Source organism: Ranitomeya variabilis, chromosome 5 (genome assembly GCF_051348905.1).
Source record: "Ranitomeya variabilis isolate aRanVar5 chromosome 5, aRanVar5.hap1, whole genome shotgun sequence".
NCBI classification, from domain to species: Eukaryota; Metazoa; Chordata; class Amphibia; order Anura; family Dendrobatidae; genus Ranitomeya; species Ranitomeya variabilis.
The window spans coordinates 418,961,255-419,105,433 of NC_135236.1; the positions used below are offsets into that span (position 1 = coordinate 418,961,255).

At 44.7% G+C, this 144,179-nt stretch overlaps 1 protein-coding gene across 1 annotated transcript; it reads left to right on the plus strand.

Moving 5' to 3' along the window:
- The first annotated feature begins 49,295 nt into the window (after positions 1-49,295).
- On the plus strand, positions 49,296-97,886 carry CAND1 (cullin associated and neddylation dissociated 1). The gene is made up of 15 exons (XM_077265218.1): positions 49,296-49,658; positions 64,001-64,144; positions 73,911-74,065; positions 77,812-77,935; positions 78,040-78,296; positions 78,383-78,488; positions 86,653-86,798; positions 87,395-87,687; positions 90,635-90,776; positions 90,935-92,428; positions 93,578-93,673; positions 93,834-94,003; positions 94,076-94,240; positions 95,982-96,089; positions 96,776-97,886. The coding sequence occupies exons 1-15, from the start codon at positions 49,591-49,593 to the stop codon at positions 96,998-97,000; spliced, it is 3,693 nt and encodes a 1,230-aa protein (XP_077121333.1). The 5' UTR covers positions 49,296-49,590; the 3' UTR covers positions 97,001-97,886.
- Positions 97,887-144,179: the final 46,293 nt, after the last annotated feature.

Consider the following 144,179-nt stretch of genomic DNA (forward strand, 5'->3'; position numbering starts at 1 on the left):
CAGCCCACGTAGTATATAGCACAGCCATGTAGTATATAGCAGCCACATAGTATATAACACAGACAGCCATGTAGCATATAGCACAGCAAAATAGAACTTTCTGCTACAAAATATTACATGTTCATATATTAAACTGTCTGAAATATAAAATACAATTCCCTTACGGGTAAACTTTCTCTGGCTACATGAAATACTAATACTTTTCTATAGCAAAGTGCAACAAAGGCAACATATTCTGGAACTGAGGTAGTATAAACATGTAAAAAATACAAACGGCATTCAAGTGTCTCAACAAGTTGTGAGATCCTGTACCGGGATGTCCTTCTCACCAACAACAGTAGTATGGGGGACCCGTTCCAAACCCCCAACATATGTTTGGGTGGGCTGCAAGGCATAACTCTTCAGACCATTCTTCGACCACGCCAAACGGTTTTGTTCTGGATTATCTTTAAGGCAATAACTTTTAGTGCAAACAACAATCGTGTTTTCATTGGTGACATGTAAAACCAGTAGGAAGCACCTTAAAAAGTACTATGTACATGATAGTTCTGACCATTCACTGTCCATGGCCTCAATGTCCTTTTAAACAAGTTAACTCTTTTTAAACAGGAACCTTGCCAGGTTAATTGAACTTTTAACGGCTTACACAGTCATACTCATTTCTTTACTAATCCTGATGTTTCCAAGGGTAAACCTGGACATTGCATTCTCCTTGCCGGGAGTTCAGTCTTATGCCAGGTAAGACAAAAAGTTGATCTGTTCCCACTATGGGGGTCTGAGTGCTCCTAGAACACATTTCCACTGTGGCCTGCGTAGCCCTGGAACACACTGTAGTTGGTTCTCTTATGGTTGCAGGTGCAGAGGTTACCTGTCCAGGTAATGGAGCAGAACTGATTTCAGGTGGCTTAGCTGTTGTGTTGGCTGTGGTTCAGGATCACATGTGGGTGGCCCAGGTGCTGCCCTTTTGGTGTACATTTGTGGATGTGCAGAGCATACCACCCCTTTTCACCCCAGTGTCGGGTGTAGGTGACACGGTCTCCTGGGTAGAGGTCCCTATCCGGGTGTCCCTCTGCTACTGGGGCAGGGTCGGACTCCTTACCTCCCATCGCTGTGTCTCCGGTGCCAGACTCCTCCATAGTGGGCTGGGATACCGGAAGCTTGATCCTCTGCTGCTCCCACACCTTCTCTGCTGCGATGAACCAGGACCGCCGGAACTGACAACATAGCTCTTCCACCTCGGATCCAGGAACCTCCGGGTTCGTTGCTGACGGCTGGTCATAGCTCTTCTCCCATTGGCTGGGGCAGCTTCCTGTTTCCTCCCCATCCTCCGGGTGACCTCCACTCGCAATCTTGCCGGCTGGGTTCTGGGCCACACCTTCCTGTTGTTCCCACGTTCTCTTCCGTGGTTGGTCCCTTCTTCATCGCTTCCTGCAATTCCAGACCAGGAGGCTGATCTCTCTAGTGGACGGACAGATCTCTCTGACATAGTAGTATCAATGAGGGGTGGTCATGGCTTTTGCGCCGTTCCTCCAAACACCATCCACGACAACACGCCCTTCTCCTCTTGCACGCCACATGCTGCGGTAATGGCGGCAAATTAACAGTTCGATGATCTCTCAATTAAGCATACTCTTTTAGGTGCACGATTCCCATTTTAATGGGTCGGTCTATCATGTTCGTGACGTCAAGTTGGAGCGCCCGCTAGGACTGAGAGATACTTGGTACCGAGCCGGTTCTGTTCTTAAAGGGGTGGTCACAGTGTCAGTGACCCGGTCCGTGGCTCTAGGCGTCCAGTAAAAGAGGGTTAATGAAAATGGGAATAAAGTCTAATGTAGGAATGTTCGTGACGCCACCTTTGGTATTCGGCCAGGGGTGGCCAACGCTGCTAAAAGGGGTCCTCTGGGGTTGATGGTTTTGCAGCTTAGATGGTATAGCTCCCCACAGGTAGAGCTTGGTCCCCAGGGCTCCCAGTGTTGCTGGTAAAAGGGATGGTTGACGGTGGAGTGCAGGAAAGAATTAGAGGACACAAGGTTGCAGTCTCTTTACATTTTACTGATGCAGTTCAGGTACAGGTTACAGGTGATCTTTGGAATCCGGGCAGCCTGGAAGCGATTCGGAATCCCTCTAGCCAGGTGGGGTTGGCAGCCTTCCTTACTGCATTGTGTTCTTAGTCCCTTGCTGCCTGTAGCTTTGTACAAGGTCCTCTCTCTCTCTCTTTCCTTTTAGGTGGACACTACCTGCATGGCAGGAAACTCAAGCCTTTTTACAGTGGTCCCTTCTTGTGGTGACTCCGGGCTCTTTCTGCTGCTGTTCATTCAGGTGTAATGGTGGCCAGGAGACTTGGAATCTCTTGGAATTTCTGCTGTGGTGCATACAGTTACCCCCACAACCTCGGAATTCCGGCCTCTGGTTTCTGCGCTTGATCCTGGAGTGAGCCCAATCGCAGCTCCACTCCAGTTTTCGCTCTCCTCCTTTGCTCCTTCTCCCCTCACTGTCTCCTACAATCTTCCTGACTCTCCTGTCAGGAGCTGCAGAGCCGCATGTCTGCTCAGCTCCTGCTCTCCTCACAGACTCCACTAACTCCTCCTCCAGCCAGAATATATAGGGAAGCTACCCTCAAACCGGGCTTAGAGCTCCCCCTTCTGGCCTGGAGTCAGAACAGTGTTGTATGTACGTGTTACCTGTTAAAGGGATCTTCCTCACTTCCAGGCATGGCATCACCCTCCCCGTCAGGAAGGCAATACCACTGTAAAAATCAAATTCCTGGGGTGTTACACATGCATCCTCCATAGTCCTCCATATACTATATAGCACCCCCCATGTAAAATACAGCACCACCCCACATATACAGCACAGCACCACCCCCATATGCAGCACAGCACCCCTATATACAATACAGCACCCCTATATACAGCACGGCCTCCCATATACAGCACAGTCCCCCTACATACAATACAGCACCCCCCCATATACAGCACCCTTCATATACAGCACAGCACCCCCACATACAGCAAAGCACAGCACCGCCATATACAGCACAGCACCCCCATATACAGCACAGCACTGCCATATACAGCACAGCAACCCCTATACAATACAGCACAGGACCCCCATATACAGCACAGCACCCCTCATATACAGTATAGCATCCCCCATCTACAGCACAGCAACTCCATATACAATACAGCACCACCATATACAGCATTCCCCATATACAGCACTCCTATATACAATACAGCACAGAACCCCCATATACAGCACAGCACCCCTCATATACAGCACCCCATTTACAGCACAGCAACTCCATATACAATACAGCACCGCCATACACAGCACAGCACTGCCATATACAGCACAGCACCGCCATATACAGCACCCCCATATACAATACAGCACCCCCATATGCAGAACAGCACCCCTCATATACAGCACCCTTATATATACAGCACCCCATATACAGCACCCCTATATACAATACAGCACGCCCATATACAGCACCCCCATATACAATACAGCACAGCACCTCCATATACAGCACAGCACCCCTATATACAGCACAGCACCCCCTATATAGCACAGTACCCCCATATACAGCACAGCACCCCCATATACAGCACACCCATATACAGCACACCTATATACATTATAGCACCCCCATATGCAATACAGCACCCCCATATACAGCCCAGCACCCCTCAAATACAATACAGCACAGCACCCCCATATACAGCACAGTACCCCAATATACAGCACCCCCCATTTGCAACACAGCACCCCTCATATAGAATACAGCACAGCACCCCCCATATACAGCACCACATATACAGCATAGCACCCCTATATACAATACAGCAAAACATACCTCATATACAGCACAGCACTGCCATATGCAGAACAGCAGCCCCCATATACAGCACCCCCATGTACAGCACAGCACCCCACATATACAGCACCACATATACAGCACAGCACCTCTATATACAAAACAGCACATCATACCTCATATACAGCACAGCACTGCCATATGCATAACAGCACCCCCCTAATACAGCACATCACCCCCCATATACAGCACAGTATCCCCATATACAGAATCCCCATATACAGCACAGCACCCCTATATACAATACAGCACAGCACCACCATATACAGCACAGCACACCCCTATACAGCACCCCCCATTTACAGCACAGCACCCTCATATACAATACAGCACAGTACCCCCATATACAGCACAGCACCCCTCATATGCAGCACAGCACCCCTCATATACAGCACCAAATATACAGCACAGCACCTCTATATACAATACAGCACAGCATACCTCATATACAGCACTGCCATATGCCGAACAGCACCCCCCATATATAGCACACACACCCCATATACAGCACCTGGAGTCTGATGAACACAGACAGTCACTTGATGCAGAAAGGTAGAATGAATCACAGATGGACCAATCAGTCACACTCCCTGGCTGGAAGGGGCGGTTGCAGAGGAGACAGTCAATTGCTGCTGTATTGAAAGTAAAAGTACAACCACGAGACCGTGACGTCATCAGAGGTCATTGCCGGGAGCATTGGTAACGCTGCGCGGGATGCCGGAAGGTAAGAATATTGCGATTTTTTTTAATTATCATTTTTAACCTGGGTTGTGTTGTGTATGCGTTTTCGCAGCGGAAAACCGCTGCGAAGACGCATACACAACAGGTGCACATAGCCTCGACGGGTCCGTCAGAAAAACGGGCCCAGTGCACCCGTTTTTTGCAATCTGCACAGGATCCATCTTTTCAACATTTTGACGGATCCTGTGCAGATTCTAAAAACGGAAGTGTGAAAGAGGCCTTAAAAAGTTGATTGTGACTTGCAGGATCGCTACTTCCAACAGGTGGCGCTATAGGGTTTAAGTCCTCTTTTTCTCTGAAGAGGCAATTTGCATATTACATAGCAATCCAGCAATTCTACTACATAGGAGCAATCTGAGCATTGCTCCTATGTAGCAGAGCTGATCAGGCTATGCCAGCTTCTATCCCATGGAGGCTATTGAACCATTGCAAAAGTAAAAAAAAATGTTTTAAAAAATATGAAAAAAAAATAAAAGTTTAAATCACCCCCCTTTTGCCCCATTCAAAATAAAACAATAAAAAAAAATCAAACAAACATATATTTGGTATCGCTGCGTTCAGAATCGCCCAATCTATCAACAAAAAAAAAGGATTAACCTGATCGCTAAACAGCGTAGCGAGAAAAAAATAAAAAATGCCAGAATTACGGGTTTTTTTGTCATCGCGACATTGCATTAAAATGCAATAACGGGCGATCAAAAGAATGTATCTGCACAAAGGTGATATAATTAGAAACATCAGCTTGGTGAGCAAAAAATAAGCCCACACCCGACCCAAGATCCCGAAAAATGAGGGCTTATTTTTTGCGGGACGAGTTGTACTTTTGAATGACACTATTGGTTTTACCATGTCGTGTACTAGGCAAAGGGAAAAAAATTCCAAATGCAGTGAAAATGCAAAAAAAAAAAAGTGCAATCCCACACTTGTTTTTTGTTTGGCTTTTTTGTTAGGTTCACTAAATGCTAAACCTGCCATTATGATTCTCCAGGTCATTATGAGTTCATAGACACAAAACATGTCTAGGTTATTTTTTATCTAAGTGGTGAAAAAAAATTCCAAAATTTGCCAAAAAAAAGATAAATTTGCACAATTTTATTTTTTTTTGGCAAATTTTGGAATTTGTTTTCACCACTTAGATAAAAAATAACCTAGACATGTTTTGTGTCTATGAACTCATAATGACGTGGAGAATCATAATGGCAGGTCTGTTTTAGCATTTAGTGAACCTAACAAAAAAGCCAAACAAAAAACAAGTGTGGGATTGCCCTTTTTTTTTTTTTTTGCATTTTCACTGCATTTGGAATTTTTTTCCCTTTGCCTAGTACACGACATGGTAAAACCAATAGTGTCATTCAAAAGTACAACTCGTCCCGCAAAAAATAAGCCCTCAAATGGCCATATTGACGGAAAAATAAAAAAAAGTTATGGCTCTGGGAAGGAGGGGAGCAAAAAACGCAAAACTGAAAAAAGCTCCGGGGGTTAAGGGGTTAATTTTTATGCCCTCAACTCAGAGTCATATTTCAAAAATAGTTAATAAATAACATTTACCACATGTCTACTTTACATCAGCACAATTTTTGAAACATAATTTTTTTTCTGTTTGGAAGTTATAAGGGTTAAAAGTTGACCCAGCGATTTCTCAGTTTTACAACATTTGCAAAACCATTTTTTTAGGGACCACCTCACATTTGAAGTGACTTTGAGGGGCCTATATGACAGAAAATACCCAAAAGTGACACTATTCTAAAAACTGACTAAGTTCAGTATTACAACACAGAAGAAAAAGAGCACAAGAAGTCCCAAATAAAAAACTGGGTATTACTTTATTCAAAAATACAGGTAAACACCACAAAATAACCACAAAGAAATCAAATAGACAAAGTGAAATAGCTGACATTACAGGTATAACACCCAGAGACCATATATATGAAAATGGATGGGGGGACACAAAATGCCATTACCAGAAGCAATATTATTGCATAATGTGTAAAAAAAAAAAAAAAAAAAAGCGTATTCAAAATAAATGTCACTGGTAGGAAATATCAAAGTGCTCGGAGCAATAAATTAGTGCAGCTTCTTAAGATAGTAAGATAGTGTGTCTAATATCAAAATATAAAGATGCTGCTAATATAAGAAAGTTAAGAAGCAGTTCGACAGCCAAACCAGTTACAATGCTGCCCAGTGAAAAAAAATTAGGTATCACTTTAAAAAACAAATACATTACTGGGAATGTCAAATGGAATCCTCACCCATTGTCTCCACTGCGGTGGACACAGCCCCCCCGAGGAAGCCCATGCGAAACATGCGTTGGGGCTGCACTACTCAGGTGACCGCTGTGGAAACTATGGGTGCAGAGTGGACATTAATGAGAAATGTATGAACTTTTTTGATTTTACCAAATGGCTGCAATGAAACAAAGAGTGAAAAATTTAAAGGTGTCTGAATACTTTCTGTACACACGGTATGTTCAGTAAACGCACTCAATACTTGGTCGGGGCTCCTTTTGCATCAGTTACTGCATCAATGTGGAGTGGCACGGAGGCGATCAGGCTGTGGCTGTTATGGAAGCCCAAGTTGCTTTGACAGCAGCCTTCAGCTAGTCTTCATTGTTGGGTCTGGTGTCTCTCGTCTTCGTTTTGACAATACCTCATAGATTATGGGGTTAAAGTCAGGTGAGTTTCCTGGCCAATCAAGCACAGTTAGGCTACGTTCACATTTGCGTTGTGGGCCGCAGCGTCGGCGACGCAACGCACAACGCAGGAACAACGCATGCACAACGCTGCGTTTTGCGACGCATGCGTTCTATTTTTGAACGCAAAAAAATGCATCATGCTGCGTCCTCTGCGCCATGCCGCTTGCGCCAAAAAGGACGCATGCGTCCCAAAACGCAACGCATGTCCATGCGCCCCCATGTTAAATATAGGGGCGCATGACGCATGCGGCGACGCTGCAGCGTCCGACGCTGCGGCGCACAACGCAAATGTGAACGTAGCATTATACTGTTGCTTTTAAACCATGTATTGGTACTTTTGGCAGTGTGGACAGGTGTCAAGTCCTGCTAGGGAACAAAATTTCCATCTCCAAAAAGCTTGTCGGCAGAGGGAAACTCTAAAATATCCTGGAAGACGGCTGCGCTGACTTTGGTCTTGATAAAACACAGTGGGTCTACCCCAGCAGATGACATGGCTCTCCAAACTATCACTGACTGTGGAAACTTCACACTAGACATCAAGCAGCTTGGATTGTCTGTCTCTCCACTCTTCCTCCAGACTCTGGGACCTTGATTTCCAAATGAAACGCAAAATGTACTTTCATCTGAAAACAACACCTTATACCACTGAGCAACAGTCCAGTTCTTTTTCTCCTTAGCCCAGATAAGAAGTTGTCTATTGGTCATGAGTGACTTCACACAAGGAATGTGACACTTGTAGCACATGTACTGGATACATATGTGTGTGGTGGCTCTTGAAGCAATGACTCCAGCAGCAGTCCACTCCTTCTGAATCTCCCCTAATTTTTTGAATAGCCTTTTCTTAACAATCCTTTCAAGTCTGCGGTTATCCCAGTTGCTTGTGCATCTTTTTCTACTATACATTTTCCTTCCACTCAACTTTCCAAAATATGCTTGGATACAGCACTCTGTGAACAGCCAGCTTCTTTAGCAATGACCCTTTATGGCTGACCCTCCTGGTGGAGTGAGTCAATGACTGCCTTCTGGACATCTGTTAAGTCAGCAGTCTTCCCCATGATTGTTGAGCCTGCTGAAACAGACTAAGGGAATTTTTTAAACGCTTAGGAAGCCTTTGCAGGTGTTTTTGTGAATTATTCTAATTTACTGAGATAATGACTTTTGGGTTTTCATTGGCTGTAAGCCATAATCATCAACATTATCAGAAATAAACACTTGAAATAGATCACTCTGTTTGTAATGAATCTACATATGAGTTTCACTTTTTGCATTGAAGAACTGAAATAAACTTTTTGATGATATTCTAATTTTGTGACAAGCACCTGTAGATGACATAGATACAGTATATAGATAAGCTTGATGCCCTGTAGATATTGTAACATAGTAACATAGTCATTAAGGTTGATGTCTATCTAGTTCAACCCATAGCCTAACCTAACATGCCCTAACATGTTGATCCAGAGGAAGGCAAAAAAAAAACCCATGTGGCAAAGAGTAAGCTCCACATTGGGGAAAAAAATTCCTTCCCGACTCCACATACGGCAATCAGATTAGTTCCCTGGAATCTAGTATATATAACCTGTAGCATTATACTTTTCAAGAAAGGCATCCAGTCCCCTCTTAAATTTTAGTAATGAATCACTCATTACATCATACGGCAGAGAGTTCCATAGTCTCACTGCTCTTACAGTAAAGAATCTGCGTCTGTTATTATGCTTAAACCTTCTTTCCTCCAGACGTAGAGGATGCCCCCTTGTCCCTGTCTCAGGTCTATGATTAAAAAGATCATCAGAAAGGTCTTTGTACTGTCCCCTCATATATTTATACATTAAAATAAGATCACCCCTTAGTCTTCGTTTTTCCAAACTAAATAGCCCCAAGTGTAATAACCTATTTTGGTATTGCAGACCCCCCAGTCCTCTAATAACCTTGGTCGCTCTTCTCTGCACCTGCTCTAGTTCAGCTATGTCTTCCTTGTACACCGGACCAGAACTGTACACAGTATTCTAAGTGTGGTCGAACTAGTGACTTGTATAGAGGTAAAATTATGTTCTCCTCATGAGCATCTATGCCTCTTTTAATGCATCCCATTATTTTATTTGCCTTTGTAGCAGCTGCCTGACACTGGCCACTAAATGTGAGTTTGTCATCCACCCATACTCACAGGTCTTTTTCATTGACAGTTTTGCCCAGAGTTTTAGAATTAAGCACATAGTTATACATCTTATTACTTCTACCCAAGTGCATGACCTTACATTTATCCCCATTAAAGCTCATTTACCATTTATCAGCCCAAGCTTCTAGTTTACATAAATCATCCTGTAATATAAAATTGTCCTCCCCTGTATTGATTACCCTGCAGAGTTTAGTGTCATCTGCAAATATTGAAATTCTACTCTGTATGCCCCCTACAAGGTCATTAATAAATATGTTAAAAAGAAGAGGGCCCAATACTGACCCCTGCGGTACCCCACTGCTAACCGCGACCCAGTCCGAGTGTGCTCCATTAATAACCACCCTTTGTTTCCTATCCCTGAGCCAGCTCTTCACCCACTTACACATATTTTCCCCTATCCCCATTATTCTCATTTTATGTATCAACCTTTTGTGTGGCACCATATTAAAAGCTTTTGAAAAGTCCATATACACTACGTCCACTAGGTTCCCTTGGTCCAGTCCGGAACTTACCTCTTCATAGAAATTGATCAGATTAGTCTGACAGGAACGGTCCCTAGTAAACCCATGTTGGTATTGGGTCATGAGGTTATTCCTCTTCAGATACTCCAGTATAGCATCCCTTAGAATGCCCTCCAGGATTTTACCCACAGTAGAGGTTAAGCTTACTGGCCTATAATTTCCGAGTTCAGTTTTTGTCCCCTTTTTGAATATTGGCACCACATTTGCTATACGCCAGTCCTGTGGTACTGACCGTTATTATAAAGTCTTTAACCCCTTTCTGTCATTGGACGTACTATTCCATCCATGTGGGGTGGGCCCTACTTCCCAAGGACGGAATAGTACGTCCAGCACGATCGGCCGCGCTCACGGGGGGAGCGCGGCCGATCGCGGCCGGGTGTCAGCTGACTATCGCAGCTGACATCCGGCACTATGTGCCAGGAGCGGTCACGGACCGCCCCCGGCACATTAACCCCCGGCACACCGCGATCAAACATGATCGCGGTGTACCGGCGGTATAGGGAAGCATTGCGCAGGGAGGGGGCTCCCTGCGTGCTTCCCTGAGACCCCCGGAGCAACGCGATGTGATCGCGTTGCTCCGAGGGTCTCCTACCTCCTTCCTCGCTGCAGGTCCCGGATCCAAGATGGCCGCGGCATCCGGGTCCTGCAGGGAAGGAGGTGGCTTACCGAGTGTCTGCTCAGTGCAGACACTTGGTAAGCCTGCAGCCCTGCACAGCAGATCGCAGATCTGGCAGAGTGCTGTGCACACTGCCAGATCAATGATCTGTGATGTCCCCCCCTGGGACAAAGTAAAAAAGTAAAAAAAAAATGTCCACATGTGTAAAAAAACAAAAATAAAAAAAAATTCCTAAATAAATAAATAAATAAAAAAAATTATTCCCATAAATACATTTCTCTATCTAAATAAAAAAAAAATCAAACAATAAAAGTACACATATTTAGTATCGCCGCGTCCGTAACGACCCCACCTATAAAACTACATAACTAGTTAACCCCTTCAGTGAACACCGTAAAAAAAAAAAAACGAGGCAAAAAACAACGCTTTATTCTCATACCGCCAATCAAAAAGTGGAATAACACGCGATCAAAAAGACAGATAAAAATAACCATGGTACCGCTGAAAACGTCATCTTGTCCCGCAAAAAACGAGGCACCATACACCATCATCAGCAAAAAAATAAAAAAGTTATAGTCCTCAGAATAAAGCGATGCCAAAATAATTATTTTTTCTATAAAATAGCTTCTATCGTATAAAAGCGCCAAAACATAAAAAAATGATGTAAATGAGATATCGCTGTAATCGTACTGACCCGAAGAATAAAACTGCTTTATCAATTTCACCAAACGCGGAACGGTATAAACGCCTCCCCCAAAAGAAATTAATGAATAGCTGGTTTTTGGTCATTCTGCCTCACAAAAATCGGAATAAAAAGCGATCAAAAAATCTCCCGTGCCCGAACATGTTACCAATAAAAACATCAACTCGTCCCGCAAAAAACAAGACCTCACATGACTCTGTGGACTCAAATATGGAAAAATTATAGCTCTCAAAATGTGGTAACGCAAAAAATATTTTTTGCAATAAAAAGCGTCTTTCAGTGTGTGACGGCTGCCAATCATAAAAATCCGCTAAATAACCCGCTATAAAAGTAAATCAAACCCCCCTTCATCACCCGCTTAGGCTACGTTCACATTTGCGTTGTGCGCCGCAGCGTCGGCGACGCAACACACAACGCAGGAACACCGCATGCACAACGCTGCGTTTTGCGACGCATGCGTCCTTTTTTTGCTTGATTTTGTACGCACAAAAAATGCAACTTGCTGCGTCCTCTGCGCCATGACGCGTGCACCGCAGTGACGCATGCGTCGCAAAACGCAAGTGCAACGCATGTCCATGCGCCCCCATGTTAAATATAGGGGCGCATGACGCATGCGGCGACGCTGCGGCGCAGAACGCTAATGTGAACGTAGCCTTAGTTAGGGAAAAATTTAAAAAATTTAAAAAATGTATTTATTTCCATTTTCCCATTAGGGTTAGGGCTAGGGTTAGTGTCATGGTTCCCAATGGCAAGGGAACGTAAAAAACACATAAGTAACGAACGAGCTCTCGGGTGATGGAATCTCGAGTTGACCGTGAGCTAAATCTACCACACAACTAACAGTAGCCAGGGAGCATACCTACGGCTTCCTATATGCCACGCGCCAGCCGGAGGACTAACTACGCCTGGAAGAGGAAGAAACAGACCTGGCTTACCTCTAGGGAAATACCCCAAAAGATGATAGCAGGCCCCCACATGTAATAACGGTGAATTAAGAGGAAAAGACATACACAGTATGAAAGTAGATTTAGCAAAGAGAGGTCCACTTACCAGATAGCAGAAGGATACAAAAGAGGACTTCACGGTCAACTGAAAACCCTTTCAAAAACCATCCTGAAATTACTTTAAGACTCCTGTGTCAACTCATGACACAGGAGTGGCAATTTCAGCCCGCAAGAGCTTCCAGCTACAGAGAATTACAAAAACTGCAAACTGGACAAAAGGTACAAAACAAAAGGACAAAGTCCACTTAGCTGATCAGCAGACTAGTAGCAGGAACATGCAACCGAAGGCTTTGGTTACAATGATGACCGGCAAGGAAATGACTGGAGAGCAAGGCTAAATAGGAAACTCCCAAACACTGATGGAAGCAGGTGAACAGAAGAAGCAAAGTGCAAACAAGTCACCAGTACCACCAGCAACCACCAGGGGAGCCCAAAAAGCGGATACACAACAGTACCCTCCCCTTAAGGAGGGGGCACCGAACCCTCACAAGAACCGCCAGGGCGATCTGGATGAGCCCTATGAAAGGCACGAACCAAATCCGAGGCATGAACATCAGAGGCAGTTACCCAAGAATTATCTTCCTGACCATAGCCTTTCCATTTAACCAGATATTGAAGTCTCCGTCTGGAAATACGGGAGTCCAAGATCTTCTCCACGACGTACTCCAATTCACCCTCCACCAGCACAGGAGCAGGAGGTTCAGTAGAAGGAACCACCGGTACCTCATATCTCCGCAACAACGACCGATGGAACACATTATGGATAGCGAAAGATGCCGGGAGGTCCAAACGAAAGGAAACAGGGTTAAGAATCTCCAAAATCCTATAAGGACCGATGAACCGAGGCTTAAATTTGGGAGAAGAAACCCTCATAGGGACAAAACGGGAAGACAACCACACCAAGTCCCCAACGCGAAGGTGGGGACCAACATGACGACGACGGTTAGCAAACTGCTGAGTCCTCTCCTGGGACAATTCCAAATTATCCACCACTTGTCCCCAAATCCGATGCAACCGATCCACCACCGCATCCACTCCAGGACAATCCGAAGATTCAACCTGACCAGATGAAAAACGCGGATGAAACCCTGAATTGCAAAAGAAAGGAGAAACCAAAGTGGCAGAACTAGCCCGATTATTAAGAGCAAACTCCACCAACGGCAGAAAGGCAACCCAATCATCCTGATCCGCAGACACAAAACACCTCAAATAAGTCTCCAAAGTTTGATTAGTTCGCTCCGTCTGGCCATTGGTCTGAGGATGGAATGCAGACGAAAAGGACAAATCAATGCCCAACCTGGCACAGACTGCCCGCCAAAATCTAGACACGAACTGGGTACCCCTGTCAGAAACGATGTTTTCCGGAATACCATGCAAGCGAACCACATTTTGAAAAAACAGAGGGACCAACTCAGATGAGGAAGGCAACTTAGGCAATGGCACCAAATGAACCATTTTAGAAAAACGGTCACACACCACCCAGATGACAGACATCTTCTGAGAAACAGGGAGATCCGAGATAAAGTCCATAGAGATGTGCGTCCAAGGCCTCTTCGGAATAGGCAAGGGCAACAACAACCCACTAGCCCTAGAACAACAAGGCTTGGCCCGAGCACACACATCGCAAGACTGCACAAAAACACGCACATCTCGAGACAGGGAAGGCCACCAGAAGGATCTAGCCACCAAATCTCTGGTGCCAAAAATTCCCGGATGACCTGCCAGAGTAGAAGAATGAACTTCCGAGATGACTCTAGTGGTCCACTCGTCAGGAACACCAGTCTACCAGACGGACAACGATCAGGTCTATCCGCCTGAAATTCTTGCAAAGCACGTCGCAAATCTGGAGAGACAGCAGACAAAACCACTCCATCCTTAAGGACACCAGCAGGTTCAGAATTCCCAGGAGAGTCAGGCTCAAAACTCCTATAAAGAGCATCTGCTTTCACATTCCTAGAACCCGGTAAGTACGAGACCACAAAATTAAACCGGGAAAAGAACAACGACCAACGTGCCTGTCTAGGATTCAGGCGCCTGGCAGACTCCAAATAAATTAAATTCTTGTGATCAGTCAAAACTACCACCTGATGTCTGGCACCCTCAAGCCAATGACGCCACTCCTCAAATGCCCACTTCATGGCCAAAAGCTCCCGATTACCAACATCATAGTTTCGCTCGGCGGCCGAAAATTTTCGCGAAAAGAATGCACAAGGTCTCATCACTGAGCAGTCGGAACTCTTCTGCGACAAAACCGCCCCCGCTCCGATCTCGGAAGCATCGACCTCAACCTGAAAGGGAAAAGAAACATCAGGCTGGCGCAACACAGGGGCAGACAAAAAGCGGCGCTTAAGCTCCCGAAAGGCCTCCACGGCAGCAGGGCACCAATTGTCAACATCAGCACCCTTTTTAGTCAAATCCGTCAGAGGTTTAGCAACGCCAGAAAAACCAGCTATAAATCGACGATAAAAATTAGCAAAGCCCAAGAACTTCTGGAGACTCTTCAGAGAAGTAGGCTGCGTCCAGTCGTAAATAGCCCGAACCTTGACAGGGTCCATCTCAATAGAAGAAGGGGAAAAAATATACCCCAAAAATGAAATTTTTTGAACCCCAAAAACACACTTTGAACCCTTTACACACAAAGAATTCTCCCGCAAAACCTGAAAAACCCTCCTGACCTGCTGAACATGAGACTCCCAGTCATCAGAAAAAATCAAAATATCATCCAAGTACACAATCATAAATTTATCCAAATATTCCCGGAAAATATCATGCATTAAGGACTGAAAGACAGAAGGTGCATTAGAAAGGCCGAAAGGCATTACCAAATACTCAAAATGGCCCTCAGGCATATTAAATGCGGTCTTCCACTCATCCCCCTGCTTAATTCGCACCAAATTATACGCCCCACGAAGATCAATCTTAGAGAACCACTTAGCCCCCCTTATGCGAGCAAACAAATCAGTCAGCAAAGGCAACGGATACTGATATTTGACTGTAATTTTATTCAGGAGACGATAATCAATACAAGGCCTCAGAGAGCCATCCTTTTTAGAGACAAAGAAAAAACCGGCTCCTAAAGGTGATGAAGAAGGACGAATATGTCCCTTTTCCAGGGACTCCTTAATATACTCGCGCATAGCAGCATGTTCAGGTACAGATAGGTTAAACAAACGACCCTTTGGAAATTTACTGCCAGGAATCAGATCTATGGCACAATCACAATCCCTGTGAGGAGGGAGTGAACCAATCTTAGGCTCTTCAAAAATATCACGATAATCAGACAAAAATGCCGGAATCTCAGATGGAATAGATGACGAAATGGACACCATAGGAGTGTCCCCATGAGCCCCCCGACATCCCCAGCTTAACACAGACATAGCCTTCCAGTCAAGGACTGGGTTATGAGACTGTAACCATGGTAATCCAAGCACCAAAACATCATGTAAATTGTACAACACAAGGAAGCGAATCACCTCCTGATGGTCTGGAGTCATACGCATAGTCACTTGCGTCCAGAACTGTGGTTTATTACAAGCCAAAGGTGTAGAATCAATACCCTTCAGAGGTATAGGGACTTCCAGAGGCTCTAAATCAAACCCACAGCGCCTGGCAAAGGACCAGTCCATAAGACTCAGAGCGGCGCCCGAGTCCACATAGGCATCCACGGTAATAACTGATAATGAACAAATCAAGGTTACAGACAAAATAAATTTGGACTGTAAAGTGCCAATTGAAATGGACTTGTCAACCTTCCTAGTACGCTTAGAGCATGCCGATATAACATGAGCAGAATCACCACAATAGAAGCATAACCCATTTTTACGCCTATAATTCTGCCGCTCGCTTCTGGACATAACTCTGTCACATTGCATTTTTTCTGGCGTCTCTTCAGAAGATACCGCCAAATGGTGCACGGGTTTGCGCTCCCGCAAACGCCGATCAATCTGAATTGCCATTGTCATGGACTCATTCAGACCTGTAGGCGCAGGGAACTCGACCATAACATCTTTAACGGCATCAGAAAGGCCCTCTCTGAAATTTGCCGCTAAGGCGCACTCATTCCACTGAGTAAGCACAGACCACCTACGAAATTTTTGGCAGTATATCTCCGCTTCATCTTGCCCTTGAGATAGGGCTATCAAAGCTTTTTCAGCTTGAATCTCCAAATTAGGTTCCTCATAAAGCAACCCTAAAGCCAGGAAAAACGCATCCACATTGAGCAACGCAGGATCCCCTGGTGCCAATGAAAATGCCCAATTTTGAGGGTCACCTCGCAGCAAAGAGATTACAATCTTAACCTGCTGGACAGGATCTCCTGAGGAGTGAGGTCTGAGAGAAAGGAATAATTTACAATTATATTTGAAATTCAAAAACCGAGATCTATCTCCGGAAAACACCTCTGGTGTAGGGATTTTAGGTTCAGAAATAGGAGCATGTATAACAAAATCTTGTAAATTTTGAACCTTCGTAGCAAGATTATTTAAACCTGCAGCCAAACTCTGGACATCCATGTTAAACAGCTAAGGTCAGAGCCATTCAAGGGTTAAGAGGAGGTAAGAAGCAGCTAGACAGCAATTAAGGGCTAGGCAGCAAAACTCTGAGGGAAAGAAAAAATTTTTTTTCCCTAAACACTTCTTTTTCTCCTGCTTCAGCCCAAACAATTAACACTTTGTTGGCCGGTCATACTGTCATGGTTCCCAATGGCAAGGGAACGTAAAAAACACATAAGTAACGAACGAGCTCTCGGGTGATGGAAACTCGAGTTGACCGTGAGCTAAATCTACCACACAACTAACAGTAGCCAGGGAGCATACCTACGGCTTCCTATATGCCACGCGCCAGCCGGAGGACTAACTACGCCTGGAAGAGGAAGAAACAGACCTGGCTTACCTCTAGGGAAATACCCCAAAAGATGATAGCAGCCCCCCACATGTAATAACGGTGAATTAAGAGGAAAAGACATACACAGTATGAAAGTAGATTTAGCAAAGAGAGGTCCACTTACCAGATAGCAGAAGGATACAAAAGAGGACTTCACGGTCAACTGAAAACCCTTTCAAAAACCATCCTGAAATTACTTTAAGACTCCTGTGTCAACTCATGACACAGGAGTGGCAATTTCAGCCCGCAAGAGCTTCCAGCTACAGAGAATTACAAAAACTGCAAACTGGACAAAAGGTACAAAAGAAAAGGACAAAGTCCACTTAGCTGATCAGCAGACTAGTAGCAGGAACATGCAACCGAAGGCTCTGGTTACAATGATGACCGGCAAGGAAATGACTGGAGAGCAAGGCTAAATAGGAAACTCCCAAACACTGATGGAAGCAGGTGAACAGAAGAAGCAAAGTGCAAACAAGTCACCAGTACCACCAGCAACCACCAGGGGAGCCCAAAAAGCGGATACACAACAGGTTAGGGTTAGGGTTAGGGTTAGAGCTAGGGTTAGGGCTAGGGTTAGGGCTACATTTAGGGTTGGGGCTAAAGTTAGGGTTAGGGTTGGGGCTAAAGTTAGGGTTAGGGTTTGGATTACATTTACGGTTGGGAATAGGGTTGGGATTAGGGTTAGGGGTGTGTCTGGGTTAGAGGTGTGGTTAGGGTTACTGTTGGGATTAGGGTTAGGGGTGTGTGTGGATTAGGGTTTCAGTTATAATTGGGGGGTTTCCACTGTTTAGGCACATCAGGGGCTCTCCAAACGTGACATGGCGTCCCATTTCAATTCCAGCCAATTCTGCGTTGAAAAAGTAAAACAGTGCTCCTTCCCTTCCAAGCTCTCCCGTGCGCCCAAACAGGGGTTTACCCCAACATATGGGGTATCAGCGTACTCGGAACACATTGAAGAACAACTTTTGGGGTCCAATTTCTCCTGTTACCCTTGGGAAAATACAAAACTGGGGCTAAAAAATAATTTTTGTGGAAAAAAAAAATATTTTTTATTTGCATGGCTCTGCGTTATAAACTGTAGTGAAACACTAGGGGATTCAAAGCTCTCACAACACATCTAGATGAGTTCCTTAGGGGGTCTACTTTCCAAAATGGTGTCACTTGTGGGGGGTTTCTACTGTTTAGGTACATTAGGGGCTCTGCAAACGCAATGTGACGCCTGCAGACCATTCCATCTAAGTCTGCATTCCAAATGGCGCTCCTTCCCTTCCGAGCCCTCCCATGCGCCCAAACGGTGGTTCCCCCCCCACATATGGGGTATCAGCGTATTCAAGACAAATTGGACAACAACTTTTGGGGTCCAATTTCTCCTGTTACCATTGGGAAAATACAAAACTGGGGGCTAAAAAATAATTTTGGGGGGAAATTTTTTATTTTTTTATTTTCACGGCTCTGCGTTATAAACTGTAGTGAAACACTTGGGGGTTCAAAGTTCTCACAACACATCTAGATGAGTTCCTTAGGGGGTCTACTTTCCAAAATGGTGTCACTGGTGGTTTTTTTTTACTGTTTAGGTAAATTAGGGGCTCTGCAAACGCAATGTGACGCCTGCAGACCATTCCATCTAAGTCTGCATTCCAAATGGCGCTCCATCCCTTCCAAGCCCTCCCATGCGCTTAAACTGTGGTTCCCCCCCACATATGGGGTATCAGCGTACTCAGGACAAATTGGACAACTTTTTGGGTCCAATTTCTCCTGTTACCCTCGGGAAAATACAAAACTGGGGGCTAAAATATAATTTTTGTGGGAAAAAATTTGTGTTTATTTTTACGGCTCTGCATTATAAACCTCTGTGAAGCACTTGGTGGGTCAAAGTGCTCACCACACCTCTAGATAAGTTCCTTAGGGGGTCTACTTTCCAAAATGGTGTCACTTGTGGGGGGGTTTCAATGTTTAGGCACATCAGTGGCTCTCCAAACGCAACATGGCGTCCCATCTCAATTCCTGTCAATTTTGCAGTGAAAAGTCAAACGGCGCTCCTTCCCTTCCGAGCTCTCCCATGCGCCCAAACAGTGGTTTACCCCCACATATGGGGTATCAGCGTACTCAGGACAAATTGCACAACAACTTTTGTGGTCCAATTTCTTCTCTTACCCTTGGGAAAATAAAAAATTGGGGGCGAAAAGATCATTTTTGTGAAAAAATATGATTTTTTATTTTTACGGTCCTGCATTATAAACTTCTGTGAAGCACTTGGTGGGTCAAAGTGCTCACCACACATCTAGATAAGTTCCTTAGGGGGTCTACTTTCCAAAATGGTGTCACTTGTGGGGGGTTTCAATGTTTAGGCACATCAGTGGCTCTCCAAACGCAACATGGCGTCCCATCTCAATTCCAGTCAATTTTGCATTGAAAAGTCAAATGGCGCTCCTTCGCTTCCGAGCTCTGTCATGCGCCCAAACAGTGGTTTACCCCCACATATGGGGTATCGGCGTACTCAGGACAAATTGTATAACATCTTTTGGGGTCCATTTTCTCCTGTTACCCTTGGTAAAATAAAACAAATTGGAGCTGAATTAAATTTTGTGTGAAAAAAAGTTAAATGTTCATTTTTATTTAAACATTCCAAAAATTCCTGTGAAACACCTGAAGGGTTAATAAACTTTTTGAATGTGGTTTTGAGCACCTTGAGGGGTGCAGTTTTTAGAATGGTGTCACACTTGGGTATTTTCTATCATATAGACCCCTCAAAATGACTTCAAATGAGATGTGGTCCCTAAAAAAAAATGGTGTTGTAAAAATTAGAAATTGCTGGTCAACTTTTAACCCTTATAACTCCCTAACAAAAAAAAATTTTGGTTCCAAAATGATGCTGATGTAAAGTAGACATGTGGGAAATGTTACTTATTAAGTATATTGTGTGACATATCACTGTGATTTAATTGCATAAAAATTCAAATTTGGAAAATTGCGAAATTTTCAAAATTTTCACCAAATTTCCATTTTTTTTCACAAATAAACGCAGGTAATATCCAAGAAATTTTACCACTATCATGAAGTACAATATGTCTCGAGAAAACAGTGTCAGAATCACCAGGATCTGTTGAAGCGTTCCAGAGTTATAACCTCATAAAGGGACAGTGGTCAGAATTGTAAAAATTGGCCCGGTCCATAACGTGCAAACCACCCTTGGGGGTGAAGGGGTTAAAGATTAAAAATAATGGTCTATCAATGACTGTACTTAATTCCTGCAGTACTCGGGGGTGTATCCCATCCGGGCCCGGAGATTTGTCAATTTTAGTGATTTTTAGACGCCGCCGTACTTCCTGCTGGGTTAAGCAGGTGACATTTAATGGGGAATTTTTGTTATCACTGATGATATTGTCTGCCATGGGATTTTCTTGTATAAATACTGATGAAAAAAAGTCATTTAGCATATTGGCTTTTTCCTCATCCTCAGCCATTTCACCCAGACTATTTTTAAGGGGGCCAACACTATCATTTTTTAGTTTCTTACTATATACGTAGTTAAAGAATATTTTGGGATTATTTTTACTCTCTCTGGCAATGAGTCTGTCTCAATCTTTGCTGCCTTGATTTGCTTTTTACAGAATTTATTTAATTTTCTATATTTATTTAATGCCTCATCACTACCTACTTCCTTTAATTCTCTAGATGCTTTCTTTTTGTCACTTATTGCGCCCCTTACAGCTCTATTTAGCCATATTGGTTTCTTCCTATTTCTAGTATGTTTATTCCCATATGGTATATACTGTGCACAGGTCCTATCCAGGATGCTAATAAACGTCTCCCATTTTCTTTGTGTATTTTTAGGTCTCAGGATATCGTCCCCGTTAATTGCACCAAGATCCTCTCTCATCTGTTTGAAATTTGCCCTCCTGAAGTTTAGTATCCTTGTAACCCCTCTACTACACATCTTATTAAAGGATACAAGAAAACTTATTATTTTGTGATCACTATTCCCCAAGTGACCCCCAACCCTTATATTTGCTATGCAGTCTGGCCTGTTGGTTAATATGAGGTCTAGCAGTGCCCCCCTTCTTGTTGGGTCCTGAACCAGTTGTGAAAGGTAATTGTCTCTCATAGTTGTCAAAAACCGATTACCTTTGCTGGAACTGCAGGTTTCTGTTCCCCAATCTATTTCAGGGTAGTTGAAGTCCCCCATAATAATGACTTCTCCTTTAGTCGCTGCTTCATCTATTTGTTTTACAAGGACATTCTCCATTGCTTCCATTATTTTTGGAGATTTATAACAAACCCCTATCAGTAATTTATTATTTTCCCCCCTCCCCTTATCTCCACCCACAGGGACTCTACATTTTCATTAGATTCACCTATATTATCACACAGGATGGGTTTTAAGGATGATTTTACATATAGACACACTCCTCCCCCTCGCTTATCCGTTCGGTCATTTCTGAAAAGGCTATAGCCCTGCAAGTTAACAGCCCAGTCATGGCTCTCATCCAGCCACGTCTCAGATATCCCCACCATGTCATAATTATGCTCCAACAACATTAATTCTAATTCCTCCATTTTGTTGGCAAGGCTTCTGGCATTAGTATACATACACTTTATGCATTTTTCTGCACCTCTATTCTTTCTTAAATTATTAACTGTTTTAACCCCACCTCCAATTTCAAAATTTGTGCCCAGGTCACTATCTGCACTATCTTCCCCTCCTATAAAATGAATGCCCTCCCCCCCCAATCCCTAGTTTAAACACTCCTCAAACACTCCTCCAACCTTCTAGCCATTTTCTCCCCCAGCACAGCTGCACCTTCCCCATTGAGGTGCAGCCCGTCCCTAGCGTAGAGCCTGTAGCCAACTGAGAAGTCGGCCCAGTTCTGCAGAAACCCAAACCCCTCCTTCCTACACCAATTCTTGAGCCACTTATTAACCTCCCTAATCTCCCGTTGCCTCTCTGGCGTGGTACAGGCAGTATTTCAGAAAATACCACGTTGGGAGGTCCTTGCTTTCAGCTTGCAGCCTAATTCCCTGAAATCTTTAAGGACCTTCCACCTACCTCTAACTTTGTCATTTGTGCCAATGTGCACCATGACCACTGGGTCCTCACCTGCCCCTCCCAGTAATCTGTCCACCCGATCAGCGATGTGTCGGACTCGAGCGCCAGGTAGGCAGCACACCGTTCGACGATCCCTGTCTTTGTGACAGATTGCCCTATCTGTTCCCCTAATAATTGAATCCCCCAATACCAGCACTTGTCTGGCCTGCCCTGCTCTCCTATTTCCCTTCTTACTGGAGCAGTCACTCCTCCGGCTTTCAGAGGACAAGCCTGGCTGCAGCAGTGCTACCACTGTACTGGCATCCCCCTCATCTGCCAACTTGGAAAGCTTATTGGGGTGTGCCAGATCAGGACTAGCCTCCCTGGCACTCTTCCCTCTAACCTGCTTTCTGTCACCCAGCTTGCTGCTTCACTGTCCTGCAGCTCAATCCTACCATCCTCCCTTATCTATCCCATTGAGCGTCTGCTCAGTGAGCAGAAGACTCCTTTCCATATTGTCAATGGATCTCAGTGTTGCCAGCTGCACATTTAGATCCAGAATCTGGGCTTCCAAATGCACAATGTGCTCACATCTCGCACAGCAGTATGCACCCTCGAACGGCTGATCAAGGACTGCATACATGAGACAAGATGTACACTGGATGGCATTAACAATAGTGGAGCACATTTCCTAATGGGGATTGCACCACACAGAAACGTTAAATAAAAATAAATACAAAGTATTAATAAAATACAGACAGCAATTCAGCAATTCCTCCCTTGGAAACTCCCTGAATCCAAAGTCACTGAATCACAAGTCACACACTTACCGCCATTCGTACTTATGCTCCGGTCACACTCAGCTCGTTCACAGAGATTTTTTGTTCCCCTCAGCAGTAATCCACGTTGCTGTTCAATGCACTTCCAAAAGGACTTGAGTCCCAACCAGCTGCCCCTTATAAACCCTTAATTATGAGCCCCTATCCTAAATTAACCCTTGTGAATATAGCTACTCCCAATTTAGCAACTCACACCAATTCACACAGGTATTTGTTAACCCCTTCCCGACCCATGACGCCTATGCGGCGTCATGGAATGATCGCATCCCTGCAGATCGGGTGAAAGGGTTAATTCCTATTTTACCCGATCTGCAGGGAGAGGGGGAGTTGTACTTCAGCCTAGGGGGGGTGGCTTTGCCCCCACGTGGCTACGATCGCTCTGATTGGCTGTTGAAAGTGCAACAGCCAATCAGAGCAATTTGCAATATTTCACCTATGAAAATGGTGAAATATTGCAATCCAGCCATGGCCGATGCTGCAATAGCATCTGCCATGGCTGGAAATCATGTACTGGCCCCCCCCACCGCCCCCGATCTCCTCCCCAGTCGTCCGTTCTGTCAGGTACCCCCCTCCGTCCCCCTGTTCGCTCCCCCGTGCTCCTGTCCGCTCCCCCGTGCTCCTGTCCGCTCCCCCTGTCCTCCGATCCCCCCCCCTGTGCTCCGATCCACCCCCCCCACCACCCCCTCATACTTACCGATCCTCCCGGTGTCCGGCCGTGTCCTCGCTGGGCGCCGCCATCTTGGAAAATGGCGGGCGCATGCTCAGTACGCCCGCCGAATCTGCAGGCTGGCAGATTCGTTACAGGTACATTTTGATCGCTGTGGTAGGTTCTACCACAGCGATCAAAATAAAAAAATAATAAATAACCCCCCCCCTTTATCACCCCCATAGGTAGGGACAATAATAAAATAAAGAAAATATTTTTTTTTCTTTTACCACTAGGGTTAGGGTTAGAACTAGGGGTAGGGTTAGGGGTAGGGTTAGGGTTACGGGTAGGGTTAGGGGTAGGGTTATGGCATGTGCACACAGAGCGGATCGGCCGCGGATCCGCAGCGGATCGGCCGCGGATCCGCAGCGGATCGGCCGCGGATCCGCAGCGGATCGGCCGCGGATCGGCCGCGGATCGGCAGCGGATTGGCCGCGGATCTGCAGCGGATTGGCCGCGGATCCGCAGCGGATTGGCCGCGGATCTGCAGCGGATTGGCCGCGGATCCGCAGCGGATTGGCAGCAGATTGGCCGCGGATCCGCAGCGGATTGGCCGCTGCGAATTCGAAGCAGTTTTCCATCAGGTTTACAGTACCATGTACACCTAAGAAAAACCAAATCTGCTGTGCCCATGGTGCGGAAAATTCCGTGCAGAAACGCTGCATTGTATTTTCCGCAGCATGTCAATTCTTTGTGCGGATTCCGCAGCGGTTTACACCTGTTCCTCAATAGGAATCCGCAGGTGAAATCCGCACAAAAAAACACTGGAAATCTGCTGTAAATCCGCAGGCAAAACGCAGTGCCTTTTACCTGCAGATTTTTCAAAAATCGTGCGGAAAAATCTCACACGAATCCGCAACGTGGGCACATACCCTTAGGGTTAGGGTTGGAATTAGGGCTAGGGTTGGAAATAGGGTTAAGAATAGGCTTGTGGTTAGGGTTACGGATAGGGTTAGGGGTGTGTTGGGGTTACAGTTGTGGTTAGGGTTGGGATTAGGGTTACGGTTGGGATTAGGGTTAGGATTAGGGTTGGAATTAGGGTTACGGTTGTGTTGCGGTTAGGGTTGTGGTTAGGGGTGTGTTGGGGTTAGGGTTGTGATTAGGGTTATGGCTACAGTTGGGATTAGGATTAGGGGTGTGTTGGGGTTAGTGTTGAAGTTAGAATTGAGGGGTTTCCACTGTTTTAGGCACATCAGGGGTCTCCAAACGCAACATGGCGCCACCATTGATTCCAGCCAATCTTGCGTTCAAAAAGTGAAATGGTGCTCCCGCCCTTCCAAGCCCCGACGTGCGCCCAAACAGTGGTTTACCCCCACATTTGGGGTACCAGCGTACTCAGGACAAACTGGGCAACAACTGTTGGGGTCCAATTTCTCCTGTTACCCTTGCAAAAATAAAAAATTACTTGCTAAAACATAATTTTTGAGGAAAGAACAATTATTTTTTATTTTCACGGCTCTGCGTTATAAACTTCTGTGAAGCACTTGGGGGTTGAAAGTGCTCACCACACATCTAGATAAGTTCCTTCGGGGGTCTAGTTTCCAAAATGGGGTCACTTGTGGGGTGTTTCTACTGTTTAGGCACATCAGGGGCTCTGCAAATGCAATGTGACGCCCGCAGACCATTCCATCAAAGTCTGCATTTCAAATGTCACTACTTCCCTTCCGAGCCCCGGCATGTACCCAAACAGTGGTTTACCCCCACATATGGGGTATCAGCGTACTCAGGAGAAATTGGACCCCAAAAGTTGTTGTCCAGTTTCTCCTGTTACTCTTGCAAAAATAAAAAATTCTGGGCTAAAAAAATATTTTTGAGGAAAGGAAACACATTTATTATTTTCACGGCTCTGCGTTATAAACTTCTGTGAAGCACTTGGGGGTTCAAAGTGCTCACTACACATCTAGATAAGTTCCCTTGGGGGTCTAGTTTCCAAAATGGAGTCAATTGTGGGGAGTTCCTACTGTTTAGGCACATCAGGGGCTCTGCAAACGCAACCTGACGCCCGCAGAGCATTCCACTAAAGTCTGCATTTCAAAACGTCACTACTTCCCTTCCGAACCCCGACGTGTGCCAAAACAGTGGTTTACCCCCACATATGGGGTATCATCGTACTCAGGAGAAACTGGACAACAACTTTTGGGGTCCAATTTCTCCTGTTACTCTTGCAAAAATAAAAAAATTCTGGGCTAAAAAAATATTTTTGAGGAAAGGAAACACATTTTTTATTTTCACGGCTCTGCGTTATAAACTTCTGTGAAGCACTTGGGGGTTCAAAGTGCTCACTACACATCTAGATTAGTTCCTTGGGAGGTCTAGTTTCCAAAATGGGGCCACTTGTGCGGGAGCTCCAATGTTTAGGCACACAGGGGCTCTCCAAACGCGACATGGTGTCCGCTAACGATTGGAGCTAATTTTCCATTCAAAAAGTCAAATGGCACGCCTCCCCTTCCGAGCCTTGCCGTGCACCCAAACAGTGGTTTACCCCCACATATGAGGTATCGGCATACTCAGGAGAAATTGCCCAACAAATTTTAGGATCCATTTTATCCTGTTGCCCATGTGAAAATGAAAGAATTGAGGCTAAAAGAAATTTTGTGTGAAAAAAAAGTACTTTTTCATTTTTGCGGATCAATTTGTGAAGCACCTGGGGGTTTAAAGTGCTCACTATGCCTCTAGATGAGTTCCTTGGGGGGTCTACTTTCCAAAATGGGGTCACTTGTGGAGGAGCTCCAATGTTTAGGCACACAGGGGCTTTCCAAACGCGACATGGTGTCCGCTAACGATGGAGATAATTTTTCATTCAAAAAGTCAAATGGCGCTCCTTCCCTTCCGAGCCTTACCATGTGCCCAAACAGTGGTTTACCCCCACATGTGAGGTATTGGTGTACTCAGGAGAAATTGCCCAACAAAATTTAGGATCCATTTTATCCTGTTGCCCATGTGAAAATGAAAAAATTGAGGCTAAAATAATTTTTTCGTGAAAAAAAAGTACTTTTTCATTTTTACGGATCAATTTGTGAAGCACCTGGGGGTTTAAAGTGCTCACTATGCTTCTAGATAAGTTCCTTGGGGGGTCTAGTTTCCAAAATGGGGTCACTTGTGGGGGAGCTCCAATGTTTAGGCACACGGGGGCTCTCCAAACGCGACATGGTGTCCGCTAAAGATTGGAGCCAATTTTTCATTGAAAAAGTCAAATGGCGCTCCTTCCCTTCCGAGCCCTGCCGTGCGCCCAAACAGTGGTTTACCCCCACATATGAGGTATCAGCGTACTCAGGACAAATTGGACAACAACGTCCGTGGTCCAGTTTCTCCTTTTACCCTTGGGAAAATAAAAAAAATTTCGCTAAAATATCATTTTTGTGACTAAAAAGTTAAATGTTCATTTTTTACTTCCATGTTGCTTCTGCTGCTGTGAAACACCTGAAGGGTTAATAAACTTCTTGAATGTGGTTTTGAGCACCTTGAGGGGTGCAGTTTTTAGAATGGTGTCACTTTTGGGTATTTTCAGCCATATAGAACCCTCAAACTGACTTCAAATGTGAGGTGATCCCTAAAAAAAATGGTTTTGTAAATTTTGTTGTAAAAATGAGAAATCACTGGTCAAATTTTAACCCTTATAACTTCCTAGCAAAAAAAAAATTTGTTTCCAAAATTGTGCTGATGTAAAGTAGACATGTGGGAAATGTTATTTATTAACTATTTTGTGTCACATAACTCTCTGGTTTAACAGAATAAAAATTCAAAATGTGAAAATTGCGAAATTTTCAAAATTTTTGCCAAATTTCCGTTTTTTTCACAAATAAACTCAGAAATTATCGACCTAAATTTACCACTAACATGAAGCCCAATATGTCACGAAAAAACAATCTCAGAATCGCTAGGATCCGTTGAAGCGTTCCTGAGTTATTACCTCATAAAGGGACACTGGTCAGAATTGCAAAAAACGGCAAGGTCATGAAGGGGTTAAAGGCTTTCCAAATACCTCGTCACTGAATCATAAGTCACACACTTACTGCCGTTTGGAAATTACGCTCAGGTCACACTCAGCTCGTTCACACTCGCTAAGCTGAAGATTTAAAGAAATGTTTTTTTTGTGTGGGTTGACACACTTAGCTGCTTCCTCAGGTAGACACAGGAATCATTCTGGTAGAGAATCACCTGCTGGTTTATGACATAAACCTTGGCAGGGTTCAGCAAAATAAACAGAGCCTTGCTGGCATAACTGTAAAACAAAAACACAGTCCTTATATGTCCATTTCCTGCAGGGTTCACCTGCAGTTATCCTGCACAGTCCTTCAGCTCCTCCGGTAGCTCTGTGGGAGTTCCTGCTCTTCCAATATACAATACATACTGACTCTCATGGCCAGGTATTTACCACCCATGTGATGGTCACATGACCTTGACCTCACACAGACAGGTCCTGCCAGGACTTTGCAGGTGAAGATATGGCGGACCTCGTCCCACCCACTCTATGAAGGTCCACTAAAACAAGCCCATAAGGTAGGTTCCTATTAACCCTCTCAGCACTTAGCATGCTGGAGGCAAAAACACTCTGGTTTTACATCACTGACCGCAGTATGCGCAGTGACAAGTATCTCCCTTCACATAGTCACTGGCACAGTGTCACAATACACTGTGTTCCAAATTATTATGCAAATAATATTTCCTCATATTTTCTCTAAATTACCTATCTGAATTGCAGTCATTGTTATTTTCCAGTCATCTACTATTCTAGTATAATTGCAATGTTTTGGAACAAACGCCTATGAAAACAGTATCTTTAAAAAAAAAATAAACACTCAAAATGCATGTTCCAAATTATTATGCACAGCAGAGTTTTCAACCTTTTTTATTTTATTTTGAACAAAAAAATGGTCAATTGTGAAGTTATAAGCATTATCAGCTTATTACAAAATGAAATCAAACAGTTTTCAAGTGAAAACTTTATTCTAGGTGATGTTACATTTGCACATAGGACCCCTTGTTCGAAAGAAGCTTCTGAACTCTCTAGTCCATTGAATTTGTCAGTTTTTGGATGGTTTCTGCTTCAATTGTTCTGCATGTGGACAGAATACCCTCCCAGAGCTGTTGCTTAGATGTGAACTGCCTCCCGCCATCATAGACACTCCTTTTGATGATGCTCCAGAGGTTCTCAATGGGGTTGAGGTCAGGGGAAGATGGTGGCCACACCATAAGTTTGTCCTCTTTTATGCCCATAGCAGCCAGAGATGCAGATGTTTTTTGCAGCATGAGACGGTGCATTATCATGCATGAAAATGATCTTGCTGCGGAAAGCACGGTTCTTCCTCTTGAACCATGGCAGGAAGTGTTGTTTTAGAAACTCCACATAGATTATGGAGTTCATCTTTACCCCTTCAGGGATCATAAAGGGGCCAACAATCTCTCTCCCCATGATTCCAGCCCAAAACATTACTCCACCTCCTCCTTGTTGGCGCCTTAGCCGTGTTTTCATGGGGTGTCCATCCTCCACTCCATCCATCTGGACCATCGAGCGTTGCACGGCACTCATCGGTGAACAAAACAGTTTGGAAGGCAGTCTTCATGTATCGTTTGGCCCACTGGAGCCGTTTCTGCTTGTGTGCAGTGGATAGAGATGGTTGACAGGATGGCTTACGCACAGCTGCAAACCTCTGAAGGACCCTGCATCTTGTTGTTCTGGGGACATTGGAGGCACCAGCAGCTTCAAAAACTTGTCTGCTGCTATGACAAGGCATTTTTGCAGCTGCTCTTTTAATCTTACGCAATTGCCTGTCCTCCATTTTTCCTTATCAGCACGCACACGTGTGTGCTGGGAATCAGCTACATACCTCTTGATTGTGCGATGATCACGATGAAGTGTCTTGGCAATGTTGATTGTAGTCATGCCTTGACCTAAATACTCCACAATTTGTTGCTTCTCAGCAGCCGACACATCCTTTTTCTTTCCCATTTTGGCAAAAAATGTAGGCTGCTTAATAATGTGGAACAGCCTTCTTAAGTAGTCTTGCCTTTATTTGGACACACCTGCCAAACTAATTTGCACAGGTATCTGCAATTGCTTTCAGTGATATAAAGAGCCCTGACACACATCACCATCAATGAGTTTAAATGACAAGCAAAAAAATTCTAACCTTATCACTCCTAAACTCTTTGTGCATAATAATTTGGAACACAGTGTATATAATGCCACAAGCTCCCTACATATAAAAAACGTGAACCCTGTAGTACCTTTCATGTGGCAATACAGTAAAGGGTGTTTCACCTCTTTTAACCTATTAAATAATAAAAAAAAAATGACATGGAGTCCCCCCTATTTTTGGTAACCTGTAAAGCAAACAGCTGTAGGCTTATATTATCATACTGGTAAGGTTCATGGTTATTGGACCCTTCCCAGCTGAAAAATACCAGCCATCAGGCACCCCAGAAGTGGAGCATCACATTAGATGCATCAATTCCAGTGCTTTGCCCGACTCTTCACGATTGCCCTGGTGGCAATAGGGGTAATGGTAGTTGTGGCTGATCAAGCACTGGAGTTAGTAATGGAGAGGTGTCTATCACCCCCCCCCCATTACTTACCCAGTAACCTAAAATAAAAACACAGACAAAAATACTTTTATTTAAATAAAGACTCACCTACACTATCCCTTGTTCACCAATTTATTATTACACTTCACAAACACTTGCTACTTTGTATTGGTATATCACTTATAATCCCAATAGAATACATTTAATTTTGTTGGTGCGATGTGAAAAAAGGTGGAAAAGTTTACGGAGTATGAATACTTTTTCAAGGTACTGCATATCCACCAGCAATATGTCAGTTCATATAGCTTGTTAGGCCAGGGTCACACTTAACATATGAAAAATTGTTGCGAGTCTCCCTGCCGAGTGTCGCACTAGTGTAATGCGAGTGTCAATCCGATTTTTCACATCTAGCATCCGATTTACATCCGAGTGCAGTACGATTGCTATCCGACTGCAATGCGATTTTAACATGAGCTTTTACATACAGCAATTCTTTATGTCATTTACACATAATTTTCAAAGGAAATATTCATCAAAACACACATTAGATAGATAGATATATTGTAGAGATCATACTCACTCAGGTGCGGCAGGAGGACGACAGGAGGCGCCTTTCTTTAAAAATGTCTGTGCGGGTTTATTTGCTCCATAAACCCCTAAGCAACAACAAAAGGTAAACGACCTTCAGAGTCGGCAAAACAACACAAAAAATGTCCTTAGTCGGGTTCTGCTCCCACAGGCCTGTGGGCACACAGGCTTGTTCTGGAGCCACACACACAGGAGGGCTTTTCCCTCCCCAGACACAGACCATGTGCCAAACAACAGCCTCCATTATGTAGGCTGTACCCACACCTACAGGTGAATAATGTGGGTAGACAGACCCACCCATCTCTCATAGCTACCCACAACCCGGACCCAGGTGCACCAAACATCCTAGTGCTTACGTACACTAGAGAAAAACACTCTGGGTTACATCATAGGGAGCAGCCATCCCTGTGACACATACCTCCCATTATGCGGCCATTAGCCTCCTTACATACCTCCCCCTCTGCCTAAAGCCATGGGGCTTGGCACCTTCTCTTACCTGACGAGAGACCCTTCTCGGTCACCTTTAGAAATAAACCTGTCAAAATCGTACCCTGCCATTGAGCCCTTTTGGAACAGTACGTTATCTGACTCCATCAGATCCTCTGATAGGGTTGCCCCTTTGTTAGACCACCCCCATCCCTGGCAGTCAGTACGGTGTTGTGAATTCCTAGGCCTTCTGTCTGATCTGACTCTGTTACCACATCCGCTATAGGGTCACCCGCCTAGGCCACTCAGGACTGAGCTAACAGGGGAGTCACTTCTTCTAACTCTTCCATCCTTCAGGGAACCCCTTCGTCTCTCCAGGCCTCGGGTTGAAAGTGTCAGCCATCTTCTTCGCATTCCTTGCAGCTGTTTATTAATGTGCCGCCTGTCCAGTCTTAGCTGTTCTACCGCTCTTAAGTACACTACACAATATTCAAGGAGTACTCGGATGTTCTTAAGGCTCTCCATTGATCTGACAATGAAGAATGGAACCATCCCATCTTCACCAGCTTCCTGGGCTTCATCATCAGCCGGAATCCTCACTCGCCACACCAGACTTATCTATGAGCTCCTGCATTACTTTTCCAAGTCTCCCAATGATTTTTCTCACCAGATTCCTGGGCACTTGAATGATGTCCTTCACCAATTCCAACCGACCTTGAGCCTTCTTTGCATGCTCTAGGCGTCGAGCGTCTTCCTCATTCTCTAACAAGATCCTCCGCTTCATGCGAAGATAATGTAGGTGCATGTCACTCAGGATAGCCACCCGCTTCACCGTGACTTCCCTAGTCGACAGTATCACTAACTGCTTAGACTCTGGCACCCAGTTCACTCTACATGATTTCACTGCCTTTCTAAATGCCTCATGCACAGCATCACTGGCACAAGCTTCCCGCACGTCCTCGGGTACCTCTACAACGCACTGGAGGAGTGAAGTCTCACCTTCTTGGAGATCGTGTTTGACCTCTTCGTCCTGAGAGTCAGAGCGGTTTTTCAACATGTCGACCTCCCTTGTGAGGCCACCTGAGTGGCACTTCCCCTGCTGGATTTCTTCTTCCCTGGAGGCCATTTCTTTGGTCAGTCTCTACAACTCACTCTCCTTCTTTGCGATCAGATGGAGAGCGCAACAGTTCATTTTGTAGAGCGGAGAACTTGTTTTTTTGGTCGTCCATGTATTTCTAGAGATGGGCCTTAGCCTCCTGCTCGATCTTGAGCTCTCTGAGAACTGTATCCCGGCTCCCCTGCCAGGCAGCACCGCTCGTCCTCTCTCCTGCGAAGCTGCTGATACTTTTCATGGGCCTCTCTGATACATGCGTTCTTCTCCTCCAAGTCTTCGGACAGTTCCCGGAGGGTTTGTTCATTTTATTCTTTCAGACACTTTAATTCGGCCTGTAAATCTGCCACTTTTTGCTTCTCACAAAAAAATTATTTGGCGAGGTCCTGGAACTCCTGCCCTTTGTTCCAGCAGGTCATTTCAAACTGAGACACGTGTTCTGCCCCTCCTGCTGAACAGAGTGCAGCTTCTCCTCGGTGGAGTGGATTTTTTACAGATATACTATATCTACAGCATTTCCCTGATCCACCCAGTCAGTGATACTGTCATAGAAGGAAATTAAGTTAGTCTGACATGACTTATTAGTTCCAAACCCATGTTGACTCTGGTTAATCACTTCATTCTTATCCAGGTACTTACATACATGTTGTTTAATAATTTGTTCAAAGATCTTTCCTGTTATGGAAGTAAGACTCACCGGCCTATAGTTTTCTGGGTCCACCTTCTTTCCCTTTTTGAAGATAGGAACAACATTTGTTCTTCTCCAGTCTTCTGGGACTTCCCCTGTTCTCCAAGAATTTTCAAAGATTATGGAGAGTGGTTAAAACATTTCTTCTGCTATCTCCTTCAGTACTCAGGGGTGCAATTCATCTGGACCTGGAGACTTGAATTGATTTATGTTAGCTAAGTGTTTCCTCACTATCTTTCTGTTTATAGATATCCTGGATTCTTCAATTCCTTTAATAGGACAGTGAAAATCAGTTGATGTTACATTTTCTTTCTGAGAGAAAACAGATGCAAAATAGGAATTTAAAAGTTCAGCCTTCTCAACATCCTTTCTTACCATTTCATCATTTTCATCCTGTAAAAATCCTATAGCAGCTTTGATTTTTCATTTGCTTTTGACATATCCCCAGAATCCTTTTTCATTGCTTTTGACATCTCTTGCAAGCCTGAATTCATTGTCAGCTTTAGAAAATCTGATTCTGCAGGTTCTGCAGACAGCACTATATTCTTCTTTAGATATGACTCCCTCTTTCCATTTGATAAACATTTCTTTCTTCCTTTTCAGCATGTGTTTAAGTTCTGTGTTCATCCATCCTGGTTTCCTTAAATGCTTCATATTCTTCCCTCTTTTTGGAATTGTTAACGATTGTGGTTTGAGAATCTAATTTTTCAAGATTTCCCATCCTTCCTGGACATTTTTGTCCTTAAGGATATCCAGCCATTGGATCCCTCCGATTCTCTGAGTCCCTTAAAATCTGCCTTTCTGAAATCTAACCTTGAAGTCTGAGTCTTCACAGGTCTTCCTCCTCTAGTAGTTATCCCAAATTCTAAAATAGCATGGTCGCTACTTCCTAGGGTGCCAGCCACTCTTACCTCCTCAACCATTTTCTCCCTGTTTATAAGGATGAGATCCAAGTTAGCAGATCCCCTTGTTTTCTACCCTACCTTTTGGAAGATAAAGTTGTCAAGAAGAGAGGATAAGAATTTGCTTGATCTGTTAAGTTTTGCCTGAGAGAGATTCCCAACAAATGTCTGGATAGTTGAAATCTCCCATGACCACTGTATTCTTTGTCATGGTTCCCAATGGCAAGGGAACGTAAGAAACATATAAGTAACGGACGAGCTCTCGGGTGATGGAAACTCGAGTTGACCGTGAGCTAAATCTACCACACAACTAACAGTAGCCAGGGAGCATACCTACGGCTTCCTATATGCCACGCGCCAGCCGGAGGACTAACTACGCCTGGTAGAGGAAGGAACAGACCTGGCTTACCTCTAGGGAAATACCCCAAAAGATGATAGCAGCCCCCCACATGTAATAACGGTGAATTAAGAGGAAAAGACATACACAGTATGAAAGTAGATTTAGCAAAGAGAGGTCCACTTACTAGATAGCAGAAGGATACAAAAGAGGACTTCACGGTCAACTGAAAACCCTTTCAAAAACCATCCTGAAATTACTTTAAGACTCCTGTGTCAACTCATGACACAGGAGTGGCAATTTCAGCCCGCAAGAGCTTCCAGCTACAGAGAATTACAAAAACTGCAAACTGGACAAAAGGTACAAAACAAAAGGACAAAGTCCACTTAGCTGATCAGCAGACTAGTAGCAGGAACATGCAACCGAAGGCTCTGGTTACAATGATGACCGGCAAGGAAATGACTGGAGAGCAAGGCTAAATAGGAAACTCCCAAACACTGATGGAAGCAGGTGAACAGAAGCAGCAAAGTGCAAACAAGTCACCAGTACCACCAGCAACCACCAGGGGAGCCCAAAAAGCGGATACACAACAATTCTTACTCAGTCTATTCGATTCTAACCTCTCACTCAGTGATTTTACTGTATGCAGCACATGATTTGCCGGCTTTTCAAAGGACACCAGTGTGTAAAAATCGGACAGCAGTCGCATGGTCTGAGTGCTGTGCGATTTTTTTTTTTTTATCGCACCCATAGGCTTGCATTGGCGAGTCTCAGTGACAATCGCAGCATGTGAGTGCTATGAAATATTTTTTTCGCATAGCACTCATCCCTATTCTACGCTAGTGTGACTCCAGCCTTAGCCAGAGCTTCAGTGAAGTTCACAAGATATGAGACACCAAAACATCAATATGTGTCTCTGTACTTGATCCACATGCATCTTGCAGGTGAATATATGGGTGTTATGTCTTTGTTAGGACATGGAATTGGATATGAAGTAAAAGAATATTTGCATATCTCATGATCACATTTTGTTAATTATCTACAGTATGTGAGTTATATTTGGTTCATTTATTATCCTGGAATCCCATATCATATTATGTCTGTATCTATCAACTGTACCTTATACTTGATTTTATGTTTTGATCTACTATGATCGATTTAGATAAGCTAAGGTAACCTAATTTGCATATGCACTGCACTTTATATTGTAATTGACTGACTTACCTCTTCTTGCACTGCACGTTATATAAAGCCCCCCCATTTCTCTTTTTTTTTTATAATTCTTTGATATGAATTTTACACTTATGGTGTGCATATGCATTTTATATACAGTACAGACCAAACGTTTGGACACACCTTCTCATTTAAAGATTTTTCTGTATTTTCATGACTATGAAAATTGTACATTCACACTGAGGGCATCAAAACTATGAACACATGTGGAATTATATACTTAACAAAAAAGTGTGAAACAACTGAAATTATGTCTTATATTCTAGGTTCTTCAAAGTAGCCACCTTTTGCTTTGATGACTGCTTTGCACACTCTTGATACAGGAAAGAAATACCGTATATACTCGAGTATAAGCCGAGATTTTCAGCCCAAATTTTTGGGCTGCAAGTGCCCCCTCGGCTTATACTCGAGTCATGATCGGTGGTGGGGTCGGCGGGTGAGCACTGTTATATACTCACCTGCTTCCGGGGCTCCTGGCGCTCCCCCTGCACGTCCCACTGTCTTCGGTGCCGCAGCCTCTTCCCCTGAGCGGTCACGTGGGACCGCTCATTAGAGAAATGAATAGGCTGCTCCACCTCCCATAGGGGCGGAGTCGCCTATTCATTTCTCTAATGAAGCGGTGCCGGTGACCGCTGATAGAGGAAGAGGCTGCGGCACCGAAGACCAGCTGTCCTGGGGAAGGAGCGGGACGCCGGGAGCAGGTAAGTATCGCATATTCACCTGTCCTCGTTCCACACGCCGGGCGCTGTCTCCATCTTCCCGGCGTCTCTCTCTCCGCACTGACTGTTCAGGCAGAGGGCGCGATGACGCATATAGTGTGCGTGCCGCCCTCTGCCTGATCAGTCAGTGCGGAGAGACGCCGGGAAGATGGCGCCGAGGAGCTGCAAGAGAGGTGAGTATGTGTTTTTGTTTTTTTTTATTGCAGCAGCAGCTATGGGGCAATAATGGACGGTGCAGAGCACTATATGGCACAGCTATGGGGCAACGGTGCAGAGCACTATATGGCACAGCTATGGGGCAATAACGGTGCAGAGCACTATATGGCACAGCTATGGGGCAACGGTGCAGAGCACTATATATATGGCACAGCTATGGGGCAATGGTGCAGAGCACTATATGGCACAGCTACGGGGCAACGGTGCAGAGCACTATATGGCACAGCTATGGGGCAACGGTGCAGAGCACTATATGGCACAGCTATGGGGCAACGGTGCAGAGCACTATATGGCACAGCTATGGGGCAATGGTGCAGAGCACTATATGGCACAGCTATGGGGCAACGGTGCAGAGCACTATATATATGGCACAGCTATGGGGCAATGGTGCAGAGCACTATATGGCACAGCTATGGGGCAACGGTGCAGAGCACTATATGGCACAGCTATGGGGCAATGGTGCAGAGCATTATATGGCACAGCTATGGGGCAACAGCGCAGAGCACTATATGGCACAGCTATGGGGCAACGGCGCAGAGCACTATATGGCACAGCTATGGGGCAACGGTGCAGAGCACTATATGGCACAGCTATGGGGCAATGGTGCAGAGCACTATATGGCACAGCTATGGGGCAACGGTGCAGAGCACTATATGGCACAGCTATGGGGCAATAACGGTGCAGAGCACTATATGGCACAGCTATGGGGCAATGGTGCAGAGCACTATATGGCAGAGCTATGGGGCAACGGTGCAGAGCACTATATGGCACAGCTATGGGGCAATGGTGCAGAGCACTATATGGCAGAGCTATGGGGCAACGGTGCAGAGCACTATATGGCACAGCTATGGGGCAATGGTGCAGAGCACTATATGGCACAGCTATGGGGCAACGGTGCAGAGCATTATATATATGGCACAGCTATCTATGGGGCAACGGTGCAGAGCATTGTATATATGGCACAGCTTTATGTGGAGCATCTATGGGGCCATAATGAACGGTGCAGAGCATTATATATGGCACAGCTTTATGTGGAGCATCTATGGGGCCATAATGAATGGTATGGAGTATCTATTTCTAATTTTGAAATTCACCGGTACCTGCCGCATTTTCCACCCTAGGCTTATACTCGAGTCAATAAGTTTTCCCAGTTTTTTGTGGCAAAATTAGGGGGGTCGGCTTATACTCGAGTATATACGGTATATCTTGGTACCGTGTTAGCCAGTAGATAGAAAAATATTTAGAATTGAGAGTCCTCAGTGGTTGATACCTTTTAATGGCTAACTGAAAAGATGGTAACAAATTGCAAGCTTTCGAGACTACATACGTCTCTTCATCAGGCAAAGACCAAAACAAATTCTGAAGAATCACATATTTATGCACAACATAGTATAGAAAAAAAAAAAAGGGACAGGGGAAAAAAAAACATGGATAAGCCAGGTGACATGAAGCAGAATTACCATGGGTGATAAACAGTTACGTCAATAAATATTGGGCCAATTCTTAGATAAGGATTGTTTTAATGTCCTGTGATTAGGGTCTGGTTCTGTTGTGATGACCCCACATGGTCTGATGGGCAAGTTCATTAGTTGATGTAAAAAGACATAAATCCGTGTGACACATTCATTCCTGCATTTAGAGTGTCAAAGGTCATCATCAGTTACAAGATACCAGGTACATTCAGCTGCGTCACTTCTAATGTGGTGTACCTAATCATTTGTACTAAATGTCCAACTGGGGGTCTGTATGTGGGGGAGACAGGGCAAAAACTGAGAACAAGGATGAACTCTCATCGCCATACAATAAGAGAAAAAAGAATGGATATACCTGTGGCAATACATTTCTGTCTCCCAAATCATAACATTATGGACTGTTGTGAATTCTGTTTGTGGGCTCCCCCGGTGGTGTTTTATGGTAGTGCCACTTATTTGCCTTCTTCTATCCTTGATCACCTGTTGACACCCATTAGGGGAGTTTCCTATTTAAGGCTGCTTGGCTGCTGGTCTGATGCCGGCCAACAATGTATCAGTAGCATTCTGTTGCATTCTCCTGCCTCAAGATCCTGTTCAGCTAAGTTGAATTTTGTTTCTAGTTTATGCTATTTTTGTCCAGCTATTTGCAATGTGACTCTCTGTAGCTGGAAGCTCTCGTGGACTGAAATTGCCACTCCAGTGGCATGAGTTGTCACTGGAGTTTTAAAGTAGTTTCAGGATGGTGTTTTTGAGTAGTGTTTTGAAGTTGACCGTGAAGTGACTCTTTCCTGTACTTCTGCTATCTAGTAAGCGGACCTCACTGTGCTAAATCTGCTGTTCATCCTACGTATGTCTTTTCCTCTTGACTCACCGTCAATATCTGTGGGGGGCTGCTATCTCCTTTTGGGGTTCATCTCTGCAGGTAAGGCAGGCCTGTAGATTCCTCTGATAGGGGTAGTTAGATCTCCGGCTGGCGCGTGGTGTCTAGGGCATCGTAGGAAACACTCCCCGGCTACTTCCAGTGTCGTGTCAGGTTCAGGTCACGGTCACTTTAGTTCCCATCACCCGAGAGCTAGTCCGTTGTTATTTTGATTTCCCTGCCATTGGGAAAATCATAACAGTTTGGCCGGCCACATGTGTTAAAACTATGCACTAAAGCAGGAAAGGATATGAAAAGGTTTTTTTTTTCCTTCTGTGTTTGGAAAGTGCACCTTAGTGCTTATTTGTACTCCTTGCTTAAACTGCAGTCTTCAGCCTTTTTTTTTTTTTTTTTTTCCTCTCCTCTTAATCTCTGAATGGCTTTGGTTACACCTGTTTGAATCATGGATCCACAGAGTTTGGTTGCAGGTCTGAATAACCTGGCTACAAAGGTCCAGAACTTACAAGATTTTGTTATACGTGCTCCAATGTCTGAACCTAAGATCCCTATGCCTGAATTTTTTACCGGAGACAGATCCTGTTTTTTGAATTTCAGAGAGAATTGTAAATTGTTTTTGTCTCTGAAATCTCACTCTGCTGGTGATCCTGCGCAACAGGTTAAGATTGTTATTTCTCTATTGCGGGGTGACCCACAAAGTTGGGCATTTGCATTGTCGCCAGGGGATCCTGCGTTATTAAATGTAGATGCGTTTTTTCTGGCTTTGGGGTTGCTTTATGAAGAACCTAATTTAGAGATTTTGGCTGAGAAAGCCTTGATAGCTCTTTCCCAAGGGCAAGATGAAGCTGAGATATACTGCCAAAAATTTCGTAAATGGTCGGTGCTTACTAAATGGAATGAGTGCACTCTAGCAGCTAATTTCAGAGAAGGTCTCTCTGATGCCGTGAAGGATGTCATGGTGGGGTTCCCTGTGCCTACAGGTCTGAATGATGCCATGAAATTGGCTATCCAGATTGATCGGCGTTTACGGGAGCGCAAATCTGTGCACCATATGGCGGTATCTTCTGAGCAAAAATCTGTGCACCATATGGCGGTATCTTTTGAGCAAAAACCTGTGCACCATATGGCGGTATCTTCTGAGCAAAAACCTGTGCACCATATGGCGGTATCTTCTGAGCAAAAACCTGTGCATTATTTGGCGGTGACCTCTGAAAAGGCACCAGAGCATATGCAATGCGATAGTGTATTGTCTAGAGGCGAACGACAGAATTACAGGCGCAAAAATGGGTTGTGCTTCTATTGTGGAGATCCAGCTCATGTTATATCAGCATGCTCTAAACGCATAAAGAAGGTTGATAAAAAGGTTGATAAATCTTTTTCTATGGGTACCTTGCAGTCTAAATTTCTTTTGTCCGTGACATTGATTTGTACTTTATCATCTGTTACTGTGGATGCTTATGTGGATTCTGGCGCCGCTCTGAGTCTCATGGATTGGTCCTTTGCCAAGCGTTGTGGGTTTGATTTAGAGCCTCTGGAGGTTTCTATTCCCTTAAAGGGTATTGATTCTACACCTTTGGCTAGCAATAAACCACAATATTGGACACAAGTGACTATGCATCTTTCCCCAGACCATCAGGAGATTATTCGTTTCCTTGTGTTATATAATCTACATGACGTATTAGTACTTGGATTACCATGGTTACAAATTCATAATCCAGTCTTGGACTGGAGATCAATGTCTGTGCTGAGCTGGGGATGTCAGGGGATTCATGGGGATGCACCTTTGGTTCCCATTTCTTCATCTACTCCCTCTGAGATCCCAGCATTTCTGTCAGATTTTTATGATGTCTTTCAGGAGCCTAAAACTGATTCTCTCCCCCCTCACAGAGAGGGTGACTGCGCTATTGAGTTGATTCCCGGTAGTAAATTTCCTAAGGGTCGCTTGTTTAATTTGTCTGTACCTGAACATACTGCTATGCGGGAGTATATCAGAGAATCTTTGGAAAAGGGTCATATTCGCCCCTCTTTGTCTCCACTGGGGGCAGGGTTTTTCTTTGTGGGTAAAAAGGATGGTTCATTGAGACCTTGTATCGACTATCGACTTCTGAATAAGATTACAGTTAAATACCAGTACCCGTTACCTTTACTGACTGATCTGTTTGCTCGCATAAAGGGGGCGAAGTGGTTCACTAAGATCGATCTACGTGGTGCGTATAATTTGGTGCGGATTAAGCAGGGGGATGAGTGGAAGACCGCATTTAATACGCCTGAAGGCCATTTTGAGTATTTGGTAATGCCTTTCGGTCTCGCGAATGCCCCTTCCGTTTTTCAGTCCTTTATGCACGATATTTTCCGTGAATATCTGGATAAATTTATGATTGTGTATTTGGATGATATTTTGATTTTTTCGGAGGACTGGGAATCTCATGTTCAACAGGTCAGGAGAGTTTTTCAGGTTTTACGAGCTAATTCTCTATTTGTGAAGGGCTCAAAGTGTATTTTTGGGGTTCAGAGAATTTCCTTTTTGGGATATATTTTTTCCCCTTCATCTATGGAGATGGACCCTGTTAAGGTTCAGGCTATTTGTGATTGGGTACAACCTACTTCTCTAAAGAGTCTTCAGAAATTCTTGGGATTTGCTAATTTCTATCGCCGATTCATAGCGGGTTTTTCTGCCATTGCTAAACCTTTGACTGATTTGACCAAGAAGGGTGCTGATGTTGCTAATTGGTCCTCTGCGGCTGTGGAGGCCTTTCGGGAGCTTAAGCGCCGCTTTTCTTCTGCTCCTGTGTTGCGCCAGCCTGATGTTTCGCTCCCGTTCCAGGTTGAAGTAGATGCTTCCGAGATCGGAGCAGGTGCAGTTTTGTCGCAGAAAGGTCCTGACTGCTCAGTGATGAGACCATGTGCGTTTTTCTCTCGAAAGTTTTCGCCCGCTGAGCGAAATTATGATGTTGGAAATCGGGAGCTCTTGGCCATGAAGTGGGCATTTGAGGAGTGGCGTCATTGGCTTGAGGGTGCTAGACACCAGGTGGTGGTCTTGACTGACCACAAAAATCTAATTTATCTTGAGTCAGCCAGGCGTCTGAATCCTAGACAGGCGCGCTGGTCGTTGTTTTTCTCTCGATTTAACTTTGTGGTTTCATATCTGCCTGGGTCTAAGAATGTGAGGGCGGATGCCCTCTCTAGGAGTTTTGAGCCTGACTCGCCTGGTGATTCCGAACCTACTGGCATCCTGAAGGATGGGGTGATATTGTCAGCTGTCTCCCCAGACCTGCGGCGCTCTTTGCAGGAGTTTCAGGTGGATAGGCCTGATCGCTGTCCGCCTGGTAGACTGTTTGTCCCTGATGACTGGACCAGTAGAGTTATTTCGGAGGTTCACTCTTCCGCGTTGGCAGGTCATCCTGGAATTTTTGGCACCAGGGATCTGGTGTCTAGGTCCTTCTGGTGGCCTTCCTTGTCTCGAGATGTACGTATTTTTGTGCAGTCTTGTGATGTTTGTGCTCGGGCTAAGCCCTGCTGTTCCCGGGCCAGCGGGTTGTTGTTGCCCTTGCCTATTCCTAAGAGGCCTTGGACGCACATCTCTATGGACTTTATTTCTGACCTTCCTGTTTCTCGTAGGATGTCCGTCATCTGGGTGGTGTGTGACCGTTTTTCCAAGATGGTTCACTTGGTACCTTTGCCCAAATTGCCCTCCTCCTCTGAGCTGGTCCCTCTATTTTTTCAGAATGTTGTGCGTTTGCATGGTATTCCTGAGAATATAGTGTCTGACAGGGGTACTCAGTTTGTGTCTAGATTTTGGCGGGCGTTCTGTGCCAGGATGGGCATCGACTTGTCTTTTTCGTCTGCATTCCATCCTCAGACTAATGGCCAGACTGAGCGTACTAATCAGACCTTGGAGACTTACTTGAGGTGTTTTGTGTCCGCTGATCAGGATGATTGGCTTGATTTTTTGCCATTGGCAGAGTTTGCCCTTAACAATCGGGCCAGTTCTGCCACTTTGGTTTCTCCATTTTTTTGTAATTCAGGGTTTCACCCTCGCTTTTCGTCCGGTCAATTGGAGTCTTCGGATTGTCCTGGAGTAGATGCTGTGGTTGATAGAATGCATCAGATTTGGGGACAGGTTGTGGACAATCTGAAGTTGTCCCAGGAGAAGACTCAACAGTTCACTAATCGTCATCGGCGTGTCGGTCCTCGTCTTTGTGTTGGGGACCTGGTTTGGTTGTCTTCTCGATTTGTTCCTATGAAGGTCTCGTCTCCTAAGTTTAAGCCTCGGTTTATCGGCCCTTATAGGATTCTGGAGGTTCTCAATCCTGTGTCCTTTCGTTTGGACCTCCCAGCATCTTTTACTATTCATAATGTTTTTCATCGGTCATTGTTGCGGAGGTATGAGGTGCCGGTTGTTCCGTCTGCTGATCCTCCTGCTCCTGTGCTGGTTGAGGGTGAGTTGGAGTATGTGGTGGAAAAGATCTTGGACTCCCGTGTTTCCAGACGGAAACTTCAGTATCTGGTTAAGTGGAAAGGCTATGGTCAGGAGGATAATTCTTGGGTGACAGCATCTGATGTTCATGCTCCTGATTTGGTTCGTGCATTTCATAGTGCTCATCCAGATCGCCCTGGTGGTTCTGGTGAGGGTTCGGTGCCCCCTCCTTAAGGGGGGGGTACTGTTGTGAATTCTGTTTGTGGGCTCCCCCGGTGGTGTTTTATGGTAGTGCCACTTATTTGCCTTCTTCTATCCTTGATCACCTGTTGACACCCATTAGGGGAGTTTCCTATTTAAGGCTGCTTGGCTGCTGGTCTGATGCCGGCCAACAATGTATCAGTAGCATTCTGTTGCATTCTCCTGCCTCAAGATCCTGTTCAGCTAAGTTGAATTTTGTTTCTAGTTTATGCTATTTTTGTCCAGCTATTTGCAATGTGACTCTCTGTAGCTGGAAGCTCTCGTGGACTGAAATTGCCACTCCAGTGGCATGAGTTGTCACTGGAGTTTTAAAGTAGTTTCAGGATGGTGTTTTTGAGTAGTGTTTTGAAGTTGACCGTGAAGTGACTCTTTCCTGTACTTCTGCTATCTAGTAAGCGGACCTCACTGTGCTAAATCTGCTGTTCATCCTACGTATGTCTTTTCCTCTTGACTCACCGTCAATATCTGTGGGGGGCTGCTATCTCCTTTTGGGGTTCATCTCTGGAGGTAAGGCAGGCCTGTAGATTCCTCTGATAGGGGTAGTTAGATCTCCGGCTGGCGCGTGGTGTCTAGGGCATCGTAGGAAACACTCCCCGGCTACTTCCAGTGTCGTGTCAGGTTCAGGTCACGGTCACTTTAGTTCCCATCACCCGAGAGCTAGTCCGTTGTTATTTTGATTTCCCTGCCATTGGGAAAATCATAACAATGGACATGAAATTACTTGTATTAAAGGGTAACTTCAAATCGCAGAAAGACAGGAGAGTCTGGGAATATAAACTGATGACGACCTTTGACACTCTAAATGCAGGAATGAATGTATCACACGGATTTATGTCTTTTCACATCAACTAATGAACTTGCCCATCAGACCATGTGGGGTCATCACAACAGAACCAGACCCTAATCACAGGACAACAAAACATTCCTTATCTAAGAATTGGCCCAATATTTATGGACGTATCTGTTTATCACCCATGGTAATTCTGCTTCATGTCACCTGGCTTATCCATGGTTTTTTCCCCTCTCCCTTTTTTTTTTTTTTCTATACTATGTTGTGAATAAATATGTGATTCTTCAGAATTTGTTTTAGTCTTTGCCTGATGAAGAGACGTATGTAGTCTCGAAAGCTTGCAATTTGTTACCATCTTTTCAGTTAGCCATTAAAAGGTATCAACCACTGAGGACTCTCAATTCTAAATATTTTTCTTGCACACTCTTGGCATTCTCTTGATGAGCTTCAAGAAGTAGTCACCGGGAATGGTCTACCAACAATCTTGAAGGAGTTCCCAGAGATGCTTAGCACTTGTTGGCCCATAATTTCAGTTGTTTCACACTTTTTTGTTAAGTATATATCTCCACATGTGTTAATTCATAGTTTTGATGCCTTCAGTGAGAATGTACAATTTTCATAGTCATGAAAATACAGAAAAATCTTTAAATGAGGTGTGTCCAAACTTTTGGTCTGTGTGTGTGTGTGTGTGTGTGTATAAATATTATTAAACTTATCATTAACCATCATTGCTGTGTATGCTGCTCTGCCTCCTCTTTTTAGTTGCTTATATTTGTTATTTTATAACATGTCCTTTAGTCTTGTGTTTTTTTGTTATCATGTTTGTTTAATTGTTTGTGTCTCCAATAAAATATCATTTATTAATAGCTACTTTGTGGTGTCGATTACATTTTTCAAGTAGTTTTTATATCAATGTAGTTTCTACCTGCCCACAAGGATGAATCCCCTGAACCCTTCAGGACTGAAGAACAGCATGCCCATGGATTTGAGAACATTACCATAAGCCACCCTCCTTAGGCTGCCATCACACTAGCAGTATTTGGTCAGTATTTTACATCAGTATTTGTAAGCCAAAACCAGGAGTGGAACAAATAGAGGAAAAGTATAATAGAAACATATCCCCACTTCTGCATTTATCACTCACTCCTGGTTTTGGCTTACAAATACTGATGTAAAATACTGACCAAATACTGCTAGTGTGACGGCAGCCTTATTCCTTAGGGTATGTGTCCACGTGCCGTTTTACATCCGGAATAGCAGCGGATTGAACGTTGCGTGGAGCTGCAGCGTTCAATCCGCAGCGTCCAGATGTTACAGCATAGTGGAGGGGATTTTATGAAATCCCGTGTCCACTATGCGTGGTAACACGCACCCGGCGGCCCTGCGATTACGGACATGCGGCGCGTCTTTTTAGATCGCAGCGTGACGCTGCGCCGCCGCAAGGTAAATCACAGGGCCCTATGTGTGGGGTGCGATGATGCCGGATGTGTGCAATGAACACATCCGGCATCATCGCGTCTCCAGAAAGGGGCGGAGCTTTGGGCGGAGCAAGTTTGCCGCTCCGTCCAAACCGCCGGCCATCCTGAAAGTGGACACATACCCTAAGGCTTCTTTCACACTTGCGTCGTTTGGAATCCGTCGCAATGTGTCATTTTGGGGAAAAAACGCATCCTGCAAATGTGCCCGCAAAATGCGTTTTTTGCCCATAGACTTGTATGGACGACGGATCGCGACGTATGGCCATACGTCGCATCCGTCGTACACTGGATGCGTCGTGTTTTGGCGGACCGTCGGCATGAAAAAACGTTCAAGGGGACATTTTTTTGTACGTCGGGTCCGCCATTTCCTACCGCACATGCGCGGCCGGAACTCCGCCCTCCCTCCCTGGACTTTAGAATAGGCAGCGGATGCGTTGAAAAACTGCATCCACTGCCCACGTCATGCCAAATTTTCACAAGGTGCGTTGGTACGTCGCGCCGACGCTTAGCGACGAACCCGTACCGATGCAAGTGTGAAAGAAGCCTAAGGCCTCTTTCACACTTCCGTCTTTCAGCTCCCATCACAATCCGTCGATTTTTGAGAATGCAGGATCCTGCATTTTCTCATAGACTTGTATTAGTGACGGATGGCCATCCGTTTCATCCGTCGTGCACTGGATCCTGCGTAAAAAACGGTCCGTCGGGCAGAGAAAATGTTCAGAGGAACGTTTTTTCTGCACGTCGGAAAATCGGTCAGCGACGCATCCTGCGCTGCCCGTCACTGGCTACAATGGAAGCCTATGGGCGCAGGATCCGTAGTTGACTGTGAAAAGCAGGAATCCAGCGACGGGTCCCGTCTTTTGAAACTGAGCATGCGTGGAAGAATTTCCCATCAGGGAAATTCTCTCTCGTTCACTCTCTTTCTCTTTTTAGTATTGATGCTGCCTATGCAGCATCAATAGTAACAAGATATAATGAATGTGAAAAGTAATTTTAAAAAAAATAAAAAAATCGCAGTATTCTCACCTACCGGCGTCCCACGTAGCGTAACCGATGCTCCCGGCAGTTAGCGTTCCTAGTAATACATTGCGAAATCTCGCAAGAAGTCACGGTCTCTTTAGCAGCCGACATCCCTGCTCAGCTTTGTACAGGCCTCTCTATCACTCTTCAGCAACAGACATCCCTGCTCAGCTTTGTACAGACCTCCTGTCACTCTTTAGCAGCGGACATCCCTGCTCAGCTTTGTACAGACCTCCTGTCACTCTTCAGCAACTGACATCCCTGCTCAGCTTTGTAGAGACCTCCCTGTCACTCTTTAGCAGCCGACATCCCTGCTCAGCTTCTTACAGACCTCCCTATCACTCTTCAGCAGAAGACATCCCTGCTCAGCTTTGTACAGACCTCCTGTCACTCTTTAGCAGCCGACATCCCTGCTCAGCTTTGTACAGACTTCCCTGTCACTCTTCAGCAACCGACATCCCTGCTCAGCTTTGTACAGACTTCCCTATCACTCTTCAGCAGCCGACATCCCTGCTCAGCTTTGTACAGACTTCCCTATCACTCTTCAGCAGCCGACATCCCTGCTCAGCTTCTTACAGACCTCCCTATCACTCTTCAGCAGAAGACATCCCTGCTCAGCTTTGTACAGACCTCCTGTCACTCTTTAGCAGCCGACATCCCTGCTCAGCTTTGTACAGACTTCCCTGTCACTCTTCAGCAACCGACATCCCTGCTCAGCTTTGTACAGACTTCCCTATCACTCTTCAGCAGCCGACATCCCTGCTCAGCTTTGTACAGACTTCCCTATCACTCTTCAGCAGCCGACATCCCTGCTCAGCTTTGTACAGACCTCCTGTCACTCTTTAGCAGCCGACATCCCTGCTCAGCTTCTTACAGACCTCCTGTCACTCTTCCACTCTCAGTTCCATAACCTTCCCACCCTTTCATTTTTCCCTTCTTCAAGGTTGCCAACTTGATTTTGTATTTTTTTTCGGGACAAGTTACCCAACAATCACACACGTTTATTTTCTTTACACATTTAAAAACCATAATCATAATTTTAAAGGGAACCGGTCACCCCGTTTTTTCAGTATGGGATAAAAATACCATTAAATAGGGCCTGAGCTGTGCATTACAATAGTGTATTTTGTGTACCCTGATTCCCCACCTATGCTGCCGAAATACCTTACCAAAGTCGCCGTTTTTGCCTGTCAATCAGGCTGGTCTGGTCAAATGGGCGTGGTGAAATCGCTTCTTCTCCCCCAGATCTTGCTTATCTTTCCGTTGGTGGCATAGTGGTTTGCGCATGCCCAACAGCGGAATGCACTGCACAGCTGAAGAAAAAGAGCACGATCTGCGCTATTCACCGCTTTATCGCTGGCGGCGGCCATCTTTCTGAGGCCACGCGTGCGCAGATGGAGTGCTCTGCTGCCCGGGGCTTCAGGAAAATGGCAGCGGGATGCCGCGCGTGCGCAGATGGAGATCGCGGCGACCATTTTCCTGAAGCCCCGGGCAGCAGAGCACTCCATCTGCTCACGCGCGGCCTCAGGAAGATGGCTGCCGCCAGCGATAAAGCGGTGAATAGCGCAGATCGTGCTCTTTTTCTTCAGCTGTGCAGTGCATTCTGCTGTTGGGCATGCGCAAACCACTACGCCACCAACGGAAAGATAAGCAAGATCTGGGGGAGAAGAAGCGATTTCACCACGCCCATTTGACCAGACCAGCCTGATTGACAGGCGAAAACGGCGACTTTGGTAAGGTATTTCGGCAGCATAGGTGGGGAATCAGGGTCCACAAAATACACTATTGTAATGCACAGCTCAGGCCCTATTTAATGGTATTTTTATCCCATACTGAAAAAACGGGGTGACAGGTTCCCTTTAAAGGGAACCTGACCGCGACTCACTGGCTGCATCTACCAGACCCCGGCTGTATGAATTCATCAATGTGTGACGCAAACACTGCAGCCGCCGGGAGCCGAGATGCACAGGACACTTCTACGCCGCCACCTGCAGTTTTTGCCAGGACTTTCCTTATAAACGCACACAAGACCCGTCACTCCAGGCCAGCGGCCGGGAGAAGCTGCGGGAGACCCTCCTGTCCGTATTGTCTCCTGTGCGGCTCCGTCCCCGGCGGGTACTAAACCATGTTTTTTTCTGAAACGTTCTTGTCCTAGGCCGCACGGACCCGGCCACAATGCGCGGCCAGGCTGGGAGCAGCGAGTCACCCACACGCAGGCATTTCAGGACGACTTGTCAATCATCTAGACTGACAGATCGCTCAGCCAATCAGAGCCTTTGGCTCACAGATCGCGCCAGAGCCGGCTTTCCATGTATGTGTGAAGCCTGGGCCCCGCCCCCTCCAGAGAGCCCTGCCCCCTCCAGAGAGCCCTGCCCCCTCCACAGAGCCCCGCCTCACCCTCCACAGAGCCCCGCCTCACCCTCCACAGAGCCCCGCCTCAGCTGCGGGGCTGTGAGTGACACGGAGGGGTCGCTGTGCCTTTCCTCCCTTCCCTGGAGGCTTCGCTGTAATCAGGCGGCCAGACACAGGCTTTGTGGGAGCGGACTGGGCGGGGACAGCCGGGGACGCTCACGTACACGGGGCAGGCGGCCTGCGGATACAGCATCGTGGACGCGCCCGTCCCTCTCCTCGACTGCTGCCGCTGTAAGGAGCCTCGTCTGCGGCTGGACCGGGGGATTGCACACACGGGGCCCCGGCAGGGGAGGATTCAGCAGCGATATCTCCGGAGGCAACCGCAGCGGCAACATGGCGAGCGCCTCATACCACATCTCCAACCTGCTGGAGAAAATGACGTCCAGCGACAAGGACTTCAGGTGAGAGGCCGCACGGAGCCGAGCCGTGTCACCTGGGCCGTAGCGCCGTGTGCGGGGGACGGGGGCGGCCTGGCTGTCACTGGTGGGCGCTCGGCGGCGGCTGCGACTGGCAGGGCCCGGGGTGAGCGGCCTGGTGGGCACCATGTGCTGCCGCCTGTGCCTGGAGGTGGGGGACGTGGTGGGACCCCTCTATTCCGGGAGTCACTGCAGATGGGAATGGAGCAGACATGGCTGTCAGCTGCCTGTCCCGCCTCATCCGCCAGCATGCACCTCCAGCCTGCCCGCTGTACCGGGGCTGCACCCACAGCCGGTGCCACGGGGCTCTTGTAGGGGAAAGATCACCCGGTCCATCCTGTAGGCACCTGGGACGTCCCGTATAAGACTTGTGGTATAATAATAATCTTTATTTTATATAGCGCTAACATATTCCGCAGCGCTTCACAGTTTTGCACACATTATCATACTAAGACGACCCGTATAAGACTTCTCGGGTAATAAGATGCCCCGTGTGAGACTTGGCGCGCAGCGAGTCGGCCCGTGTGAGACTTGGCGCGCAGCGAGACGGCCCGTGGGAGACTTTGCGCGCAGCGAGTCGGCCCGTGTGAGACTTGGCGCGCAGCGAGTCGGCCCGTGGGAGACTTGGCGCGCAGCGAGACGGCCCGTGTGAGACCCTGTGTACCTTTAGCTACATGATTATGTAGTAACTGTGAGGTTGGCTTGGTTGCTGCTAGAGGTGAGCAGAATGGACCTGGTCCATGCCCCGCTGGGACAGTCCCGTGGACCCCATCCTACCTGCCCACATCCCAGACACCTCTTTTGATTAGAGGTTGTGATTTCTTGGGGGGCCTGCAGATCAGAATAGGTGCCAGGGATGCCCCAGGTAGGATGAGGTCCAGCTACCATGAACTACCAACGTATCAGCTGGATCGGGGTCCTGTGACTTTTTGCTCAGCTCTAGTAGCAGCAGGACAGCGGTTATTTAGCTGCCTAGAATTTCATGTCTTAAAGGGTTATTGGGCTAAACTAGATATATTAATAACCAATAATATTTAATGTTATCACAGTCACACTGTTGGGGTTCCTCAAGGATCAGTCCTAGGCCCCCTCCTCTTCTCTTTGTATACTGCCCCTATTGGACAAATAATCATGATAACAAAATCAGGCAGCATATTAGATACAGACGGGGGGGGGGGGGGGGGGAGAGAGAGAGAGACTAAGCACTAAATAGTGCAAACCAACCCCCCACCGAGAAGAGAAAACAACTCCATAGCAATTAATAATAAAGGAGAAAACTAGGAGCATGCAAATATATTTAGTTAAAACAAGGCTTTATTAGTAAGTATATAATTGAAACGCTTAATAGCACAGTACAAAAAACATACAAAGCACACATGAGTACATAAATTAAGCAAGGATGTGTTTTAAAAAAGAAAGTGGATAAACCCCCGGTGTACACATGCCAGTGAGCCTAATTGTGCATAGCTATGCTACACACAGGCAGCTGCTGCAGACACCCATATTAGTATGATGGTGAGGCAAATGCCAAGTGGCATAAAAGTGAGACACTAGAGTGGCAGCGCTTACCCGTCAGAGACACTAGGCAGGATACACCGGTTAGGGTCCACAGAACGCCACTCTAGTGTCTCACTTTTATGCCACTTGGCATTTGCCTCACCATCATACTAATATGGGTGTCTGCAGCAGCTGCCTGTGTGTAGCATAGCTATGCACAATTAGGCTCACTGGCATGTGTACACCGGGGGTTTATCCACTTTCATTTTTAAAACACATCCTTGCTTAATTTATGTACTCATGTGTGCTTTGTATGTTTTTTGTACTGTGCTATTAAGCGTTTCAATTATATACTTACTAATAAAGCCTTGTTTTAACTAAATATATTTGCATGCTCCTAGTTTTCTCCTTTATTATTAATGGACAAATAATCAGTAGATTTGGTTTCCAGTACCATCTCTATGCTGACGACACCCAATTATACACCTCTTCTCCTGTTATCACGCCGACCTTTTTAGAAAACACCAGTGATTGTCTTACCGCTGTCTCTAACATCATGTCCTCCCTCTATCTGAAACTGAACCTGTCAAAAACTGAACTCCTCGTGTTCTCTCCCTCTACTAACCTACCTTTGCCTGACAGTGCCATCTCCGTGTGCGGTTCCACCATTACTCCAAAGCAACATGCCCGCTGCCTTGGGGTTATCCTTGATTCCGAGCTTTCATTCACCCCCCACATCCGATCACTGGCTCGCTCTTCTTATCTGCATCTCAAAAATATTTATTGAATTCTCCCGTTTCTTACTTTCGACTCTGCAAAAACTCTTACTGTTTCTCTTATTCATTCCCGTCTGGACTATTGTAACTCTCTACTAATCGGCTTCCCTCTTACCAAACTCTCCCCGCTCCAATCTGTCCTGAATGCTGCAGCCAGGATCATATTCCTCACCAACCGTTACACCGATGCCTCTACCTTGTGCCAGTCATTACACTGGCTACCCATCCACTCCAGAATCCAGTACAAAACTACTACCCTCATCCACAAAGCACTCCATGGCTCAGCACCACCCTACATCTCCTCTCTGGTCTCAGTCTACCACCCTACCCGTGCCCTCCGCTAATGACCTCAGGTTAGCATCCTCAATAATCAGAACCTCCCATTCCCGTCTCCAAGACTTTACACGTGCTGCGCCGATTCTTTGGAATGCACTACCTAGGTTAATACGATTAATCCCCAATCCCCACAGTTTTAAGCGTGCCCTAAAAGTGCATTTGTTCAGACTGGCCTACCGCCTCAACGCATTAAAGGGAACCTGTCACCACGTTTTTGGAAGATGGGATAAAAATAGCGTTAAATAGGGGCAGAGGTGGGCGTTACATTAGTGTGTGTGTTATGCGTTTATTACCCACCTAAGTTGCCGAAATAACTTTGCAAAGTCTCCGTTTTCGCCTGTCAATCAGGCTGGTCAGGTCGCATGGGCGTTGTCTTCCCCCAGATTTGGCGTAGTTTTCCGTTGGTGGCGTAGTGGTGTGCGCATGCCCAAAGTCCGGAATCCTCTTCCAGGGGATTTAAAATAGCGCGGTGTTCGTTATTGCATTGGTGATCGGTGGGCGCGGCCATCTTCCTTTGGCCGCGCGTGCGCAGAAGCGGCGCTCTGCTGGCCGCGGCTTCAGGAAAATGGCCGCCGCGATATCCATCTGCGCACGCGCGGCATCCCGCGGCCATTTTCCTGAAGCCGCGGCCAGCAGAGCGCCGCTTCTGCGCACGCGCGGCCAAAGGAAGATGGCCGCGCCCACCGATCACCAATGCAATAACGAACACCGCGCTATTTTAAATCCCCCTGGAAGAGGATTCCGGACTTTGGGCATGCGCACACCACTACGCCACCAACGGAAAACTACGCCAAATCTGGGTGAAGACACCACGCCCATGTGACCTGACCAGCCTGATTGACAGGCGAAAACGGAGACTTTGCAAAGTTATTTCGGCAACTTAGGTGGGTAATAAACGCATAACACACACACTAATGTAATGCCCACCTCTGCCCCTATTTAACGCTATTTTTATCCCATCTTCCAAAAACGTGGTGACAGGTTCCCTTTAACCTAACTATCCCTGTGTGGCCTAATTAAAAAAAAAACAAAAAAAAACCAAAAAAAAAAAAAAAACCAGGTTCCTCGCATCATGTTCTCATACACTTTATGCAGTTAATAGCCCTCTGTGTCTGTACTGCTACATACTTAGGCTGTTAACTGATTCATGCAGCTTTACATGAACACCCGAGCCTTACACTATGGCTGGTCCAAATAACTAAAGCAGTTGTTACCATCCACCTCTCGTGTCTCCCCTTTTCCTCATAGTTTGTAAGCTTGCGAGCAGGGCCCTCATTCCTCCTGGTATCTGTTTTGAACTGTGATTTCTGTTATGCTGTAATGTCTATTGTCTGTACAAGTCCCCTCTATAAGTTGTAAAGCGCTGCGGAATATGTTGGCGCTATATAAATAAAATTATTATTATCATCACAGTCAAGGTAATTGCTTAAAAATTAAAGAAAAATGCTCCAGTTTAAATGAATGCTCTAACAATATTCATTTGAATTAATACAACATACTATACTTTTAGACTATGTGCACACAGCGGTGTATAGATGCTGGCTCATCTGCTGGGCTTTCCCAGGCCAACCTGCATCAGGAAAACACCGGCGCTCATTTTCCTGCGGTGGCTTCACCAGCGTTCTTACATTGGTTCTGTTACTTTATACTGTGAAGTATGGAGATTATCCAGTAGTACAATCCTTGGTTATTTAGGTGATGTGGGAGAGCAGCTAGCCTCCTGTTGGCTCCCCAAGCTGAGGACTCTACCTGGCTGTCTGTACTGGAGAATGAGTGGAGCAGATGTGTGCCTGAAGCTACATTTCATTGGGACATTTTATAGCCCCCATTTTCAATATTGGTGTTTGGGGGACAGAAACTTCATTCATAATTAACATTAACTCCTTTAAAAGGGTGGTTTGAAGTCCAAAGTCATTGCTCACCTAAATCCATATCTGCTTGATGCTATAATCTAAACTGTTTTCTAATATACTTGCATAACAATTTCCCTGTCCTTCCCTAACTACATGATCTGTTTTTCTATTTTATTCAAATGCTTCTTGATAACGCTTTGGGATACTCCAACGTAGTGTCATCGGGTGCAGCCTCTGCCCGGTCCCTGAAATGAAACATCATCAGTGGCGCTTGTTTTAGGGGCTGGGCTAGTCATTATGCGATGTATACAATGATGGTGCACTCTACTGCTGATCTAAGCTGGCAATAATAAGCCGGGAACAAAGTGGGTCGCAAGAATACCCAGTGTGCAAAGACCAGTGAGGTCACTTGCAGGGGCTGCGCTGGTGTCTACATACCATGTATTCTGAAACAGCACTCTGTTGCCAGGTCATTACTGCTGTATGTGAGCCGACAGCAGAGAGTGCGCTGTCATTGTGCACAGAGACTAGTCCAGTCCCTGAAACAAGTGTCACTGATGATGCTTCACTTGAGTATCCCAGCATGTACTGGAATTCTCACAGTAGGTGGAAAAAAAAAATAGAATAGCAGTTGGGAAACGGCAGGGAATTTGTTATGCAAGTATATTAGAAAATGTCTTAGATTAGGGCACTAAACAGATAAAGATTTAGACGGAAAATGACATTGGCCTTCGGACAACCCATTTAAGGAAGTCGCCATTTCTCATTTGTGATATTTCCCACCCCTCCTTCTTCCAAGAGCCTTAACTATAATTCACTTTCTCCATAGCTGTGCAAGGGCTTTTTTGTGCTAAGAGTTGAGGTTTTGTATGACACCATACATACACGTATAAAAAGATGTGACTTGTCTCATGGTAGTTGCAGCCAGTGAACGTCCACTGCTTGCTATTGATAATCAATATTCTGTCAGGGTGGACGTCTGCTCTGATGAAATGGTAAGCGTTGTATCTAAACAGCAGCCGCACATTGGCTGCAATCAGCAGGTAACACAAGTCCCATCTCTCCAGGAACTCTGCAGTGGTGCCACTAGAGGAGGTTTACTGGAGTATACAATGTTTTTATTTTAATCGAGATCCTGAATTCTTTAAGCTGGGCTTGTCCGATAGTGGACATCTCCTTTTAACTTTCCGTGCTGGATATAATTAAGACATTTTTTTTTTAATGTATATAAACTACCTGTCTTAGTACAAGGGTTGTTCATCGGAATGTGCCCTAATGATGCTGAAGGGGCAGAACCAATGTAATTAGCTGGGAAGATATTACATTGCATGGCTACTTATTTACCCTGACTTTTTCCTTGATGGAAATAAATCTTCATTCACAATGTGTTCATGGATTGGATAAAGAGAGAAAGAAAAGCATTTTTTTTTACTATTGCGTCTCACTTGTCCTCTATCTTATGTGTGCAATTAATTTCTCAAGTCTGTTATATTTCATACTTTGCGATTGTTGAGTCATGTGGCATTAAAGGGAACCTGTTTCTTCCCCCCAGGCGTGTGTAACTAAAAGAGCCACCTTGTGCTGCACTAATGCTGCATTCTGACAAGGTGGCTCGTTTAGTTCGGGTCCCTGGCACTGCTGCAGTAATCGATTTTGAAGTTTGTCCCTCATACCTCTAAATCGCCAGAGGGGCAGGTCTTATGCCTCCTATTCCAGACGCACCACAGCCGTCACTCATGGCCTCTGCATGCTGGGCGCCGCCTCCTCTTCCTTCTGCGCCTGCGCTGTTTTTTTTTTGTTCGGGCATGCGCAGTTGCGCTGCCCTTCGAACTTACAGCGCAGGCGTCGGGGACGCTAATGAAGGAAGAGGAGGCTTTCGCCTGGCGCGCAGAGGCCATGAGTGACGCTGTGAGGAGTCTGGATTAGGGGGGAAAGACCTGCCCCCCTGGCGATTTCGAGGTATGGGGGAAAAACTTCAAAAACGATTATTGCAGCTGTGCCAGGGACCTGAACTATAAGAGCCACCTTGTCAGAATGCAGCATTAGTGCAGCACAAGGTGGCTCTTTTAGTTACAAACGCCTGGAGGGGGGGGGGGGGGGGTTATTGACAGGTTCCCTTTAAAGCTTCCTCTGTCTTATACACAATAGATAGCTATTATTGATGAGCGATCGTGCTCTGATAAGGTGTTATCCGAGCATGCTAGAGTTCTAATAGAGCATTTCCGGCGTGTTCTAATACTATGTTCGCTTTTTCATCACTAATGGCTATCTGGCCCCATACACAGTGTTAGGTTAAGTTCACACTTGCGTTTGGCTGGTCTGTGTATGGCTGTGTACTTCCTCCCTTAAAGGGAACCTGTCACTTGAATTTGGCCGGACAGGTTTGCGGTCATATGGGCGGGGTTTTCAGGTGTTTGATTCACCCTTTCCTTACCCGTTGGCTGCATGCTGGCCGCAATATTTGATTGATGTTCATGCTGTGTCCTCCGTAGTACACGCCTGCGCAAGGCAATCCACAACATGAACATCAATCAAATATTGCAGCCAGCATGCAGCCAGCGGGTAAGGAAAGGGTGAATCAAACACCCGAAAACCCCGCCCATATGACCGCAAACCTGTCCCACCAAATTCAGGTGACAGGTTCCCTTTAAGCTGCTCCTACTTCCGCATGCGTCCTGCTCCGTCCTGTGTACCTATCTTTAACATTGGGTACGAAGGGACATGCGTTGTATGTTGATGCGTTCGCATGCGGCGTTTTGACGTGCCCGTCGACCGCACGGGAATGCAACATGTACGCAGCCATACGCAGACTAGCCAAACGCGAGTGTGAACCGGGCCTTGTTTAGCAGTGCTGCTCTACTCACTTTGTTTATCGTTCTGCTTCCCCAGTGGCAGACCATCTCCCTGAGCTGCCTTGTGCTCACTGCCAGCTCTGCTCCTAGAAAGTCTCCACCTAGCTATAGGGAGGCACGGCCAGATCCTGCAGGAATTTAACCCAGCTCTGTGCTGCAGTATTTGCCTATCCCTAGGCAGCACAGCTTCTCCCAGTATTCCTGGCCAGATTATTGGTTCCCAGTTGCTTGTCTGGATCCTCTGGGTATATTTTTGTTCTATCTCTAATGTTATCAACCCGGCTTGTATAGCTGTCCTGTCTGACTTCTCCGCCCCTAACCTCGACTTTACACTCTGATCCTGTGTTGCTTGCCTTGAATCTGGATTGTCTGACCACATATTTGCCTTCATCCTCATATTCCTTGTACCCATATCTCTGATCCTCCAGTCAGTTGTTGATGACCCGAGTACCTCCCTGGAGTGGTACCTGGTGACTACCTGCAGCTAAGTGTATCCTCACCACTAGAGGCTTTAGTGAATACCAAGTAGTCACTTAGTTACACCCCTGTAGGGCAATCCTGGCACATGGAGCAGTGGGTCCACACTTATTAACCCCTTTCTGTCATTAGACGTACTATTCCGTCCATGTGGGGTGGGCCCTACTTCCCAAGGACGGAATAGTACGTCCAGCACGATCGGCCGCGCTCACGGGGGGAGCGCGGCCGATCGCGGCCGGGTGTCAGCTGCCTATCGCAGCTGACATCCGGCACTATGTGCCAGGAGCGGTCACGGACCGCTTCCGGCACATTAACCCCCGGCACACCGCGATCAAACATGATCGCGATGTGCCGGCGGTGCAGGGAAGCATCGCGCAGGGAGAGGGCTCCCTGCGGGCTTCCCTGAGCCCCCCGCAGCAACGCGATGTGATCGCGTTGCTGCGAGGGTCTTGCCTCCCTCCCTGCCTGCTCCAGACCCGGATCCAAGATGGCCGCGGATCCGGGTCCTGCAGGGAGGGAGGTGGCTTCACAGAAGCCTGCTCAGAGCAGGCACTGTGAAGCAGCCTGCACTTCTCTCAGATCGGTGATCTGTCAGAGTGCTATGCAAACTGGCAGATCACCGATCTGTATTGTCCCCCCCTGGGGCAAAGTAAAAAAGTAAAAAAAAATTTTTCCAAATGTGTAAAAAAAAATAAAAAAAAAATATTCCAAAATAATGAAAAAAAAATATATATATTATTCCCATAAATACATTTCTTTATCTAAATAATAATAAAAAACAATAAAAGTACACATATTTAGTATCGCCGCGTCCGTAACGACCCGACCTATAAAACTTGCCCACTAGTTAACCCCTTCAGTAAACACCGTAAGAAAAAAAAAAACGAGGCAAAAAACAACGCTTTATTATCATACCGCCGAACAAAAAGTGGAATAACACGCGATCAAAAAGACAGATATAAATAACCATGGTACCGCTGAAAGCGTCATCTTGTCCCGCAAATAACGAGCCACCATACAGCATGATCAGCAAAAAAATAAAAAAGTTATAGTCTTGAGAATAAAGCGATGCAAAAATAATTATTTTTTCCATAAAATAGTTTTTATCGTATAAAAGCGCCAAAACATTAAAAAATAATATAAATGAGGTATCGCTGTAATCGTACTGACCCGAAGAATAAAACTGCTTTATCAATTTTACCAAACGCAGAACGGTATAAACGCCTCCCCCAAAAGGAATTCATGAATAGCTGGTTTTTGGTCATTCTGCCTCACAAAAATCGGAATAAAAAGCGATCAAAAAATGTGACGTGCCCAAAAATGTTACCAATAAAAACGTCAACTCGTCCCGCAAAAAACAAGACCTCACATGACTCTGTGGACCAAAATATGGAAAATGTATAGCTCTCAAAATGTGGTAACGCAAAAAATATTTTTTGCAATAAAAAGCGTCTTTCAGTGTGTGACGGCTGGCAATCATAAAAATCCGCTAAAAAACGCGCTATAAAAGTAAATCAAACCCCCCTTCATCACCCCCTTAGTTAGGGAAAAATAAAAAAAATGTATTTATTTCCATTTTCCCATTAGGGTTAGGGCAAGGGTTGGGGCTAGGGTTAAGGCTACAGTTAGGGTTGGGGCTAGGGTTAGGGTTGGGGCTAAAGTTACGGTTAGGGTTTAGATTACATTTACGGTTGGGAATAGGGTTGGGATTAGGGTTAGGGGTGTGTCAAGGTTAGAGGTGTGGTTAGGGTTACTGTTGGGATTAGGGTTAGGGGTGTGTTTGGATTAGGGTTTCAGTTATAATTGGGGGTTTTCCACTGTTTCGGCACATCAGGGGCTCTCCAAACGCGACATGGCGTCCGATCTCAATTCCAGCCAATTCTGCGTTGAAAAAGTAAAACAGTGCTCCTTCCCTTCCGAGCTCTCCCGTGTGCCCAAACAGGGGTTTACCCCAACATATGGGGTATCAGCGTGCTCAGGACAAATAGGACAATAACCTTTGGGGTCCAATTTCTCCTGTTACCCCTGGAAAAATACAAAACGGGGCTAAAAAATAATTTTTGTGGGGGAAAAAAAAAAGATTTTTTATTTTCACGGCTCTGCGTTATAAACTGTATTGAAACACTTGGGGGTTCAAAGTTCTTACAACACATCTAGATAAGTTCCTTGGGGGGTCTAGTTTCCAAAATGGGGTCATTTGTGCGGGGCTTCTACTGTTTAGGTACATTAGGGGCTCTGCAAACGCAATGTGACGCCTGCAGACCATTCCATCTAAGTCTGCATTCCAAATGGCGCTCCTTCCCTTCCGAGCCCTTCCATGCGTCCAAACGGTGGTTCCCCCCCACATATGGGGTATCAGCGCACTCAGGACAAATTGGACAACAACTTTTGGGGTCCAATTTCTCCTGTTACCCTCGGGAAAATACAAAACTGGGGGCTAAAAAATAATTTTTGTGGGAAAAATTTTTGTTTTATTTTTACGGCTCTGCATTATAAACTTCTGTGAAGCCCTTGGTGGGTCAAAGCGCTCAAAACACATATAGATAAGTTCCTTAGGGGGTCTACTTTCCAAAATGGTGTCACTTGTGGGGGGGTTCAATGTTTAGGCACATCAGGGGCTCCCCAAACGCAACATGGCGTCCCATCTCAATTCCAGTCAATTTTGCATTGAAAAGTCAAATGGCGCTCCTTCGCTTCCGAGCTCTGTCATGCGCCCAAACAGTGGTTTACCCCCACATATGGGGTATCGGCGTACTCAGGACAAATTGTACAACAACTTTTGGGGTCCATTTTCTCCTGTTACCCTTGGTAAAATAAAACAAATTGGAGATGATGTAAATTTTTTGTGAAAAAAAGTTAAATGTTCATTTTTATTTAAACATTCCAAAAATTCCTGTGAAGCACCAGAAGGGTTAATAAACTTCTTGAATATGGTTTTCAGCACCTTGAGGGGTGCAGTTTTTAGAATGGTGTCACACTTGGGTATTTTCTATCATATAGACCCCTCAAAATGACTTCAAATGAGATGTGGTCATTAAAAAAAAATGGTGTTGTAAAAATGAGAAATTGCTGGTCAACTTTTAACCCTTATAACTCCCTAACAAAAAAAAATTTTGGTTCCAAAATTGTGCTGATGTAAAGTAGACATGTGGGAAATGTTACTTATTAAGTATTTTGTGTGACATATCTCTGTGATTTAATTGCATAAAAATTCAAAGTTGGAAAATTGCGAAATTTTCAAAATTTTTGCCAAATTTCCGTTTTTTTCACAAATAAACGCAGGTACTATCACAGAATTTTTACCACTATCATGAAGTACAATATGTCACGAGAAAACAATGTCAGAATCACCAGGATCCGTTGAAGCGTTCCAGAGTTATAACCTCATAAAGGGACAGTGGTCAGAATTGTAAAAATTGGCCCGGTCCATAACGTGCAAACCACCCTCGGGGGTGAAGGGGTTAAACGGGAGTAGAGGTGTCCTTCCAGACAGCTTTGGCAAAGCTACTTACTTCTTGAATAACAAAAGGATTAGGCATTAAAATTCAAACTGATTGAGCCTCATGTCCCCAACATAATCTGTCAGGGAGAGTTAGGTGGCCTCATAGACTAGTGGCCACTGATATTGGTGTATTTAGCCCATGGCCTAAGTTTGGGGACCTTTACTCTTGACTACCCATTGTATACATGACTTGCAGTGTGGACTGGAGGTCTCTGCCTTCCTTTAAACTAACGTGAAAAGTGTTTTGTATTAGCGCAATTCCTCTGGATTCTGCCTCCTTGCTCATCCAAGTCACTGCTTCTGTTACCCGGAGCACCCTTTCAGCTGTGAAACGGCACTCTCATATTCAACTGCTCCCCTCTGTAAGGCTATGTGCACACGATGCGGATTTGCTGCAGATCCGCAGCTGATTTTTCCGCTCAAACGCTGCAGATCTGCACTGTGATGTACAGTATAATGTTATTCAATAGGAAAAAAAAAGCTGTGCAGATGGTGCGGAAAAATCAGTGCGGAATTGCTGCGGATTTCAAAGAAGTGCATGTCACTACTTTTGTGCGGACCTGCAGCGTTTCTGTGCCATTTTAACATGGAGGGTGCAGAACAGTGGCAAAAACCGCACAAAATCCGCATCAATTCCGCAAAAAACCGCACAAAATCCGCATTAAATCCGTGGCAAATCCACGGCTGCGGATTCTGCCAGGAGATGCCGATTTTATGCAGAAAACTCTGCACCTCTTTTCCTACGTGTGCACATAGCCTAACCCTCAGTAGAAAATGAAACTGGGACAGCACATTGGCCACACATATTTACTGATTAAATTGCACGTTTATTTTTTCTGAAAATCTCCCTTTGAATGCTTTCAAATAGTGGCAAAATGGAAAAATTAAACTATAGCAGTTTGCCCCTATTTGGTTGTAATTGTAACAAAATACTTCCTGTAACTTCTTCGTAGAGTCGTGTAGCTGTTGGCTGAACAAGTGTTCAGATGACAGCTAAGGCTACTCTCACACATCCGTAGGTACGGGGCCGTCGCAAACCGTCGGCCCGACGGACATTGTGCACAACGTGGGCAGCAGATGCAGTTTTACGACGCATCCGGTGCCCGTTGTGAGTTCCGGGGAGGAGGGGGCGGAGTTCCGGATGCGCATGCGCAGTCGGAAATGGCGGAGCCGACGGACAAAAAAAGTTACATTGAACGTTTTTTGTCACGACGGACCGCAAAAACACTACGCATCCGTTGCACAACGGATGCGATGTGTGTCCATCCGGCGTTAGTTAAAGTCAATGGCAAAAAAACGGATCCTGCGGGCACATTTGCAGGATCCGTTTTTTTGCCATAACGACGGATTGCGATGGAGGAAAAAAGATGGAAGTGTGAAAGTAGCCTAAGTTCTGTGGTCACCTTTAAACTAATGGGCTTTGCTTTGTAATCAGTGAGCCGTTCTTTGCTGCAGTTGGAGCACTAGTCGCACCCTCCGCATCTGCGCTGTATTAAGTCGTTCACATGTAGCATGGGTCAGTTTTAAGATAACTTCATGGGGTCCTGTAAAGTGGCTGCATTGTGCTGTTTTCTTGTGTGGATACTTGCCTATCTCTTGATGCGACCCTCCTCTCAAATGAGTTTTTATTTGGTAAATTGTGCTTTCTAAAACCGTAAGTTTGATAGTGCCCTAGTTGGCTTCCTGCTTTGGAATATTTTCTCTACAATTATTCTAATCATGGGGCAAACTTTTTTGATACTTTTTTTTTAAAGCGGATCTTTTGCCATATTAGGATCACCTCTGTAAGGGCAGTTTATTATGGGACCGGTCCACTGCCCTATTTGGGGTAGGCAGAAAACTTCGGTGACCAGCAGTCAATGCCGTTTTCAACTTACTGTTTCACCCGCAAAACTGCTTGGCCAAATTTCAGCAGCCTGCAGTTCTTCGGATAAGTGTTATACTTTTTTTTCAGCCCTCCAAATGTGATGTCAATAGTAATCCAATGCATTGTAGAGTCACTAGTTGGTGGAAGCTTGTTGAGATGAGAACTATGAAGACATCTGATAGGCGCTTTGCACAGTACTTATGGGCTGTCTGGGCAACAGGAAACTGCTCCAAAGTGACAGCAAGCTTCACATCAGGAGGAATCCTGTGCCTGCTCAGAAAGTAGGAAAGCAGGTGTACTACATATATTCTTGCTTCAGCCTAGCAAAGGGATTCAATAAGAGAAATGCAGGTTACTCACTTAACATCTTGTCTTGACACACTTCTGCTTAAAGAGAACCCGTCATGAGGGTTTTGTATCTCATACTAATGTATGTTCATCTTTCATGCTGATAAAATCCGTACCTTTATTGTAAAAGTCTGTTTTGCAGGTTTTTTTTTAATAGAAATCCAGTGTTGAAATTCTTTGCAAATGAGGTGCAATTGCAGCTTTTATGCCTTTCACTAATCCCCACCTGCTGTCTTCTCCTGTATCTGACGGACAGGTCACTTTCTTGTTTAGGGGACTTGCACCCATTGACATGTCATTCAGGCCTAGGAAGCAGGGAACAGTGAGGGAGTACATTAAAGCTGCAAGCGCAATGTACCATGTCCGTACCCTTGCAGCTTACTTGCATACAATTTCAACTCTGGATCTCTCAGAAACTGCTATACTTACAGTATGTCAACAGTTGAGGTACAGACTTAATCAGCAGGAAAACGTGTATGCACATGCCATTAGCTTGAGGTACAAAATCATCATGTCGGGTTCCCTTTATAATTGCTAGATGCTGAATCTATGTGGGTATACATTGGTGTTCCCCCATCCCTCTACTATGTGGTAAACCGCCACACAAAACATACGGTATTCTCCACGAATAGCTTTGCATTTATCCAATTGTGGCCATTTTATATTTGGTGAATTCTCCCATATATAGACATAATATTCATGCTTGCCATACATTCAATAAATGTAAAGTATGAAGTGATTCTTATTTATTTTGTAACGCAAAGCATGCTTTGTTCTATAGTCATAATCCAGTGTTAAAATACTATTTTTGTTTTCTAGATTCATGGCAACTAATGACTTAATGACTGAGCTGCAGAAGGACTCCATTAAACTAGACGATGATAGTGAGCGTAAAGTAGTAAAGATGATTTTAAAGCTTTTGGAAGATAAGAATGGTGAAGTGCAAAACCTAGCGGTGAAATGGTAAGTTGCATCAAGCAATGTAATCTTGTCCTTCCACCTTTCTCGTCAATCATTCCAGATAACGGAGGATTTTAATATTCATGGACTTCATGAAACACCAAAGTAGTTACTACAGTGACTAACCAAGAAGTTAAAGTGTAACTCTTTTTGGAAAAAAAAAGTTTTTATATTGGAGGCACTGCAAAGTATTGCTGTCAGGAAGGGGGGCAGGGTCGTGAGATCCCCCACCAGTTGGACTAAACTCTGCTCTCAAATGTGCAGCTTCTGCTGGAGCTGCATGTGTAGAGTAGTGTACAGGCTCAGTATTAACCCCTTAACGACCGCCGATACGCCTTTTAACGGCGGCCGCTAAGGGTACTTAAACCACAGCGCCGTTAATTAACGGCGCTGTGGAAAAAGTGAATAGCGCCCCCCAGAGTCGGATTTTCTCTGGGGTCTCGGTTACCGGGGGTAGCCGAGACCCCAGAGAACATGATTCGGGTTTTTTTTTACCGACCCCCGAGATGCGATCATCGGTAATTAACCGTTTACCGGCGGTCGCAAAAAACCCCCCAAAAACGCGACTTCCCATTTAATTTCTCTGTCCTCCGACAGAGAAATGGGGTCCCCGATCGCCCCCGATACTCACCTGTCTCCCCTGGTGCTCATCGTGGCTCCCGATGGGCGCCGCCATCTACTTCCGGCAAAAAAATGGCGGGCGCAGTGCGCCAGCCGGCCGGCACCCGGGAGATCTTTGGGGTCTCGGCTGCTGGGGGTAGCCGAGACCCCAAAGAACATGATCGGGGTCGGTTTTTACCGACCCCTGTTTTGCGATCGCCGGTAATTAACGGTTTACCGGCGACCGCAGAAAAAAAAAAAGAGATTTGTAATTCTCTGTCCTCTGATGTGATCGCACATCAGAGGACAGAGAAATAAAGGGATTTGGGGACCCTATCATACTTACCGGTGTCCCTGGGTCCTCCTGCGTCCCCTCCTGCCCGCCGGCTTCTTCCTATGGAAAGAAAATGGCGGGCGCATGCGCAGTGCGCCCGCTCTCTACTGCCATCTGCCAGCCGGCAGGAGAGAGGAGTTGGGGCTAAAATTAGGGTTAGGGCTAGGGTTAGGGTTGGGGCTAAATGTAGGGTTAGGGTTGGGGCTAAATTTAGGGCTAGGGTTAGGGTTGGGGCTAAAGTTAGGACTAGGGTTGCGGCTAAAGTTAGGGTTAGAGTTGGGATTAGGGTTGGCATTAGGGTTACGTTTGGGAGTAGGGTTAGGTTTGGGATTAGGGTTAAGGTTAGGTTTGGGATTAGGGGTGTATTGGGATTAGGGTTAGGTTTGAGGTTAGGGTTGAAATTAGGATTAGGGGTGTGTTGGATTTAGGGTTCTGATTAGGGTTATGGTTGTTTTGGGGTTAGGGTTGCGATTATCCTTAGGGTTGTGATTAGGATTATGGATCGGGTTGGCATTAGGGTTAGGCCTCTTTCACACTTCAGTCTTTTGGCGTCAGTCTGAAACCACCATTTTCGTCAAATAGCGGATCCGCCATTTTTTTTGGGCGGATCCGCTATTTTCCCATAGACATGCATTAGCGATGGATTGTGGCGGATGGTCGTCCGTTCCATCCGCCATGCGACGGATCCGTCGAGATTTGGCGGACGTCATCTAGACATTGACGGCCATTGTAACGTTTTTTGTCTGCGACGAAATGGCGGTTCGCGACGGATCCTTCGCGTTCGTCATTCCATAGAATGGCCGCCTATGGGCGACGGATCCGTCGTTACCGTCATTTCGGCGGATCCGTCGCCCCAATCCGCTTTTTCAATTGCGCATGCTCCAAAAAGTAGATACTTTTCCCAGACAACCCCCAAGTAACGGATCCGTCAAAAAAACAATTGTGACAACAATTGTGATGGATCCGTAGATCCTTCACTATGTCGGAGCTGACTGACGCCAAACAACTGAAGTGTGAAAGAAGCCTTAGGGGTGTGTTGGGGTTAGGGTTGGAGTTAGATTTGGGGGGTTTCCACTGTTTAGGTACATCAGGGGGTCTCCAAACGCCACAGCCAATTTTGCGCTCAAAAAGTCAAATGGTGCTCCCTCCCTTCCGAGCTCTGCCGTGCACCCAAACAGTGGTTTACCCCCACATATGGGGCATCAGCGTACTCGGGATAAATTGGACAACAACTTTTGGGGTCCAATTTCTCCTGTTACCCTTGTGAAAATAAAAACTTGGGGGCTAAAAAATCTTTTTTGTGGAAAATTTTTTTTTTTATTTTCACAACTCTGCATTATAAACGTCTGTGAATAATAATAATAATAATAATAATAATAATAATCTTTATTTATATAGCGCCAACATATTCCGCAGCGCTTTACAGTTTAACATTTTCAAACACAACAGTCATAGGTAACAACGTTAACAATACAGTAATAAAGCAAAAATAAGACAAAATAAGACGACCCTGCTCGTGAGAGCTTACAATCTACAAAGCACTTGGGCATTCAAAGTTCTCACCACACATCTAGATAAGTTCCTTGGGGGCTCTAGTTTCCAAAATTGGGTCACTTGTGGGGGGTTTCTACTGTTTAGGTACATCAGGGCCTCTGCAAACACAAGATAATGCCCGCAGACCATTCTATCAAAGTCTACATTCCAAAATGGCGTTCCTTCCCTTCCGAGCTCTCTCATGTGCTCAAACAGTGGTCACCCCCACACATGGGGTATCAGTGTACTCAGGACAAATTGGACAACAACAATTGGGGTCCAATTTCTCTTGTACCCTTGCGAAAATAAAAACTTGGGGGCTAAAAAATCTTTTTTGTGGAAAAAAAAATATATTTTTTATTTTCACGACTCTGCATTATAAACTTCTGTGAAGCACTTGGGCATTCAAAGTTCTCACCACACATCTAGATAAGTTCCTTGGGGGGTCTAGTTTCCAAAATGGGGTCACTTGTGGGGGGTTTCTACTGTTTAGGCACATCAGGGGCTTTCCAAACGCGACATGGTGTCCGATCTCAATTCCAGCCAATTCTACATTGAAAAAGTAAAACGGCACTCCTTCTCTTCCAAGCTCTGCGGTGCGCCCAAACAGTGGTTTACCCCCACATATGGGGTATCGACGTACTCAGGTGAAATTGCACAACAACTTTTGTGGTCTAATTTCTCCTGTTACCCTTGTGAAAATAAGAATTTGTGGGCGAAAAGATCATTTTTGTGTAAATAAATGCGATTTTTTATTTTCACGGCTCTACTTTATAAACTTCTGTGAAGCACTTGGGGGCTCAAAGTGCTCACCACACATCTAGATAAGTTCCTTAAGGGGTCTAGTTTCCAAAATGGTTTCACTTGTGGAGCGTTTCCACTGTTTAGGCACATCAGGGGCTCTCTAAACGTGACATAGCATCCGATCTCAATTCCAGCCAATTCTACATTGAAAAAGTAAAACGGTGCTCCTTCTCTTCCAAACTCTGCGGTGCGCCCAAACAGTGGTTTACCCCCACACAGTGGTTTACCCCCACATATGGAGTATCGGCATATTCAGGAGAAATTGCACAACAACATTTATGGTTAAATTTCTGTTTTTACACTTGTGAAAATAAAAAAAAATGGTTCTGAAGTAAAATGTTTGCAAAAAAAGTTAAATGTTCATTTTTGCCTTCCACATTGTTTCAGTTCCTGTGAAGCACGTAAAGGGTTAATAAACTTCTTGAATGTGGTTTTGAGCACCTTGAGGGGTGCAGTTTTTAGAATGGTGTCACACTTGGTTATTTTCTATCATATAGACCCCTCAAAATGACTTCAAATGTGATGTGGTCCCTAAAAAAAAAAAAAATTGTGGTGTAAAAATGAGAAATTGCTGGTCAACTTTTAACCCTTATAACTCCCTAAAAAAAAAAAAAAAATTTGTTTCCAAAATTGTGCTGATGTAAAGTAGACATGTGGGAAATGTTATTTATTAACTATTTTTTGTGACATATATCTCTGATTTAAGGGCATAAAAATACAAAGTTTGAAAATTGCAAAATTTCAAATTTTTTTGCCATATTTCCATTTTTTTCATAAATAATCGCAAGTAATATCGAAGAAATGTTACCACTAACATGAAGTACAATATGTCACGAAAAAACAGTCTCAGAATCAGCAGGATCCGTTGAAGCGTTCCAGAGCTATAACCTCATAAAGTGATAGTGGTCAGAATTGTAAAAATTGGCCCGGTCATTAAGTACCAAATTGGCTCTGTCACTAAGAGGTTAAGTCTATGGGTCTGTACAAACCCTTACTATTGAGCACTGCTCTGCACATACTTCATGCAGGAGGAGCGCACATTTTAGAACTGTGTTTTGACTGGCGGGGCTCTCGGGACCTAAATACTATGCAACACTTGTAACATATTAAACCTTCTTCAAATTGATAGTTACACTTTAAAGCAGCATAAATGTAGAAAATATCTCTTCTTCACGTTGTAGTATTAAAAATATAGAAAAAATGTTCTACAGTACTGTGGGAGAAATGGTGCAAAGTAAGAATGCTTTAACCCCTTCATGACCCAGCCTATTTTGGCCTTAATGACCTTGCCGTTTTTTGCAATTCTGACCAGTGTCCCTTTATGAGGTAATAACTCGGGAACGCTTCAACGGATCGTAGCGATTCTGAGATTGTTTTTTCGTGACATATTGGGCTTCATGTTAGTGGTAAATTTAGGTCGATAATTTCTGCGTTTATTTGTGAAAAAAATGGAAATTTGGTGAAAATTTTGAAAATTTTGCAATTTTCACATTTTGAATTTTTATTCTGTTAAACCAGAGAGTTATGTGACACAAAATATTTAATAAATAACATTTCCCAGATGTCTACTTTACATCAGCACAATTTTGGAAACAACATTTTTTTTTTGCTAGGAAGTTATAAGGGTTAAAATTTGACCAGTGATTTCTCATTTTTACAACAAAATTTACAAAACCATTTTTTTTAGGGACCACCTCACATTTGAAATCAGTTTGAGGGTTCTATATGGCTGAAAATACCCCAAAGTGACACCATTCTAAAAACTGCACCCCTCAAGGTGCTCAAAACCACATTCAAGAAGTTTATTAACCCTTCAGGTGTTTCACAGCAGCAGAAGCAACATGGAAGGAAAAAATGAACATTTAACTTTTTAGTCACAAAAATGATCTTTTAGCAACAATTTTTTTATTTTCCCAAGGGTAAAAGGAGAAACTGGACCACGAAAGTTGTTGTCCAATTTGTTCTGAGTACGCTGATACCTCATATGTGGGGGTAAACCACTGTTTGGGCGCACGGCAGAATTCGGAAGGGAAGGAGCGCCATTTGACTTTTTGAATGAAAAATTGGCTCCAATCGTTAGCGGACACCATGTCGCGTTTGGGGAGCCCCTGTGTGCCTAAACATTGGAGCTTCCCCACAAGTGACCCCATTTTGGAAAGGAGACCCCCCAAGGAACTTATCTAGATGCATAGTGAGCACTTTAAACCCTCATCACAAATTGATCCGTAAAAATGAAAAAGTACTTTTTTTTCACAAAAAAATTCTTTTAGCCTCAATTTTTTAATTTTCACATGGGCAACAGGATAAAATAAATGCTAAAATTTGTTGGGCAATTTCTCCTGAGTACGCCGATACCTCATATGTGGGGGTAAACCACTGTTTGGGCGCATGGCAAGGCTCGGAAGGGAAGGCGCGCCATTTGACTTTTTGAATGGAAAAGTAGCTCCAATCTTTAGCGGACACCATGTCGCGTTTGGAGAGCCCCTGTGTGCCTAAACATTGGAGCTCCCCCACAAGTGACCCCATTTTGGAAGCTAGACCCCCCAAGGAACTTATCTAGATGCATAGTGAGCACTTTAAACCAACAAGTGCTTCACAGAAGTTTATAACGCAGAGCCGTGAAAATAAAAAATATTTTTTCTTTCCTCAAAAATGATTTTTAGCCCAGAATTTTTTATTTTCCCAAGGGTAACAGGAGAAATTGGACGCCAAATGTTGTTGTCCAGTTTGTCCTGAGTACGATGATACCCCATATGTGGGGGTAAACCACTGTTTGGGTGCACGGCAGGGCTTGGAAGGGAAGGCACGCCATTTGGCTTTTTGAATGGAAAATTAGATCCAATCATTAGCGGACACCATGTCGCGTTTGAAGAGCCCCTGTGTGCCTAAACATTGGAGCTCCCGCACAAGTGACCCCATTTTGGAAACTAGACCTCCCAAGGAACTAATCTAGATGTGTGGTGAGCACTTTGAACCCCCAAGTGCTTCACAGAAGTTTATAACGCAGAGCCATGAAAATAAAAAATAATTTTTCTTTTATCAAAAAAATTTTTTTAGCCCTGAATTTTTTATTTTCCCAAGGGTAACAGGGGAAATTTGACCCCAATAGTTGTCCAGTTTCTCCTGAGTACGCTGATACCCCATATGTGGGGGTAAACCACTGTTTGGGCACACGTCGGGGTTCGGAAGGGAAGTAGTGACGTTTTGAAATGCAGACTTTGATGGAATGCTCTGCGGGCGTCACTTTGCGTTTGCAGAGCCCCTGATGTGCCTAAACAGTAGAAACCCCCCACAAGTGACCCCATTTTGGAAACTAAACCCCCAAGGGAACTTATCTATATGTGTGGTGAGCACTTTGAACCCCTAAGTGCTTCACAGAAGTTTATAACGCAGAGCCGTGAAAATAAAAAATCATTTTTCTTTCCTCAAAAATAATTTTTTAGCCCGCAATTTTTTATTTTCCCAAGGGTTACAGGAGAAAATGGACCCCAAAAGTTGTTGATCAGTTTCTCCTGAGTACGCTGGTACCCCATATGTGGGGGTAAAGCACTGTTTGGGCACACGTCGGGGCTCGGAAGGGAGAGAGCACCATTTTACTTTTTCAACGCAAGATTGGCTGGAATCAATGGTGGCGCCGTGTCGCGTTTGGAGACCCCCTGATGTGCCTAAAAAGTTGAAACCCCTCAATTCTAACTCCAACACTAACCCCAACACACCCCTAACTCTAATCCCAACCCTAACCACAACCCTAACCCCAACACACCCCTAACCCTAGTCTTACCCCTAATTCCAACCCTAAGGCTATGTGCTCACGTTGCGGATTTGTGTGGATTTTTCCGCAGTTTTTGAAAAATCTGCAGGTAAAACACACTGCGCTTTACCTGCGGATTTACTGCGGATTTCCAGTGTTTTTTTGTGTGGATTTCACTTGCGGATTCCTATTATGGAGCAGGTGTAAAACGCTGCGGAATTGCACAAAGAATTGACATGCTGCGGAAAATACAACGCAGCGTTTCCGCGCTGTATTTTCCGCACCATGGGCACAGCGGATTTGGTTTTCCATAGGTTTACGTGGTACTGTAAACGTGATGGAAAACTGATACCAATCCGCAGCGACCAATCCGCTGCGGATCCGCAGCCAAATCCGCACCGTGTGCACATAGCCTAATTCTAATCCTAATTCTAACCCTAGCCCTAAGTGCAACCCTAGCCCTAAGTGCAACCCTAGCCCTAAGTGCAACCCTAGCCCTAAGTGCAACCCTAGCCCTAAGTGCAACCCTAGCCCTAAGTGCAACCCTAGCCCTAAGTGCAACCCTAGCCCTAAGTGCAACCCTAGCCCTAAGTGCAACCCTAGCCCTAAGTGCAACCCTAGCCCTAAGTGCAACCCTAGCCCTAAGTGCAACCCTAGCCCTAAGTGCAACCCTAGCCCTAAGTGCAACCCTAGCCCTAAGTGCAACCCTAGCCCTAAGTGCAACCCTAGCCCTAAGTGCAACCCTAGCCCTAAGTGCAACCCTAGCCCTAAGTGCAACCCTAGCCCTAAGTGCAACCCTAGCCCTAAGTGCAACCCTAGCCCTAAGTGCAACCCTAGCCCTAAGTGCAACCCTAGCCCTAAGTGCAACCCTAGCCCTAAGTGCAACCCTAGCCCTAAGTGCAACCCTAGCCCTAAGTGCAACCCTAGCCCTAAGTGCAACCCTAGCCCTAAGTGCAACCCTAGCCCTAAGTGCAACCCTAGCCCTAAGTGCAACCCTAGCCCTAAGTGCAACCCTAGCCCTAAGTGCAACCCTAGCCCTAAGTGCAACCCTAGCCCTAAGTGCAACCCTAGCCCTAAGTGCAACCCTAGCCCTAAGTGCAACCCTAGCCCTAAGTGCAACCCTAGCCCTAAGTGCAACCCTAGCCCTAAGTGCAACCCTAGCCCTAAGTGCAACCCTAGCCCTAAGTGCAACCCTAGCCCTAAGTGCAACCCTAGCCCTAAGTGCAACCCTAGCCCTAAGTGCAACCCTAGCCCTAAGTGCAACCCTAGCCCTACCCCAAAAATAATTATATTTTCTGTATTTTATTATTGTCCCTACCTATGGGGGTGATAAAGGGGGTGATTTATTTACTATTTTTTTTATTTTGATCGCTGTGATAGAACTTATCACAGCGACCAAAATGTGCAGGAACGAATCTGCCGGCTGGCAGATTCGGCGGGCGCACTGCGCATGCGCCAGCCATTTTCCAAGATGGCGGCGCCCATGAAGCAGACGGCCGGACACCGGGAGGGACATCGGAGCTAGGTAAGTATGGGGGGGTGGGACCGGAACACGGGGGGGGGGGGGGGGAGATCGGAGGACCTGGGGAGCGGACAGGAGGACCGGGGGAGCCGACAGGAGGGAGGAGGGGAGCGGAACGGAGATCGGGGCAAAAAGGACGACTGGGGAGGCGATGGGTGGGGTGGGGGCAGATCGGGGTCTCCAGCCATGGCAGATGCTATTGCAGCATCGGTCATGGCTGGATTGTAATATTTCACCATTTTCATAGGTGAAATATTACAAATCGCTCTGATTGGCAGTTTCACTTTCAACAGCCAATCAGAGCGATCGTAGCCACGGGGGGGTGAAGCCACCCCCCCTGGGCTGAAGTACCACTCCCCCTGTCTCTGCAGATCGGGTAAAATGGGAGTTAACCCCTTCACCCGATCTGCAGGGACGCGATCATTCTGTGACACAGCATATGCGTCACAGGTCGGATTGGCACCGACTTTCATGACGCATACGCTGTCACAGGTCGGGAAGGGGTTAAAAAATAGAAGTGTTAATACAGATTTTTAATTGGTTAAAACAACGCAAAGTGAAAGAACAAATGAGAAAGTTAAATCAATGAATTTTTGGTGTGATCAGCCATTGCCTTCAAAACACAATTAGTATTCCTAGGTACACTTGTACAAAGAGCTTTTGTAGGATTATTCAGGTGTATGAGTAGCCAGTTACACCAAACACAATGATCATCATTATAACACTTATATTCACCTCTGACCTGTTTCAGCTGAGCCTGCACTCTCTCCCAAAGCTCACGTCAGGTTGTTGCGTCACATGAGCCCTGCACCCAATCAGCGCTGGCTTCACCCCACCTTTGGACATATAAGTAATGAACAGGAAGTGAGATCTGCAGCTGGCTGTTCACTTCCTGTTACTGTCCCCGCCTTCAGACACAAGTGACAATGCTGCAGAATTGGGCACAGGGCTCACATGACGCAATACATGAGCCCCAGGAGGGTGAGTGCAGACACTATTGGCGTGCCGCCGGCACAAGAAGCTAGTATAAGCATAAGGGTTGTTAAGTTATGCATGTTCTTATGTGGCAGATATCTTGCAGAAATCTGAGGTTCTCATTCATTTGAATAGGACTTTAGCTTTCACATTTGTTCAACTGTTGCATTGTATATTTTTTTGTAGTTTAATAAGCATTCTTTTCTTATCCAACATGGCGCTTGAAATGTATGTGTTTTTTTCTGTTTAGTCTCGGCCCTCTTGTAAGTAAAGTAAAAGAATATCAAGTAGAGACCATTGTGGACACTCTGTGCACCAATATGTTGTCCGACAAGGAACAGCTACGCGATATATCGAGCATTGGACTGAAAACTGTAATTGGAGAGCTTCCGCCAGCTTCTAGTGGTGAGTTAGAGCATTCCCCTTACAATGAATGCTTGAAGGCGGTTTTCCCACGAAGTTAATTTTAATCAACATTTTAATCAATAGATCTTTTGAATAATAATTTCTGCAATTGAATGTGTTTTAAAAAAAATTTCCTGTGCTGAGATAATCTTACAAATGTGCCCCTGCTGTGTACTGTGTAATGGCTGTGTCTGACTGTGCAGGAACATGGTCTGATCATAGCACCATATCTCCTGAGCAGGGGAGGAAGGATAACAGTATGCAGACAGGACAGCAGGGGATCACAAATTATTTTTTTTTAGGTAAAACGGGTTACTAAAGGCCAGGGAAATGCCTTACCTCACAAAAAGAATCTGCTGTGATTTCCTACCCCCCTCCCCTCCGCCCAGTAGATGTGGTATGATCTGACCATGTTCCTGTACGGTCAGACACAGCCATTACACAGGATCGTCCAATTGTGGAACTTATATTTATTTGAAGACCTATTAATTAAAATGTATTTTGTTAGTGGGAAACCCTTTTAAAAGGGAGTTGCTGATGATGATCTTTGGTAAATATGGCTTCTCAGAATGGGAAAGTTCAGCTGTTCAATACATTATTCCATGTCTGCTGCCTCTGCGATGGAGCCTGCTTGTCCTACTAGAATGTGCTTTAGTTACAATGAAGTTTCACACTTAATAAGGGAAAGCAGAAATCTTGAAAACTATTGATACAAAAATAACAAACATCATTTATGTGCTAAAACCAGGTTTAGGGTTTAGTTGATATTTAAAGGGAAGCGGTCAGTAAGTTAACCCCTTAACAACCAGGGGTATTTCAGTTTTTGAAAAATTGTTGTGTTTTTTTGTTTTTTTGCTCCCCTTCACAGAGCCATAACTTCGTATTTTTTGATCAGTTTGTCTGTGTGAGGGCTTGTTTTTTGCTGGACAAGTTGTACTTTTGAAAGGCATTGGTTTTACCATAGTGTACATTCCTTGTGGTAAAACTTCGAAATAAGTGCAATTCCACAGTTGCTAAATGGTAAAACTGACCTGCCATTATGATTCTCCAGGTCATTAGAAGTTAGGACAGCAAACCTGTATAGTCTTTTTTTTTTTTTTAAGTTAAGTGGCGAAAATAGCAACGTCTGTGATTCGATGAACAATCATGCAGATAGTACCACTGAAAATATCTATAACACAGCGCAGTGGAAATATCAAACATAACTTTTAATGATTAGTAAAAAGTAAAACTAAACCAAGTCACCCAAAGTGTAAATAAAAACTGGGGTGTAGTCTCATCCATATAGTGTAATGGCCATAGAGACTTGAAGACCCCCCAATAGGATTCAAAATTCCGCCTGTAATAGCACCTGCGGAATAAATAGACCAAGGTATGATATATCAGAAAGCTGCGGAAAAAAATACTCATAATCAGCAGCTCTAGTGTCCATACACTTGGTTGCATGTAAGGACAATTATTCATATATAACAGTTATAGCATATATTGTAAACATTGCCACTGGTGATTGTTAAATAATGGAAAAGGAACAATCTCACCAATTCCACAGTACGGGCACAGGAGCGCCGGATATCCTCTGGTCAGGGGAAAATCCGAAATTTGATAGATGACAATACCCTGTCAATCCCTGTGGGGCTACCAGTAAGCTATCCCTCCCCAAAGCTCCTGCCCTTATAAGGGCAGTCCACATCTACCCCTGCGCACACATGCCCTGCACTCTCCCTGTATCGTAGTCCTGACGCGTTTCTTCCAAGCTAAATCATCAGGGGACTTGCTTGTATTAGGAGGTAAAGTGCGTATGTGCTAGAATAAGGGGACAAAAAGTCCTGCCACCCTCTATGCTATCTTGCAGAGAATGGTGGAGGCGTAGGGCCCGTCTTAAATACATAGTGGTGTGCTTAAAAAAGCAGCCACTTGTTGTGGGGCAATTGGCATGAATGTGTGGCAGCTGTGAGTCAAAGAAAAAACATACACGGTGTTCAATAGAAGATGGAACGTCATCTCCTTCTATCAAATTTCGTATTTTCCCCTGACCAGAGGATATTCGGCGCTCCTGTGCCCGTACTGTGGAATTGGTGAGATTGTTCCTTTTCCATTATTTAACAATCACCAGTGGCAATGTTTACAATATATGCTATAACTGTTATATATGAATAATTGTCCTTACATGCAACCAAGTGTATGGACACTAGAGCTGCTGATTATATGAGTATTTTTTTTCGCAGCTTTCTGATATATCATACCTTGGTCTATTTATTCCGCAGGTGCTATTACAGGCGGAATTTTGAATCCTATTGGGGATCTTCAAGTCTCTATGGCCATTACACTATATGGTTGAGACTACACCCCAGTTTTTATTTACACTTTGGGTGACTTGGTTTAGTTTTACTTTTTACTAATCCTTAAAAGTTATGTTTTATATTTCCACTGCGCTGTGTTTTAGTTAAGTGGTGAAAAAAAATCCAAAATTTGTATTTAAAAAAACAAAAAAAAAGCCATTTTCCCAAGGCCTGTAGCATCTCCGGTTTTTGTGATTTGGGACTGTTAGAGAGCTTATTTTTTTCCATGATGAACTGACTGGCGTTTTGAATTTTTTTTTCTCATTACTCCGTTTAGCGATCAGGTTAATTCTTTTTCTATATTGATTGGGTGATTCTGAACACAACGATAACAAATATGTGTATATTTTATTTTATTAAGTTTTATTTTGAATGGGGCGTAAGGGGGTGGATTTGAATTGTTTGACTTTTTAAAAAATATATTTTTAAAAACACATTTTTACTTTTTGTTTAATTCATAGTCTCCATGGGAGACTAGAAGCTGCAGTATTTCGATCACTTCTGCTACGTACATGCGATGATAGGATTGCCTGTGTGTAGCAGAAATGCTCACTTGCTATGAGCGCCGACCATGGGGCGGCAATCATAGCAATCTGGCAATAACAAAAAAAGAGGTCTGCTGCAGGCCTCTGGTTGTCATGCCAACCCATGGATGACCCGCGATCATGTGCATAAATCTCCGATGGGTGGGATTAGCGATGTGCTTCTGGTAAACTTGAGTTTAATTACACTGTCAGAGATTGACAGTGGCATTTAACTAGTTAACAGCCGCGGGTGGATCGCGATTCCACCCGCAGATGTTGCGTGCATATGTCAGCCGTCATGTGCCTAGAAAGGTGCGTGCTCAGCTTCAGAGCCCACACCAAACACTGGGAGTCTGACATGGGTGTACTATTACACCCAACGTTGAAAAGGGGTTAAAGTCTCTCCCCCACACACTAAATGTCATATATGGGCATGCGGGTCTTTGAAACGTTAGTGCACTTTTTTTAGTGCACTTTTTATAGCTTCTATCCATATCTGCATTCCCAAGTAGCAAGCGTTTTCATATGCAGATTAATTCTTAAATGCTCTGGGTGTGACCATGCACTTAAAACAAATCAACACTACCTTCTTAGGTTGTTTCTCTGTCCAGCACCAGTCTTTTTAGCTTGATAGATGGCTCAGTCTGAGAGGTCAGGCAACAGGTAAGGAATTCAAACCGTGAGCTGTCACTCAGTTCAAACTGATCACTTTAATCTTGTTAATATGATTTCCGTCATTATTGATTGCATTTTACAGTTGCTTTCCTAATGTATTGACAATTCCTCACCAGTATAAGATTTTTTTGATTCATTTTTTAACCTGGTACTTTTAAGAAAATAAGATCCTCGGATTTGTTCTCAGTGTCTATCTATTATTCTACAGGATCCTCTTTGGCTGCAAATGTTTGCAAGAAAATTACTGGACGTCTCACCAGTGCTATTGCAAAGCAGGAGGATGTGTCTGTGCAGCTGGAAGCCTTGGACATCATGGCTGATATGCTAAGCAGGTACAATTTACATTGGCTAATCCTTATACTTGAAGCACTAGAAATTATTGACATGGATTACATTTTACATACCAAATGGTTGATATTTAGGTTTCTGTCTTCAGACAGGGCGGCTTGCTTGTTAATTTCCATCCTTCAATTCTGAGCTGTTTGCTTCCACAATTGACAAGTCCAAGACTGGCCGTAAGGAAAAGAACCATCATTGCTCTTGGTCATCTGGTTATGAGTTGTGGGAATATTGTATTCATTGATCTCATTGAGCACCTCTTGGCAGAGCTTTCTAAAAATGATTCAATGTCTACCACTAGGACTTATATACAGTGCATTGCTGCCATCAGTAGGCAGGCAGGTCACCGGATTGGTAAGTAAAAGCATGTGATAGTTGCATGTTCTACATGTATCTCTTGACTATATGGTATCTAAACATGTCATCAAATTATTTTGCAGGTGAATATTTAGAGAAGATAATTCCTCTTGTGGTTAAATTTTGTAACATTGATGATGATGAACTAAGAGAATACTGCATTCAGGCTTTTGAATCATTTGTTAGACGGTAGGTTAAAATGTGTTCGCGTTGACTCCTTCCAACACATGAGCCCAAATCTAGGGCCTGTTAAGCTGTCTTTATGGTTCTATGCCTGGCAAAAGCTCCTGGTGTGTCTGCCAGGTGTTCATAAAGCTCCATTTAATCCAATGGAGGCTCAGGATACCTTCCCGCGATCAGTGTTTGAGTTTCTGCAACCACATTAGTTTACTTGCATTTTTTCCTTGCGGTTTTGTGTGCATTTTTTGCATGCGGTTTTTCATGCGTTTTTGTCTCAAAAGTGAGTTGAGACACAAGCAGCAGAGCAAAAACTGTTTCCCAAAGCAAGGGGCCGAACACTTAACACATACAGACACAAAACAAAAATATATAAAGTTATAGCTACTGTAGATAGATGATAGAAATATCATATCCTGCATATATCTAATTTCCCAACACCTCCCTACATATTATAAGCTTTCACCCTTTAGTGCCTTTCATATGGCACTAAAAGGTGTTTATAATTGTTTAGCCTAAAAAATAATTTAAAAAAAGTGTGGGTCCCTCCTATTTTTAATAACCAGCAATGGTAAAGCCGACAGCTGTGAGCTGATATTATCAGGTTGGGAAGATCCATGGTTCTTGGGTCCTTCCTAGCCTACAAATGCTAACCCGCAGCCACGTCAGAAGTGGCACTATTAGATGCGCTAGTTCTGGCGCATTCTCTTTTTCTTCTCTGATTGCCTTAGTGCAGTGACAATTGGGGTAATGGTTTATTGGGTTGATGCCAGCTTATGTAGTGTCAGCTGGCTTCAAGCCCCCGGTGTTGGTAATGGAGAGGCGTCTATCGGACACCCTATTACTAACCCAGTAAGTATAAAGATAAAACTGTTTTTATTTAAAAAAAAAACAACAAAACTTCCCAACTTTTTTCCTGGTTTCCCAATTTAGTAAGAAAGCAGTTTCCTGCTTTGACGTGGTCCAGCGTAGCGTTTCCCACGACATTCCTTGATTACCTAGATCAAAGCCTATGGATACTCAAAATGAGGCTCCATAGACTTTGAGCAGTAGCTTCTTCACACTCACCCGAGACCCGGTGACTGATGAGCGATGACGTCAGGAATTTGCACAGGAGACTTCAGCGTACCCACAAGAGAAATTGACATGCTGCGACTTGGAAAAACGCACTGCAGGTGAATTTACACAGCTTAAAAACGCAGAGTGGGTATGCGATTTCTATTAATCCCATCACCTTTGCTTGTACAATAAACGCAGCATTTTGGACACGGCGAAATTGCGCTGCTTCGAGAACGCTAGTATCTCTGATTGTGGGAACATACCCTATGAGTGTGTTATTTTGGCCTTTGCTGTAATAATCTGTATATGTGCAGCCTTCCATGAGAGATGTACAGGTACTTTTCATACAATTAGTATATCATCAAAAAGTTAATTTATTTCAGTTCTTTAATACAAAAAGTGAAACTCCTAGTCATTACAAACAGTGTGATCTATTTCAAGTGTTTATTATTATTAATGTTGATGATTATGGCTTACATCCAGTGAAAACCCAAAAGTCATTATCTCAGTAAATTAGAATAATTAACAAAAAAACACCTGCAAAGGCGTCCTAAGCATTTAAAAAGGTCCCTTAGTATGTTTCAGTAGGCTCCACAATCATGGGGAAGACTGCTGACTTGACAGATGTCCAGAAGGCACTCATTGACACACTCCACAAGGAGGGTAAGCCACAAAAGGTCATTGCTAAAGACAGTTGAGCGGAAGGAAAAAGTGTGGTAGAAAAAGGTGCACAAGCAACCGGGATAACCGCAGCCTTGAAAGGATTAAGAATCGGCCATTCAAAAATTTGGGGGAGATTCACAAGGAGTGGACTGCTGCTGGAGTCATTACTTCAAGAGCCACCAAACACAGATGTATCCTGGACATGGGCTACAATTGTCGCATTCCTTGTGTCAAGCGACTCATTACCAATAGACAATGCCAGAAGCATCTTACCTGTGACAAGGAGAAAAGGAACTGGACTTTTGCTCAGTGGTCCAAGGTGTTATCAGATGAAAGTAAATTTTACATTTCATTTGGAAATCAAGGACCCAGAGTCTGGAGGAAGAGTGGAGACGCACACAATCCAATCTGCTTGAGGTCTAGTGTGAAGTTTCCACAATCAGTGATGGTTTGGGGAGCCATGTCATCTGCTGGTGTAGGTCAACTGTGTTTTATCAAGACCAAAGTCAGCACAGCCGACTACCAGGGAATTTTAGAGCACTTCATGTTTCCCTCTGCCGACAAGCTTTGTGGAGATGGAAATTTCATTCTCCAGCAGGACTTGGCACCTGTCCACACTGCCAAAAGCTCAATACCTGGTTTAAAAACAACAGTATCACTGTGCTTCATTGGCCAACAAACTGGTCTGACCTTAACCCCATAGAAAATCTATGGGGTATTGTCAAGAGGCAGATAGGTGACACAAGACCCAGCAATGCAGACAAGCTGTAGGCTGCTATCAAAGCAACCTGGGCTTCCATAACACCTCAGCAGTGCCACAGGCTGTTCGTCTCCATGCCACGCCGCATTGATGCAAAAGAAGCCCCAACCAAGTATTGAGTGCATTTACTGAACATACATTTCAGTAGGCCAACATTTCAGATTTTAACCTCTTTCTGACCTCGGAAGGGATAGTACGTCCAAGGTCAGATCCCCCGCTTTGATGCAGGGCTCCGGCGGTGAGCCCGCATCAAAGGAGGGACATGTCAGCTGTTTTGAACAGCTGGCATGTGCCCGCAATAGTGGCGGGTGAAATCGCGATTCACCCGCCGCTATTAACTAGTTAAATGCTGCTGTCAAACGCTGACAGCGGCATTTAATCGCCGACCCCCGTCACATGATGCATCAGAATGGTAACCATAGAGGTCCTTGAGACCTCTATGGTTACTGATCCCGGCTAGCTGTGAGCGCCACCCTGTGGTCGGCGCTCATAGCAAGCCTGTTATTAAGCTACATAGCAGTGATCTGATGATCGCTGCTATGTAGCAGAGCCGATCGAGTTGTGCCAGCTTCTAACCTCCCATGGAGGATATTGAAGCATGGCAAAAGTTTAAAAAAAAAAAAAAAAAAAAAAAAAAAAATGGAAAAATAAAAAAAAATATAAAAGTTTAAATCACCCCCCTTTCGCCCCATTCAAAATAAATCAATAAAAGAAAAAAATCAAACCTACACATATTTGGTATCGCCTCGTTCAGAATCACCCGATCTATCAATAAAAAAAAAAAAGGATTAACCAGATCGCTAAACGGCGTAGCGAGAGAAAAATTTGAAACGCCGGAATTACGTTTTTTTGGTTGCTGCGACATTGCATTAAAATGCAATAACGGGCGATCAAAAGAATGTATCTACACCAAAATGGTATCATTAAAAATTCCAGCTCGGCACGCAAAAAATAAGCCCTCAACCGACCCCAGATCATGAAGAATGGAGACGCTACGGAAAATGGCGCAATTTTTTTTTTTTTTAAGCAAAGTTTGGAATTTTTTTTTCACCACTTAGATAAAAGAGAATCTAGACATGTTTGGCGTCTATGAACTCGTAATGACCTGGAGAATCATAATGGCTGGTCAGTTTTAGCATTTAGTGAACCTAGTAAAAAAGCCAAACAAAAAACAAGTGTGAGATTGCACTTTTTTTTGCAATTTCACCGCACTTGGAATTTTTTTCCCGTTTTCTAGTACACGACATGCTAAAACCAATGATGTCGTTCAAAAGTAAAACTTGTTTTGTAAAAAATAAGCCCTCACATGGCCATATTGACGGAAAAATAAAAAAGTTATGGCTCTGGGAAGGAGAGGAGCGAAAAACGAACATGGAAAAACGGAAAATCCCAATGTCATGAAGGGGTTAAAATAATTTTTCAAGCTGGTGTTATAAGGTTTTCTAATTTACCAAGATAATGACTTAAGGGTTCTCATTGGCTGTAAGCCATAATCAACATTAATAGAAATAAACACTTGAAATAGATCACTCTATAATGACTCTATATAATGAGTTTCACTTTTTGTATTGAAGACCTGAAATAAAGTAACTTTTTGATGATCTAATGTTGCGAGAAGCACCTGTATTTCAGGAGCTTCTCCCAGCTTTTATTAAACATGGGCTCAAAATGTAATGTGAACAGGGTCTATACCTCAAATGTGAATGTCTTCAGGTCATACTGAGAATTCATCCACTTTAGAAAAAATAAAGTAGTAGGTTAAAAGTTAGACTTCCTCCTTGCTGCCCACCTCCAATAGCTGGAGGTGCTGCTCGACAGCACACTGTCTGCATCATTATTTTCAATGGCTTCATCCTTTTTTTTTTTTTTTTTTTTTTATGCTTGTATTTGGTGTTAAAAATAATTTTTGAAGGTGGGTTTCATTAAAAATTATTGTTTGGCTCTTTCATGTTTTCTTGTACAATTTAATGTTGTAGTCTTAAATCAGCTGAGAGGAGCACAGAAAAAGACAGTTACAAACTCTCCTTCCAGAACAAGTTCTATAACCAATTCCTAGTTTACTAACAATAGACACTGTAGGAAGCAGACTGTGCCATAAGTTTAAGGGGAACCCGTTGCTGTGAAAATGCAGGCAGCATGCTACAGAGCCGGGGAGCTGAGTAGACTGATACATAACTTTGTGAGAAAAGATTCAGTGTAACCTGTGTTTTATTCATTGTGCTTTCTGTGAATTTTTTTTTCAGTCCAGTGGGCAATCCTAAGTGATTGACAATGTTCTTTGTAAAGGTGCATATACAGGGATACCTGTCAATCATTAGTAGGACAGCCTACTAGACCAAAAATCTCAGAGCTGACTATTAATGATGACCCCATGGGTTATACGGAGTCTTTGTTAACAAAACTATATATTCTGCTTAGTTCCCCCTGCTCTATAACATGGTGGTTGTATATTGGTCTGCATTATCACGGTGATTCTCATTAAAGGGAACCAGACAGTTTCTCTAGGCCCCCCAAAACCACCACCATATATTTATTGCTACCATTATTCCCTTCCTAGTGAGCCTGTTTTATTGTCCTATTGATTTAATACATGATCCAAAAATGGTTCTCAATCGCTTCATTGGGAGAAACAGGAGACAATGGGTGTAGGCAAAAAAAGTTGTCTCCCCTTCAGCATGTTTCACTCACTAACTGGCACAAAACTAATCCGTTTTAGCTGGTCCCTACTTTAAGGCTATGTGCTCACTTTGCGGTTTTTGCTGCAGATCCGCAGCAGTTTCCCATGAGTTTACAGTACAATGTAAACCTATGGAAAACAAAAAACGCTGTGCACATGCTGCAGAAAAAAACGCGCGGAAACGCAGCGGTTTACATTCCACAGCATGTCAATTCTTTGTGCGGAATCCGCAGCGTTTTGGCACCTGCTCCATGTTAAAAAACCGCAGGTGTCTAAAACCGCAGTGGAAACCGCACAAAAAAACACGATAAATCCGCAGTACTTTTTGCACTGCGGATTTCAACAAATCCGCTGCGGAAAAATCCGCAGCAGAATCCGCAAAGTGTGCACATAGCCTAAGGGTATGTGCACACGATGCAGATTTAGTGAAGAATTGGTGCAGAACTGCACTGTGATTTACAGTACAATGTAAATCAATGTGAAAAAAAAAAGCTGTGCACATGGTGCAGAAAAACCTGCGCAGAAACGCTGCAGATTTCAAAGAAGTGCATGTCGCTTCTTTTGTGCAATTCTGCAGCGTTTCTGCACCCCTCCATGATAAAATCTGCACTGGTAAAATCTGCGCAGAAACTGCACAGAAACTACACAGAAACTGCATCAAATCTGCACCTGCGTTTTCTGCCAGGAGATGCAGATTTAGGCTATGTGCACACTTTGCGGATTCCACTGCGGATTTTTCCGCAGCGGATTTCCATAATCCGCAGTGAAAACCCGTCGCGGTTATGCGGTTTTCATCTGCATTTTCCTATTGGAGCTGGTGAAAATCCGCAGAAAAGAAGTGACATGCTGCGGAATGTAATCCGCTGCGTTTCCACGCGGCTTTTTCCGCAGCATGTGCACAGCGTTTTTTGTTTCCCATAGGTTTACATTGTACTGTAAACTCATGGGAAACTGCTGCGGACCCGCAGCTGCAGAAACGCTGCGGATCCGCAGCAAAATCCGCAAAGTGTGCACATGCCTTAGTGCAGAAAATTCTGCACCACATTTCCTACGTGTGCACATAGCCTAAGGCTTTTTTATTTATTTATTTTTTTTAAGTAATTTCTCCTTTTTCTTTCAGATCCATCATTGAGAGAAACAGTGGAATGTGTTACTATGTTATCCCACTCGTGACCGAGTGAGAACAGTGTGGAATCTGTCATATTGTCCCTTCTCAGGTCTGCATGGCAGGACCTTAACGCATGCAGGACGTTTAGGTGACCAGGCGGATGGTCCTTGCCTTTTCCCTATTCCAAGAGTTGTTTTTATAACTGCCATGGCAATATGCTAAGTAGTGGGTGACTAGAACTGGGGGCATTATTTTTCCACACTAATTGTTCCATTATATTATCACGCGACCTGTAGGTGTGAGTAACATAATTTGCAAAAGCGACTTGACTGCAGGCTCTTTGCAAATATCTCCCCTCTGATAATGCATGGTACCCCAGCTTCATCTGCACACTGTGCATGTCACTGGAGGCAGCAGTGATGTAGGACACAGCCACCCTAACCACGCACACCCTGGCTTCATCAGCGCTCTGGTGATGCCGGACTGCAGCCATTACCCATTGCTCTGCAAAACTGCTGGCTGTTAAGTTACAGGTGCCTCCTTGGGTGTAGGCAGTGTGCCAGTGATTCTGGGGTGCATACACCCAACTTACTGCACATTGTCTTGGAGGCAGAGATCTGCAAAGAGCTGGCTGTGATCCAAATCATGTTACTCATGCCCACAGTCGTGTGATAATTAGTTTGGAGAAACCAATGACCCTACTATCTGGCATACTGCCACCACAGTTTTATTTAAACGGTTTTTGGCATATACAGTGATCAATAAGACAATAAAATGGTCTTGTTAGGAAGGGTATCTTGGTAGCATTAGAAATGTGGTGGTGGTGCCTTGGAAAGCTGTAAAGTTCCCTTTAAAGAAAACCCATTTCAAAAAATGTTTTTTAGTCTAAACAACATGCAATAACAAAAAATGTAAAACAGTGGACATCAACTTAAGGCTCAGCATTAAAGGGAACCTGTCACCACGTTTTTGGAAGATGGGATAAAAATAGCGTTAAATAGGGGCAGAGGTGGGCATTACATTAGTGTGTTTGTTATGCGTTTATTACCCACCTAAGTTGCCGAAATACCTTTGCAAAGTCTCCGTTTTCGCCTGTCAATCAGGCTGGTCTGGTCAAAAGGGCGTCTTGTCTTCCCCCAGATTTTGCGTAGTTTTCCGTTGGTGGCGTAGTGGTGTGCGCATGCCCAAGGTCCCGAATCCTCTGCCAGGGGATTTAAAAAAGCGCGCTGTTCGTGATTTCATTGGTGATCGGTGGGCGCGGCCATCTTCCTTTGGCCGCGCGTGCGCAGAAGCGGCGCTCTGCTGGCCGCGGCTTCAGGAAAATGGCTGCGGGATGCCGCGCGTGCGCAGATGGATATCGCGGCGGCCATTTTCCTGAAGCCGCGGCCAGCAGAGCGCCGCTTCTGCGCACGCGCGGCCAAAGGAAGATGGCCGCGCCCACCGATCACCAAGGAAATAACGAACAGCGCGCTCTTTTAAATCCCCTGGCAGTGGATTCGGGACCTTGGGCATGCGCACACCACTACGCCACCAACGGAAAACTACGCAAAATCTGGGGGAAGACAACGCCCTTTTGACCAGACCAGCCTGATTGACAGGCGAAAACGGAGACTTTGCAAAGGTATTTCGGCAACTTAGGTGGGTAATAAACGCATAACAAACACACTAATGTAACGCCCACCTCTGCCCCTATTTAACGCTATTTTTATCCCATCTTCCAAAAACGTGGTGACAGGTTCCCTTTAAGTACAGTGTGTGTTGTTTTTTCCTTTGTAAATCTTCTGTGGTTAATATTCAGGGTCTAAAATTGATGGCTTTCTAGATTGGCTCCTGGCATGTAATGGTTTATGGTATTTAGGAGATTGTATTATCTGTACAGAGTGACATTGCACCTTAATCTTTCTTGTAGTTGCCCCAAGGAAGTATATCCACATGTTTCCACTATCATAAATATCTGTCTCAAGTACTTGACCTATGATCCCAATTACAACTATGATGATGAGGATGAAGATGAAAATGCGATGGATGCTGATGGTGTCGATGATGACGATCAAGGTATTGTGAACCAGTGACTAAGGCTGCTTTCACACTAGCGTCGGTACGGGGCTGTCGCGCTGCGTCGGCCCGACGTACCGACGCATACTGTGAAAAAAATGCCCGACGTGGGCAGCGGAAGCAGTCTTATGACGCTTCCGCTGCCCCATTGCAAGGTCCGGGGAGGAGGGGGCAGAGTAACTTTTTTTGTGGCGACGGTCCGCCAAAACACGACGCAACCGTCGCACGACGGTTGCGACGTGTGGCACTGCGTCGGTAATGTTAGTCTATGGGGAAAAAACGCATCCTGCAGACAACTTTGCAGGATGCGTTTTTTCTCCTAAACGACGCATTGCAACGTGCAGCCAAAAACGCTAGTGTGAAAGTAGCCTAAAAGTCATCCTGAAGTTATACTTCCTGCAAGCCAGCATATCTATCAAAAGAAAAACCCGCTGCCTGAAAGTTCTTCCTGTACTTTCCTTAAGGAATTGTCAATTATTGTAATGCAATCGCCTACCAAGTATGAATGAAGTGATGCTAAGTTTGGTGACATTAAGTGACTTTGTTATAACCTTCATGTAAAAGTGTGCCGCTATAATACATCTGTCTGGCCGCAGGTAGTGATGACGAGTACAGTGATGATGATGATATGAGCTGGAAGGTGCGACGTGCAGCTGCTAAGTGCCTGGATGCTGTGGTCAGCACTCGCCATGAGATGCTGCCAGAATTCTACAAGACTGTCTCTCCAGCACTAATAGCCAGGTTTAAGGAACGTGAAGAGAATGTTAAGGCTGATGTGTTCCATGCATATCTATCACTTCTCAAGCAAACGAGGCCAGTGCAAAGCTGGCTTTGTGACCCAGATGCAATGGAGCAGGGAGAGACGCCCTTGACGATGCTGCAGAGCCAGGTTGGGACTTTATTGCCTTTTATTTTATGTAATGCATTATTGAGTGGCTTTATTTTATATAATGTCAACTAATAGGAACTGTGCACAATACTTGGTGTTATGCAGTTGCAAGTCCTCACCTGATGTGTGAACGATCATGAGACAGCCTGAAGTCATATCAAGTATATGTCTCTTAATACCTGAGCACAAAGATAAAATAAAAGTTAAGGTCTTTTAAACTTGCTGATAATAGGACAGGAGCTTTTTTTATTCTTCAAAACGCTTGTTCCAATTTATTCATCAGGGTAAATAAATAGTGATGAGTGCAAGTGCTTGTTATTATAGTTTGCATAATGTGCTTGGGTATGCACCGTGTAACGTGGGTGCTCGAGTGACACGTTCGAGTCCCCTCGACCGCCCGTTTCGCAGCTGTTGAACAGCAACAAAACATGCGGGGATTGTTAACAGCCGCGAAACATGCAGTCGCGGGGACTAGAATGTGTCACTGGAGCACCCGCGATACTCATGCATATCCGATCACCCTAGCCAACCACGAGTAACGAGCACTTGCGCTCATCACTATAAATAATCACCTTACTCAATCTTTGCGACTGGATTTATATTTATGAAAATCACTTTTATTGGCAGCATGTCACCCTGTGTAACATGCTAACAAGTTTTTTTTTTTTTATACAGGGACAGAATTGTGATATTCATTGTATTGTTAATCAGCCCGTGTTAATAAAACGGTAAAGGAGCGCTGAATGCCTTGAATATTGTCAATCAGCACTTGTTACTGGCCAGTGTAAATGGGTCATAAGACAAAGATAAAAGAAAGTATGAATGAGTGGAGCAGTTTAGAAAAGTAAAATAAACCAATGCCCAGAACAGTTCAAAAAGATTAGTGGGTTCTGAGCATTCTGTCCCATGTCTGGGCGAGCGCCATACCCTCGAAGTGATGCAGAGAAGGTTTTCCACGAATTGGGTAGAGGCAGGTATGAGGAGAGCTTCTAATTCTTTTTGTTGTTTTTTTTTTTGCAAAGTTAACATTCAGAACCTAAGATAAAAACAGAATTAACATACCCTGCAGTATCTAAATAAATAGCATATAGTACTTGTAAATTACATGGGGTACTTGGTTGACATAGTTTTAATTAAAAAATAAAAACTTAAAAGCCATCCAACTGCAACAAGGTGTACCCAATAAGGAAGGTCCTATCTCTAATATTAAAACTCACCCTGTGTTAGCAGACGTAAGCAGAGCAGGACCCAGGCCTGACTGTTCAGACACCTGCTTATGGAAAAACTATATATAGACAAAATGCCCTCCCCAAATAAGAGGGGACCCCATACCTCTTTTTGTACAAAAAAAACCCCTGAAATAAAACCAAAGAAATGAGACAGAACATATTTTGGTATAAGTGCAACGTGTAGGTACACATTCACACTGTAGCCACCTAACAGAAAAAACTAACCTAAAACAAAATTAGCAGATACCCTCCAGTAAGTAAATAGTAATAGCACTTATAAATAACTTGGGGTACTTGGTTGACACTGTTTTGATTAAAAAGAAATAAAAAAAATTAAGCCTTCCCTGCTCGTCAAGATACACCCAATTGGGACGGTCCTATCTCTAAAATTAAAGGGGTTGTCCACTAGTAGGGCAACCCCTTCTCAATCTGAATGTTTCCCCCCCCCCCCCCCCAAAAAAAAAAAAAAAAATGAAAACTCCTAAACTCACCTCCCATGCTGGTGCCACTCCAATGGTGTCAGCACTTGCGTTAACTGTGACTTTGCGCCCAATCAACGCTGATGTCACTGTCCCCGCCTTCAGACGTATATGTAATTAAGGGTAAATGAGCGGTCAACTGCAGCTCTGCCTTCCTGTTGATTACTTTTACGTCCGAAGGTGGGGACAGTGATAGCCGAGCTGATTGGGTGCAGGGCTTTCTTGACATGACAACCTCACATGAGCCTGGGAACATGAGTGTTGACAACACTGGAATGGTGGCGGCACGGGAGGAAAGTATAGATGTTTTTAGTTTAATGGGGGGTGGGCTGACAAACCTTCAGATTGAGAAGTGGACCGTCCCTTTAAACCTCACCCTGTGTCAGCGGGTCATGAGGGGAGTTTCTGATTCCATTTTTTGGCAATGTTAGTAATAGTGTGTAAGAGTAATGTGGGCACTGTGGACTAAATAAATGCTTTTAAGATTGGTAACAGTGAGTTTTAATTCACTTAGCAATGAAAAGGTTTCTTAATTATTAGTCCATTATCATTCTTTGCTGTTTTACGTGCATCCTCCACCATAATGAAATTGCTTATTTTCTTAGCAATGGTTTCTACAACGTCACAGAAGTAGCATGACCCACTCCATCCTCTCCATCAGTAATCTTTATTTATATAGCGCCAACATACTCCGCAGCGCTTTACAATTCAACAGTTCATTAACATTAAAGTTAATACAATAATTAAAACAAAAATAATGGCAACCCTGCCCATAATAGCTTCCAATCTGTATCCTTTCCTCTGTTGTGAGCTGGCTGTTTTCCAGTCACATTGTGTATAAGTACATAAGATCCGGCATGCAGTTAGGACGTTATTAAATCTTTTTGGTGTGTGTCATTGTGCAGTTGAAAAAATACATGCGCTTGTCCGTGCAGTCAGCTTTGTCCCCCATATGCACAAAAGGATGTGCCAAAAAGGTTTCACGTCCTAATTGCAGGGTCTGTCTAATGCGACTAGTAAACATGGCGGTGTTGCATGACTGACGAGAAGTAGGCAAAGTGGACACTTTGCTAATGTAAGTAATTTTCAAAGTTCTTTATGTAACGAAACACCGCCTGTTGAAACACCTTTTGGAATTGACAGCTTAAAATTGAAGATCGTTTAGGCAGTATGCAATATTTCACCATCGCTAAGCCTCTGACCACGTGTACAGTCACTACATTTCCTTTGTGTATGTAGGTACCTAACATTGTTAAAGCGCTACATAAACAAATGAAGGAAAAAAGTGTGAAGACGCGGCAGTGTTGTTTTAATATGCTGACCGAGTTGGTGAATGTACTACCTGGGGCTCTGACACAGCATGTTCCTGTTCTTGTGCCAGGTAAGTGGCCATTTCCTTTCTGTGTTTCTTTTTGTCCCCCTTTCCCCAATCCTCAAAATATTCTATGTGGAGTGAAATTTTAAAATCCTGAAAAAAACCAAAATAAACCCTTTTCTATAATTTAATGGTTCATTACTTTATTTTTTATTTTTTTACAGGAATTATCTTTTCGTTAAATGACAAGTCAAGCTCTTCTAATCTGAAAATAGATGCTTTATCATGTTTGTATGTAATCCTCTGCAATCATTCTCCTCAAGTCTTCCATCCACATGTCCAGGCCTTGGTGGCACCTGTGGTGATCTGTGTCGGAGATCCCTTTTACAAAATCACATCTGAAGCCCTGTTAGTGGCTCAGCAGCTTGTGAAAGTCATTAGACCGCTGGACCAACCTTCTTCCTTCGATGCAAACCCATACATAAAAGATTTGTTTACATGTACAATCAAGAGGTTGAAAGCCGCAGATATTGATCAAGAAGTAAAAGAACGTGCAATCTCCTGCATGGGTCAAATAATCTGTAGTCTCGGGGATAATTTGGGAAGTGATCTCCCTAGTACCCTTCAAATCTTCCTTGAGAGACTGAAAAATGAGATCACTCGGCTTACTACAGTGAAGGCTCTAACTTTAATAGCTGGATCTCCATTGAAAATAGATCTGAGGCCAATCTTAGGAGAAGGAGTGCCAATCCTTGCCTCATTTCTCCGGAAGAATCAGAGGGCGTTAAAACTGGGCACTCTTTCTGCTCTAGACATCTTGATTAAAAATTATAGCGACAGCCTGACTGCTTCCATGATTGATGCAGTACTGGACGAGCTTCCGCCTCTCATTAGTGAAAGTGATATGCACGTGTCTCAGATGGCAATAAGCTTTCTGACCACATTAGCTAAAGTTTATCCATCTTCTCTATCAAAGATTAGTGGATCTATCCTTAATGAACTAATTGGCCTTGTGAGGTCACCATTACTTCAAGGAGGAGCTCTTAGCGCAATGTTAGAGTTTTTCCAAGCCTTAGTCGTGACATCAACTGCGAGTTTGGGCTACATGGATTTACTACGCATGCTGACCGGTCCAGTATATGCCCAGAGTACTTCTCTCACCCACAAGCAGTCGTACTATTCTATTGCCAAATGTGTGGCAGCACTCACTCGGGCATGCCCAAAAGAAGGACCAGCTGTTGTTGGTCAGTTTATCCAAGATGTTAAAAACTCTAGGTCTACAGACTCCATTCGCCTGTTGGCTTTGCTTTCTTTAGGTGAAGTTGGACATCACATTGATCTGAGTGGACAGATAGAGCTAAAATCTGTTATATTAGAAGCCTTTTCCTCTCCTAGCGAAGAAGTAAAATCTGCAGCATCTTACGCACTTGGAAGTATCAGTGTAGGCAACCTACCAGAGTATCTGCCATTTGTCTTACAAGAGATAACTAGTCAACCCAAAAGGCAGTACCTTCTACTTCATTCCTTAAAAGAAATAATAAGCTCTTCATCAGTAGTGGGCCTTAAGCCATATGTGGAAAATATCTGGTCTTTACTACTGAAACACTCTGAATGTGCTGAGGAAGGAACCAGGAATGTTGTTGCTGAATGCTTGGGCAAGCTGACATTGATAGATCCAGAGACGCTCTTACCACGCCTCAAAGGATACTTGGCGGCAGGTATGTGTAGAAATATTAGGCTTATAGTGTACAGTCTCGTAGCGGTACATAATCAGTTTTAATCATGAAAATACTGCTTAATTATAAGCAGTGCAGCATGGCTTCTTTTTAGAAATACCAGTGATATTCTTAATCACTTACGGCTGTATTTTAGCCATGTAACTGCAATACTGTTTCTTGCAGTAGTCTTTTAATTTGTGGACACTTAAAACTCAATATGGTTAATTATTTATCTGATTAAATACACTTCTGGACTCCCTTGCATGGTGAAACAAATATTTTGCCTTTTGGTACCTTTCAGCCTGGAACATTGACATATTGCCATGGTTTTCTATAACTATAATGGAGCTTTTATAGAGGTTGTCACATTTTAAATATTTTAGCCCACAGGCTCATTGATGATTAAATTAACAAACTGAGCTTTCTTCACCCTCTCTGGACCCAGTGCTAACTCTCACTCTGGTCTTTGTTGACTAACTTCAGTGGTGACCGTCACATTGGCAGTGCTGCAGCTAATCGCGGAGCTCAGAGGCTCATGCTGTCGATATAAGTTGAGCCGCTGAGCTCCCTGACTGTCTGCAGCCCTGTAAATGTGACGTCATTGATGCTGTTGATCAACAGTGAAAAAGTTGTTTCTAGACCTTGGAAGAGTAACTACAGCTCAATTTCTTACTTTATGCTATTAAGCCTGTGGGTTAAAAACATTTTTAAATCAGCACAACCCCTTTAAAAGCAACCATATACCGTAGCCCTTTCATTATGTGTATTGTATGTGTCATTTGGGCTCTCAATAATTTGGAAGTGATGGAATAAGGAAAGAAAAGTGGAAACGGAGGCATTTTGTTCTATTTTTGGCTAGGCATCTAATGTCAGCCATGGAGAGATGCAACTTCATATTGAGCGGAAGAGTTGCTTAACAAAAAAAAAAAAAATTGTTGGACATGTAGTGATCGTACACCAACAAAGTTATAATATGAGCATAGAATCTTTGCATGATACTCATTATGGGTTAGATGCCTCAGCTACTGTCGCACCATGGCAAAAGTTGTCTGCGCCATATCAGAATTAAGAGAATGAGCAAACTGTTTTAATGTCTGCAGATTTAGTACCCTCATAATGTTTTTTTTTTTTTTTTTTGTTGATTTCAAGGTTCATCATATGCACGGAGCTCTGTAGTAACAGCTGTTAAGTTTACAATTTCTGATCATCCTCAGCCCATTGATCCACTGCTGAAGAATTGCATTGGTAAGCTTCATATACTGATGATATATTCAATAGTCACTGAGGCAGAGGGAATTCATGTTGATACATGCCTATGTTTTTTTTTTTCACAGAACAGTTACAAAGTAAACATTTTTCACACCCCTTTATTACATCAAAATGTTTTTTCCCCCTATTCTGACAGGTGACTTTTTGAAGACCTTGGAGGATCCAGACTTAAATGTGAGACGAGTAGCCCTAGTGACCTTTAACTCTGCTGCACACAACAAGCCATCATTGATTCGAGATTTGCTTGATTCTGTGCTTCCTCATCTTTACAATGAAACGAAAGTCAGAAAAGAACTTATAAGAGAGGTTAGTGAAAGACATTATGGCTTTCCTACTATTATCTTTCCATCTGTATTCCAATGTATTTTGTATATTCAGGTGGAAATGGGTCCTTTCAAACACACGGTCGATGATGGTCTGGACATCCGGAAAGCTGCCTTTGAGTGTATGTACACCCTTCTTGACAGTTGTCTGGACAGGCTGGACATCTTTGAATTCTTAAACCATGTGGAGGATGGCTTAAAGGATCATTATGACATTAAGGTAATCAAAGAGTAGATTGCTTTTAAGTGAAGATAGACTTTAAAATGTTATAATATACACTGCTCAAAAAAATAAAGTGAACGCTAAAATACGGCATACTAAATCAGTGAATGAAATATTCCAGTTGCAAATCTTTATTCATTACATAGTAGAATGCATTGAGAACAATAGAACAAAAATGATGAATGTAAATCAAAATTGATATCACCTTGAAGTCTCGATTTAGATTGATACTCAACTTCAAAGTATAAAATAAAATTACAGTCTTATCCAACTTTTGAAATACCTCAAGACAATGAAATGATGCTTAGTAGTTCATGTGGCCACCATTTGCCTGTATTACCTCCCTACAACGCCTGGCCATGCGAGGCGGTGGATGTTCTCCTGTAGGATCTCTTCCCAGACCTGGATTAAAGCATCAGTGGTGCAACGTGGTGTTGATGGATGGAACAAGACATGGTGTCCCAGATGTGCTCGATTGTATCCAGGTCTGGAGAACGGGGGGGCCAGTCCATAGCACCAATGCCTTACTCATGCAAGAACTGCTGACACACTTCAGCCACATGAGGCCTAGCATTGTCATGCATCAGCTGGAACCCAGGGCCCACTGTACCTGGATATGGTCTCACTATGGGTCTGAGGATCTCCTCCTGGTACCTAATGGCAATCGGGGTACCTCTGACTAGCACATGGAGGGCTTTTCGGCCCTCCAAAGAAATGCCTCCCCACACAATTACTAACCCACTGCCAAAAACTGGTCATTTGGAGGATGTTGCAGGCAACAGAACGTTCTCCACGGCATCTCCAAACTTGTCACATGTGCTCAGTGTGAATCTGCTCTCAGCCATGAAGAACACAGGGCACCAATGTTGAATTTGCCAATCTCTGTTTCTGACAGTTTGAGCAGACACATGGATGTTACTTGCCTGCTGGAGGTCATTTTGCAGGTCTCTGGCATGTCTTCTGTTCCTCCTTGCACAAAGGAGGAAGTAGCTGTCCTGCTGCTGGGTTGCTGCCATCCTACAGCCCCCTTCACGTCTCCTATCTGCTCCATGCTGTGGACACTACGCTGACAGACACAGCTAATCTTGTCACAGCTCACATTGATGTGCCATCCTGAACCTGCACAACTTCTGTGGGTTGTTAGTGTAGCTCTAGGGGTGAGAGCAATGACAAAATGTAAAACTGACCAAAACGGCAGCCAAAAAGGAGGAGTTACATAGAAATGGTTTGTGGTCACCACCTGCTGAACTACTCCTTTATAGGGGTTCTCTTGTTCATTGACTATCATTTTTACTTGTTGTCTGTTCCATTTGCACAACAGCAGGAGAAATTGATTCATAATCAGTGTTGCTTCATAACTGGACACAGAAGTGTGATTGACTTGGAGTTACATTACATTGTGGTGTTTAAGTGTTCCCTTTATTTTTTTGAGCAGTTTATATACGTCCTGCAGATCAGTGGGTGTCCAGTCAGTCTATGAACCTGTACACCACTGTGGACCTGTGCTCATGCAGGATCTCGGCACTTGTCTCCCCCAGTCGGCACTTTGTAACAGTGTTTTGAGCGATCGGTAGAGGTCTCAGGTCCTGGATCAGGTGCTGGATGTTTATAAACCTTTCCATAATGTATATCTAAAGTGCAGTTACATTATCTAATTACTGTAGATTATTGCTAATCTAAACCTTTATTGAATTCAGAAACTACCAAAGTCTTATTTTTTTCTTTTTCTCTTGTACAGATGCTGACATTTTTAATGTTGGTAAGATTGTCTACCTTATGTCCGAGTGCTGTACTGCAGAGGCTGGATAGATTGGTGGAACCCTTGCGTGCCACCTGTACAACCAAGGTTTGTTACCTTTTTTCTATTCTCTTCAGATTTTCTCTTCTATTTTGGAGCAGTTCCCATATTAGAGCATTTTCACACTTTTGTATTCTGTTCAGTATTTTATATCAAAAGAGGTATTGACCGAAGTCCGAGAAAAGTTATAATGAAAACCTTCGCATCTCTTCTAATTTTATCGTACAAATGTTGATGCAAAATGCAGACCAAATTGCTGCTGTTTAACCCCTTTACAACCTTGGACGTATCCGTACGTTAGAATTTGTCACGTCGGTTGAGAAGAGGATTGGATCAGGGAAGACTGTGATCAATGAGTATATTAACTGTTAGCGTGCTTCTTAAAAGTTTTAGTGCAATCCAAGGTCTATCTAAATCCAGTTCTGCTGGCAAAACCACATATTTGCATTTTCAGATTTGAATTGTGGGATTTGTGTATAGAAAGGGCACAGAACTGGGTGCTGTGATCCTCTCATAAGGAGGTGTTTTTTTCCTTTCAGAGAATCTGGACTAATTTATTTATTTTATTTTTTAATTCTTGTAACCACTGCAATTAAAACCCACATAAAGCAGTGACCACTTTGACTTGCTCACTACATTACACTAGGTTAGAACATTATATAGCTTATTTAACAAGGGATTGTAAGCCATGTTAAAGCTTGGATAACACACATTTTTGTTTTTTTAATCTGCAGGTGAAGGCAAACTCAGTGAAACAAGAATTTGAGAAGCAAGACGAACTAAAGCGCTCAGCAATGCGAGCAGTGGCAGCACTTTTAACCATTCCTGAAGCAGAGAAGAGCCCCTTAATGAGTGAATTCCAGTCCCAGATCAGCTCAAATCCTGAACTTGCCACAATATTTGAAAGTATTCAAAAAGATACTTCGTCTGCCACCATGGAATTAATGGACACAACTTAAATATTCCTTAAGTGGGACCATAACATTGAACCATATAATGCACTGAAATTAAAAGGTTCTGAATAAGGCAAACGATTGAAAACTCGCGTATCAAGCTTCACAATGTTCCACATTCTATAAGGAGGGGGTTTGGCTTAATTCCATTGTTGCTTTTTGTAGCCTTTATTCCAAGACTATGTTTCCATAATAAAGAAGTTATTGGTTTAGCCATTTTAAAGATGGTTATCAATTAGAATATATTATGTATGGGAATACTTTCCAGAATCCATTTCCACTGTATTGTTTAGGATTAAAACTGTTAAAACGGACCATGAACATATTTTTATTCCATTTTTTGTCTCTGGTTTCAGAGCTGAGGACAAAACATTTAGATTTTTTTTTTTTTTATACTTCTGTTCCCTTCATTCCTGTACGTAAAAGGCTTCTGGCTTGCAGATCAAAGTCTTTGTAATATTTAATACATCAGACATAATTGAGAAGTTCCCTTTTAAATTTGTTGTGGAAGAATTCTATCCTTAATCTGCACTAGATTGCATGACTGGGTTCACACACAGTATATGATGTCTATAAGAGAGCATGCATTTCTACAGAAACTGCAGATTGTTTTCCGTGCAGTTTTAATGTTACAAATTTGAGAAGCATTTAAGTGTATTATAACCTTTTGTCCTAGCGTCTTTGCAGAACACTCAATAAGTAATAACCTATATTTCACCAAGGTTTTTATAAGTACTGTGAAAATATAGCTTTTGTTGAAGAATTGGCCAATTCCAACAGATGAAAACTGAAAAAAAAATAGAAGTGAAAATAATTGACATTTTGGAAATAATTGTGTTCATACTACATACCTGGGAACATCAATAAATAACTGGCTTATGTGCTCTTTTCATTTTGCATTTCTATTTCACAACTTTTCAGGTTTGTACGTTGTGACAATGTACCATACAAGGAGTAAGTGAAAAAAATATTCTGAATATAAACAAGGGGCCAAGGCTTCGTTCACGTGTTTATTTTAATCAGAGGAGCAGCGTGACAACTAAAATGAAAATGACCTGAACAATTCTACTAGTGAAATGAATGGTATGGCTATATACATCTTAGTATATCAGTAAAATTACCTCTCTTGTAGTACGGTAATCTGATGTGCTGGTGCTGAGAAATCAAGCTGTGAAACCACATGTAAATTAGCCAGGGGCATGGCTAGACTAATTTGCATGTGGCATAAAAGCTTGATTTCTCAGCGCTTGCACTTCAGATTACTAAACTGGTATAATTATTAGTGTTATACTAGGACCTCCACAGCCATACCTGCTAGTTTCACTACAAAATCATGCTGGCAAGATTCCTTATGTAGCAAAAAATAAAAAAAATAACCGGGTCTGACAATCTATTGATTATAATGAGGTCAGGCTTGTGTCCATGGGATGAAATGGTACACTATTTTGTGCTTTATTTAAAGGACCGACTCATAAAATATATAAAAAATTGGGTTCAGTAGTACAATGCTGCTGTAAATGTTTTCAGAAGAATTTGGGAAAGTTATGAAATGTCCTATAAATTTCGGTTCTGTTTCTGATCTTAGTGTCTCAGCTTTTAGGTGAGATGAATCTGTGCTACACTTTATGTACATGCTCCATAGTGAGGCCATTCTGTGGGGTCGGGGAAATAGGAGTCTGAGGTTTGGCTTACCAACTCCACCGCCCTGCTTAATCTACAGCGGAGGCTCAAGACAGCCTCAATTGCCAATGTGAACATACCAAAACTGTAATATCAGACTGCTTTAGGCAAGAGTGATGGTTTTTCTGGGGAGGATAGGAGGGGATATAATGTTTTGTTTTCCTGTCATAAAGAACTCCATAATAACATTTGCCTCAGATTTGTATTTCTTAACTAGACATGCAATACTTCTAGGAGAGAATACCTCTGGCGGGTTAATATTTGAAAATCCTGTATGCAATCCCAAAAATACCTAAATTTTGCTCATGTTGGGTATTTAAAAAAGAAATGATAGTTTTAAATAAATTTTAAATCTACTATTTGTTCAGTATACATGTTACATTAAAGCAATCTAGTGTTAAAATGTATCCAAAGTTCCAGGAAGCCAGTATCTTGTCTACTAAATACTTTGCCCATTAAAAAATGGCAGTATTCCTGTACCTTGAATAATACCGGTGTTTACTCTGAAATTGTTTTGTGACTCAGAAGTGGTTGTGATAAACCATCTGACCTAACAGTTTATTCTATAAAATGAGACCAACTTCAGAATTGTTGCTCTCCCACTATTAAAGGTGTAGCTGTATTCTGTTTCTTTCTTATAAGACACAAGAAAAACATGGAAACATAACTTATAAAACTTATGATACACCTGATATTACTGAACGCGAGTGCTTGTATTGAATAATTGTGGAGCTCTGTCTGTGTGTGGCACAAAATCCAAGAGATGTGGCTAGTAGAAGTTAGTATTCTTCTGCAGGACTCCTTGAAGCACAAGACTAAACTGGGCATTTGGATGCTATGCTAATTTATTTAAGTTGCGGAAGCAAGTAAAATGCTTGTTTGGTCAATGATTTCTAATCTTTCCTAAAAATAATCATTCTCTGCAGCACTTCTTATGTAAACAGGACATGTGCTACTGAGAGCAATAATATTCTTTGTACGCATAATGCTAGGTTTGTCTTATCAGGCTATTAAATGATGGCCGTGTGACAGTCGTATAATGACTGCAGTTGGCCAGTGTAAATACAGGCAGTCTCAAAATAAGACTTGTAAGCAAATGTGGGAGGATGCTTCTTTGAGATAAAATGTTACAGCTCTACATGCATGCGTCCTGGCAGGCACTTTTGATGGCATGTAATCAGAGCTGTTTATACTAGATACTGTACTTGGCATACGACCATGTTTGCTCACCACTAGTTCATACCTTTTTTCTCTGATGTTGGAGCCGCCACTTGAGTATAAAAATGGATATTGTTTAGTTAGAGACATACATTATAAAAGAATTAAAAACAAACCTAACACGCTTATTTTTGATGTACATGACTAATGCTAGGTGAACTGCATCCATGAAGACCTTGCTATTGCTATGGATTAGAGGTTCACAAAGTCCAATGCTCAATTGTTTCAGTCCCAAGTTTCTGTTCATGGTTCCATTATTTGTTACATACTTACTAGTGATGAGCGAGTATACTCGGTACTCGAGATTTCCAGAGCACGCTCGGGTGACCTCTGAGTATTTTTCAGTGCTCGGAGATTGTTTTCCTCACCTCAGCTGAATGATTTACATCTGTTAGCCAGCTTAATTACATGTGGGGGTTCCCTAGCAACCAGGCAACCCCCACATGTACTTATGCTGGCTAACAGATGTAAATCATTCAGCTGCGGCGCTAAAAACTAAATCTCCGAGTACTAAAAAAATACTCGGAGGACACCCGAGCGTGCTCGGGAAATCTCGAGTACCGAGTATATTCGCTCATCACTAATACTTACCTATGGCACTTGTTGTTTAAAGGGCCACTGTCACCCCCTCCAGCCGTTATAAACTAAAAGAGCCACCTTGTGCAGCAGTAATGCTGCATTCTAACAAGGTGGCTCTTTTAGTTTTTGATTCAGTTAATCCCTCAATAAAGCGTTTTAAAGTTTGCCTCAAATACCTGACTTTGTACCTGGAGGCGGTCCGAAGCCTCTTCTATGAAACTCCCAACTGCCGTCACTCTTCTCTTCAGGGGCGATGGTCGCCGCCCCCTGCGCGCTGTTTCTGCTTAAATCCGGCGCCTGCGCTGTGCGCGCCTGCCTGGGGCAGTTGGGAGATTCATAGAAGAGGCTTTGGACCGCCTCCAGGTACAAAGTCAGGTATTTGTATAACGGCTGGAGGGGGTGACAGTGGCCCTTTAAGTGTAACTGATTTTTTTTTTTAACAATTGATTCTTGTAACAGGAGATAATTCCTTCTGAACATGTATAATGAAGGGGTGGGTGGGGGGTGGTCAGGAATGGCTGTGGGCTCAATAAGCAGCTTTCTTAGGCCAAGTTCCCACCATATTCAGCGCTGTCAGGTGGCTTGCATCTATATAACAGTCTTTCAGACTGCTTTAGCCACTTGAATGGGAAAATCTAAACTATTTTGATCTCTCACCTCAGTCCATATTGTTTTTCAGTCACATAATTTGGTAATGTGATAAGGAGTGTACTGCTGGCACTTCTGTGATTATCAATCTACCTGTGTTAGCAGAACACCAGACAACTGTAGAAATACGGGTGCACACCAAAATGATAAAGCTAATATAGTCAAGAAAAAAGGGGGCACTCACCATCCAATTAAAACAGTCCTTTATTTAGTCCATAAAACGGGTACAGCAGGAGAGGAGCAGAAACTTTCGTTGAACTACAGCCGTTTCATGCTGGCTGCGCTTCAACAAGTCCTGCACGAGTTTTGGTTTCCCTCCATGCCCTCATCCCAGCACAGCTCCGCCTATTTTGGTGGAGATGGGAGGAAGTTGCGTAAAAACTGCAAAAGTTGCAAAATTTTGGTGCAATGCCGAGTTGCACCTAAGTGTTATGACTTATCAAAACTTTTTCTACAGAGTTCTGGTGTGAAAGCTCTCTTGAATTGGAGCCACCGTGTCTGATATGGAAGTCTCTGAAAAACATACAAGATTTTTTCCGCCTTCAAACTCTATGATCATATTCTATATGGCCAAAACTATATCAACAGTGGGAAACACCAGGGACATGGACTGGGACTTTTACTCTGAGACAGACCTTCTCAAACTTCACTGCCTCCCACCTTAAACTTCTGAGTGGGCCCCTAACAAGGTAACCTTGATAACTAGTGATGAGCGAGTGTACTCGTTGCTTGGGTTTTCATGAGCATGCTCGGGTGACCGCCGAGTATTTGTAACTGCTCGTAGATTTAGTTTTCATCGCGGCAGCTGAATGATTTACAGCTACTAGCTGGGGGTTGCCTGGTTGCTAGGGAATCCCCACATGTAATCAGGCAGGCTAGTAACTGTAAATCATTCAGCTGTCGCGATGAAAACTAAATCTCCGAGCAGTCATAAATACTCGGAGGTCACCCGAGCAACGAGTACACTCGCTCATCACTATTGATTACAACTGGGAGACACACCCTAATAGTGGATGTAGGAGAACCTGAACAGATGACCGCGCTGTTGCTGAAAATAATCTATATAATAAAGACCAACATTGATATTACCGCCATATGGTCAGTGGTAGATACCAGTCCTACGGAACATATAAGTGATTACAGCACAGTTATAGATGGTGACTTACCGCTGATGTTCTTTCTGATGGATATGCAAATTGCCTCTTCACAGATAAAGAGGACTTGAACTCTAGCGCCACCTATTGGAAGTAGCGATCCTACAAGTCACAACCCTTTAACGTGTCTTGCAATATGACAGGAGAAAAGCCAAAACAGTATATCAGTTCGCGGACATGGTATTTTGGGCTGTTGGCCCTTGCCAGTGCAAAGCATGAGAACTGATTTGGCTAGGTGAGACTCTGGACTGAGGTCTAAGGGGTAAGGTTTCTCCTTGTGGAGAGTGACATGCCATCTCTGGCTTGTCAAGGTAAGGAGCCTTTTTTGCCGTGCAATGCTCCTCTGGGAAATTTAATATGCAAATTGCCCCATACGCAGAGTCTATAGTATAATGCACCCCCATAGACAGACTCTATATAGTATAGTGGGTACGGAAAGTATTCAGACCACCTTCTGATGGAATTGTTTACTTTTCACATATTTTCCATCTGGCCCAGACCGACATGACAACTTCCAGCCAGGACTCAACTGCAGAGAATACAACAGACACATTTCACGTCTCATATTTTCAGCACTGTCCCCAATGGGACTATTCCGAACCTGCACAAACTCCTTATCCTGCTGATATCCCAATACTGAGCTGCTGCTGCCATATGTGTCCCTATTGCTGCACCTAATTTGTGGTACTGTGTGACCTCTAGATGGTAAAACAAAATTCTAGAGTATAGTAATGCCCTGTGAAAGTGCCCTAGAAAACAATGCCCACATTTTGCAGCCTAGAAAGTAATAATGCCCTCTGTGTGCCCCTTTGACAGTCAAAATAACCTGAATTCCCCTATAGCAATAAGTGCCCACTTTACATTTAATAATGTCCCGAGTCTCCCCACTGTACAGCTCCCCTATACACAGTATAATGCCCCATGACTGTATAAATACTGACCCCTTCGCATCCCCCAATTGATGGCTCCAACACTATATCATGGCCCCATCACTGTAATCTCCACACTGTATTATGGCGCCCTAGATAGCCTCCATATAGTATAATGCACCAACTCAATATATTATAATGTACTCCCCATAGGCAGACTCTATATAGTATAATGCACTCCCCATAAGCAGACTCTATACTATAATGCACTCCCCATAGGCAGACTATAGTATAATGCACTCCCCATAGGCAGACTATAGTATAATGCTCTCCCCTTATGCAGACTATAGTATAATGCAGTCCCCCGTCGGTAGACTGTAGTATAATGCAGCCTCCATAGGCAGACTATAGTAAATGCACCCCCATAGACTATATAGTGTAATGCACCGCCATAGGCAGAATCTATAGTACAATGCAGCCCCCCATAGTCAGACTATAGTATAATGCACTCCCCATAGACTCTATAGTATAATACACCCCCCATAGGCAGACTCTAGTTATATGATTACCATAAATTCTCTGTCATCCACTTCCGTCCGGACGTCCTCGAATCCCACAATCCAGCGTGCCGCACCGGAAGTACGCCGACCGCCATATTGGAATACCCAAGTGATGGGTATTTCAATATGGCACCCGCTGGTGGTACCAGGCCCCTTGCGCAGTACCACCAGTGGGTCATGGCCAGACCCTCCGCTGCAAGAACCCCATGCGGCAAGGACCCCTCCCATAGCTGATCACCGCTGGATTACCTGCCCCCATCGGGATGTCACCACCCTCCCGATGCGATAGCATAGGGCCTCCATCTAGTATAGTATAATACACTCCCCATAGGCAGACTGTATAGTATAATGCATTCCCCATAGCCAGACTCTATAGTATGATGCACTCCCATAGGCAGGCTATAGTATAATGCACTCCCCATAAGCAGACTATAGTATAATGCACTCCCATAGACAGACTCTGTATAGTATAATGCACCCCCATAGGCAGAATCTATAGTACAATGTAGCCCCCTATAGTTAGACTCTATAGTACAGTAGATACGGAAAGTATTCAGACCACTTTAAATTTTTCACTCTTCGCTTCATTTCAGCCATTTGGTAAATTCGAAAAAGTTAATTTTTTTCTCATTAATGTACACTCTGCATCCCATCTTGACTGAAAAAAACAGAAATGTAGAAATTCTTGCATATTTATTAAAAAAAAGTAAAAAAGTGAAATATATGGTCATAAGTATTCAGATCATTTTCTCAGACACTCATATTCATCTCACATGCTGTCCATTTCCTTGTGATCCTCATTGAGATCCTTCTACTCCTTCATTGGAGTCCAGCTGTGTTTAATTAAACTGATAGGACATGATTTGTAAAGGCACACACCTGTTTACATAAGACTTCACAGCTCACAGTGCATGTCAGACCAAATGAGAATCATGAGGTCAAAGGAACTGGCAAAGGAGCTCAGAGACAGAATTGAGGCAAGGCACAGTTCTGGTCAAGGTTACAAAAGAATTTCTGCAGTACTCAAACTTCCTAAGAGCACAGTGACCTTCATAAACCTTAAATAGAAGAAGTTTGGGACCACCAGAAGTCTTCCTAGACCTGGCCGTAAAGCCAGACTGAGCAATTGTGGGAGAAGAGCCTTAGTGAGAGAGGTAAAGAAGAACCCCAAGATCACTGTGGCTGAGCTCCAGAGATGCAGTAGGGAGATGGGAGAAAGTTTCACAAAGTCAACTATCGCTGCAGCCCTCCACCAGTTGGGCCTTTGTGGCAGAGTGGCCTGACGGAAGCCTCTCCTCAGTGCCAGACATATGAAAGCCCACATAGAGTTTGCTAAAAAAAACACATGAAGGACTCCCAGACTATGAGAAATAAGATTATCTGGTCTGATGAGACAAAGATAGAACTTTTTGGTGATAATTCTAAGCGGTATGTGTGGAGAAAACCAGACACTGCTCATTACCTTCCCAATACAATCACAACAGTGAAACATGGTGGTGGCAGCATCATGTTATGGGGGTCATTGAAGGAAACATAAAACACGGGGTCAGCTGCAGGGACAGGATGACTGGTTGTCATTGAAGGAAACATGAATGCAGCCAAGTACAGAGATTTCCTGGATGAAAACCTCTTCCAGAGTGCTCTGGACCTCAGACTTGACCGAAGGTTCACCTTCCAACAAGACAATGACCCTAAGCATACAGCTAAAATAACAAAGGAGTGGATCCAGAACAACTGTGACCATTCTTGACTGGCCCAGCCAGAGCCCTGACCTAAACCCAATTGAGCATTTCTGGAGAGACCTGAAAATGGCTGTCCACCAATGTTCACCAGCCAACCTGACGGAATTGGAGAGGATCCCCCAATCCAGGTGTGAAAAACTTGTTGCATCATTCCCTAGAAGACTCATGGCTGTACTAGCTCAAAAGGGTGCATCTACTCAATACTGAGCAAAGGGTCTGAATACTTATGACCATGTGATATTTCAGTTTTTCTTTTTTAACAAATTTGCTAAAAATTCTGCATTTCTGTTTTTTTTCAGTCAAGATGGGGTGCAGAGTAAAAAATGTAAAGGGGTCTGAATACTTTCCGTACCCACTGTATAATGCAGACCCCCATAGACAGACTCTATAGTATAATGCAGCCCCCCATAGGAAGACTCTATAGTATAATGCACCCCCATAGGCAGACTCTATAGTATAATGCACCCCCCATAGGCAGACTCTGTATAGTATAATTCAGCCCCCTACAGGCAGACTCTATAGTATAATATCTCCAATAGTTTAACTTAGTACTCCAATCTCCAATAGTACTATGGCATACTCCTATTATAGGTTCCCTGCTGAGCCCTGACAAAAGGAGGGGGCAAAATGCATAGGGACAAGGGATAACCACTACAACTAAGCTAAGCTATCCACTGTGATCTCTCATAAAATGAAATGGGTCAGCGATTGTCTATGACTAAGTGACAAAGCATTTTGCAGCTTGCCTGTAGCACTCTGTGTACATTTGAAGGTGGTCTATGCATATTGAGACAGCACATAGGCACTTTAACTATTGAAACTGTTATATGACTCAGGTGATTCATTTTTCGATAAGCAGAGATGCCAGGTAGACTTATACAAACTGTAGGCTCCCTGACACTAAGTTAAACTATTGGAGATATTTCTTTTATACACAGTCTGGGAGATATATTCTCAATCTTATTGAGTGGGCAAGCAGAGATGCTATCTATGGCTACATGAATTTTTTGATTCTCTGACATTAATAATAATAATAATAATAATAATCTTTATTTATATAGCGCCAACATATTCCGCAGCACTTTACAATTAAGATGGGACATATACAGACAAATTCAATACAAGTTAAGACAATTTAAACAGTGACATTAGGAGTGAGGTCCCTGCTCGCAAGCTTACAATCTACAAGAAAATGGGGGGGACACAATAGGTGAAAAGTGCTTGTTATTTCAGGTCTGGCAATTATAATAAATAGGGATTTTTGTATAAAGCTGCATGATCCGGTCATCAGCCCGTGTGTTTAAGTGCAATAGTCAAGTATCAAGTGCAGTTATCATGTGTATAGAGGGTGTGGAGACAGATGAATAGTAGGGTGCAGATTCAGAGTAATATTGGGAAGGAGGGAACAGGACAAAGTTAGTTTACTGAGTAGTTGATGTGGTAGGCTTGTTGGAAGAGATGGGTTTTTAGAGCGCGCTTGAATAGGTCGGGGCTAGGTATCAGTCTGATTGTCTGGGGAAGTGCATTCCAGAGAGCTGGCGCAGCACGAGAGAAGTCTTGGAGACGGAGGTGCGAGGTTTGGATTACAGGGGATGTTAGCCTTAGGTCATTTGGAGAACGGAGGGCACGTGTAGGGCGATAGACAGAGATGAGAGAGGAGATATAAGGCGGTGCAGAACTGTGGAGGGCTTTGTGGGTGAGAGAGATGAGTTTATACTGGACCCTGTAGCAAATGGGTAGCCAGTGTAATGACTGGCACAAGATGGAGGCATCAGTGAAGCGGTTGGACAGAAATATGACCCTGGCTGCCGCATTGAAGATGGATTGGAGAGGAGAAAGTTTGTTAAGAGGGAGACCGATCAGAAGAGAGTTGCAGTAGTCCAGACGAGAGTGAATAAGAGCGACAGTAAGAGTCTTAGCAGTTTCAAAGGTGAGAAAAGGTCGGATTCTGGAGATGTTTTTAAGATGTAGGTGACAAGAGCGAGTGAGTGATCGGATATAGGGAGTAAAGGAAAGATCGGTGTCGAATGTGACCCCAAGACAGCGGGCATGCTGCTTGGGAGTTATGGTTGAACCCTCCAGGGTAATTTCGATGTTGGGTAGAGTGAGGTTAGTAGAAGGGAGAAACACAAGAAGTTCCGTTTTGGAGAGATTTAGTTTCAGATAGAGGGAGGACATGATGTTAGAGACAGCAGACAGACAATCCTTGGTATTTTGAATTAGGGTAGGGGTGATGTCGGGAGAAGAAAAGTATAATTGGGTGTCATCAGCATAGAGATGATACTGGAACCCAAATTTGCTGATTGTTTGTCCAATAGGGGCCGTGTATAGAGAGAAGAGGAGGGGGCCTAGGACTGAGCCCTGCGGAACCCCGATAGTAAGGGGACGAGGAGAGGAAGAGGAGCCTGCAAAAGATACAGTGAAGGAGCGATCAGAGAGGTAGGAGGAGAACCAGGAGAGGGCTGTGTCCTTGAGGCCTATGGAGCGGAGCATAGTGAGAAGGAGCTGGTGATCCACAGTGTCAAATGTGGCAGAGAGATCCAGGAGACTCAGCAGAGAGCAATGACCTTTGGATTTAGCTGTTAGTAGGTCATTAGAGACTTTAGTGAGGGCAGTTTCAGTGGAGTGTAAAGAGCGGAAACCAGATTGTAAGGGGTCGAGAAGAGAGTTATCCGAGAGATAGCGGATTAGACGGGAGTGGACCAAGCGTTCCAGGAGTTTAGAGATGAAGGAAAGGTTAGAGACAGGTCTGTAGTTAGCAGTGCAGTTCTGGTCCAGGGATGGCTTTTTAAGTAAAGGGGTTATGATGGCATGTTTAAATGAGGGAAAGATACCTGAAGAAAGCGAGAGGTTAAATATTTTAGTCAGGTGAGTGGTGACCACTGGTGAGAGAGACTGCAGGAGAGGTGAAGGAATGGGGTCACTGTTGCAGGTTGTAGGCCGAGCAGAAGAGAGGAGCTTAGAAACGTCTTCTTCTGAGACAGGCTCAAAGATGTCTAGTGAGCTTGAGGTGCGGCAGGGAAGGGGATCCAGGCACTGAGGAGATTGGGCTGAGATATCCTGATGGATGTGGTTGATTTTTTCTAGGAAGTAAGTGGCCAGATCCTCACCACTGAGGTTGGTGATGGGGGCCTGTACTTTAGGTTTCAGGAGGGAGTTTAAGGTTTCAAAAAGTCATTTTGGGTTGTTGGATAGTGAAGTGATGAGGGTGGTGAAGTGGGATTGTTTGGCCAGATAAAGGGCAGGGTTATAGGTTTTGAGCATGAACTTATAGTGGATGAAGTCTTCTGCTAAGAGAGACTTTCTCCACTGCCGCTCTGCACACCTTGAACAACGCTGAAGAAAGCGTGTTTGCATAGTGTGCCAGGGCTGCCGTTGTCTGTGTCGGGTCTTTCTGCGTGTAGAAGGTGCTGCTTCATCTAGGGCATTCTTCAGTGTATTATTGAAGTGTGACAATGCTAAGTCTGGACAGGAGAGGGAGGAGATGGGGGCTAAAGATGTGTGGAGATTGTCCATAAGCTGCTGGGTATTAATGGAACGTGTATTCCGATAAGAGTGGTAAGTGGGGGTGTCCCGAGTGAGGAGACAATTCTTGACAGAGAAGGAAAGAAGGTTGTGGTCCGAAAGCGGGAGAGGGGAGTTAGTAAAGTCGTGCAGTGATCCGGGACGGGAGAAAACCAGGTCCAGAGTATTCCCGTCCTCATGCGTAGGAGAATTAGTAAAGTAAACTGTGAGAGGCCGAAAGAAGTTAGAGAAAGAAGATGAGAGGCAGATTGGGAGAGGGGATCATTGATGGGGATGTTAAAGTCTCCCATGATGAGGGTGGGGATGTCACCGGATAGAAAGTGAGTAAGCCAGGTGGCAAAGTGGTCTAGAAACAGGCGGGAGGAGCCTGGAGGGCGGTAAACAACCGCCACCCGCAAGGAGAAGGGCTTAAAGAGTCTGATGGTGTGGACTTCAAAGGAAGGAAATGTAAGTGAGGGAACCGGGGGGATGACCTGGAAAGCACATTGTGATGAAAGGAGCAAACCAACCCCCCCACTCTGTCTGTTTTCAGACTGGTGGTATGTGAAAATTTCAGCCCATCAAACGAGAGAGCGGCAGCAGCGGTGGTGTTTGAATGCTGGATCCAGGTTTCTGTAATAGCCAGAAGGTTAAGGGAATTAGAGAGGAAAAGATCGTGAATGTAAGTTAGTTTGTTACACACAGACCGTGCATTCCAGAGAGCACAGTGGAAAGCGATAGGAGAAGGCATGCAGTGAATGTTAATAAGATTAGCAGGGTTTCTATATGCAGCTGGAGGAGAGTAAAGTAAGCTGGTGGAGGGGGGCCAGGGTTCTGGGAGATGTCACCTGCAACTAGTAGAAGGAGAAAAAACAGAAAGAGCAGGTGGTGGGATGATTTGTATGAACGTTTTGAGTGCAGCATGGCGGTAGTGGCTGGTTTGGAGTGGGTAAGAAATGTCAGTAGAGCCTCAGAGTTATACATGGGAGAGGGGAGAAGGGAGGGGTGGATATAGAGAGAGTGCCCAGAATGTGTTAAAGGGCGGGCGAGTTGTGAGAAAGCAGAAGTAAAAACAAATAAGAAGCAGATTGATATGATCAATGCATAATGTAGTATGACTGACCAAGAAGCATGATTCTTTGAAAAACTTATGCACCTTACCTGTCTCCTGCCCAACTGCCATTGTCTAACTGCCATGCACTTTAAACCGTTGCACTTAAAATCTGTTGCACACGCGACCCCGCATGCGGGCTATCCCAGCCAGACTAAATATATATGAAATGAAATGACTGCTAGCATCAGGAAACAAATGGTCACAATCAGCAATCAACCAATTAGCATAAGGCCAGAGCAGGCATTACTATGCAGGGTAAACAACCAATGTGGAGCAAGGCCATAAAACAGTGAGAAAAAAAAAAGGTAACTTTCAACACTTTGAATCAGAGACCAAAAGCAGAGAAAACAAAAAAAAAACCACACAGGAGCGATGGAAAAATTACCATGAGCAAAGCTCGCTAAATATGGACATTGAGCTAATCCATTAGAGTTATTTAATCAGCTATCAAAAATATCATATATATATATATATATATATATATATATATATATATATAGATATATATATATATATATATATACACAGCTTAGCAGTGTTATAGACAATTTGTATAGTGTGTGCATGTTGGTCTTTTTTAATTGCTTTAGAATAAGGCCCTGCAGGGATCTTAAGGACAGCTGACGCTGAGCAGGGACACCATGTCAAACTTAGGGTACCAACATCCGCCAGGGCTGCCACTAGGAATTTCGGGGCCCCATACTAGCAAAGTTTTTTGGGCCCCCTTGAGACTCCATCCAGGTTCCACCCCAGCCCTGCCTCCACTCCTCGAACCTTCCACAGTCCCACCACCCACTCATAGAATAACTCCACATCTGCACCACGTCCTCACCATTCACACATTAACAGTTCCCATCACCAGATCACACATATAGCCAGCAGCTTTTGTTTTGGCCAAAAGATTTTTTAAGCTGCCACCACGACAAGGTAGACTCTTTTGGCCAGTCTCTACTCTTCTCTAACCTATTAAGCAATTGTTAAAATATGCAATACAATTTAGGTATATATTTTTTTATTTTGCAATTTTTTAAATGACCAATAATATCACATACAAGGGACAAATACCATCGCACCATGACCAGATCACATATTACCACCACAGTGACCGGATAATCTCACATTCAAGGGACCAATACCACCGCACCATGTCCAGACCACATATTACCACAACATGGTGACCAATAATACCACATACAAGGAACAAATACCACCACACCATGACCAGACCGCATATTATCACCACACAGTGACAAAATAATAGCACATACAAGGGACAAATACCACCACACCATGACCAGACCACATATTACCACCACATAGTGACCACATAACAGCACAAACAAGGAACAAATACTGCCACATCATGACCGGACAACATATTACCACCACATAGTCAGTGTAAAGGAAATACAATGATCACTGGTGACATTGTACACTGGACCTCTGTATATAGTATACAGTGTATTGTGTCAGTGTACAGGTAACATCTTCATCCAGCACAGACCGCCATCACTTCTTCCAGCCAGGGCTCGTCTCTGCAGAAAATAACAGTTATCTACAACACCGCTTGCAGAACACATTACTTAATTTTTTACCAACTTCTACACTACACCAGATGAAGAAAAAAGGGGACAGTGTCGCTCTGCACAGTAACAGGACAGCAGGACCGCCCCTCCCATTTAAAACAGTATCAAAATAAAATAAATACATCACTGCAGTAATAATATCCCTTAACTAGCCCCTATGATAATAATATCCCCCATCCTGGCCCCCATGTGTCTCATTCCTGGCTCCAGCCATATGTTCTCTCATCCTGCCCTCATGAGTATCCATTCTGCCCCCATGTGATGTCCCACCCTGCAACATCTGTCCCATGATCCTGCTCCATCTATCCCATGATCCTGCCCCATCTGTCTCCATTGTATCCATCCTGCCACATGATACTGCACCGTGTCTCCATCCTGCCCCGTATCTCCATCCTGCCCCATGATCCAGCACCATGTATCTCCATCCTGCCTCCTCTGTCTCAATCCTGCCACATCTGTCTCAATCCTGCCCCATATTCCTGCCCCCAGTGTCTCCATCCTGCCCCTTTGTCTCTATCCTGCCCCCTGTGTCTCCATCCTGCCCCCTTTGTCTCTATCCTGCCCCCTGTGTCTCCATCCTGCCCCCTTTGTCTCTATCCTGCCCCCTGTGTCTCCATTCCTGCCCCCTGTGTTACCATTCCTGCCCCCTGTGTTTCCATTCCTGCCCCCTGTGTCTCATCAAGCCCCCTGTGTTTCCATTCTGCCGCGTGTCTCCATTCTGCCCCGGGCAGGCTGGAGACACATGTTCCACCATGTGACACCATCTGCAGCAAGATGATGCTGCGGCTCTCTGGAGATGGTCTTAGGATTGTCCTTGACTGATCTCACCATTCTTCTTCTCTGCCTTTCTGATGTTTTTCTTGGCCTGCCACTTCTGGCCTTAACAAGAACTGTACCTGTGTTCTTCCATTTCCTTACTATGTTCCTCACAGTGGAAATTGACAGGTTAAATCTCTGAGACAGCTTTTTGTATCCTTCCCCTGAACAACTATGTTGAATAATCTTTGTTTTCAGATCATTTGACAGTTGTTTTGAGGAGCCCATGATGCCACTCTTCAGAGGAGATTCAAACAGGAGAACAACTTGCAAGTGGCCACTTTAAGTAGCTTTTCTCATGATTGCATACACCTAGCTATGAAGTTCAAAACTCAATGAGGTTACAAAACCAAAAAAAGTGCTTTAGTAAGTCAGTAAAAAGTAGGTAGGAGTATTTAAAACAAGAAAATGATAAGGGTGCCCATACTTATGCACCTGTCAAATTTTGTTTGAATGCAGATTGCACATTTTCTGTTAGTACAATAAACCTCATTTCAAGGCAGAAACATTACTGTGTCCAACAGTTATTAGATATATGAAACTGAAATAGCTGTTGCAAAAAAAAAATTTTTATAAAACATTAAGCTTAAGACTAATAGGGGTGCCCAAACTTTTTCATATGACTGTAAGTAAATTAGTAATAAGTAGGGTTGAGCGACTTTCATTTTTTTAAGATCGAGTAGGGTTTTGGGAAACCCGATTTTGTCCAGAGTCGAGTCGAGTGCAGTCGGCCGATTATCGCTAAAAGTCGGGGATCGACCGAAACACGAAACCCAATGCAAGTCAATGGGGAAGCATAGTCGGCAGTGAGTGGAGGCCAGGAAAACACCTACAGTGCCCATTTTAATGCCAAAAACATCCATTCTTGTTTCTGAAGCTTGCCAATCTTAATTAACTGTATAATAATAGTTGGGCATAGGGAATTGGGGGAAAGTTGTGGGGGGAGTAGGGCTGGCTCAAGTTTTTCGTGGGCCCAGGAAATGCGGACTACGTCACGGCGGTGTTGCAGGGAAAGGTAAGTATTTAAACGTTGCAAGTGCTGTGATCCTGAGCAAGCAGGGGGGGGCCCACTCGTTCGCATTGGCACTGGCACAGGGCCCCTCAAAGTACGGCGGTGTGTTTGCATGGCGGGGGCGCCTCCCACCAGCAGCGACACTTTTGCGTACTCTGAGGGGCCCTGTGCCAGTGACGTCGCCAACGAGTATGCCCCCCCACCTGATGAAGGAACCTGCACTTTCATCTGCACCTTCCTCTTTGTCCCTGTGTAAGGTGGTATAACATGCGGGAAGGGGAACCTTACTTTCAGCAGGGTCAGATTCTGGCTGTGTAGAGTACAAGGGGAATGTAGTGGTCTAGGTCAATGTACCAGCAGACTCATTTAGCAGTGGCTGGGCAATGGGCAGGATGAGGAGGAAACAGATATAGGGCCAAAGAATAAAGTAGGCTACATGCAGTTCAAAATTGGTAACAGGACTAAACAGGCGGCATTGCTTTGTTCAGTGGAGTAGCAAACCCAAGAGCAGCAGACACTGTTTCAAGGGCCTAACCACACTAGTAGGCCAAATGCAGTTTAATATCTGATAGTATAGGGCGAAAGCCAGAATGTGGAAGCTCAGCTTTGTTCAGTTGAGGACAACACCAGGGAGGGGCAGACACCTTTAGTAGGCCGGAAAAGCCTATTGCATTTTTTAAAATGGTAATTTGGAGCAGAAGGTTGAAGCTCAGCTTTATTTAGTTGAGGACAACACCAGGCAGGGGCACACAGACAGACACCTTTAGTAGGCCGGAAAAGCCTATTGCATTTTTTAAAATGGTAATTTGGAGCAGAAGGTTGAAGCTCAGCTTTATTTAGTTGAGGGCAACACCAGGCAGGGGCACACAGACAGACACCTTTAGTAGGCCGGAAAAGCCTATTGCATTTTTTAAAATGGTAATTTGGAGCAGAAGGTTGAAGCTCAGCTTTATTTAGTTGAGGACAACACCAGGCAGGGGAACACAGACAGACACCTTTAGTAGGCCGGAAAAGCCTATTGCATTTTTTAAAATGGTAATTTGGAGCAGAAGGTTGAAGCTCAGCTTTATTTAGTTGAGGGCAACACCAGGGAGGGGCAGAAGCCGTTAGTAGGCCCTAACCACCATTTTTTTTTTTAAAAACCACTTAATGAGAGCCGGAAGGTTGAAGCTCAGCTTTATTTAGTTGAGGACAACACCAGGCAGGGGAACACAGACAGACACCTTTAGTAGGCCGGAAAAGCCTATTGCATTTTTTAAAATGGTAATTTGGAGCAGAAGGTTGAAGCTCAGCTTTATTTAGTTGAGGACAACACCAGGCAGGGGCACACAGACAGACACCTTTAGTAGGCCGGAAAAGCCTATTGCATTTTTTAAAATGGTAATTTGGAGCAGAAGGTTGAAGCTCAGCTTTATTTAGTTGAGGGCAACACCAGGCAGGGGCACACAGACAGACACCTTTAGTAGGCCGGAAAAGCCTATTGCATTTTTTAAAATGGTAATTTGGAGCAGAAGGTTGAAGCTCAGCTTTATTTAGTTGAGGGCAACACCAGGCAGGGGCACACAGACAGACACCTTTAGTAGGCCGGAAAAGCCTATTGCATTTTTTAAAATGGTAATTTGGAGCAGAAGGTTGAAGCTCAGCTTTATTTAGTTGAGGACAACACCAGGCAGGGGAACACAGACAGACACCTTTAGTAGGCCGGAAAAGCCTATTGCATTTTTTAAAATGGTAATTTGGAGCAGAAGGTTGAAGCTCAGCTTTATTTAGTTGAGGGCAACACCAGGCAGGGGCACACAGACAGACACCTTTAGTAGGCCGGAAAAGCCTATTGCATTTTTTAAAATGGTAATTTGGAGCAGAAGGTTGAAGCTCAGCTTTATTTAGTTGAGGACAACACCAGGCAGGGGAACACAGACAGACACCTTTAGTAGGCCGGAAAAGCCTATTGCATTTTTTAAAATGGTAATTTGGAGCAGAAGGTTGAAGCTCAGCTTTATTTAGTTGAGGACAACACCAGGCAGGGGCACACAGACAGACACCTTTAGTAGGCCGGAAAAGCCTATTGCATTTTTTAAAATGGTAATTTGGAGCAGAAGGTTGAAGCTCAGCTTTATTTAGTTGAGGGCAACACCAGGCAGGGGCACACAGACAGACACCTTTAGTAGGCCGGAAAAGCCTATTGCATTTTTTAAAATGGTAATTTGGAGCAGAAGGTTGAAGCTCAGCTTTATTTAGTTGAGGACAACACCAGGCAGGGGAACACAGACAGACACCTTTAGTAGGCCGGAAAAGCCTATTGCATTTTTTAAAATGGTAATTTGGAGCAGAAGGTTGAAGCTCAGCTTTATTTAGTTGAGGACAACACCAGGCAGGGGCACACAGACAGACACCTTTAGTAGGCCGGAAAAGCCTATTGCATTTTTTAAAATGGTAATTTGGAGCAGAAGGTTGAAGCTCAGCTTTATTTAGTTGAGGGCAACACCAGGGAGGGGCAGAAGCCGTTAGTAGGCCCTAACCACCATTTTTTTTTTTTTAAACCACTTAATGAGAGCCGGAAGGTTGAAGCTCAGCTTTATTTAGTTGAGGACAACACCAGGCAGGGGCACACAGACAGACACCTTTAGTAGGCCGGAAAAGCCTATTGCATTTTTTAAAATGGTAATTTGGAGCAGAAGGTTGAAGCTCAGCTTTATTTAGTTGAGGGCAACACCAGGCAGGGGCACACAGACAGACACCTTTAGTAGGCCGGAAAAGCCTATTGCATTTTTTAAAATGGTAATTTGGAGCAGAAGGTTGAAGCTCAGCTTTATTTAGTTGAGGGCAACACCAGGCAGGGGAACACAGACAGACACCTTTAGTAGGCCGGAAAAGCCTATTGCATTTTTTAAAATGGTAATTTGGAGCAGAAGGTTGAAGCTCAGCTTTATTTAGTTGAGGACAACACCAGGCAGGGGCACACAGACAGACACCTTTAGTAGGCCGGAAAAGCCTATTGCATTTTTTAAAATGGTAATTTGGAGCAGAAGGTTGAAGCTCAGCTTTATTTAGTTGAGGGCAACACCAGGGAGGGGCAGAAGCCGTTAGTAGGCCCTAACCACCATTTTTTTTTTTAAAAACCACTTAATGAGAGCCGGAAGGTTGAAGCTCAGCTTTATTTAGTTGAGGGCAACACCAGGGAGGGGCAGAAGCCGTTAGTAGGCCCTAACCAAAGTTGAAGGCCAAATGCAGTTTAATTTCTGATACTATAGGCCGAAAGCCAGAAGGTGGAAGCTCCGATTTAGACAGTGGAGGACAATTTGAATTAGGGACTGCAGACAGACTTAGTAGGCTGTCCCCTGTGGACCATGCATCCACCACATTAACCCATTGCGCCGTAATGGACACGTAATCTTCCGTGGCCATGCCTACAGGTCCATGCGTCTGTTGTCAGGTGCACCTTTGTACTCACAGATTGCCAGAGTGCATGGACAATGCGGTCTTCTACATGCTGGTGGAGGGTTGGGATGGCTTTTCTCGCAAAAGAAGTGTCGACTGGTTAGCTTGTAGCGTGGTACAGCGTAGTCCATCATGGCCTTATTAATAGTAAATAAAATATATAACTAGGCTCTATGAACTTTTAAATAGGTTCCAGGGGTACACGGGCAGCATTGGTGTGGTCAGTGGAGGAGTATTGCAAGTAGGGGCTGCAGACAGGCTATCAAAGGCCTAAAATACCAAACAGTAGGCACTCATGGCAGTTTTACATCGGTTACATGGATACACAGGCAGGCACTCCAGGCAGCATTGTGGTCAGTGGAGGAGTATTGCAAGTAGGGGCCGCAGACAGGCTATCAAAGGCCTAAAATAACAAACAGTAGGCAGTCATGGCAGTTTTACATCGGTTACATGGATACACAGGCAGGCACTCCAGGCAGCATTGTGGTCAGTGGAGGAGTATTGCAAGTAGGGGCCGCAGACAGGCTATCAAAGGCCTAAAATAACAAACAGTAGGCAGTCATGGCAGTTTTACATCGGTTACATGGATACACAGGCAGGCACTCCAGGCAGCATTGTGGTCAGTGGAGGAGTATTGCAAGTAGGGGCCGCAGACAGGCTATCAAAGGCCTAAAATAACAAACAGTAGGCACTCATGGCAGTTTTACATCGGTTACATGGATACACAGGCAGGCACTCCAGGCAGCATTGTGGTCAGTGGAGGAGTATTGCAAGTAGGGGCTGCAGACAGGCTATCAAAGGCCTAAAATACCAAACAGTAGGCACTCATGGCAGTTTTACATCGGTTACATGGATACACAGGCAGGCACTCCAGGCAGCATTGTGGTCAGTGGAGGAGTATTGCAAGTAGGGGCCGCAGACAGGCTATCAAAGGCCTAAAATAACAAACAGTAGGCAGTCATGGCAGTTTTACATCGGTTACATGGATACACAGGCAGGCACTCCAGGCAGCATTGTGGTCAGTGGAGGAGTATTGCAAGTAGGGGCCGCAGACAGGCTTTCAAAGGCCTAAAATAACAAACAGTAGGCAGTCATGGCAGTTTTACATCGGTTACATGGATACACAGGCAGGCACTCCAGGCAGCATTGTGGTCAGTGGAGGAGTATTGCAAGTAGGGGCCGCAGACAGGCTATCAAAGGCCTAAAATAACAAACAGTAGGCAGTCATGGCAGTTTTACATCGGTTACATGGATACACAGGCAGCTAGGTGGTGAGTGGAGGAGTATTTAAAGTAAGGACCGCAGACAGGCTATCAAAGGCCTAACATAACAAACAATAGGCTCATGGCAGTTTTACAGCGGTTACATGGATAGACGGGCAGGCAGCTTGGTGGTGAGTGGAGGAGTATTTAAAGTAGGGACCGCAGACAGGCTATCAAAGGCCTAACATAACAAACAATAGGCTCATGGCAGTTTTACAGCGGTTACATGGATACACGGGCAGGCAGCTTGGTGGTGAGTGGAGGAGTATTTAAAGTAGGGACCGCAGACAGGCTTCAAAGGCCTAACATAAGAAAATGGGCTGGCTGTAGGCACTTTATAATTGGTTCCAGGGGTACACGGGCAGCAGTGGTCTGGCCAGTGGAGGACTAGTGGAAGGAGGGACCGCAGACAGGCTTCAAAGGCCTAAAATAAAAAAATGGGCTGGCTGTAGGCACTTTATAATTGGTTCCAGGGGTACACGGGCAGCAGTGGTCTGGCCAGTGGAGGACTAGTGGAAGGAGGGACCGCAGACAGGCTTCAAAGGCCTAACATAAAAAAATGGGCTGGCTGTAGGCACTTTATAATTGGTTCCAGGGGTACACGGGCAGCAGTGGTCTGGCCAGTGGAGGACTAGTGGAAGGAGGGACCGCAGACAGGCTTCAAAGGCCTAACATAAAAAAATGGGCTGGCTGTAGGCACTTTATAATTGGTTCCAGGGGTACACGGGCAGCAGTGGTCTGGCCAGTGGAGGACTAGTGGAAGGAGGGACCGCAGACAGGCTTCAAAGGCCTAACATAAAAAAATGGGCTGGCTGTAGGCACTTTATAATTGGTTCCAGGGGTACACGGGCAGCAGTGGTCTGGTCAGTGGAGGACTAGTGGAAGGAGGGACCGCAGACAGGCTTCAAAGGCCTAACATAAAAAAATGGGCTGGCTGTAGGCACTTTATAATTGGTTCCAGGGGTACACGGGCAGCAGTGGTCTGGCCAGTGGAGGACTAGTGGAAGGAGGGACCGCAGACAGGCTTCAAAGGCCTAAAATAACAAACAATAGGCTCATGGCAGTTTTACAGCGGTTACATGGATACACGGGCAGCTTGGTGGTGAGTGGAGGAGTAGTGCAAGGAGTGTCTGTCCCAGTACTCCCAAAATATAAATAGATGTTAATGTCTCGCAAAACAACCAAAACAAAAAAAAAGGTGGCATACTTAGGTACAGGGGTGGGCTCATCTGCTGAGTTTCTGACATAGTAATTTGGCAGTAACTATTTAATGGTGCCAATATAGGACACAGACACAGACTACTTTAAGTTGCATCATAGATGTCTACAAATTTGTATTGTCAGTGCCAGACATTGAATGATGTCAGCGAATAGACTAAAGATTGGTGGAGCTGTGCGACATAATTTTGCACGTGGTAGAGCACATTTTGAGCTGGGGTAGGGGGGAACTCTCTTGAGGCCGGCGGGACCGCCCCAGGGCCCCTCATGTTACAACGGTGTGTCTGACGTTGGGTGCGCACCACCACCGCCAGAGACACTACATTGTACTATGAGGGACCCAGTAGCAATGCCGTCAACCAAAAGCGAGCACACCCACCTCTTCAGACAAACAGCAGTCTCACGGGTGCTTGCGCCAAGTCGCGATACCACGGCCCCGTGTGGGGAGTTTTGCCATTTAGGGAGGTGTAAACATGTCGTATGCTGTACAATCAGCTGCAGCAAATTAGACATTAGAAAAGTAATTCACAGGCAAGAGCTTTTCATAGGAAAGCTAGGTGTCGGCCGGGCAAGGTGGGGCAAAAGATTTCGAAATCCAGTTGTGGTTCATTTTAATGAATGTTAGATCGTCAACATTTTGGGTAGCCAGACGAGTCCTTTTTTCGGTTAATATTGAACCTGCAGCACTGAATACTCTTTCTGATAGGACACTTGCTGCCGGGCAAGCAAGCTCCTGCAATGCATATTCTGCCAATTCTGGCCAGGTGTCTAATTTGGAGGCCCAGTAATCAAATGGGAATGACGGTTGAGGGAGAACATCGATAAGGGATGAAAAATAGTTAGTAACCATACTGGACAAATGTTGTCTCCTGTCACTTTCAATTGATGCAGCAGTACCTGTCCTGTCTGCGGTCATAGCAAAATCACTCCACAACCTGGTCAGAAAACCCCTCTGTCCAACGCCACTTCTGATGTGTGCACCCCTAACACTCCTAGTCTGCTGCCCCCTGGAGCTCGTGTGAGAACGATCACGTGCGCTGTGTGCTGGGAATGCCTGAAGCAAACGGTCAACAAGAGTTGATTGTTTGGTTGCTAATATTAGTTCCAAGTTCTCATGTGGCATAATATTTTGCAATTTGCCTTTATAGCGTGGATCAAGGAGGCAGGCCAACCAGTAATCGTCATCGTTCATCATTTTCGTAATGCGTGTGTCCCTTTTTAGGATACGTAAGGCATAATCCGCCATGTGGGCCAAAGTTCCAGTTGTCAAATCTCCGGTTGTGATTGGTTGAGGGGCAGTTGCAGGCAAATCTACGTCACTTGTGTCCCTCAAAAAACCAGAACCCGGCCGTGACACGCAACCAATTTCCTGTGCCCCCGGGAAAGGTTCGGCATTAAAAATATACTCATCCCCATCATCCTCCTCGTCCTCCACCTCCTCTTCGCCCGCTACCTCGTCCTGTACACTGCCCTGACCAGACAATGGCTGACTGTCATCAAGGCTTTCCTCTTCCTCTGGTGCAGACGCCTGCTCCTTTATGTGCGTCAAACTTTGCATCAGCAGACGCATTAGGGGGATGCTCATGCTTATTACGGCGTTGTCTGCACTAACCAGCCGTGTGCATTCCTCAAAACACTGAAGGACTTGACACATGTCTTGTATCTTAGACCACTGCACACCTGACAACTCCATGTCTGCCATCCTACTGCCTGCCCGTGTATCCTCCCACAAATAAATAACAGCACGCCTCTGTTCGCACAGTCTCTGAAGCATGTGCAGTGTTGAGTTCCACCTTGTTGCAACGTCTATGATTAGGCGATGCTGGGGAAGGTTCAAAGACCGCTGATAGGTCTGCATACGGCTGGCGTGTACAGGCGAACGTCGGATATGTGAGCAAAGTGCACGCACTTTGAGGAGCAGGTCGGAGAACCCAGGATAAGTTTTCAATAAGCACTGCACCACCAGGTTTAAGGTGTGAGCCAGGCAAGGAATGTGTTTCAGTTGGGAAAGGGAGATGGCAGCCATGAAATTCCTTCCGTTATCACTCACTACCTTGCCTGCCTCAAGATCTACTGTGCCCAGCCACGACTGCGTTTCTTGTTGCAAGAACTCGGACAGAACTTCCGCGGTGTGTCTGTTGTCGCCCAAGCACTTCATAGCCAATACAGCCTGCTGACGCTTGGCAGTAGCTGGCCCATAATGGGACAACTGGTGTGCAACAGTGTCATCTGCCGATGGAGTGGTTGGCAGACTGCGTTCTGTGGAAGAGCTGTAGCTTCTGCAGGAGGACGAGGAGGAGGAGGAGGAGGGGGTGCGAACGCCTACAGCCAACTGTTTCCTAGACCGTGGGCTAGGCACAACTGTCCCTAAATTGATGTCGCCTGTGGACCCTGCATCCACCACATTCACCCAGTGTGCCGTGATGGACACATAACGTCCCTGGCCATGCCTACTGGTCCATGCATCTGTAGTCAGGTGCACCTTTGTACTCACAGATTGCCTGAGTGCATGGACGATGCGCTGTTTAACATGCTGGTGCAGGGCTGGGATGGCTTTTCTGGAAAAAAAGTGTCGACTGGGTAGCTCGTATCGTGGTTCAGCGTACTCCATCAGGGCTTTGAAAGCTTCGCTTTCAACTAACCGGTAGGGCATCATCTCTAACGAGATTAGTCTAGCTATGTGGGCGTTAAAACACTGTGTACGCGGATGCGAGGATAAGTACTTCCTTTTTCTAACCAGAGTCTCATGTAGGGTGAGCTGGACTGGAGAGCTGGAGATCGTGGAACTTTCGGGTGTGCCGGTGTACATGGCAGACTGAGAGACGGTTGGAGACGGTATTGTTTCCGCCGGTGCCCTAGATGCAATATTTCCTCCTACAAAACTGGTGATTCCCTGACCCTGACTGCTTTTGGCTGGCAAAGAAACCTGCACAGATACTGCCGGTGGTGCGGAAAATGGTGTCCTTACAGTGACGGAAGGGATGTTGCGTTGCTGACTAGCTTCATTGGCCGAGGGTGCTACAACCTTGAGGGACGTTTGGTAGTTAGTCCAGGCTTGAAAATGCATGGTGGTTAAGTGTCTATGCATGCAACTAGTATTTAGACTTTTCAGATTCTGACCTCTGCTTAAGCTAGTTGAACATTTTTGACAGATGACTTTGCGCTGATCAGTTGGATGTTGTTTAAAAAAATGCCAGACTGCACTCTTCCTAGACTCGGATCCCTTTTCAGGGATTGCAGACTGAGCTTTAACCGGATGGCAACGCTGTGCTTCAACAGGTTTTGGCTTTGACACGCGTTTTGGGCCAGATACGGGCCCGGCAGATGGAACCTGTTGCGATGTTGATGCCTGCTGCGGCCCCTCCTCCACCTCCGCTTCTGAACTACTGCCGCCTGCACCCTGTTCCCCCAATGGCTGCCAATCGGGGTCAATAACTGGGTCATCTATTACCTCCTCTTCGAGCTCGTGTGCAACTTCGTCTGTGTCACTGTGTCGGTCGGTGGTATAGCGTTCGTGGCGGGGCAACATAGTCTCATCAGGGTCTGATTGTGGATCTGTACCCTGAGAGGGCAATGTGGTGGTCTGAGTCAAAGGAGCAGCATAGTACTCTGGCTGTGGCTGTGCATCAGTGCACTCCATGTCAGAATATACTTGTAATGGGCATGGCCTGTTAAATGTTTCACTTTCTAAGCCAGGGACGGTATGTGTAAAGAGCTCCATGGAGTGACCCGTTGTGTCGCCTGCTGCATCCTTCTCTCTTGTTGTAGTTTTTGCTGAGGAGGACAAGGAAGCGACTTGTCCCTGACCGTGAACATCCACAAGCGACGCGCTGCTTTTACATTTACCAGTTTCGGAAGAGGAGGCAAAAGAGCTAGAGGCTGAGTCTGCAATGTAAGCCAAAACTTGCTGTTGCTGCTCCGCCTTTAAAAGCGGTTTTCCTACTCCCAGAAAAGAGAGCGTTCGAGGCCTTGTGTAGCCTGACGACGAAACTGGCTCCACAGCTCCAGACTTAGGTGGAATATTTTTATCCCCACGACCACCTGATGCTCCACTACCACTACCATCATTACCAGCTGACAATGAACGCCCACGACGACCTCTTGCACCAGACTTCCTCATTGTTTTAAAATCTTAACCAAAGTAACTTTATTTGTTGCTGTCAAACAACTTACACGGTGAGCTATAACTTCAGTATGATTTCAATATCCCTTAACAGGTTGGTGAGACCACAAGGAAAATCAGGCACAATGTTACACACTCTGTTTTCTGTGGCACAAAATCACAGAGATGACACACACGCAGGACTGTCACTCAAGCACTAATGTCAATATTAATCTCCCACCTAATTTATTTATTTTTTTTTCTCAGGGAGACTTTAGAAACCAAATAATATAAAAAAAAAAAAAAAAAAAAAAGGCTTTCTATGGCCCACAATTAGAGAGAGAGAGAGGTGGCACACCCAGGAGTCAAGACTGGCGCACAAGCTGAAAGGGCAATATTACTCTCCCACTGTTTTTTTAATTTTTTTTTTTATTTCAGGGAGACTTTAGAAACCAAATAATATTAAAAAAACCAAAAAAAAAATAGCCTTTCTATGGCCCACTGAATGAGAGAGAGAGGTGGCACACCCAGGAGTCAAGACTGGCACACAAGCTGAAAGGGCAATATTACTCTCCCACTGTTTTTTTATGTATTTTTTGTTTTTTAAGGGAGACTTTAGAAACCCAATAATATTTTTAAAAAAAAATAAATAGGCTTTCTATGGCCCACTGAATGAGAGGGAGAGAGGTGGCACACCCAGGAGTCAAGACTGGCACACAAGCTGAAAGGGCAATATTACTCTCCCACTGTTTTTTTATGTTTTTTTTTTTTTTTTCAGGGAGACTTTAGAAACCAAATAATAAGAAAAAAAATAAATAAATAAATAGGCTTTCTATAGCACACTGAATGAGAGATAGCACACACAGCAGTGGCACACAAGCCCTGACTGAGGCCAATATTTTTCTCCCACTGATTGATGTAGTGTTTTTGTGTTGAGGTAGATTTTAGAACACAAATCAAGGAAAAAAAAAAAAAATGCTTTCTATGGCCCACTGAATGAGAGAGAGGTGGCACACCCAGGAGTCAAGACTGGCACACAAGCTGAAAGGGCAATATTACTCTCCCACTGTTTTTTTATGTATTTTTTGTTTTTTAAGGGAGACTTTAGAAACCCAATAATATTTAAAAAAATAAATAAATAGGCTTTCTATGGCCCACTGAATGAGAGGGAGAGAGGTGGCACACCCAGGAGTCAAGACTGGCACACAAGCTGAAAGGGCAATATTACTCTCCCACTGTTTTTTTATGTTTTTTTTTTTTTTTTCAGGGAGACTTTAGAAACCAAATAATATTAAAAAAACAAAAAAAAAAAATAGCCTTTCTATGGCCCACTGAATGAGAGAGAGAGGTGGCACACCCAGGAGTCAAGACTGGCACACAAGCTGAAAGGGCAATATTACTCTCCCACTGTTTTTTTATGTTTTTTTTTTTTTTTTTCAGGGAGACTTTAGAAACCAAATAATAAGAAAAAAAATAAATAAATAAATAGGCTTTCTATAGCCCACTGAATGAGAGATAGCACACACAGCAGTGGCACACAAGCCCTGACTGAGGCCAATATTTTTCTCCCACTGATTGATGTAGTGTTTTTGTGTTGAGGTAGATTTTAGAACACAAATCAAGGAAAAAAAAAAAAAATGCTTTCTATGGCCCACTGAATGAGAGAGAGGTGGCACACCCAGGAGTCAAGACTGGCACACAAGCTGAAAGGGCAATATTACTCTCCCACTGTTTTTTTATGTATTTTTTGTTTTTTAAGGGAGACTTTAGAAACCCAATAATATTTAAAAAAAAAAATAAATAGGCTTTCTATGGCCCACTGAATGAGAGAGAGAGAGGTGGCACACCCAGGAGTCAAGACTGGCGCACAAGCTGAAAGGGCAATATTACTCTCCCACTGTTTTTTTATGTTTTTTTTTTTATTTCAGGGAGACTTTAGAAACCAAATAATATTAAAAAAACCAAAAAAAAAAATAGCCTTTCTATGGCCCACTGAATGAGAGAGAGAGGTGGCACACCCAGGAGTCAAGACTGGCACACAAGCTGAAAGGGCAATATTACTCTCCCACTGTTTTTTTATGTTTTTTTTTTTTTTTCAGGGAGACTTTAGAAACCAAATAATAAGAAAAAAAATAAATAAATAAATAGGCTTTCTATAGCCCACTGAATGAGAGATAGCACACACAGCAGTGGCACACAAGCCCTGACTGAGGCCAATATTTTTCTCCCACTGATTGATGTAGTGTTTTTGTGTTGAGGTAGATTTTAGAACACAAATCAAGGAAAAAAAAAAAATGCTTTCTATGGCCCACTGAATGAGAGAGAGGTGGCACACCCAGGAGTCAAGACTGGCACACAAGCTGAAAGGGCAATATTACTCTCCCACTGTTTTTTTATGTATTTTTTGTTTTTTAAGGGAGACTTTAGAAACCCAATAATATTTAAAAAAATAAATAAATAGGCTTTCTATGGCCCACTGAATGAGAGGGAGAGAGGTGGCACACCCAGGAGTCAAGACTGGCACACAAGCTGAAAGGGCAATATTACTCTCCCACTGTTTTTTTATGTTTTTTTTTTTTTTTTCAGGGAGACTTTAGAAACCAAATAATATTAAAAAAAAACCCCAAAAAAATAGCCTTTCTATGGCCCACTGAATGAGAGAGAGAGGTGGCACACCCAGGAGTCAAGACTGGCACACAAGCTGAAAGGGCAATATTACTCTCCCACTGTTTTTTTATGTTTTTTTTTTTTTTTTCAGGGAGACTTTAGAAACCAAATAATAAGAAAAAAAATAAATAAATAAATAGGCTTTCTATAGCCCACTGAATGAGAGATAGCACACACAGCAGTGGCACACAAGCCCTGACTGAGGCCAATATTTTTCTCCCACTGATTGATGTAGTGTTTTTGTGTTGAGGTAGATTTTAGAACACAAATCAAGGAAAAAAAAAAAAAAATGCTTTCTATGGCCCACTGAATGAGAGAGAGGTGGCACACCCAGGAGTCAAGACTGGCACACAAGCTGAAAGGGCAATATTACTCTCCCACTGTTTTTTTATGTATTTTTTGTTTTTTAAGGGAGACTTTAGAAACCCAATAATATTTAAAAAAAAAAATAAATAGGCTTTCTATGGCCCACTGAATGAGAGGGAGAGAGGTGGCACACCCAGGAGTCAAGACTGGCACACAAGCTGAAAGGGCAATATTACTCTCCCACTGTTTTTTTATGGTTTTTTTTTTTTTTTCAGGGAGACTTTAGAAACCAAATAATATTAAAAAAACCAAAAAAAAAAATAGCCTTTCTATGGCCCACTGAATGAGAGAGAGGTGGCACACCCAGGAGTCAAGACTGGCACACAAGCTGAAAGGGCAATATTACTCTCCCACTGTTTTTTTATGTTTTTTTTTTTTTTTAAGGGAGACTTTAGAAACCCAATAATATTTTTTTTAAAAAATAAATAGGCTTTCTATGGCCCACTGAATGAGAGGGAGAGAGGTGGCACACCCAGGAGTCAAGACTGGCACACAAGCTGAAAGGGCAATATTACTCTCCCACTGTTTTTTTATGTTTTTTTTTTTTTTTTCAGGGAGACTTTAGAAACCAAATAATAAGAAAAAAAATAAATAAATAAATAGGCTTTCTATAGACCACTGAATGAGAGATAGCACACACAGCAGTGGCACACAAGCCCTGACTGAGGCCAATATTTTTCTCCCACTGATTGATGTAGTGTTTTTGTGTTGAGGTAGATTTTAGAACACAAATCAAGGAAAAAAAAAAAAAATGCTTTCTATGGCCCACTGAATGAGAGGGAGAGAGGTGGCACACCCAGGAGTCAAGACTGGCACACAAGCTGAAAGGGCAATATTACTCTCCCACTGTTTTTTTATGTTTTTTTTTTTTTTTTCAGGGAGACTTTAGAAACCAAATAATATTAAAAAAAACAAAAAAAAAAATAGCCTTTCTATGGCCCACTGAATGAGAGAGAGAGGTGGCACACCCAGGAGTCAAGACTGGCACACAAGCTGAAAGGGCAATATTACTCTCCCACTGTTTTTTTATGTTTTTTTTTTTTTTAAGGGAGACTTTAGAAACCCAATAATATTTAAAAAAAAAAAATAAATAGGCTTTCTATGGCCCACTGAATGAGAGGGAGAGAGGTGGCACACCCAGGAGTCAAGACTGGCACACAAGCTGAAAGGGCAATATTACTCTCCCACTGTTTTTTTATGTTTTTTTTTTTTTTTTCAGGGAGACTTTAGAAACCAAATAATAAGAAAATAAATAAATAAATAAATAAATAGGCTTTCTATAGCCCACTGAATGAGAGATAGCACACACAGCAGTGGCACACAAGCCCTGACTGAGGCCAATATTTTTCTCCCACTGATTGATGTAGTGTTTTTGTGTTGAGGTAGAATTTAGAACACAAATCACGGAAAAAATAAATAGGCTTTCTATGGCCCACTCAGTGAGAGATGGCACACACAGGGATGGCACTGTAGCAGAAATGCCAATCTTAATCTCCCACAAAAAAAACAAAAAAAAACAGGGACTGTCCTACAATTACTATCTCCCTGCAGTAATCTAAGCCAGGTATGGCAGGCAGCAATAGGAGTGGACTGATGCACAAATTAAATAAAAAGTGTGGACAAACAAAAAAGATAGCTGTGCAGAAAGGAAGGAACAAGAGGATATGTGCTTTGAAAAAAGCAGTTGGTTTCCACAGTGGCGTACACACAGCAATACAGCTATCATGGAGCCTTCTAGGGCAGCCCAATGAGCTACAGCGCTGAGGGGAAAAAAAAAAAAAATAGCTTCCACAGTCCCTGCACACCGAAGGTGGTGTTGGACAGTGGAAATCGCTGCAGCACAAGCGGTTTGGTGGTTAGTGGACCCTGCCTAACGCTCTCCCTGCTTCTGACGAAGCGGCAGCAACCTGTCCCTAAGCTCAGATCAGCAGCAGTAAGATGGCGGTCGGCGGGAACGCCCCTTTATAGCCCCTGTGACGCCGCAGACAGCAAGCCAATCACTGCAATGCCCTTCTCTAAGATGGTGGGGACCAGGATCTATGTCATCACGCTGCCCACACTCTGCGTTCACCTTCATTGGCTGAGAAATGGCGCTTTTCGCGTCATTGAAACGCGACTTTGGCGCGAAAGTCGCGTACCGCATGGCCGACAAGCACAGGGGTCGGATCGGGTTTCATGAGACGCCGACTTAGCCAAAAGTCGGCGACTTTTGAAAATGATCGACCCGTTTCGCTCAACCCTAGTAATAAGTTACATTTTATAGGGTTTTTTCTTTTTGGTTTACACATAAAATATACCCAATTTGTATACTCTTCTTCGGTGTTCCATGTGGTTTTTGGGGTGCTGGAACGGATTAATAGCATTTCAATTCATTTTAATGGGGAAATTTAATTTGATATATGAGCAAACTGAGTTAACCCCTTAACGACCGCCGATACGCCTTTTAACGGCGGCCGCTAAGGGTACTTAATCCACAGCGCCGTTAATTAACGGCGCTGTGGAAAAAGTGAATAGCGCCCCCCAGAGTCGGATTTTCTCTGGGGTCTCGGTTGCCGAGGGTAGCCGAGACCCCAGAGAACATGATTTGGGGGGTTTTTACCGACCCCCGAGTTGCGATCGCCGGTAATTAACCGTTTACCGGCGGTCGCAACAAAAAAAAAAAAAAACGCGATTTGCCGTTTAATTTCTCTGTCCTCCGATGTGATCGCACATCGGAGGACAGAGAAATGTGGTCCCCGATGGCCCCCAATAGCCCCCCAATACTTACCTACCTCCCCCGGTGCTCCTCGTGTCTCCCCATGGGCGCCGCCATCTTTTTTCCGGGAAAAAATGGCGGGCGCACGCGCAGTGCGCCCGCCGCCCGGCACCCGGATGTTCTTTGGGGTCTCGGCTGCCGGGGGTAGCCGAGACCCCAAAGAACATGATCGGGGTCGGTTTGCACCGACCCCTGCTTTGCGATCGCCGGTAATTAACAGTTTACCGGCGACCGCAAAAAAAAAAAAAAAAAAGCGATCAGTTATTTCTCTGTCCTCTGATGTGATCGCACATCAGAGGACAGAGAAATAGGGGGATTCGGGGACCCTATCATACTCACCCGGGGTCCCTGGGTCCTCTTCTGTCTTCTCCTGCCAGCCGGCTTTTTCATCATGGCGGGCGCATGCGCAGTGCGCCCGCCATCTGCTGCCATCTGCCGGCCGGCAGGAAAAGACAAGTTGGGGCTAAAATTAGGGTTAGGGTTAGAGTTAGGGTTAGGGTTAGAGTTAGGGTTAGGGTTAGAGTTAGGGTTAGGGTTAGAGTTAGGGTTAGAGTTAGGGTTAGGGTTGGGGCTAAATTTAGGGTTAGGGTTAGGGCTAGGGTTAGGGTTAGGCTACTTTCACACTAGCGTTTTTTGGCTTCCGTCGCAATGCGTCGTTGGAGAAAAAACGCATCCTGCAAAAGTGCTTGCAGGATGCGTTTTTTCTCCATTGGCTTGCATTAGCGACGCATTGCGACGGATTGCCACATGTCGCATCCGTCGTGCGACGGATGCGTCGTGCTTCGGCGGACCGTCGACACAAAAAAAACTACATGTAACTTTTTTGTGCGACGTGTCCGCCATTTCCGACCGCGCATGCGTGGCCAGAACTCCGCCCCCGCCTCCCCGCACCTCACAATGGGGCAGCGGATGGGTTGAAAAAACAGCATCCGCTGCACCCGTTGTGCGGCGCTTACAACGCTAGCGTCGGTACGTCGGCCCGACACACTGCGATGGGCCGAGTACGACGCTAGTGTGAAAGTAGCCTTAGGCTTCTTTCACACTTGCGTCGGTACGGGGCGGTCGCAATGCGTCGGCCCGATGTACCGACGCACGTTTTGAAAATTGTGCACAACGTGGGCAGCGGATGCAGTTTTTCAACGCATCCGCTGCCCAGTCTATGTCCTGGGGAGGAGGGGGCAGAGTTACGGCCACGCATCCGCGGAAATGGCGGACGCGACGTACAAAAAAAAGGTTACATTGAACTTGTTTTGTGACGACGGGGGCTAAAGTTATGGTTAGGGTTGGGGCTAAAGTTAGGGTTGGGGCTAAAGTTAGGGTTAGAGTTGGGATTAGGGTTAGGGTTTGGATTAGGGTTGGGATTAGTGTTACGTTTGGGATTAGGGTTGGGATTAGGGTTAGGGTTGGGATTAGGGTTAGGGGTGTGTTGGATTTAGGGTTTTGATTAGGGTTATGGTTAGGGTTGAGATTAGGGCTGTTTTGGGGTTAGGGTTGTGATTATCGTTAGGGTTGTGATTAGGATTATGGATCGGGTTGAGATTAGGGTTAGGGCTGTGTTGGGGTTAGGGTTGGAGTTAGAATTGGGGGGTTTCCACTGTTTAGGTACATCAGGGGGTCTCCAAACACGACAGCCAATTTTGCGCTAAAAAAGTCAAATGGTACTCCCTCCCTTCTGAGCTCTGTCGTGCGCCCAAACAGTGGTTTACCCCCACATATGGGGCATCAGCGTACTCGGGATAAATTGGACAACAACTTTTGGGGTCCAATTTCTCCTGTTACCCTTGTGAAAATAAAAACTTGGGGGCTAAAAATCTTTTTTGTTGGAAAAAAATATATTTTTTTATTTTCACTACTCTGCATTATAAATTTCTGTGAAGCACTTGAGCTTTCAAAGTTCTCACCACATATCTAGATAAGTTCCTTAGGGGGTCTAGTTTCCAAAATTTGGTCACTTGTGGGGGTTTCTACTGTTTAGGTACATTAGGGGTCTGCAAACGCAACATAACGCCCGCAGACAATTCTATCAAAGTCTGCATTCCAAAATGGCGCTCCTTCCCTTCCGAGCTCTGCCGTGCGCCCAAACAGTGGTTTACCCCCACATATGGGGTACCAGCATACTCAGGACAAATTGGACAACAACTTTTGGGGTCCAATTTCTCTTGTTACCCTTGTGAAAATAAAAACTTGGGGGCTAAAAATCTTTTTTGTTGGAAAAAAATATATTTTTTTATTTTCACTACTCTGCATTATAAATTTCTGTGAAGCACTTGAGCTTTCAAAGTTCTCACCACATATCTAGATAAGTTCCTTAGGGGGTCTAGTTTCCAATATTTGGTCACTTGTGGGGGTTTCTACTGTTTAGGTACATTAGGGGTCTGCAAACGCAACATAACGCCCGCAGACAATTCTATCAAAGTCTGCATTCCAAAATGGCGCTCCTTCCCTTCCGAGCTCTGCCGTGCGCCCAAACAGTGGTTTACCCCCACATATGGGGTACCAGCATACTCAGGACAAATTGGACAACAACTTTTGGGGTCCAATTTCTCTTGTTACCCTTGTGAAAATAAAAACTTGGGGGCTAAAAAATCTTTATTGTTAAAAAATATATATTTTTTATTTTCACGACTCTGCATTATAAACTTCTGTGATGCACTTGGGCATTCAAAGTTCTCACTACACATCTAGATAAGTTCCATGGGGGGTCTAGTTTCCAAAATGGGGTCACTTTTGGGGGGTTTCTGCTGTTTAGGCACATCAGGGGCTCTCCAAACGCGACATGGCGTCCGATCTCAATTCCAGTCAATTTTGCATTGAAAAGTCAAATGGCGCTCCTTTGCTTCCGAGCTCAGCCATGCGCCCAAACAGTGGTTTACCCCCACATATGGGGTGTCGGCGTACTCAAGACAAATTGTACAACAGCTTCTGGGGTCCATTTTCTCCTGTTACCCTTGGTAAAATAAAAATTTGGAGGCAAAAAGATCATTTTTGTAGAAAAAATTCGATTTTTTTATTTTCACGGCTCTACGTTATAAACTTCTGTGAAGCACCTGGGGGTTTAAAGTGCTCACCACACATCTAGATAAGTTCCTTAAGGGGTCTAGTTTCCAAAATGGTGTCATATGTGGGGGGTCTCTACTGTTTAGGCACATCAGCGGCTCTCCAAACGTGACATGGCGTCCGATCTCAATTCCAGCCAATTCTACATTGAAAAAGTAAAACGACACTCCTTCTCTTCCAAGCTCTGCGGTGCGCCCAAACAGTGGTTTACCCCCATATATGGGGTATCGACGTACTCAGGAGAAATTGCACAACAACTTTTGTGGTCTAATTTCTCCTGTTACCCTTGTGAAAATAAAAATTTTGGGGCAAAAAGATCATTTTTGTAGAAAAAATGAGATTTTTTATTTTCACGGCTCTACGTTATAAACTTCTGTGAAGCACTTGGGGGTTCAAAGTGCTCACCACACATCTAGATAAGTTCCTTAAGGGGTCTAGTTTCCAAAATGGTATCACTTGTGGGGGGTTTCCACTGTTTAGGCACATCAGGGACTCTCCAAACGCGACATGGCATCCGATCTCAATTCCAGCCAATTCTGCATTGAAAAAGTCAAACGGTGCTCCTTCAATTCCAAGCTCTGCGGTGCGCCCAAACAGTGGTTTACCTCCACATATGGGGTATCGACGTACTCAGGAGAAATTGCACAACAACTTTTGTGGTCTAATTTCTCCTGTTACCCTTGTGAAAATAAGAATTTGTGGGCGAAAAAATCATTTTTGTGAAAACAAATGCGATTTTTTATTTTCACGGCTCTACGTTATAAACTTCTGTGAAGCACTTGGGGGTTCAAAGTGCTCACCACACATCTAGATAAGTTCCTTGGGGGGTCTAGTTTCCAAAATGGTGTCACTTGTGGGGGGTTTCCACTGTTTAGGCACATTAGGGGCTCTCCAAACGCGACATGGCGTCCGATCTCAATTCCAGCCAATTCTGCATTGAAACAGTCAAACGGTGCTCCTTCACTTCCAAGCTCTGCGGTGCGCCCAAACAGTGGTTTACCTCCACATATGGGGTATCGGTGTACTCAGGAAAAATTGCACAACAAAATTTGTGGTTAAATTTCTGTTTTTACACTTGTGAAAATTAAAAAAAATGGTTCTGAAGTAAAATGTTTGCAAAAAAAAGTAAAATGTTCATTTTTTTCTTCCACATTGTTTTAGTTCCTGTGAAGTACGTAAAAGGTTAATAAACTTCTTGAATGTGGTTTTGAGCAGCTTGAGGGGTGCAGTTTTTAGAATGGTGTCACACTTGGTTATTTTCTATCATATAGACCCCTCAAAATCACTTCAAAGGTGATGTGGTCCCTAAAAAAAACATGGTGTTGTAAAAATGAGAAATTGCTGGTCAACTTTTAACCCTTATAACTCCCTAACAAAAAAAAAAATTGTTTCCAAAATTGTGCTGATGTAAAGTAGACATGTGAGAAATGTTATTTATTAACTATTTTTTGTGACATATCTCTCTGATTTAAGGGCATAAAAATACAAAGTTTGAAAATTGCAAAATTTTCGCCATATTTCCATTTTTTTCATAAATAATCGCAAGTAATATCGAAGAAATGTTACCACTAACTTGAAGTACAACATGTCACGAAAAAACAATCTCAGAATCAGCGGGATCCGATAAAGCGTTCCAGAGTTATAACCTCATAAAGTGACACTGGTCAGAATTGTAAAAATTGGCTCGGTCATTAAGTACCAAATTGGCTCTGTCACTAAGGGGTTAAGAGCTCGGTCACAGAACGAATTAAAATCGTAACTCAAGGTATTATTGTACAGTTATGGAGTAGCAATGCTCCAAGTGGGCCTCTCTGAGCGCAGGCCCTGGGGAAACCGCCCCCTCTGCTCGGTAGCTACGCTGCTGGGTGTGAGGTGCAGGTGCCCCTACAAAACATGGACATGTATGAAGGATGCCTGCTAGCTATATGTATTAGCAATTTCTGATTGGGAGTTAATACGCTCCTCGTTTTTCTCTATGCACACTATGCTCGCTATACTTTGAGCTAGAATAATGCAGATTCATGCATTAGTTACTGTTACATGTACTTAGATTTTCTTAGGTAGGCAACCTGCAGTCAATAAGCTTTGATCTGCTACATCTACTCAGTGACTAGCGCATTTTCCGATTGATTGCAGAGAATTATACGGAATCTTTGCCTAAAACAATTTACTGTCCAAAAATAATTGCCATCCATTAAACTAATTATACTGATCAGGCATTTCCTGAGTTTCAAGGAAGATACTACACTTGGCTTTAAGATGTAGCATACAATATTTAGACAGAGCTAAAACATTAGCTAGCAAAGAAGAAAAACCCTGTAGGATAAGCTTACACACAGAAGATTCGCTGCATATTTTTCTGCAGCATATCTGCATGCAGATTTCACTGTTTCCATAGCACAGGGTGAAATTTGTGATGAGTTCTGCACATTTTTTTGTGCTGAAATTTTCAGCAATGGGTAGGAAATCCAACCGCAAATATTAAAGGAATCCGTCAGCAGGTTTTGTTATGTAATCTGACAACAGCTTCAGGTAGGGACAGAGACCTCGATTCCATTGATGCATCACATAACTTACTGTGTAAAAAAAAAAAGAAAGAGATCACTAGAATGGACCTCAAGAAAATGTTGTGACACTTCTAATAGAGCTTTTTTAATGACATTGTTTTGTGGTTGGTGTTAGAGCAGAATCCATTTTACCTTGCTCGCCTCCATTTTGTATAAGTGTTATTAGAGGTCAGAAAAGTAAGATACAATTCACTATTCTTCATTGTGCTGTTATCGTGAATTCCTAAGAACTAATGGAAGGAGCGCAAAATACAGACAGACACACTGGCGCTGGGCTACCCCCCTACAAATGTAGCTAAAGGAATGAATGTCCTTGGTAAGATAAAGAATGATGTACTGTGTAAGATATGTCTGCAAAAGTGTAGGGAGATTAGGGAGTAAAACACTCCGATGCTTAGCCAATACATGGGGAATCCGCCTCCAACACAAGAATGCATAAAAGTGTGTGTAAGCTCATTAAAGACTAGAGATATTTCAGATACAGCCCTGGCGTACTGTGTCTTGTCTCTCCGGTGCCGTGACTTCATCTCTACAGTGGACTCATCAGAGAGTAGGTCGAGACCTGCGACAACAATTCTGGCGCCCGAACAGGGACCTGAGTGCTTCATCTGAGACCCGGCCGACTCCAGTAATGGACCAGGGGACTTCCCGGGACTAGTGGCATCACACAGCGCTGGGGTGAGAATACTGATTATATTCTGCCTACGTCATTCCACTTGTGGATGGGTTTTCCCCTGCTTCTAGTCGACCAGGACCAGGTAAGATCACGGGCTTTGCCCGGCTCAGGTACCCTTGAACCCAGATGTTAACCCTCAATGTGTGGTTACTGATGACTCCACTGTTAGATTAAAATGATTGACCCCATGATCTTTGTATGGTGTGCTTGTGGAGTGTTTGTGGGTTGTCTGTTCATATACCTGTGTTATCAATCTTGGAAGCAAGCTTATACAATAACCTGTAAGCACAGTAAACCTATAGTTTAGGTTTAGGACTAAGGCAGGAGGACATAGCCTTCTCTAGGTGAGGAGGAAAAGTCCGTCTGATAAGTTTTCAGCCTGCATGTATAGGGCTAACGCAGGATGACATAGCCTTCTCTCGGTGAGGAGGAAAGGTCTGTCTGATAGTTTTCAGCCTGCACGTATACTAGCAATAGAATTGGGAACTAAGTACAGGGTTCCATAGTGCTAGAGAATTAGTCCAGAGAATAGTCCAGAAGGGAAGGAATCCCAGAAGCAGGTTAGTGTGCTCTTGAAGGCAGGAGGCTTCCACCCCTCAGGGGAATTAGATTCAGGTAAATGGCATGACTTCTTGAAAACCCACACGGTGCAACTGATAGTGGACCTCCGACTTACCATGTTGCTAGTAGGTATCAGCCATGGTCTCCCACAGAACAGATGTCTTTGACTGCCCAGCTGCCAGACATTAACCAACGACCTGTGACTTTTGCCAGACAGTGTGGGGTGATACAGCACACTTACCAGGCAACCAGACAGGACGTGCAACAGTTAGTGCGTTCAGCCCTGGGGGAAGCACCTTCCACCCGACTGACAGCTGAGACATTTAAAATGTACCCAGGGGGAAATGGTCCCCAAGACGGAGAACCTAACAATGCCAGGTCAGGGTCTGACTTTGTTGAGGCACTGGAAAAAGCCTGTAAGATTAGACAGGAGGAAGTATCGGTGCATATAGAAGACTGTATACAGGACCCGAAGGAGCTCCCCATTGATTATTTCTACAGGTTGCAACAACGGTGGTCTGATATGGGTTATGGTGAAGATGACAGAGCTGCGACACGTTTGTTAAGTCATGCATATATGCAAGGGATTGATAAGTATGTGAGAGAGAAGGTGATGGCAAGTAGACCAGATTGGAGATCCTGCCCCCCAGGCGATCTTGCTAAGATTGCACATGGAGTCAGTTTGGACTCACAGAAGCAAAAGACTAAGGTTCACTTTCAGAGGAGTGGACCCTCACAGAGAGGTGGAGGACCCACTACGGGTCCTAGATTGTGTTACGGATGTAAGAAACCAGGATATTTTAGGAAAGATTGTCGCACAAACCCATACCCAGATAAGGTTCCCACCCCCGACTGCACAGTACAGGTGAGCCTGCCAGGAGGAACTACAGCAGACTTTCAGGTTGACACAGGAGCTGACAACTCAGTTATCACGCTTTCAGACTGTCCATTACTAGTGTTGAGCATTCCGATACCGCAAGTATCGGGTATCGGCCGATACTTGCGGTATCGGAATTCCGATACCGGGATTCCGATACTTGCCGCGTATCGGATACCGGAATCGGAAGTTCTAAGATTCAAAAAGCAGAAATTCAGCCAATGAGATTGATTCCAAGTGTGGGCACATCCTGTTTAGCATGGAGGGCATGAAACTACTGGCAAGGCTGTGATTGGCTGGTGTAATGATGTCATGATGCAGTTTAAAAGTCGCTGGCGCCATTTTGCGATCACTCTGCTGTGAATTCAGTTAGTGACAGGACGCTGTTTGCTGACTGAGGGACAGTTTAGAGATAGCGATTTGCTTCTTTGTGCTTTCCAAAGGCTAATTTAGCAACCGCTGTGTTCACCTACTATTCACCTTGCTTTTGCCTTGTAGCGCTGTTTTCACAGCGATCTGCAGGGTCTGTGTGTGTGTGTGTGTGAGTGCAGCCCAGTCTCCAGTCTGAGTGCAGCCACATAGGCCATCCATAGTTGGTTGTATTCAGTTCAGGGAGGGTGGTTCATTGCCTCATACTGTTCCTTTTTTTTTTTTTTTTCCCAAGTAGTGTAGTCTGCTGCTAATTTATTCAAAAAAATCCTATTAGTGTCTTTCCACCCGTCTCCAGCTAATTTGTGGAAAAACACTACATAGGATAAAGTAGAGGAGGGTTTTTGGGCCTTGCAGCGCCGTTTACGGCTGTCTGCACGGTCTCCGTGTGACTGCAGCTCGCCCTGTAATCTGTGAGCAGCTGTAGCCTGGTTGTCTCCAGCTCAGGGTTTTTCACTGCGTCATACCGCCAAATCAATTTTCTTTTTTTTCAAAGTAGTGTAGTCTGCTGCTAATTAATTTAAAAAAATCCTATTAGTGTCTTTCCACCCGTCTCCAGCTAATTTGTGGAAAAACACTACATAGGATAAAGTAGAGGAGGGTTTTTGGGCCTTGCAGCGCCGTTTACGGCTGTCTGCACGGTCTCCGTGTGACTGCAGCTCGCCCTGTAATCTGTGAGCAGCTGTAGCCTGGTTGTCTCCAGCTCAGGGTTTTTCACTGCGTCATACCGCCAAATCAATTTTCTTTTTTTTCAAAGTAGTGTAGTCTGCTGCTAATTAATTTAAAAAAATCCTATTAGTGTCTTTCCACCCGTCTCCAGCTAATTTGTGGAAAAACACTACATAGGATAAAGTAGAGGAGGGTTTTTGGGCCTTGCAGCGCCGTTTACGGCTGTCTGCACGGTCTCCGTGTGACTGCAGCTCGCCCTGTAATCTGTGAGCAGCTATAGCCTGGTTGTCTCCAGCTCAGGGTTTTTCACTGCGTCATACCGCCAAATCAATTTTCTTTTTTTTCAAAGTAGTGTAGTCTGCTGCTAATTAATTTAAAAAAATCCTATTAGTGTCTTTCCACCCGTCTCCAGCTAATTTGTGGAAAAACACTACATAGGATAAAGTAGAGGAGGGTTTTTGGGCCTTGCAGCGCCGTTTACGGCTGTCTGCACGGTCTCCGTGTGACTGCAGCTCGCCCTGTAATCTGTGAGCAGCTATAGCCTGGTTGTCTCCAGCTCAGGGTTTTTCACTGCGTCATACCGCCAAATCAATTTTCTTTTTTTTCAAAATAGTGTAGTCTGCTGCTAATTTATTCAAAAAAATCCTATTAGTGTCTTTCCACCCGTCTCCAGCTAATTTGTGGAAAAACACTACATAGGATAAAGTAGAGGAGGGTTTTTGGGCCTTGTAGCGCCGTTTACGTCTGTCTGCACGGTCTCCGTGTGACTGCAGCTCTATCTGTTGTCAGTTCAGCCCCCAAAAAATAAATAAATAATAAAGTTCACCAAACACACCAGTTACACCACTTTACATTTCTGTAGGCCACATTAGCTCATATTTGTGTCTAGTCCACACTTTAGATAATTAGTGCTTCTTATACCTGTTAGGAGGAGTTACTCAGGAATAAGCACACAAATCCGTTAGTACTTTTCTGCTTATCTTTATCAGTCAACCAAGATGAAGAAGGCAGTGAGTAAGGCACGGGGGCGTGGGAGCCGTCGCGGAGCAGGGAGGGGACGTGGGGATTCTGTGCCTGCTGCGGGCACCGGTGACTCATCAGCACCCACTTTCACCAGGCAACAGTCGTTCATGCGAAGCTTTGTGTCCGAGCGCCGTACACCGCTGCTGCGTGAAGAACAAATTGAAGCTGTTGTCGGATGGATGGCAGCTAATGCATCAACTTCCATTAGTGCCACATCCTCTCAGACACAGAGCACTGGAGAGCAGCCATCTGTCTCTTCACCACCTGCCAAATTGCCCAGGCAGACAGAGAGCCCAGGACAGGAGCCGTCTCTACTTCTGTTCTCTGAATCTCTTGGCTTGGAAACAGGGGGCCAGCCAAGCAGCATTGGAGAAATGGAAGAAGAGGCAGGGTGCAGTGATGCCCAACAGCTTTTTCTGTCTTCCTCTGAAGAGGCGGGTGGGCCAGTGGCTCCGGTCACCACATCGCAGGCCGCATCAGCTGATGATGACACTCAGGTGCCACTTACTGGTGCGTGCTCTGCTGCTGAGACTACCCAGGAGGAGCAGTTGGGGGCAGAGGGTAGTGTAGATGATGAGGTCCTCGACCCATCTTGGCGTGAGGGACAGGAAGGTGGTGGGAGCAGCTCTGAGGAAGAGATTCCCCGTACGGCCCAAAGAGGGAGAGGGAGGGGGAAGACTGCGGATCCTGCAGCCTCCGCTTTGGCACCCGTTAGGAGCATGTCTCTTCCAAAAGCCAAAAAGGGCGCTCCCAAGACTTGCAGTGCCTGGTCCTTTTTTGACACAGTTGCAGATGACATTTGCTATGTCAGATGCAACGTGTGTCATCAAAAAGTCAAAAGAGGTCGAAATGTCAGCAACCTCAATACCTCCAACATGTGGAAACATGTGCGCAACAGGCACCCGGCGGAGTTAGAAAAACACACTGAAGAGGTAGGCCAACCAACAGCGGCAGCTACCACCTCTTCAGCTCGTGTTGCCTCTTCCTCTACCTCACACGCAGCTGGTTCGGCGTCCTCCCAGGATCGCCGTGGAAGAACCTCTGCCCCTGTTGTCCAGAGACCCGCTGTAATTCCACCCGCAGCGCCACTTTCCCAGTCATCCACACACTCCCAGCCCAGTCTACAGCCATCGGTAGTACAGGCATGGGAGAAAAGGCGGCCTTTCTCGTCAAACCACCCACGAGCACAGGCTCTGACTGCAGGCATTGCCAAACTTCTGTCACTGGAAATGCTGTCATTCAGGCTGGTGGAGACTGACAGCTTCCGTGACTTCATGTCATTGGCAGTCCCACAGTACAAAGTGCCCAGCCGCTTTTACTTCAGCAGGCAAGCCGTCCCTGCCCTGCAGAAGCATGTGGAGGGACACATAAAACACGCGCTACTGAACGCCGTCAGTAGCAAGGTCCACCTCACCACCGATGCGTGGACCAGTCAACATGGACAGGGGCGATACCTTTCCCTCACTGCCCATTGGGTTAATGTCGTTGAGCCGGGTACAGACCGTGCGAGTGGCGCAGGACGTGTCCTGCCCACTCCAAGGATTGCAGGAATCCATTCTGTACGCATTGACTCCTCCTCTTACACCAGTTCCTCAGAATCATCGCTGCAGGAGCCGTCACAGTCCACCTCCACATGGACCCGTGATGAACGTGTACCTGTTACGACCGACATGAGCACAGCCGTGGCCAAACGTCAACAGGCCGTCTTGAAATTAATTTTCTTGGGGAATCGTAGCCACACAGCGCAGGAGCTCTGGAATGCCATCAAGCAGGAGAGCGATGTGTGGTTTGTGCCAGCGAATCTCCAGCCAGGCATGGTAGTGTGTGATAATGGCCGAAATCTGGTGGCAGCTCTGGGCCTCGGCAACCTCACTCACATCCCATGTCTGGCACATGTGCTCAATTTGGTCGTGCAGAGCTTTTTGAGGGACTATCCGGATCTTGATGCACTGCTGCACAAGGTCCGCCTAGAGTGTGCTCACTTGCGGCGTTCCAGCACGGCAAAAGCGCGCATTGCGGCTCTGCAGCGCCGACACCGCCTGCCGGAACATCGCATCATATGTGACCTACCTACCAGGTGGAATTCCACGTTACATATGTTGGAGCGGTTGTGTGAGCAGCAGCAAGCTGTAATGGAGTACCAGCTGCTTCAGGCGCAAAAAAGTCGCAGTCAGCGCCGTACAGACTTCACAACCACAGAGTGGGCCACTATGAATGACGTCTGCCAGGTTTTGCGTCCCTTTGATTATTCCACGCGGATGGCGAGTGCAGATGATGCACTAGTCAGCATGACTGTCCCCCTTATCTGCCTGCTTGAAAAATCACTGCAAGCGCTAAGGGATGATGTTGTGGAAGAGGTGGAGGATGAGGATTCACCATTTCCATCATCTTCTGGACAGTCAGCGCCACGTGGTTCCTCACAAACGCGTAGGCAGGGGACCGTTTGTGAGGAGGATGAGGAGGAGTCAATGGAGGAGGAAGACATCCGTCCAGAGGAGGGAGTTACACAATTGTCCAGTACTCAGTGTGTACAGCGAGGGTGGGGTGATGACGAGCGGGCAGAGATCACGCCTCCAGCAGGGGACAGCGTTTCTTGGGCAGTTGGCAGTCTGCAGCACATGGTGGATTACATGCTGCAGTGCCTGAGAAACGACCGCCGCATCGCCCACATTCTCAACATGTCTGATTATTGGGTGTTCACCCTCCTCGATCCTCGCTACCGGGACAACGTAGAAAGCCTCATCACACCGTTGAACCGGGAGCGAAAAATGCGGGAGTACCAAGACACACTGGTCAATTCCATCATCTTCTCCATTCCAACTGAGAGAAGTGCTGCTAGTGCATTCCAAAGCAGCTCAGTGCGTCCAGGCCGTGGTGGAGGCTCTGCACAAAGAGGGAGCAGAAGCAGTGCCTCTGCCCAAGGCAAGACCAGTATGGCCGAACTGTGGCACAGTTTTCTGTGCCCGCCACAAAAGTCTACACCATCACAGACGGCTCCAGTCAGCAGGAGGCAACGGTTCCGTCAGATGGTGACAGACTACATGTCTTGCCCTCTTGCTGTACTCCCAGACGGCTCTTCCCCTTTCAAGTTTTGGGTCTCAAAGCTGGATACATGGCCAGAGCTAAGCCAGTATGCATTGGAGGTGCTGTCTTGCCCTGCGGCCAGTGTATTATCGGAACGTGTCTTTAGTGCTGCAGGTGGTGTACTAACTGACCGTCGCATGCGACTATCCTCCGATAACGTTGACCGGCTTACTTTCCTGAAAATGAACAAGGCCTGGATCTCGCCGGAATTTGCCACTCCTCCTCCTGATTGAATAATTAGGTCACTGTATACGTTATCCAGGTCTCCTGTTGTGTTCATCTTTCTACCACCTGAACTTAAATTCCTGGGCTCCAACACCGCCAGTTGAGGCTCAGACGTGCCGTCTGCACAGTCAAAACATACGACCCAGTGTTATTGGGTTTCAGTAATGTCAGCTGATCCCCAGCTGTGTAGCCGGCAATGTGTCATGCGACCGCCACGCTGACACAACAACTGAAATGTAAGGGAATCTGTCCCCCCCCCCCCAAGGCGTTTGTTACTGAAAGAGCCACCTTGTGCAGCAGTAATGCTGCCCAAGGAAAAGGTAGCTATTTTTGTTTAGCTCCTTGCACACGCAGAACTTAACACTTATAAAATGTGTCCACTGATACCGTAAAACCGTCCCGGAGGTGGGACTTTACTTCGTAATGTGACGCAGCCCAGCCGTCATTCCTACCCCCCCGGCGCCGCGCACCGGCTCCTCAGCGTTGTTTTATTCCGTCCTGGAGCCTGCGCTGTTATGTTATCCCGTGGCCAGGCACACTTAGCGCTGCCCGTCTTCTGGCATCATTTGGTGTCTGGATGGCTGCGCCTGTGCGGCCGCGCTGGCAGAGAGCCCGCCTCGCAGTGTCTTCTGATTTAATCCCACTGGGGGCCTGGGATCCATGGACATGCGCAGTGCATATCTGAACCTCCACCTCTCACTCATTTCCCTATGGCTTCTTCAGACTGTTCGGTGTCAGCTGGTCCCTAACAGCATGCCACGGCCGTGACACCGCACAGTCTGAAGAAGCCATAGGGAGATGAGTGAGAGGTGGAGGTTCAGATATGCAGTGCGCATGTCCATGGATCCCAGGCCCCCAGTGGGATTAAATCAGAAGACACTGCGAGGCGGGCTCTCTGCCAGCGCGGCCGCACAGGCGCAGCCATCCAGACACCAAATGATGCCAGAAGACGGGCAGCGCTAAGTGTGCCTGGCCACGGGATAACATAACAGCGCAGGCTCCTTGACGGAATAAAACAACGCTGAGGAGCCGGTGCGCGGCGCCGGGGGGGTAGGAATGACGGCTGGGCTGCGTCACATTACGAAGGAAAGTCCCACCTCCGGGACGGTTTTACGGTTGCAGGGGACACATTTTATAAGTGTTTAGTTCTGTGTTTGCAAGGAGCATGATGAAAAGAGCCACCTTTTCCTTTTGCATCTTTTGTGCTGCACAAGCTGGCTCTTTCAGCTACAAACGCCTTGGGGGGGGGGTTAAAGGTTCCCTTTCGACTTTCTCAGGCTTCGGCCTACATTGTGTTCCTCTGCTTTTCCACCTGTCCCTGGGCTCCAACACCGCCAGTTGCCGTCCAGAAGTGCTGTACGCACAGTCAACAGTCCCTCCTCTGTTATTGGGGTTCAGTAACGTCAGCTGTTCCCCTGCTGTGTGTGTGGCAATCCCTCCTACCTCCTCCAACCTCCTCCTCCTCCACCCGTCCCTGGGCTTCAACACCGCCAGTTGCCGTCCAGAAGTGCTGTACGCACAGTCAACAGTCCCTCCTCTGTTATTGGGGTTCAGTAACGTCAGCTGTTCCCCTGCTGTGTGTGTGGCAATCCCTCCTACCTCCTCCAACCTCCTCCAACCTCCTCCTCCTCCACCTGTCCCTGGGCTCCAACACCGCCAGTTGCCGTCCAGAAGTGCTGTACGCACAGTCAACAGTCCCTCCTCTGTTATTGGGGTTCAGTAACGTC

What these genes read in the sequence shown, in the direction of transcription:
- CAND1 (XM_077265218.1), top strand. Translation starts at nt 49,591, where the DNA reads ATGGCGAGCGCCTCATACCACATCTCCAACCTGCTGGAGAAAATGACG. An exon ending in TCCAGCGACAAGGACTTCAG is followed by an intron (nt 49,659 to 64,000) that starts GTGAGAGGCCGC and finishes TTTGTTTTCTAG; the next exon opens with ATTCATGGCAACTAATGACT. An exon ending in TGTCGATGATGACGATCAAG is followed by an intron (nt 86,799 to 87,394) that starts GTATTGTGAACC and finishes GTCTGGCCGCAG; the next exon opens with GTAGTGATGACGAGTACAGT.